Source organism: Portunus trituberculatus, chromosome 17 (assembly GCF_017591435.1).
Source record: "Portunus trituberculatus isolate SZX2019 chromosome 17, ASM1759143v1, whole genome shotgun sequence".
Taxonomy (NCBI): Eukaryota; Metazoa; Arthropoda; class Malacostraca; order Decapoda; family Portunidae; genus Portunus; species Portunus trituberculatus.
The window spans coordinates 23167875-23282874 of record NC_059271.1 but is presented as its reverse complement, the minus strand read 5'-3'; the positions used below and the strand labels follow the sequence as shown (position 1 = coordinate 23282874).

Below are 115000 nucleotides of genomic sequence, written 5' to 3'. Positions count from 1 at the left end.
TGGAGAGCGTTCGAGCGTGCTGCCAACGTTTTCTGAAGATGTTGACTTTTTTTTTAACTTGAATAGTAGGCTTTCAATTTTTAGGCTGGGACATCTTCAAGAAAAAAAATAAAACTTTAATCAATGCTATGTTTGCACATATTCTTTTTCCTAAAAGAGCCACTTTTTATTCATTTTCTCCTGATGATGTTGACTGTTTTACTTGAAGTGTAGGCCTTTAATTCTTTAGGCTGGGACCTCATTAATTTGAGAGAAAAAAGGGTTTTTTGGCTCTGCTCGCAATTTATTTTATTCTGAGATTTCTGTTTTCTTTAATCTGAAATAAAGGCCTTAAATTTATTTGCCTGGGACTACTTTTATTTAGGGCAAAAGAGCTAGCTGTGCACTCTGTTAAACATTTCCTGCATTGAAAATAGACAATAAATACTGTTGAATCCATATGAAAATGTCGACATAGGGAACGGCTATAAGACACAAGCTGGACTTCCGTTCGGACCTTTTACTTGGGGGAAATTTTAAGAACTGGACCTCAGTGACTTTTAATTGAATACCCCTGGTATAGAAGTTGTGATGTTCATTGCTCATGTTGAGTAAGTCACAAAAATGGAATATATATGGGATTATATGAGAGAGATTTTTCAAGAATAATTGTCTCTTCAAGTACAGGCCTCACGTACATTAGTGTTCAACACTGTGATGATTACTGCAGTCAGAATGTGTTCATATATTGCACTCCATTTAAGTAAACAAAAATAGATTACAAAATTAAACACCTGAGATTTGTAACTTGTACTTGATTTTTAAATCTCTTGTTTTGAATTTGATAACTATGAAATCATAAAACTATATATCACCATCTACCAAAACTACAATTTATCCCAGCTAGGTCTAATAACACTAGTTCTAATCTGGATTAGTTCTGGTCTGGACCAATTCAGGGGATGCCATGAACTTACCATTAAAGGTAGTTATAAACTCCCGGAACATTTCCCTTTGCATCTCACAACTCAAGTGGGCAGTCACAGCCTGCCCTCTAAAGACAATTCTTCTCCTTCACCAAAAAATACAGGCACTTACTACACACACACACACACACACACACACACCGCGTAGTGTAGTGGTTAGCACGCTCGACTCACAATCAAGAGGGCCGGGTTCGAGTCCCAGGGCGGCGAGGCAGATGGGCAAGCCTCTTAATGTGTGGCCCCTGTTCACCTAGCAGTAAATAGGTACGGGATGTAACTCGAGGGGTTGTGGCCTTGCTTTCCCGGTGTGTGGAGTGTGTTGTGGTCTCAGTCCTACCTGAAGATTGATCTATGAGCTCTGAGCTCACTCCGTAATGGGGAAGACTGGGTGGGTGACCACAGCAGACGACCGTGGTGAATTACACACACACACACACACACACACACACACACACACACACACACACACACACACACACACACACACACAACCCTGGAACAAAGAAGGGAGAGAGGAGACGTGATACAAGTTTATAAATTGATCAACGGAATGGACAAAGTGGATAATGAGAAACTGATCCTGAGAGAAGAATATGACATCCGAAGCACATGATCGCATAGTAAAAAGCTGAGAAAAGAAAGATGTGTGAGAGATGTTAAAAAATATAGTTTCCCGCAAAGATGTATTGAGACGTAGAACAGTTTAAATGAAGAAGTAGTGTCTGCAACGAGTGTGCATACTTTTAAAGTAAGATTGGATAAGTGTAGATATGGAGACGGGGCCACACGAGCATAAAGCCCAGGCCCTGTAAAACTACAATTAGATAAATACAACTAAGTAAATACACACACACACTTCACTTAGAATTAAAAGATGGCAACTCCAACACCAGCCTTGGAGTCCCCTTCTGAGGAAGGGACCATAAATGTCCCCAGATTGGACTGCTATCTCAATATGGACCATAAATGTCATGACACTCCCCTCATCTTTTTCTTCATCAACTTCTGTAGTATTCATTGCCTTAAATCTAATTTTTAATCTGTACAACACCACCTCTCCTCTACCAAACCTTATCTTCTTTTCGTCACCAAAATGCAGGTGTCTGAGGTAACTGGCAGTAGCCCCTTTTCTGTTCCCTTCTACTTTCTATGTCCTCATTTTCATTCCAAAGCTGGATGTTGCATCTATGTGCACAATGACTTGACTAGCTCTTGTGCCCATGCTCTTGAATCTTCCAAGTTTTCCACTATCTGGCTTCAACTCAAAAGTCCTTCAAAATGAATTTTTCTGTGATGTCTACCTCTCCCCTAACTCCTTTGACTATAAGAAATGTAACTTCCAAAGTGGAGCTCATTGTGTCTCTTTATCCCATTGCAGAGACCTCCATCCTTGGAGATTTCATTGTTCACTACCAGCTTTGGCTTTCCCTTCATTGACCATCATGGTGAACTAGCTTTCAACTTTGCTATCCTCCATGACTTGGAACAACTGGTGTAACACCCTACTCATATTGGCAATACCAATAAATCAATAAAGCTAGAAATAATAACTAAGATAATAATGCCCACCTACACTATAATTATTACCTTAAAAGAATTCCAAGGAATAGAGATCAGAATATTGGAGTAAACAAGTTAAATTTGACTTACTGCATTAAAAAAGTAGGTCATGCAAGGTAATGATGTTGAAAAATTCTATTACAGGGTAAGGACGTTGTTCAACTTGCATATGAAGCATACCAAGATATGGCAGAGAAAGAAATGCGCAAACTCTGTATCATAGCCAGAGAAAAATGGAGTCTGAAACACATAGCTCTTCACCACAGGTGAGGATCCTTCATATCATGTATAGTTTAATCCCTTTTGAATTGTAGGTATATTTGACAGTTAATCAGTATTGAAATAATCTTATCATAGGTAAAATAGTTTGCATCATCACAAGCACAATATCCAGAGCCTCTGTGCCCACTCATCATCATCTGAGATGAGGAGTGACTATTTGTGAAACCACAAATGATCCTGTATACAAAAATAATGGAGGGAATGTAATGAATGAGACACATGAATGATAAATAACAATAGAAAGGGGAAAACACCCTCTAGAATGTCACAATTAGGACAATTCAACACCTGCTGCTAAAAGATCTTGGATTATGCACATGATGCACAGCCAAGAAACCTTTCCTCACTAATGCTATGAACAAGAACCAGCTTGAAATCTGCAAGAAATACAAAGACTGGACCTCAGAGGACAGGAGAAGGATAATGTTCAGCAACTAAAGTACCTTCAGGCTGGTCAGGAGGGAGTCAAAGACAGTGGGTTAGTTTAGAGGTGTGTCATGGTTCGACCAGTACTTAGTGAAGACAATAAAACACCTGGATAATGGTGTTTTAGTAGTGAGAAGGGCAGTGGAGGGCTATATTTTCTCCACAAGAATTTTACCATGAAGGGGAGCAATAACATTGATGTGTTGAAGGAAAGTTTGCTATATTTTCAGAGTATTCATGAGTGTAATTGCATGAGGGGCACCAGCACGTAAATTAAAAGTGGCAAAAAATTCTTTGTAGACAACCAAATTGATGTTTGAAGTGACAGGTATTTTCCCGGATCAGAACCCCATTAAGAATGCGTGGAAAGTTGTGAAAAATAAAGTACAAGCATCCAAGCAAACCAATATCAAAGACCTGCAGGAGGTACTAAAGCCGAGCTGGCCGAATCAGTACTCAAAAGACTTAAGATGATGACAAGAACAAAGGCAATGTGTCAATATTATATGAAATTTTTGTGGTCAACTGCATTGTGTAAATGTTGCAATTATATATATATATATATATATATATATATATATATATATATATATATATATATATATATATATATTTTTTTTTTTTTTTTTTTTTTTTTTTCTGCAACTGTACAACATACATGATGGGAGATCTCCCAACTTTTTTCTCCTTGCATGAGATGAAAATTAGTATTGTGATCCAGGCATTGCTTTATGATCCCATTATGATTTTTGTTTTTGACTCCTTCCAGATTGGGTCTTGTACCAGTGACAGAAAGTAGTGTAATTATAGCTGTTAGTTCTGAACATCGTCGAGAGTCCTTAGAAGCTGTCACCTTCCTTATTGATGGACTAAAAGCTAAGGTTCCAATCTGGAAAAAGGAATTATACAGTGATGGCACTGGTGATTGGAAGAGGAACAAGGAGTGTGTATGGATGACGGATGAGAAGACAGAGTCAGCTGTGAACAAAAAGGAAATCACAAATAATAACAAAAGCACGTGATATTCATGTTTTTGCATGCTTTGGGAATTATATATCAAGATAAGATGTTACGTACAGTGATAATGAAAGTCATAAGAAATTGATTCATATTGTTGTTCTTGTCTAAATTTCTAGTGCATTTTGCTCGTTTTCAGTTTCTTGAACAGTAGACTATAGTATACTCAGTAGAATTTTTCACTAATTGATTCAAAGGTATGGTATTCTATTAGATGTCCATACCTTGTTTATAGGATTTTCATTTTACCATAAATCTATCCTAGAATTATGTTTCAATCTTTCATTTACTTGTTATGAGACGTTATATTCTCTGTCAACTCATCTTTCACAACTTTTTGCTTTTATATTTTATTGTTACATGTGCCCGTCACAGATAGTCCAGTGCTACTGAACTTTATTCTTTTCATTTTAATTCCTATACATGTTTCAAAACTATATTTGAAAACAAAAATTACTTTTGCTTTTTGTTATCAGCTTAAAAAATATACACATCATCATCCATTGTTATCGTAATAATACATCATGAAGACACTGCATCTGATTAGTAAATAGTGCAAGTAGGAAATAAATACAGTGGTACCTTGATTTATGAGTAATGCATTCTGTGAGAGCTCATACCTATTAGCTCATATCTCATTTAAATTTTCCCCATTGAAATTAATTGAAATGCCGATAATCCATTACAGCCTCCTAAAAAGATATTTGTTTTTATAGAATTTTAGATAGGAAAAGTTATTTATAAATAACAAATATTGTATGAAGTCAATTGAATATAACAAAAGAGAATTTGAAAATATAAACTGGTTTTGTAAATTATATTTAATTTTTAAAACAGACAACTCGGGGTTACAGGAGATGCTGGCGGTGGTAGAGGGTGGAGGAGGTAGGCCTAGAATCCATGCTTACACAAAAGAAATTTTGCTGAAAAACTGCATAAAAAACACAAGATGATAGCACAGCACAAAAATTATTTCATCTTAAAAAAAAAGTGACCTGAATCCAAGCGACAAAATTGACTGGATGACGGCTTGCATCTCAAATTTCACTGTGGTACATTGGAACCATACACAATGTGTGGGCTGATGGCTGGATCCCCAAGCACATGGGTTCAAATCCTGGCCATGGTCCAACAGTGAAGGGCTTCCGCTCAGGGTAACAGTTCCCAAACGTGTAAGCTTTCGATAAGAGGTTTCCTTAGCTCTTAAATTCCCATAAAAACCTCATGCTGTATATATATATATAGTATATGTAAAAAAGGTGCTCTAAGTCAAGGTTCCTCTGTACATTTGTGAAAGAAACTAGGACCAATACTGTTCATTTAACTGCTCCCTATGACCTTAACTTTTCTGTGATAGTGTATCTGCATCCACTGTGCCTTCAAACATGTAAAATAACTATTCTCTCTGCTGTTCATATCTTCTGTGCCCTTATGTATAAAAATATCTTTTAAATATTCTTTCTCTCTCAGATTCTTTAGTGACTGCATATATCTATGTTTGTCTTATTGAATATTAAGAATCTTCCTCATTTCATTTAATCTTTACACTAAGATGAAATCTGGTATGATTTACTTTACTAACTAGGCCAGGCTGTGATTGAATGGTAACTTAACAAGTTACATTCTGACTGTGGCTACACAAACTGGCATGGAGTTATGCTTCGGAACTACCTCCTGGTATTTTTTTATGGGAGGATAGCTTATTGCTTCAGAATGTTATATCCATTTCCGTCCATGTTTTCCATTCAAACCTTTTTCCATTCATAGACTGCAAAACTCGTATGATAATTGTGACAGGTCTGCTTATTTATAGAGGAAGATGAATAATTATGAAAGCTACATTGCTTATACAAGGGAAGTACGAGTAACTGCAGAGGATAGGGAATGTTTCAGTAAAGAAGGAATGCAGTGTGATATTACTGTTGTTATTAGATCTTGTCACAGGAAAGTTGCAAAGTTTGATTTAAGAATGTCAAGGGAAGTGAGAGAAAAAGCTGAATTATAGATGTAGTAAAGTGGGAAGGTATAGTCCAGATTAAGGTTTAGTAGCCTGGAAGGTTACCTTAATGGTGAAATACTATGAAAGATAGTAAATTGTGACATGAGTATACATTTTTCACCTCAAATCCCATTATTATGAAATGTTATTGATATATTATTAGTGTTATTAGTACTGTCATCATGGTCATCATTCTCATTGTTGTCAGCCCTGTGATAAGGGAACATGGTCTCACAGCAATTAAACCTTCATATATTTCACCTTACTATGAGGACACTATAAAGCTGTGGAGTTTTATAAGCTATTATTAGCTGATTAATGCTGTATGACCCTCTTATGGTGCCAAAACTCATAAATCAATTAATAAATTATGTGCAACAGTGAAATTATTGAACATTAATTAAAAGGTACTTTAGTAGTTTCATTTCTGACCTTGTATAGATGAAATTTAGTGAACTGTGTGATTGTTTATTATTGCAACTTATTAAAAAGAAGCCATGTGTGGGACAAATGTGGCAAGAAACAAGCATCTATTATAGGCAAGACTTGAGATATATCTCATGGCTTTGATTTTTAGTACCTAACTGTATGATTAACTGCACATCCTCTGAGTGCCATTTACGTAACTTCCTCATACAACCTGATTAAATTAACTCGATCTGTAGCATCTCAACAGCAGTGCATAACTATGTATATATTTTCAGGATCTTTATCAGAGGAGAGGAATGTTGAAATAAGACCACCTGTGAAAAGAATCAGAGAAGAAAATGAATTTCTCAATGAATCTATGAAGGATAGCAATACTCTGGAAGAGAAGACTGATCTGGATCCAACTTATGTGCAAATTATATTATCAAAAGAGGAGGTATGGCTTGATGTGTGGATGAAATGTGTGAATGAAATATATAGTCTCCTTCATGTCTTTGCTGTGAAGAGTTGAAAATAGGTGTAAAATAAGCATAATTATGAGAATGGATTATAGATGACTCTTGTAGATGCATTGAAAAGCTCTCCATATTTAATCCTTCATAAAAATTGCTTTTCACCACACATATAGGATGTTATATGGAAAAAAGTTGATTACAGATAACTAACGCCATAGAAAAATGATTAAGAAGTTGCACTTTTGGGGAACTCAGTCAAAAGCTTAATGTGTGCCATTTTGCTAAACAAGCAAACAAATGTGTTATTCATGCACTTACATGTACATACCTTGCAGAATTTTTGCAATATTTTTTTTAATAGATATTTTCACATAATAGCATAAACTGGAGCAACAAGAACTAGCTTAAGTTTATTGTAAGAGAGGAAATAAATGGAAGGCATTGTGGAAAAGCAAGATAAGGTAAGATATAGAAAATGATACTGCAGAGGAATATGACAAGGATGTCAAAGTGAGTGCAAGATAAAAGATGAGAAGTCAAGAGATTAGTAAAGGGAAATAAGTATAACTTGAATAAGATTGTAATAGGAAGTTGTCAATGAAGTAACAGGAATATGCCAAGATATATGTAGGAAAGGAAGTAAGAAAAATAAATGAGAGGAAGGCTGGAGTGAGATGAGGGGATTTGATAAGAGCCATTGCATAATTGTTGAATGTGGAAATGGAAGAGATGGCTTTAGTGTTGAATTCAGGTATAAATTTCACTACTGGTTGACCACGTCTGCTAAATGAGAAAGGAATGCTATTGTAAAAACAAGAGAAAAGCTAAAATTAAGAAAATATTTAACATCAATTACATGAAACTGTGTTTACATAAATTTCTTTCTTGGCATATTATTTAGAGCTGCCTCATGCCAAGCTACCATGGAAAATCATATATACTTTGTATACAGTAATATTTCAGTATATGTCTGTAATCCATTCAAGAGTCCTGGACTTGTATCAAATATGATGCTTACCAAATTTTTTCCCATAAGAAATACTAGAAAAAGGATTGATCTGTTCCCATAAAAAATCCTATTGTTGTAGGTATATTATACAGTATACTGATGGGATTCTAAGAAATGTTTTAATCACAACTTAATATTAAAATACATATAATATTTTATGACATAGATGCCCTTCCATTTCAGGACGACATATTCAGGAAAAAAAAAATTTCATGTATTTCAGCATATAATGTTGAAAACAAAGTAACAACACAGCTGAATGAAAAACAAGCAATCACAATAGTAAAAATCTCCTACATGATTGCAGTAATAAAAATAAAAGAAAAATAAAAAAAATAAAACAGAGGTAAGGTGAAAAATGCAGCCCCGCTACCAAGATACCAATAATACATTTGGTGTGTCACTGAAAAGGGTCATGTTTTTATTTTTGATATTTCTTTACATCATATATGGTTGAAGAATATGATATAACACTTTTGTCTATACAGGTAATAAGATGATGGAAATTTTTTGGTGTGCAGGTGAAGGATATTTCAAAATTAAATCTATGGGAAGCCTCATATCTGCATGTAAGACTCAGTGACCTTTTTTTTTGCCATTTTTATGAAAAAAAAGTGTATCATATGCTTTCAAAGACAGTAAATACAAAAACAGATGAAATAAAAAAAGACCTGGCAACATTGCTTGTAGCCAGTCATGACTTTGTCTCAAGGGAGGTAAACAAAGGTAGCACAACAGTATTTTAACTCATTTTGACTCATGCAAATTCTAGGACACAAGTCCTAGAGGTCTTACTTGGTAAACAACAACAGATTGTTTACCAAACAAGTTTTTCACTTCCAAACAGGACATATATCAAGTTGGACTTATCCCAAAGTGAATGTATATCAAGGTATCAACTCTACTATTTACAAATACTTTCTTCTGTAATGATGAATAAAGAAATAAAACTCTGTAGTTCTTAAATTGATCTTTCCAGAAAATCATTTTGAATGTCATAAGATCATGTAACTTACAGTTTCACTATTCTGCATAATGCTTTGAATTTTTATACAGATCAATCGACGCATTGCTGCATTCCAAAAACATAAGCGGGAAGAACTTGATGTATTAAACATTCAAGAATTTTGCAGCCTGTCAGGAGGACCAACTTCTCAAAACTCGTGTGCTCGCACCTCTGCTGTTGTTTTAAGATCAAAAGGGTCAAGAAGTCATCTGAAATGTAAGTGTAGCTCTTTGGTTATTTTATTTAACATGTTTTTACTATTGGCTTGTGCAACTTGGATTATATATTGTTGGAAGGAAGCATGTACAATACAAGGAAAAACAAAAGAAATGAAGTTTTTTTGTCAAGATTCATACATGTATGTATGTCCATAAAAATCATAATTTTCTCAGGCTTTTTTTTTTTTTTTTTTTTTTACATTACAACAACAAAGTGTTGGAAAAAAAAAATCCCGCTGGTTGCCAGGCCCTGTTAAGAGGAAGTAGAAAGAGAAAAATCAAAAAAATCTAAAAGGAGGGTTCAGTTAACGTAAGAGGTGTCTTGACACTCCTCTTTTGAAAGAGTTTAAGTCATAGGCAGGTGGAAATACAGACACAGGTAGAGAGTTCCAGAGTTTACCAGGCTGTTCTATTATGTTTAATATCATGAACAGCTTTAATCCTTCTGCTTATGCTGATACCTTATATTCTCCATTGAGCTCCTCTAATTACTATCTTATATCTGTATCTTATCTTATTGCTCTAATCCGTCCTCAGGATCTCCCAAAGTGGAGATGCCTCTGGTATTTTGCCACTGCTAATTGGGGGGAACCTGAGGAGGTATTATGCTAATTTTCTCTGGGATGACAAGTGCTTCTTTGTGAGAAGCTCATCTTTTATGTGCTTAGCATATAACAGAGGTGATAGTTTCTGGTACAGAGGTGTACATTCCTCTTTCTTTCCCTTGACCTAAGCTTTCCATACATACATGATGAAGAGTTACCCCACAAAATGTACTTGAGCCTTCTATCACCTGAATCTCATGTGCTTTATACTTTTGCCTGAAATCATGAGAAGTTTATTTTCCGACTAGCCAAAAACTCCTTCATTAATAGAAAGTGTCAAAATCTTTTGAGGTCCAACTTCTCTCAAGATTTCTGACACCTAGCCAAAAAACATATTTGATAACTTTGCTTCATCTTTTTCTCCTCTATCTCTAAACCAAACTTCTTGTTCTATCCACTCTTACATGATTGCCCTGTACTTTTCCATGTCTTTTCAGAGATGACCAACCCTTTAGGAAGTAAACAGATCACACATGGAGGCCACAGAACATCTCACTTCTGATGTGTCTAAAATTTCTGACTGGACAGTGCTTCAAAAACTCAATTATTACACTTATCAGTTTGATACAATTGTCTATCTCCACTCCTCCAATGACACTTAATTCCCTCCTCTTCTTCACTGAACATCCTTGGGCTGTTCTTTACTTTTAATCTAATTTAGAAACCACATCTCATCTCTAGCTAAAATTACTTTTAATGAAGTTAGGCATTCTAAGTTGTCTCCCACCTTTTCTCACCCTCTCTTCTCTAACTGCTAGTCCTGTACTGGCACTTTATTTGTCCATGTATGAAATATGCTTCATATGTGCTGAGGGATTCTATTCATACGACAAGGTGAAATTAAAAAATGTTGTCTTATTTATTCCTCTCCTCTAACCGAGTGTCCTTAGCCACTTTCTTATTGCTGTAATATTTGCATTTTTTGCAATATTCTACTATGTTCATGCCAATTGCTCTTCTGATCTTGCTAACTACATGCCTTCCCTCCTCCTATGGTCTCACTGCACAAGCTTTTCTCCATTCTCTCATCACTATATTCTATCCACCTCTAATTCAAACATTAACTTATTGTTTCAATCATCTATCCCTTTCTCTGGAAAACTATGAAACTCCCTGCCTGACTTTAACTCTTTCAAGAAGTAGCTTTTTTGATACTTGTCCTCTGGTTTTGATGCTTTCAACTTTTTTCGTTTCAATTTTTGTTGCCTTTGGCTGGTGCCCCTCCCACAATAATGAAATTTTAAAAAGTTATTTTATCCATTTGAGAAGACTGTGCCTAAAATTTGTGTCCAGGCACAGAAAATGTGGTGTAAGCTAATCTTATGTTGTCCATCTTTACTACTGACTGGTTGTAGAACAACAAGGATTATGCATGCACATTATATGTATATTTTTTTGTTATATTTTCAGTAACCCATGTAGTAAATGAATGGGGTCCCCAGACTCTGGGAATGGATCCTGGCTCTATTTCTGCTAACCAAGCAAAGGAAATAATCAAGCAAGGTCAGTTGAAGGAATTTTCAATAAGTGTATGTTATAGTTTAATAATTCCATTACTATTGATAACCTAGATTAGTGCATTGTTTCTCTTTTTACTAGGGAAATATCTGCCCTAAGAAGTGTGACCAAGACAAGATCTGACTTAAAAAAAAAAACTAATTAGTATGCACAGGATATAGATCAGTGTTGTATTGAAAGGCTTAGGTTATAATACAGATAACGAACTAACCAGTGTAATTTACCATCATTCATATTTACAGATGGAATTTGCAATAACAATGGAAGCAGCAGAGAAGACTCACTAGAGCCAGGTTCAAATTCCTCTCCAAAATTTTCAGGAGACAACAAATGTAAACAAGATGCTATCTCGTTTTCAGAAGAGGGGATGCAGCTTACAGGTTTGTTCAATTATATATATATATATATATATATATATATATATATATATATATATATATATATATATATATATATATATATATATATGTATATATATATGTGTGTGTGTGTGTGTGTGATTCACTGTTTGATCTGCTGCAGTCTCTGACGAGACAGCCAGACGTTACCCTACGGAACGAGCTCAGAGCTCATTATTTCCGATCTTCGGATAGGCCTGATCAGACCAGGCACACACCACACCGGGACAACAAGGTCACAACTTCTCGATTTACATCCCGTACCTACTCACTGCTAGGTGAACAGGGGCTACACGTGAAAGGAGACACACCCAAATATCTCCACCCGGCCAGGGAATCGAAACCCGGTCCTCTGGCTTGTGAAGCCAGCGCTCTAACCACTGAGCTACCGTGTATTCACCTAGTTGTATTCACCTAGTTGTAATTTTACAGGGCCTGGGTATCATACTCGTGTGGCCCCGTCTCCATATCTACACACATCCAACTTTCCTTTAAAACTATGCACACTCCTTGCTGACACCACCTCCTCACTCAAACCATTCCACACCTCCACACATCTTTGTGGGAAACTATATTTTTTCACATCCTTCAAGCATATTCCTTTGGCTATCTTTTTACTATGCGATTTTGTAGTTCTACTTAAGTTTTCCTCTCTCAACATCATTTGCTCATTATCCACTTCATCCAGTCCATTCAACAGTTTATAAACCTGTATTAAATCTCCTCTTTCTCTTCTTTGTTCCAAGGTAGGCAAATTCATTTCTTTTAATCTCTCCTCATAGGTCATTTCTGCCAATTCCGGAACCATTTTTGTTGCCATTCTCTGCAATCTCTCCAACTTCCTTATATGCTTCTTTTTATAAGGGGACCAAACCACTCCAGCATATTCCAATCTTGGTCTAATTACCATACTAATTAATTTCTTCATCATATCTTTATCCATATAATGGAAGGCTAATCCAATATTTTTTTATCAAATTATATGTTTCTCCAAACATCTTATCAATATGAGCCTCAAACTGCCCATGGTCTTGTATTATCACTCCCAAATCCTTTTCCTTTTCCACCTTTTTCAACACTACTTCTTCACCCATCTTATATGACCCTCTTGGCCGTCTTCCACTCTTCCCATCTCCATCACATGACTTTTGCTCAGATTAAATTCCATTTGCCACCTCTTGCTCCACTCCCAAATCTTATCCAGGTCTGCCTGTAAAATTTCACAATCTTCTTCACTCTTCACACACCTACACAACTTCGCATCATCCGCAAACAAATTAATATAACTGTTTACTCCTCTGGCATGTCATTATATATACAAGGAAAAGTATTGGTGCCAGCACTGAGCCTTGTGGGACTCCACTCTCCACCACCAACCAGTCCGACTTTGCATCCCTTATTACCGTTCTCATCTCCCTCCATCTCAAGTAGTTTTCCATCCACTTTAACACTTTTCCTTTCAGTCCTCCATAAATCTCTACTTTCCATAACAGTCTCTGTGAGGTACCTTGTCAAAAGCTTTCTTTAAATCCAAATATACACAGTCCATCCATCCTCTCTCTCTGTATTTTGTCAACCACTCTTGAATAAAAGCTCAGTAGATTTGTTACACATGACCTCCCTTTCCTGAAGCCAAATTGATGATCCGATAATAACTTATGATCCTCCAGGAACCGTATCCAATATTTCTTTATCACCCTCTCACAAATCTTACCGACCACACTTGTTAGAGACACAGGTCTATAGTTAAGAGGCTCTTCCTTACTGCCTCCCTTATAAATGGGCACCACTTCAGCTCTCTTCCACTCTACTGGTACTTCCCCTGTTTCTAATGAACACCTTATAATATCATATAATGGATCAATCAATTCTTCTCTACACTCCTTCAATAATTTTCCTGAAACTTCATCTGGTCCCATCGCTTTATCATCTTTAAGTTCCTCCAACATTTTATATAACTCCTTTTTAGGTATCTTAATGTCCTCCATGTGCACATTTCCTTGTACATTCTGTGGCTTTACAAACATTGTTTCTTTAGTAAATACTTGCTGAAACCTATTATTTAGCAATTCCGCTATATTCTTAGGGTCATCTACTATCCCTTGCTCTCCTTTTAAAATGCATCTTATACTGTATAAAACTTTACAAAATTATAACTTTAATAGTCAGCTGCCGTGTACTACCAGTCGACCGCTTTGAGTACGTTACTGCAGTGGCGGCGCGGCTCTGCACTCCCGTGTCAAATCCAGATCTACTGTTATCTGTGGTAGTATGTATCACAAGAAACAAATCACAAATAGGCAAGTGAGGGTCGCGCAAATGATCGTAGTTGTGATTGGTAAGCTGGCACAATACAGACTGAGTCATCCCCACATGTGGGGAATGCATTGGGGGGGGGGGGTGCCCGATTGGCAGCATCCAAAACAGCCAATATCCGACTTATACGTGTTCAATATAGAGAGGGTTTACTATATTCAGAGTGATTAAGTGACTAAAAATCCTTTATCCTCTCGTAAATATCCCAGTGGCTTAGGTATTATAAGAAAATTATTGTAATGGTTGTTTTAATCTGAAAGGTTGATGTGTTGCTCATCAAAATGTTCATCTTTTGTTTTGTGCTTTTCTCCAGGAGGATTGTTATTGTTATGAGTGGAGCCTCAATCATTTAGGTATTAACTCAAAGTTAATCATGTTATGTAGTAGTAGGAATGCATTACCAATTTGCATCAAGATGTCTGAAGATTTTTTGAATAAATGGTGTCTGGTATCAAGTGTGAAACATGAGCCCAGTTTCAATACCTTGAAGATATTGGTCTGATTATTTGATTAATCAGACTCACATTTTTAACAGGATAATTGAATTGGACTTACCTGCCGTCAAATGAATCAGATAATTGCAATCGTATTGCTGAAAATTTTAAGAAATTTGTTATTAATCCAGGTCGATGTCTTTGTTATTTTTTCACAATAGCAGTTTCTTTTATTAATAAATTTTCTATATTTTTCTCAAGTAAATGTCTTTTTTGTTTTATTCTTTTCTATTTACACTTTCATATTTTCTCTATAATATAATGCATGAAATATCATGATTAATTATTAAATCGTTTATCATTAAAAGGTTATATTTTACAAGTATAAAGTTATTATAATATGAGTTTGATTTGGGTTTTTTGTACTTGTCTCATATTGGTAGTGAAGCACAGCACCAGTTTAGAACCAGTCGTCATGAGAGCAAGCTGCTACTGCGTTGTTCTCTTCCTAAGAGCAACTCCACATTGAATCACTTATAAAAATATTGAATCTCTTTTAAGAAATTTAATCAAATTAGATAATCACTAATTAATCGGACTTAAATTTTTGGCACCTGAATTGAATAATTGAATCAGACTTAACAAGCTGGCGTATTGGCAATCTTGGATTGGACTTCAGTTTTTTTTTAGTTGCATCTAATTCTGATTATTAAGATGATTAAGCAATCCCTTTGGAGTTCAGTTTTTCCCTTCACAAACCAGTGCATTGTATTTTTTGCAGGTATAGAGGAGCGGCTCCAGAATCTGGAAAGTCATCTGAGAATTGTTCCTGGATCAGCCATTCCTCGTGATATTTATGCCAGGCTAAAGGCGGTGGAAGACAGGGTGCTACACTTGGAGGGCATTTCTCCTGAATACTTCAGAAATTATGTAAGAATCTTACACACACACACACACACACACACACACAGAAGATTTGGTAATGCATGATGATAAATCTACAAGGGGACACAGGAAAAAACTGAAGGTACATGCAGGGGGTATGTGAAGAAATACAGTTTTCCACACAGAACTGTTGAACCTTGGAATGCATTAGGTAAAGCAGTGACCAAAGCAACAACAATACATAACTTAAAATGAAGTTGGATAATTTTGAAGATAACAGAGATGGACAGCATGAGTATAGCTCTTCTCCTGTATGCTACAACTAAGTAAATACACACACACACACACACACACACACACACACACACACACACACACACACACACACACACACACACACACATGCACACACACACAGAGTGGCATTTTCATACATTGATGATGATATGATGAAAATTATTGTAAGTATGATATGTCCAAGGTTAGAATTTCCAGCAGTGCTCTGGTCACCAAATCTGAGGAAGGATATTAAAAAGCTAGAGAGGATTCACTGGACTGCAACAAAAATGGTTCCTGCCTTATGATGAGAGATTGTTAAGATTGGATCTGATGTCCCTGGAACAGAGAACATTGAGAGATTTGATTGCAATGTTTAGACTGATAGAAGGAATTGGCAAGTATGACTGAGAAGATTTGATAGTGCATGACAAATGATCCACAAGGGGGCACAGGATCAAACTGAAGAAGGGCACATGCAGGAGGAACATGAAGAAATACAATTTTTCATATAGAATTGTTGAAGCTTGGAATGTGTTAGATAGAGAAGTGACCAAAGCAACAACAATACAAAATTTTAAGATAAAGTATGCTACAACTAGGTAAATACACACACAGATATGATGAAAATAGATACATCAGTGCAGTCATATGGTCTCCATATAGGAAGAATATAAGGAAATTAGAAAGAATACAGAGGACAACAACAAAAATGGTGCTGGAATTGAAGAAAAGACATGATGAGTGATTTGAAGAAAAGAGATTGACAACATTGGAAGAGAGAAGAGAAAGGGAAGACTTGATAGCAATGTACAAATTGATAAACTGTATGGAAAAGATACGCAGACAAGTTTAGGAAATGTACATGGATGCAGAAACAAGATTTATAAGAGGATATACAATAGAATTAATTAGATTAAATGTCTCAGTGACATCAATTCTGAGCCCAAAAAGGTGTGGTAGCAAGTCAGTTTTTTGTGAGAGGTGAGATGAGGAATGGTAGATTCTTGTGATGGTTGAACATCTACATTCCTTGCTTAATAGACTTTCCTTTCCATCAGACACTCTCATCCCACCATCCTGTGTGTGATCTTAGCTATATACATCGAGTCCATTCATATTCTTTATCTAATGCTGATTATTACAGTTCACTCTAGTCATGATTGAATCATGTATTTTATACGACTGTTTATCAAGTTTTATACAGGCACATTTTGATTAATACATATCTATCAACTTTTCTGCATGTTGTTGTATAGCTCTTATTTTCATATTCCTATTTCAGAATGTTCTGACATCAAGGAAAAATCAAAATTCAAAGGAAATTAAAGCATCTGAAGATGATGTAAGTTATATATATATATTTTTTTCATGTTAAGTATGTCATACAGTTGTTATTCATATATTATTTGTGTTTGTCAATTTTTTTCAGTATATGCCTTATGCAACGAGATACATGGTGATGGAAGAAATTTCTCATTTATGGTTTTCAAAACTTACAAGTCATCCTCCCTGTAATCTTGGTTCCCAAATCCAATATAGAACTGCTAAACTGTGACTCTTTTCTGGCTTCACTGGATTTATATACATGTCCACTTAACATTCTTAACTCCTTCAATAGGATGATGACTATATAGGCATCATGATATGTGATGATAATAGAACTTTTTTGACAATATATGGAGCCTTTAGCTAGACCCAAGACAGAATATGAGAACACTCAGCAACAACTAAAACAAAATGTAAATATGACATTTATGTAGCTGTCATTGTATGTGGTCCTGGTGTGTCATGATAACTATGTAGGCGTATTGAAGTGATTAACAGCACCCAGGAAATGAGATAGCTGTATTTGTCTCTTTGCAAATAAGGTGGATCAATAATAGCACTAAGGCATCAAGCCACACTATCCTGGCTTGCAAAAAGAGTTGAAGCATATAAAACATTCTCTCTTCCTTCAGGCATTTAGGTATGAATGTTTCACCTTTGCTGTATATATTAATTTTCCTGTACTGCAAGATTGCTGTTACAGTATAAATCATGAAAGTCTTGAGAAAACATTAACTCATATCTTCCTCTTACAGATCTGCCTTAATGACTTGGATGTGAAAATACATGAACTAAAGATGAAACTAAAGCAAAAGCAAATAAAACAAGAATTATAGCACAGTGTAAGTTTGACATCAGATCTAATTATTTTGAAAAGTTGAATTTGTAATTGCTTTATGCAGATATTTTTAAGATGTCTTAAAATAGTACTATATGAAAAAGTTTTATCTTTTATTTTTCATACTTTTTACTCGAGATTAACCAGTAAGAGGTCAACCATATACATGTACGTGGAGTCTTTGCTTACTATCTGTGGTCAATCACGTACAAGTAAGTTCACCCCTTTCTCGGTTTCCATGCGTTTGAAATTCCCTCCAGCTTCAATATTTATGATCTTTGAAGTGTCTAGCATATATCAGGACAGTTTTCCCCCATTCTGACATGGGTTAGTCATTCCCCTCCCCCACCCCTCCCTGCCGTCTTGCTTTGGCGTAACCAAAAAAACGGAGTGACATTTGGTATTACTGTCATGAATGTGATGTAGCTCTATGCATTGAGCCTTGTTTTGAAGAATATCACACCCTGCTGCAATACTAAAAAGCTTAGATACTGAAAGAAAAAATAATAAACAATATTTTGTGGTAAAATGAGTAAATTATTTTTTACATTATATTTTTTGTATTTTTCATTTTATAAAACATGAGTTAATTTATGAATATGTAACCATTATACACATGTCTCGTAAGAGAAAAACATCGATAAAACGATTAAAAAAGCCTCATTCAGAAGTTGTACGTCTGGCAGCATCACTGAGCAAGGTAAATTTAAAGCTCCAGCTGGACATTTAAAAATGGCAATTTCGAACTTTAACTCTTATTTTTACTTTTCTATGCCCATTTTGAGTTATATGGAATAAAAAAAAAAAAGTGGAATTTTTGATGACCTGGATGAGTATTCGGAGGTAAATCAGTGCTGACCTCTTACGGGTTAAATATGAGAAATCTGTACTGAAAGAAAAAGTTACAATTATGGTTATTTACTCAAGTATATTCATCCTTTTCAAGGTATGGGTGCTTTCATTTGATACAAAAAATGAAGAAACATTGCATTCCCCAGGTCATCGTTATTTTCTACATCACATTAATTTACCAGCTCAATTTGTAGAGATGGAATGTCCTTGACATCAGCTGCCATAATGAAATTTATGATGAATTTACTATTGATGAGTAGTAAACAAAGGCAATCACTAGGTCACACTAGCATTATTTATAAATGTTCAAATCATGTATAAATCTTGATATGGCAGCATCAGCTATATAGTATTTGAATTATACTAGCTATAGATTCTCCCTATTGAGAGAGTGGAAAGAAGACATACATATAGCTGCTGATGTCAGGATCTGCATATGTACAAATATTCGGTAAGGTCCATAGTTTGCTGAATTTATGTTTTTCATAATTAGTAACTCCTGACGGTTATATACTAAAAAATGGTAAGAAGGTAGTACATACCTTATAATTTTAGCACTCCCATATGTATCAATTTTCATTTGGTTTATAAGTAGAAAAATTAACATAATAGAAAGTATCTTTTTCTCTTGAGATCATGGTGGGATAATATATTTGATTAATAATGTAGGACCTCACAGTCCAAGTTCTTGCAAGTTGCTTCACAGGATATGGCCACTAAGATTATTCTGCTGGTCAGAGCGGAAGGTGTGATACATGTGACATCCTGTAAAGGAGATTAATGAAACAGAAAATATGTTTCAATGAGGGTATTCACCTAAACTAGTAATTGATAGGGTGCCCTCGTGCCTTCTTGACCTTTTCGAGTCTCTTGGGAAGTGAATCACCCAAGTGGTGGAGATACTGAGTGCCAATATTGTCCCATATGTCCTGAATAGTGGCTTGGAGGCATGGGAGGGAGGAGGTATCTCTCTCCTTTAAGGCCCTATCACACTGGCCTATGATACACGGAACCAGGAACATCCGCTCTAAATTGCTGGAACTTGCCCGGGATTAGCGGAACCAAGTTGGGATGGCTTCATATCCATCCCGGTTCTCCATATGCTATCCCATTGGAAAAGTAAACATGATATATGTAATAAAAACTTTTCATTTGAACTAAAAAGAATGTGACTAAATTTTTCATATTGGAATATTAAATAATATTTCATGAATTTAGAAAGGTAAAGTATATATATATATATCATGTCGATAGGTTGGGCTCATGGCAACCACCTCTGACTCTAAAGTTGCCATCGCACGTCTCAGCTTTTCTCTAGTTTCTTTTACTTACTTTTCTTCAAGAAGAGGAAGTGCAAATGCAGTTCCAGGACAAAGCACAGGCTGAGGTATAAACGGCATGGTTTTAGTCTGGTTTATTTTGATTAGGCTTTGTCTTAGTTAGTGGGCCGTTTGCCTAGCATAACAAGAACACGGGCAGCTTGTGTGTGATAGTGTTCCTGGTTTCGTACCAAGAACCATGGTCCGCGTTCCGCGTATCATAGGCCATTGTGATAGCCCCTTTAGCTTCAGTTTTATGTACGCCCAGAGATTTTCTATAGGGTTAAGGTCTGGCGAATTTGCGGGCCAAGGTTTTAAAAGGCTGACATTACAGAAATCAAACCAGTCAACAATTAACTTACCATCTTGCATGAAGATATCAGCATTGCACTTTTCCATACACTCATCTAACTCATCTAGAATTAGATTAAAGTAGTTATTTTGGTTCATACGAACATTCTTAGGCAAAAACAGTAATTTTCCAAGACCATAATAAGAAAAACAACCCCACACCATCAGAGAATCTGGGTTTTAATGTGGGGTGTTGTGTAGTGTGGATCGTAACGGGTTACTACCGGGTCTGCGGTATACACGGCTTCTATGGTTGTCTGTAACCTCATCTGACCAAAGTACTCTACGCCACTTACCTAAGTCCCAATCTTTGTGCTGAGACACAAAATGCAAGCCAACTGTTACGGTGACCATTGTGTGAAGCAAGGTTTTGAAACTGCGGCAACTCCGGTATCACATGTCGTCTTTCACATATCTCCGCACACTTCTTTCAATCACCCAGCCAGTAAAGAGGGTTCCTGGCCTAAGTTCCTTGATATGTATGCGAGGGTTGGCCTCAAGCTGTCTTTGAATAACATTCAGAGTTCTCTGGGTCACACTACGCTTATGTCCTTCAGGATTATAAGGTGGTGGCGAAGTGTCTCTTCCTCCCTCACAATAAATTTTGGTCCAACGTTGAACAATTCTGAGAGCTATGCCAGTGTTCACGACATTTTCTTGATTTGACTTATTCTCCCTCACTGAGGCACAAATGACTGAGATTTGGGCCTTACCAATTAGTTTCCAAGGTCCCATAATAGGTAATAACAGGACACAATGGTAAGCTCACGCATCCACAAAAAGGGGCCGTGAGGGGGGATGAAAGAAAATTCAAATTCAAGCACACGATCCACAGGCGAACATTGACTAAGGAAACATATCATCTACTTTGACTACTAGAGCTGCAGAGTTGTCAGATAGCGACATACAGTGAATAACGTCGTATTTTTAGGAGTTAAGAAGGGATGAATGAAATTTGGTCCGAGTGGAAGTCGTGGTCCCTTTCGCTCCTTCCGCTCTGACCAGCAGTGTAGTCTGATCTTGTTCATTTCAGGAAAGTAGTCATGTAAGACTGATGAAATGCTAGATTCAATCATATTTTTTATGGTCTTGAAATCAATGTAGCAGTTTAAAGTTGAGGCATGTAAATATCAAATGTATCTATCATTTACAACTCATAGTAAATATTGTGATTTCTCTGCCATACAGGAAATCTAAGCAGTACCATCATTGCTTAAATTGTTCCATACTCTACTAGTATAATTAAATCTAACATGATACAGCTAAACCTAATAATAACCTAACATATTCTCTCTACTACGTGATCATGCTAAGGAAATATTTTATTTTATTAGTGTAAGCTACCTTGTAAGTGAGAAAATTCTTTGGAACCTAACCTTACAAAAACAAAAACTATATATACTAGTTGCATCAACTTTCACTAAACTAAAATGGACAGTGGATATCAGTCCATCCACTTTGGCCCTCTTCCTTAACTCAGCATCACTGTATTGGACAAAAACATCATAGAGATATTACCTGTTTGCAATGTTGTGATTGTACACATTTTCACCTGTTACTTTCTCTATCCACACTACATGACAAAGCAATCACAACACTCCATTTTCTTATGATCTTACCAACACTACTTTTTCCATCCCATTTTCACATCTTTCACTTAATCTGTTTTTCATTACCTTATCCTCACTCATTGCTCAGACACCTCATTTCTGTTATATTTAAACTACTCCTTGCTCCCCTGTTCCATATGTCAGCATACATAAACACTTCATATTGCATTTGCTCTGAATAGTCTACATCTAAACATACTTTTTTAATCTTCTCCTTCCCCACAACTTTCCTGATTCATTCACTCATTTCACAGTAACAGGCAACCTAAAACACTTAAAACATTTCATATCCTCAAACAACTCTGGGTAAAAAAATGTTTATCCCTATTTTATACACCCTATTTCTTTAAATTTCCTACCAGATGGTTGTGATGTAAAACTCCATTTAATGCAATATTTGTATTATAGAAAAATCACAGTACATAAGTTAAATTAACATACATATTTTATAACAGGACTACTATATAAAAATACTATACACAGACTTTGTCTGTATTATTATTAGTTGATTATATATATATTACATGTTGATAAATCAGTTACTATGGAAAGTAAGAAAAAAAATATATAGAAGAGAAAGCAGTAAATCTATGATAATCAAAACATGACAACAAAAGTTATGATCACCTGACTAGTACTAGAATTCAAACAACAGAGAGAAACATATTGCTTGATTGTAGAGTGGCAGTTATTTGCAGCATGGTAAAGGTGATCAAATGCACCTAGAGATAAGAGTGCTTTAAAAATGTGAGAGAATATACGAGGTGAGGAACATGAAGCAATAATATAACAAATACAAGATGAATCAGATGAACAGGAATGGATGGAGACCTCTGCCATAGCCACTTTCTTATAGAGACTACCAGCAATGTAGATATTCATAGGGCAACTTTGTCTCAACAATATTCAAAACTTAAACATGCAAATTGATTTAACTTGCAAATTAAAGCAAAATTAGAGCTTTACCCTAAGCTAGAATGGAATTGAGTGATAAATGTTATTCATTCGTGCAGTTTCTATTTATTTGGCTAACTCTGCAGACACTCAGCCAAAACAATCCATACCCATAAAAACATGTCCACATCCAAAACAACAACAACTTCTCAAAGCTAAATCAAACACCATACCATTTTAGTCCCAGGACAAGGGATAATTAAGAATTTCAAATAATCTTTGTGGATTCATTTCATGAAGAATTTCCAGTAAATAACAGCACCTAAAATTGCACATTCCAATAAGATGATGATAACCAACAGTATCTTGTTATACAAAACATTATGGGATAAAGTTCGAATAATTCTCTTACTTCTAGTCAGTTCCCCTTCTGTATCGATTAGCCTGTCCCTTGTGCGGGTGAGTGTATCTCTCTGGGTGCCAAGTTCTCCCAAGACCTCTGTGCCAACCTGCTCTGTTTCTACAGCTATGGCAGTGGATCGTGCTATGCTTGCTGATGTCCGCTCAAGAACTGCAGTTCCTTGCTGAACCTAAAGTTGTTAGAAATTTTTGTTTAATGGAGAGAAAATTTACAGTAGTAATACATTTGAGTAGTATCACAGGAAACCACTGATGAATAACAGGAAGAGAGTGGGATGACAGGATAGAACCCTTAACCCCTTCAATACTAGGACATTTTTTTTAACCTTGAGATTTGTGTATGATTAGACCATTTTACTTACATAAGGAAGGGTCTATGGAAGTCAGAAGCTTAATGGTAAGAGTCTTCACTATTTTAATCCCACACAAAAGTTTCTGAAGCTGTATAAAATTACCAAATACTAAGCAGAATGAATATGGAAACACATCATGGTACTGAAGGGGTTAAGAACACTACTATTAATAGATTTGGGACAACAGTGATCATCTACCACACCAGCAATAAAATGGTCAAAAATCAAATTTGAGATGAAGTTGTAGAGAGGACAGAAGCCATAGGAGGGTAGTTTGTGAATCAATGATTTGTGCCGAACTATCACAAGCTTTATCCCTAAAAATAAATAAATAAAATCTTTAAAAGAGGATAACCAAGACTTGGTGTGGGATACCAGATCACTAGTATAGTGGTCTTGACAGAAGCCATACTGGTGATTAGATCGAAGATTGTGAAGTGATAGATTTTTAACCCCTTCGTGCCGGATGTTAAAAAAGCCCGCCTGTATGATATACAGGTGGTAGAGCCGCGAGCCCGAGCGTGGGAAACTCTTGCAAGCTTGTCATACTTGTCGTCTTTGTGTATTATGCTGCTATTTTTTAGTCACTATATCGCCTTCGAAGAGGAAAGTGGACGCTTCTCTCTTCGGAGAAAGAGAGAGAGAGAGAGTGACATTTGCTAATATTTTAGACACAAGCGGGACGCAAGTAGCTTATCTTTCGAGAGGAAGAGAGGGAGGGAGGGGAGAGAGAGAGAGAGAGAGAGAGAGAGAGAGAGAGAGAGAGAGAGAGAGAGAGAGAGAGAGAGAGAGAGAGAGAGAGAGAGAGATTAGAAAATTTTTGTTTTGTGTGTGTGTGTGTGTGTGTGTGTGTGTGTGTTTCACAAATGTTACAAGGCAGGACGCATGTAACTTATCTTCGAGAGGAGAGGGGATGGAGAGATGAGGAGGGAGGAAAGGGAGATGGGAGGGAGGAGAGAGAGAGAGAGAGAGAGAGAGAGAGAGAGAGAGAGAGAGAGAGAGAGAGAGAGAGAGAGAGAGAGAGAGAGATGGGAACAGTCTATGCCATTGGGTAATTTTAGACACAAGGCGGGATGCATGTAGCTTATCTTTAGTGATTGGTGGAGACAAGGATGGTGGGAGGAGCACTAGGATTTCAAAGACAACATACGGCATGTGTAGTTGGTATCCAACACACTATACGGGACAACTGAACTGAAGAAAGCTCAGAAAAGAAATATGACGCCTACGTAGGCATCACCGTATTTGCTACTGGCGCTTCATGACGCCTACATAGATGTCACCGTATTGAAGGAGTTAAGAATCTTCCAGTTAAGGATAGATTCAAGAGTTTTATATATGCATAAAATTAAAGCATTAGGACAGTAGTTTGAGGGATTAGAATGGTCACCCTTTTTTTAGGCAAGGTGCAAGTATGGAGGCACAGTTTCTGAGAAGAGTAGCAGGGACCCCATCAGGTTTGTAAGCCTTCTAAGAGTTTGGGTCAATAAGGACGTGGAAAACATCATTGCGAAGGATTTTAATAGGTAGCATGAAGTAATCAGAAAGGAAGGAGAGAAGAGTTCAGCTTTAGAAATATATGAGATGGCAGTGGTGCCATCAGGATGAAATAAAGGAGGGAAAAATGATAAAGCAAAGTTATTTGAGATGTTTTTGGTTAGGTGTCAGAAGTTAAAAGGGGAGTCAGACTTCAAAAGATTTTAACACTTCCTATTAAAGGAGTTTTTGGCTAGTTGGAGAACAGACTTGGCATGTTTCCAGGCAGAAGTATAAAACCCATGAGATTACCTTTTGTGGGCTACCTCTCTATCATGTATTACATGTGAACAGGCTATGTCAGACCAAGGTTTGGAAAACGTATGCCTGCATGCCAGACACTATCACCTCTATTATAAATTTAGCACACAGAGATGGATCTCTGACAGGGAAGCAATAGTCTTGCTGTAATGATGGAATTTTTCTTCAACTAGTACCTCAGCAGGTTATTCTATACTCTCCTATCAAAGGCAACTTAAAGTGAAAACTTCAAAATAGCTACCTACATTAAATAACATATTATAAAATCATGTATAACTATTTATGTATATTATAAATTATGAAATCATATCAAGAATACATGAATCATACACTGGAGGCACATACCTGTTTTCTAATGGCTGCATCAATAGTGCTGGGGTCAGTGGCAAAGAGAGGAGGTCTACCACCACCACCAATATGAGACAGTGTCAGCCGTTCTTGCTCAAGTTGACGATGGTGTCTGAAAGTAAGCAAAACTATAACAATTGACCTTGGAACAATACTACTTAACAAAGAGTTTGTTTAACAACCAACAAAGATAAAGAAATTGTAAGGATCACATCAAATTTAAGTATTCAACAACAGGCAAAATTTAACTCGGCAAGAAAGTTGCAGTGGCAAGCAGGTAATGACAACTATTCCTTCATAGCAGGGTATCTACTTCTGCGACAGAGAGTACTCAGATGTGAATAGTACTATGTAATTAAATGAGATGTGAAATATTATTTAAGGAAATGTAAAACATTCTGTTGTAAGTAATGAGGTGATACTCATAAAAAGTGCTATGTAGAAAATATATGGTCACAATTATTAGTGATGAGGTTTATCTTAAATGGAAGGAATATTATATACTGAAATCTGTACAATATGAGTAAAAATATAATGAAGTTTTTGAGGACCATTAGATTAAATCTGTAATAAAGTTTGCATTGTCATTTAGCTTTATTTTCAGAAAGGAAAATAATTACCATATTTTAACTAGTTACTAGGAATTGTGATATATCATAAGATAACTGATGTATGAAGTACAGTTTCTTCCTATCAGAAGCAACTGGAGATAAACAATAAACCCACTAGGTTATGCTATGCCAAGCACCTTAATTAGAGAACAGCACTCTTTTAATGCAAGTAAAAGAAACTGTCACACATTGAGTAAAAGCAATGCATGGTAGATTATACAGTGTGACATTACTGAAAGTTATGCAATGACAGCATATTCTAGAAATAATTCTGCAGGCAATTATCCATTCCTTAAAAAGGCCTTCCACGGTGGAGTGAGGAGCAACTGACAAAAGAAAATTATTTAAAATATAGCTAGTTATTGAATTGAAAACTACCAATAATCAAAGAAACTCAGCAGTCAATGAACAGTTGTTACAGACAGAATGACCCCTAGAACAAAAATACAGTCATAAGATACAGTACATATTCATAAACTGTGATTATAACCCCTATATGTAGTTATGTAATCATTTGTTTTTTAGTTGCTTAATTTGAAGTTACAAAGTTAGTAAGGTCACTAAGTTCAATATTTCTGAGCACATAACATTAAACAGAAGTTAGCCTGAATCATAATAAAATAATAAATATTAGTGATGATAAATAACTAAGATTTCTACTAACCTTATCAACTCATTTTGGTATCGATGTATTTTGCTATTCATCGTTGTCCTGTAGTCTTCTGGAGCCTTTCTAACTTCAATATCCATCTCCACAAGTGAGTCATTAGCATCCTTCAGAAGCCTCTCAACTTCTGACAACAATGTTCTACGCTCCTCATGGCTTTTGCACTGCGGTGCGCCAAACTGTCATCCAGAGATATGTACATGAGACTAATTAAAGAAACTTAAAAATGTTAGCAATTTATCAGTTAATGGCATTATATCAATAATGGTATATTTTATTAGTGAAGGAAATCCTCTGCTGTGTTTTTAACTCCACAGTGAGACAAAGTTATCCAATTTCAAGTATAGAATTTCAGGCTGAGATGTGTAGTTACAATTACAGCAAATACACTCGACCTTTGTTTCCAGACTAAATGGTGCAGACAGATAATGAAAAGTCCAGATAACACAAATGGGTCCTTAGTTTGCCAAATATAGTCACTTGTCTCCTTGGACTTTCTTAAGGAATTGCAGAATTTATTCTATTTTGGTTTCCCTGACCAACTAAACCCAAAACGAACTTAATCTAAGTTAACCTAACACCAAAACTAACCTAACAGTAATAACCGAGAGTATGAAAAAAAAAAAAAAAACTTTATAGAAGTGAAGTACAGTGAGTATAGGTTACTACTACAACATGCAGCCATGTCATGCGATGCTGGCTGTGTCCACATTGCCAGCATCACCCTGCACAGTAGCATTAAAAAGTCTGTGTCAATTGTAGAATCACCACAGCCACCAATCACTCCCCTTGAAAATCCTTATATCAATTTCTGTGCCAGCTTCCTAGCTGCTGCAAGGATTTCAATGCCATAGATATTGATCCCCTGATCACTGCTGCATATACCACCTCATAACTGCATCATCTAATGCAGCATCTTTTCCAGTCCTTACATTTTTCTTCGGGGCACCTTTATCGCTTTTACTTGATGTTGCATCCACACAGTATTTGGCAGAATATTCTACCAGCTTACTTTTTTACTTTCTCATCTTCTGACACAGTTTGCTTAGCCAAACCATACTCCTCACAAACATTGGCAACTCTAGCTCCTTTCCCTAATTTTCTTATTATTTCCAGCTTTTATGTCACAGCTAAGGCCAAAGAGTGTTATGTCTAACACCCTTGGAAGACACAATTAAGATTTCTAAGGTAGCTACTGAAAATTGCACAAACTTGTTCACTAATACTGGACAATGCACAGTGTTCACTAGTGTCAGCCAGACACTGCCATCTACTGGCTGTTTCTGGAAGTGCGTGAGGCACATGTTGTTTGAATTAATTTGTTGGCCGTCCTGACTCAAATTATTAAATTATTATCTGGACACTGTCTGGATAAACCAACATCTGGATAAATCAGGCCTGGATAAGCAAGGGTCAAGTTTAAACCACTTTTATGGCTATTGAAACACATTTCTCAAAAAGCAAATACTCGTATGAACATGGTTTGAAAATTTAATCTTTTTTTATTAGTTATTGTTTCATTATTTGCTATAATGGGTCCAAATTCATATTACTGCATTTTACCCTAAGTAAGAGAAGCTATATTATAACATCTCCCATTGTCAGTCTAATATCTAGACTCTCTTCTTAGTCCCAACAGTATCTTTAACAGGTTCTTTTATCAATAAAATTAATTCAGTACATCTCTTCCCTCATATAAAAAGATCTTCAAAGGCAACAGGTTACCACTACCACTTCAACCATATCTATGTGGTGTTTTAGGCTCAGCATCCACAATCATAAAGTATTACAATTTGATGCTGTATTATAATTAAAAGTCATGAGATACAATGTAATATACTGTAATCAAAAGAAATTTCCTGTCAAATATTACATAGTTGTCAATAACAAAAGATATGCTGTGTGTGTTCAATCAAAAGTGAAACAGGATATGATTTTCATTTACTCACTTGTAATTTATCTGTAACTTGATCCATGATACCTTCTACCTCCTCATCCAGCAACTCAAACTTGTGAGAAGACATCTTTGAAACTTTACCAGCCTGCAATTTGGAAAATATAGATATTAGCTAAGTGTTTAAAAGAGTACAATGTAAAAGGTAATCACTATTGTTTTTAAGTCCCTTATCCTCTCAGACACTGAACTTTAACACAATTACTTCATTGAGAACTTATTGGAAATTCTAGATAAGTTTGCTGCAATGCTGATGCAGGATGATACAACAATTCCACTACAATTTGAGGTTAGATTTGGTTGCATTAGATTAGCAATCATGCCCTCTGGACATGTTGAACAAAATTTCCTAGCAATGTCACACAGAGCAGACAGTTTGACAAGTGATGGATGACAAAATGCTGAGTGTGACATGGAAATTTGTGACTGTACTAATTTTTGTAGGGTGGTGTTGATTTAGTGGTGCTACAAGAGAGATGAACAAATTGGAGGCAAATGAAAAACTGTTGAAATAGATAAGAGCAAGTTTGGAAAACAAAATATAATATGGTTAAGTTAGTGGAAGGACAGAGGGAGTTCAGTGCCATATGTTGAAAGACATAATTAAGAGTGGTTCATGGTTCTTGTTTAAGTAGTAAAACAGTAAAATGTTCCTTGCCATAACAGAAGACAGCATTCTCCCTGCCTCTACTACAGTATCATATCTGATTACTAAAAATCATACAATTCTCTAGGAATGGAAGGATACCGACACCTAACTATTAACCACTCCATCAATTTTGTGGGCTAACTACATAAATCAACAATATCAAGCAACTGTGGAGGGAAGCAAAGAATAAAGTGGCTCCCTATGGCAGAAAGAACTTAAAAGATAAAATAAAAGGCTTTTTAAAGAAAAAGCCACTCTTCCTACACATACACACACCTGTGGGAAGAAAGCAAAATGCTCACAATATTATTTGGCATTGTTAAGTTTCTCTCAAATTTACTAACATTTTTCAGGCCACATGAATTTCTTTGGCAGGTCGCTTGCAGCCCACAGGCTGTAGTTTGGCGACACCTCTTATAACCTAACATAAGCTTCACTATTGTGCTTTACATAATCTAACCCAACCTCTAACATAAACCTAACCTAATGTAAATGTAGCAGAAAACCCCACACTCCTGTAGGTCCTGCTTGGGGGTAGACACAAAAACCTGGTTTAAGAGAAATCCCATTACCTGTAGCATTGTATGATATGTATATAATGGATTTTGAAAATGCCTGGAAGGAAATAATTGTAAAATAAAGAGGCTAAGTTATATTGGACCAATACCAAAGATTTTTTCTCAGTGACTGTAAAAGATATACAACTCAGTCTCACTAACTCTCCGAAGATTGCAGGCTATACAACAGGGGTGGGGAAACTCCAGCCTCTAGGTCATATAAGGATAAGGCCCGCGATGCTGTTCAGAAATGCTACTCCATGAGTCATGAATTAATATATCTATAATATATTAATAATATATACTGGGCTACATGTCACTTGAATAAAAAAAAGATGTGAAAATATACTAGCCTTTTTTATAGACCGCGATATGTGTTGAAAATACCGAAGGTTCCCCATCCCTGGTATACGGTTTAGGGGTAAAAAATAATAAGAAATAGAGACGGCCGGCCTGTCTTAACAATTACCTAATACTGTATAAGATATGTAATGATATGGATATGTTGGCATGATAATGTAAACAACAATATTCAATTATACTTTCAGTAAAGCCTTACATCTTCCATATCTTACAACTTATCGTAGCTGTAATGATCCAATTATGACCATAGAGTATATGAACAAACCTCTATATTGCCTAGCACTTAATGCGTTGAAACTGCAAACTGCGTTGAAAAAATATAAAATGAAAGCCACCAACCTGTCCCGCGCTGCTCACTCTTCTGTCACACCCACCAGTACTGACACTGGCACTGCTCCCTGCGGCTGTCTGTTTGTTTACCTGTGACTTGGGCCATCCCGCTCCATGTGTAGAAGTTTGCGGTATATACCATGGGCATAACTGAACATATTCTTACCCTTTCACGAAATAAATTTACTATAGATATCAAGTATGACACAAAGAAACGAAGTGTCGAGGCTCAGCTGTAAAATTATATCAATACAATCAAAAATATTATAATACAGGAGTTGGCATACAAACATGGTAAGTTTGCTCCCAGGCTGGATGTTTAGGCAATAAGGTGTGCAATATCTGTATTTATTTATTGAAGTACTTGTATTCTTGTTATGTATACTATCTATTGTTATATTTTTTATACTTTAATCTTAAGTCTTTGCCCAGGGGGTGGGTGGCAAGGTCCATATATCCTCCTCCTTTGTTGTATTTATTTACTAATGCAACAATAAATGTATCAATCAATCAATCAATCAGTTTTAACTTTTATATCAACCCTTCCTTAGATTAGTTAGATATGGATAGTGTGCGCTGAAGGTATTGATTCTTCTGGTAGCCTTTGAGATGTAACAATTATATACTACATAATGTGAATAATTGTGGCATGTCGATCGTATCTGGGAAATGTTTATATATATATATATATATATATATATATATATATATATATATATATATATATATATATATATATATATAATGATTGATTGATACATTTATTGTTATTGGTTTTAAAACAAACATGATAATCATCTGTTAGTATGAAGGCCAAGAAAATAGCAGTGATATTAGAAATCTCTCGTCTCCAAGAATTGTGATTTTGCAGTCCCAGATATAGACTATATAGGTGTATGCGCTTTATTTTATGTTTATTTTTCTAATAACGAAATGGATTTTAACCTTCCTTTTAACAATACAAAGTAACAACTCACGCGTCTTCACATAAACTAAATGTTCAGGGAGAAAGCCCCATTATTGACCATACTACAAGCCAAAATGAGGCCACGTACCCTTCGTCTCCCATTAAACTACTTGCGATCACTCTGAACTTCGTGCAATCACATTTTATTTATTTTTTTCCACCATCATATATAACATGATTCTGAAGGCATGTATGGATACATTACCTCTTTCTTTAAATGTAGCTGGAAGAAAAATGTAACAGTTAACCCAGGACATAAGAGATTATATATAAAATTCAGCAACTTTCCTCGTCGCCAAGAGTGAGAATGAAGGGCCCAAGGGTATCGAAATAGGACGGTATATACATCAAGGTACTGTAATTTATTTTGCCAAAAAACATATTACAAAACCCATTTATTTTGACATATTTACACACGTTAATACTTGAACCATCTCAATACCAAATATAAACACTTGAAGTCCATTTATGATGATAGGAAAGAAGAAATATTGGTCACTCAATTCCTATTTGCTCCCGGGAGTAATTAATTTCATGTGGTAGGAGCGATATGTGGCCAATGTGGCACGAGCGGAGAAGGAGCAGCGGTAGCCGTGCTGACTGCTGACGTGGGAGTGTTGTGTTGACAGGCGGTGGCCCAGCGGTGCTGTCTGACAGGTACAAAATTACTGGCGAGGCTCCTAAGATATTTTCCGTATATCCTCAGCTTTGTCGGGGACTGATAGGCTTCTTCTTTGATTTACTATTCGAAAGATATCTTCTGTGATATAAAACTACCCTGAAAATTAGACCATGAGAAATAGTACAGTGTATTATAAAGCTGGCACTCACGTGTGTTTTCTTAGTACTTGCAGTCCAAGTACAATTTGTTATATGTGTTGATCCTCAAGACTGTTTTCGTCATAGGTTCTTTTTGACTTGCTCCTTTTATGCTAACATTGTGTCGATGTGATAATTTATGTGAGTCTTTATTATTATTATTATTTATTTATTTATTTATTATTATTTTTTTTTCGTGTCGGGGTGGGTGGCAAGACGGTGAAATTTATGCATCAGTACCATTACACATATGGGTAATTCTCCATTAGAGGACGACATCCTGCTGAGGCAAAACCTAGGCTTCAAGTAAGCAAGTTATTCCTCACACCTGGCTAAACATTAGCAGAACCATTACAAACTTGAACCAAACCTAACAAAGCTTGTGGACGTTGTGGACATGTGTTGTCCTACAAATTATGTCGATATTTTTTTTCAACTATAATATTGCTTTCTGCAAATCATATTGTGAATGTTTTCCATTAGTGTTATGCATTTGTGTATAATTAGCAGAGCTGAACACAACTGAATTTTTTCAGGTGTTATTGGGACTTTGTGAATTTGTTGCTGGATCTGATGGAACTGTGATTTTGCGACTCTGTTTTTGTCCCCTGCCCAGTGCAACTTGCAACTTTGTGACTGCAACTTTTTCTCCTGGTGCAACTCCACTAAATTGCAATGTAAACTTTGTGCAATAACAGGAACATGCTTTTATAAGGCAAAGAAATGTGTATTTATTATTTTTTAATTTTCTTAGTTAAAACACAGCTTAATCTGATATTTACATGTCATTGCCTGCAGCAATTTCTTTTAAAGATAATTAATAATCTTTCTTCTTGTTTAAAGTCACAGAAAATTGGTAGTGCAGCTTTACTTAGCGCAACTTTTTCAAGATGTTTGCAAACTCATAATTCATGATGTGGCAGGTACAAAGTTGCAACTCAATGCTGCAACTCCTAGCTCTGCTAATTTTATACTCTTTTAAAGCACCTAAGTCAAATATAGATTGTACATATCCATACATTAGCCACAGTGTGGGAATGCATCCCCAATCCTTCTCTTTATATAATTTGTTCATCATCAAAGCTGCCTGAGGGCCTATAACTGGTGATACCAAGGTAACATTTGGTTAGGTTATGATTAGGTGAGTTTTAGTTTTATGGGAATATTATCAAACAGTGGAAGATGAGGTGACATCCATAGCTACATATACAAATATGACTCTGGTACCAATTACAGATGAATATTCACCTTAGTTTGCTAATCATTTAGATTTTTTTTTCAATCATATTTATTTATATATTTATTTGTTTTATCTTTTTTATTGATTTTATGTTTTTTTTTTTTTTTACTTCAAATCAGTATGTAAATATATTTTATTTCTTAAACTTATAATTCAAAGCAGGCAGAGAATGCTCCCTGATACATTGCTTTAGACTAGGAGTAATAAATTAGACATTTCTTGGGCTTCAATATAATTTCTTTAATTCAGATTCTCACATGAATCACATGATAATTATATCAGCTATCTAGAGTGATCTTTTTAAAGACAATTTTAAAAATTTTTACCCAGTGAATTTAAAACCATCTTATATGTAAATTAAAAAAAAAAAAAAAATGTACTGAAATACAATTTTCTTTTTCATTTTTTTATTTCTTAATTTTAGGGACTCTACTCACTTCACCTTAGTGCTTTTATACATTGATAATAAACACTGTCTTTCAAACACATCTTATTTTTTCAAAAGATGTTTTGATAAAAGTGAATAATTATATTATGGGACGGCAAAATTTCTCTGCATCTTCCTTTAGTATTCTAGCATTGAGCTGTAATTTCAATCTACACTCAGATTTCAGTGTGATTTTGTTGTTGCAGTGTATTATATGGACCAATCATGGGGGAAGAGCAGGTGCCTTCGGGTCTTGTGGATGCTGTCGGCAGCCTCAAAGAAGCACTGAAGGCTGGCCGCACTGACATATTCCGGAAATTGTTAGATGCATGCCAGACAGGTAAATTTTTTCTTTTGGGACTTATTGTTTAATGTATAGTACGTATTGACAAAATATTGATATTTCTTATCTCCATAATTTTAAAGTAGAGATTGTAATTAACTTCATTACAAGATTGAAGATCATAAATATGCATGGTTATCAGGATTGCTAGACTGATTTTGCTGATCATATCAGATCAGATGAAGAAAACCTACCAACATCTAAACTATACTTAATTATAAAGAACATAATTATTTTCTTACCTTTGATTAAAGATGTAAATCCTCTTCCCCCATGTGTCTTACACACACACACACACACACACACACACACACACACACACACACACACACACACACACACACACACACACACACACACACACACTAATGTGGAAGCTGAGAAGTATTGGGGGGATAAGGGGAACCCTGGCAGACTGGATGAGAAACTACCTGACACGCAGGGAAAGAGAACAGTTGTGAAGGGAGTGAAGTTGGAGTGGAGAAGAGTGACCAGTGGAGTCCCCCCTAGGTTTTGTGCTTGGTCCCATCATGTTTCTGATCTATATAAATGATATACCAGCTGGTGTAAAAAGTTATATGTGTATGTTCGCAGATGATGCAAAGATTATTAGAATAAGAAACGTGGAAGATTGTAACATGTTGCAAGAGGATCTGAACAAGATATATAATTGGAGTGTAAAATGGCAGATGGAGTTCAACATTAACTTAAGTCATGTATTGAGAATGGGCAAAAGTAAATATAGACCGTATAAGGAGTATCAACTGGGGAGAGAGATAATAACTGAAGTCAGTAAAGAAAAGGACTTAGGAGTGATTATACAGAACAACGTATGACCAGAAAAGCACATTAACAGAATATTTGGAAAAACTTACAACACACTCCAAAGTATTGGATTCTCATTCAACTACTTGGATGAGAATATGATAAAGAAAATATTAACCACCTTAATTAGACCTCAGTTGGAATATGCAGTGGTGATATAGTCACCACATAAGAAGAAACACGTGAAGAAACTAAGAAGAATGCTGCGGTTGGGAAAGAGGATGATACCAGGTTTTAAGGAGGTGCTGTACGAGGAGAGATTAGGAAGACTGGATTTACCCACGTTAGAAGAAAGAGGAGAGAGGGGAGATATGATAACAATTTATAAAATAGTAAATAAAATGGATATCCTAGATAGAGAAGACTTGATAAGGATATCTTCCAACAATCAACTGACAGAACACCCAAAGAAAATACAAAAGGACAATTGTATGGGAGATGTCAAGAAGTATAGCTTCCCATATCATGGCATTGACAAATGGAACAAATTGAGTAGAGAAGTGGTGTGTGCAGCGAGTGTCAGTCAGATGAAGGACAAACTTGATAAATGTAGATAAAGAGACAGGACATAAAGAGCCAAGCTCGGGCCCTGTAAATCACAAATAGGTAAATACAAATTGTAAATACACACACACACACACACACACACACACACACACACACACACACACACACACACACACACACACACACACACACACACACACACACATGTAATGGAGATGGGAAAGAGTGGAAGACGGCCAAGAGGGTCATACAAGATGGGTGAAGGAGTAGTGTTGAAAAAGGTGGAAAAGGAAAAGGATTTGGGAGTGATAATACAAGACCATGGACAGTTTGAGGCTCATATTGACAAGATGTTTGGAGAAACATAATTTGATTAGAAATATTGGATTAGCCTTTCATTATATGGATAAAGATATGATGAAGAAATTAATTAGTATGGTAATTAGACCAAGATTGGAATATGCTGGGGTGGTTTGGTCCCCTTATAAAAAGAAGCATATAAGGAAATTGGAGAGATTGCAGAGAATGGCAACAAAAATGGTACCGGAATTGGCAGAAATGACCTATGAGGAGAGATTAAAAGAAATGAATTTGCTTACCTTGGAACAAAGAAGAGAAAGAGGAGATTTAATACAGGTTTATAAACTGTTGAATGGTTTGGATGAAGTGGATAATGAACAAATGATGTTGAGAGAGGAAAATTTAAATAGAACTACGAGATCGCATAATAAAAAGATTGCCAAGGGAATATGCTTGAAGGATGTGAAGAAATATAGTTTCCCACAGAGATGTGTGGAGGTGTGGAATAGTTTGAGTGAGGAGGTGGGGTCAGCGAGGAGTGTGCATAGTTTTAAAGGAAAGTTGAATGAGTGTAGATATGGAGACAGGGCCACATGAGTATGATACCCTGGCCCTGTAAAATTACAACTAGGTGAATACAACTAGGTGAATACACACACACACACACACACACACACACACACACACACACACACACACACACACACACACACACACACACACACACACACACACACACACACACACACACACACACACACACACACACACACACACACACACACACACACACACACACACACACACACACACACACACACACACACACACACACACACACACACACACACACACACACACACACACACACACACACACACACACACACACACACACACACACACACACACACACACACACACACACACACACACACACACACACACACACACACACACACACACACACACACACACACACACACACACACACACACACACACACACACACACACACACACACACACACACACACACACACACACACACACACACACACACACACACACACACACACACACACACACACACACACACACACACACACACACACACACACACACACACACACACACACACACACACACACACACACACACACACACACACACACACACACACACACACACACACACACACACACACACACACACACACACACACACACACACACACACACACACACACACACACACACACACACACACACACACACACACACACACACACACACACACACACACACACACACACACACACACACAGAACCTAATAGGACATTAGATTGCCAAGGATTATTGGAGATTGCAGTGCACAAAGAGGATATTGGAAGATTATTGGATCAGTTGGAAGTCAGAAAAGCAGTGGGGCCAGATGGTGTATCAGGCTGGGCGTTAAAAGAATGTAAAGAGCAATTACTGGATCCAATTTGGGAAATGATTAAAAGTTCAGTAAATGAAGGGAAAGTTCCACTAGAGTGGAAGAGAGCCAGCATAATACCAATATTTAAAGGAGGAAAGGCAACTGAACCACTAAACTACAGACCAGTGTCACTTACAAGTGTCATAGGAAAGTCATGTGAAATAATTATGAAAAAAAAATGGGTTAAATTTCTAGAAGAGGAGCAAGTCATATCGAACAGATAATTTGGGTTCAGGACAGGGCAGTCATGTGTATCAAACTTATTAAGCTTCTACTTGAGAGATACTGCAGGACTTCAAAACAGAGATGGATGGGTAGACACAGTATACCTGGACATTTAAAAGGCTTTTGATAAAGTCCTGCATGGAAGACTTCTTTGGAAACTAGAGTACATAGGAGGACTGCGTGGAACCTTGCTCAAATGGACAAGAGATTATTTGAAGGATAGGGAAATGAGAACTGTGATCAGAGATACATACTCATCCTGGGATAAAGTAACTAGCGGAGTGCCACAAGGGCCAGTGTTAGCCTCCATTATGTTTCAAGTTTATATAAATGACATTTACATTGCGATAAACAGTTATATAAATTTATTCGCTGATGATGCAAAGTTGCTAAGAGTCATCAAAACCAGAGAGGACTGTCTGCTGTTGCAGAAAGATATAAACAAGATCTATGAATGGAGCAAGAAGTGGAAATTGGAGTTTAATGCCAAGAAATGCCACATAATGAAACTAGGAAAGAGTAAGAGAAGACCAGTATGGAACTATTTGATGGGAGAGGAGCAAATAATGGAGACTAAAGAGGAAAAAGATCTTGGAGTGATCATACAAGAAAATCTGAGTCTTGATAAACACATAAGTAAGATATTTTGACTATCATATAAAATGTTGACTAATATAAGAGTGGCATTTCATTACATGGATAAAGATATGATGAAAAAAATAATCACAGGCATGATATGCCCAAGGCTGGAATATGCAGCAGTGGTATGGTCTCCAAGCTCTAAAAAGGATATAAGAAAATTGGAAAGGATACAGAAGATTGCTGTAAAGATGGTGCTGGAATTAAAGGACCTCACATATGAAGAACAACTGAAGGAAATGGGGCTGCCAACCTTACAAGATAGAAGAGAATGCGGGGACCTAATAACAATGGATAAGATAGTAAATGATATTGAAAAGATAGACAAAGAAGACCTGGTGCTGTTGATGGAAGAATATTGAAGGACAAGAGGACATGAAAAGATCAGGATGAGGCAGTGTGTGAAGGATATTGGAAAATACAGTTTTCCACACAGAATGGTGAAAAAATGGAATGTATTGGATAATGGAATTGTCACAGCACATAGTGTGCATAACTTGAAAGAAAAACTAGATAAATGGAGATATGGAGACAGGACACTAAGAGCCCGCTCGAACCCTGTACAATGCAACTAGGTAAATACAACAAAGTAAATATACACACACACACACACACACAGGAGGGAAGAATTGGAACAGTGGAGTAAAAAATATGACGCCTTGAGGTTAAGTGTACAGGAATGCAGTGTCGTAGTGAGAGAAAAGGAAAAAAAACAGTAGAACAACAAGGTGCCTGGAGTAAGAGAAAGGATGAGGAAGCAGCAAATCTAAGAGAAATAATGAATAGTCAGTTAAGGAAGAGGTGATGAAAAGGACAGTGGTCAAAGTAATAAAGGAAAAAGAAGAATTGGTTAGAAACACTATCGAGAAAAAGAGATGTGTTATGGTATTTGGGGTTAAAGAAGATAAGACATCAATGAGGCAGGAACGAGAAACAAGGAGAAAGATGTGGCGGGTAAACTGGGGGGAGTTGCTACTAACGAGGCTGATGAGTACCAAGGTGAAATCGAGGAGGTTTCAAGGATTGGAAGATACGAAGAGGGAAAAGCCAGGCCAATGAGAATCAAGCTTAAATCTCAAGCACCAACAGAGGAAGTTTTGAATGGTTCATGGAGGCTTGAAAAGCGGGAGGATTATAAGGATACATGGATAAGGAGAGACATGAACGAGGAGGAAAGAAATAAGACCAGTGACTTGTGGAAGCACGCAAAGGAAAAAAACAAATCATGATCAGAGGAGGAGAGGAAGAAGTTTTACTGAAGAGTCAGGGATATGAAACTGATAAAGTGGATGAAAATGCTAGATACAGAGATGAGGATGAACCGTCACGACTGGACTTGATTTTCACTAAAGAGGCAGAGTTGATAGAAAACATGAAAGGTGGGTGTCCAATAGGGAAGAGTGATCATGTAATGATTGAGTGTGTATTGAGGGAAGGAAGAATGGAGAAGGAATGAACATCACAGAACAGGAAGATTCATCTACGGTAAAGCAGATTACATCAAATTAAGGAATTACTTTGAGCAAGCAGACTGGAGTGTTTTTGAGGATGCATGTGGAATTGAGGATAAATGGAGAGAGTTTGTGAACATTTACGAGGAAGGGGTCAATAAATATTTAAGGGTGAAGAAGAAACAAAAGAGGATCCAAGCATGGTTTAATAAATGCTGTGAGGAATCAAAGAGGAAGAGAGACACAGCTTGGAAAAGGTGGATGACGAGAAAAGGATCTTTAGTGTAGGATGAGTATAAAAAGGCAAGGAATGAGTACACAAGAATAAGGAGAGAAGAGGCCAGAAAGTATGAGAGGGACATTGTGGAAAAATGTAAGGATGAGCCAAGATTATTCCATAGATTTGTTAATGGAAAATAAAAAAATAAGAAAGAAATAAGCAAGCTGAAAGTTGATGTAGAATTCATTGAAGAGGAAAAAGTCATGGCTGAAGAGTTGAATAAGTGTTTCCAAAAAATTTTTACCAATGAAAGAACCTTTAATGAACCAAAGATCGAACTGACAGAAGAAGAAGGCCTGGATGTAATTGAAGTGTTGAAGGATGAAGTGTGTGAAATGCTGGAAAGATTGGATGAAAGGAAAGCACAAGGGCCTGATGGAAGATCAAATTGGGTGTTGAGGGAATGTAAGGATCAACTGGCAAAAAAAATTTGTGGCCTCATATCGAAATCTCTGCAGCAGGGGCAGGTGCCAAAGGACTGGAAAAAAGCAGATATAGTACCCATACTTAAGAGTGGAAACAAGGAAAATCTGTCAAACTACAGGCCAGTGTCATTAACAAATGTTGTTGTTAAACTGTGTGAGTCAGTAGTAAAGAAAAGATGGAATGATTACCTAGAAAGGAAGAAAATATTGACTAATGGGCAGTTTGGATTTCGGAAAGGCAGATCATGTGCAACAAATTTATTGTGCTTCTACTCTCGGGTCATAGATGTGGTACAAGAAAGGGTAGGATGGGTGGATGGAATTTATCTAGACTTGATGAAAGCATTTGATAAAGTCCCTCATAAGAGATTGATCTGGAAAGTGAGAGAACATGGTGGGCTGAGGGGTAGGCTTTTGGAATGGATCAGTGATTTCCTGACTGGAATAGAGATGAGAACAGTAATAAGAGATAGGAAATCAGCTTGGAGAGAAGTGACTAGTAGAGTACCTCAGGGGTTAATTTTGGCACTGTTACTGTTTGCTATTTACATAAATGATATGACGAAAGGAGTGAATAGCTATATGAGTTTGTTTGCGGATGATGCCAAATTAATGAGGAAAATAACTAAGAAAGAAGACTGTGAGGCATTGCAGAGGGACTTAGACAAGATCTGGGAGTGGAGCAGAGAGTGGCAAATGGAATTTTAATATCAAGAAGTGTGGAGTGATGAAAGAAGTGGTTGAAGCAAAAACAATCACGGATTTAAGGAAAAGTTAGATAAGAGTAGATATGGGGACGGGACAGCACGAGTTTGAACTCCTCCTGTAAACAAGTAGGTAAATACACACACACACAAAAAAATGCATGCAGTTTTGGAGTTCAAGGTGATGAGAAGAGAAATCTAGAAGAAATGAAGAATATAAAGTGGGAAGATGGAATTATGCATTTTGGAAACCTAAAGAAATTCTTTCAAGAGACAAATTGGATGAAATTCAAGAGTGCTAAGGAGCAAATGAAAAGTGGAAGGAATTTATAAAAATATACTCAAGCCATCCACACATCAATAATTAAGGACATCGTAATCCATTTACACACACATGTATGCATGCATCCCAAGAAATATGGAAATGGAGCACACAAATCCATGCAAGAAAATACACACACACACACACACACACACACACACACACACACACACACACACACACACACACACACACACACACACACACACACACACACACACAAAATGATATATTAAAGGCTACATGCCACAGCTATGAAAACTCCTTAAGGAGCCTACAGAAAAAAGTACAGGATGCAATTGAGGTAGGGATGGAAGGTAGATTGGGTGAAAACAACCTGAAGGAACTACGTAATGCATGGAAACAAGAACAGGAAGAGAAAGAAGTTGAATTTTCAGAGGTACTAAAGAGACAAATTCAAGAAAAACCTAGACTCTGCTATACAAATAATTAAGAAGAAAAGATCTACTGAGAGATACAGTGGATTAGAGGAAATGTTTTGTGATTTTTGGGATGAAGAAAAAAAAATCCAAACAAGTTCATGAGAGAGCGTGAAGAGAGAGAATTGGCTAAAACTATTATCAAACAGGTCCAGGACAACACACAGGAGCTGGACCAGTAGGTGTAGGAAGTGATTAGGTTGGGAAGATTTAGTGAAGGGGTTAGGTGACCAATGAATGTGAGAATGAGATCACAGGTGGCAGTGGAGTAAATTATGACAAGGCAAGGGAAGCTGGCTGATGATAATGAACATAAAGATATATGAATAAAAAGAGATATGAACCTAGAGGAGATGGAAAAAGAGAAAATGTTAAGAAATGATGCTAAGGAAAAAAACAAGAAAAGGACGGAGATCAAGAAAAAGAATTTCTACTGGAGGGTTCTAGATATGAGACTAAAGAATTAGTATCTACGGAAGAAGGAGGAGGTTGTGGAGGAGGCAAGAAATTAAGAGTGACTTATATTTCTATAGATGGGTTATCCAGTGTGTTGGAGGTTAGGGATTATTTGAAAGAGAAAAAGCCAGATGTAATGTGCATCATTGAAAGAAAAGTAAGAGTGGAGATCAATGTTAACTTTAAGGAGGAGGGATATAATAGCTGGAGAAGAGACAGGAAGGGTAAAGGAGGATGAGTGCTAATAATGGTTCGTGATGATATATGTGTGGAGGATGTGCAATATGGTGAGGCCAAGGTGGAAGTAATGGAAGTAACAATCGAAACAGAGGAATTGAAAAAAAGAAAAATCATAGTTACATATGTGCCACCTAAGACAAATACATGGGGATCTGAGGAATATAAAGATATGCAAAGAGAGGTGATAAAGTGCTTAGATAATATGTTGAGAAGAGATGGAAGAATACTTTTAGTTGGAGACTTTAACTATAAAGAAATAAACAGGAGAAAGATGGAAGTAATGGATAACGCTGGACCGTGGAGCAAGAAGGTGTTACAGTTGCCTACGGTAAATAGAATGGACCAGTACTTGGAGGAGTCATCATAGTACAGGAGGGAAGAAGAACCATCATTGCTTGACTTAGTATTCACAAAGAAACCAGAGACCCCTCCCAGCATACAATACCTGAGTCCAGTGGGAAGAAGTGATCATGTGATATTAAAGCTGGAAATATTGGAGGAAGATGGGGTAAGTTACAGAGATGACTACAAAAAAGAGAGATTAAATTATGCAAGAGCAGATATTGAAAAATTAAGGAACTCTTTTTGCTGAGATTGAATGGAGAAACATTATGTACGAAAGGACAATCCAAGGAAAATATGAAATAATCTTACAGAAATATAATGAAGGAGTAAAGAAATACATACCTTTTTTATAGAGTGCTATACAGTGCTAGATGCACAGAAGCTAAAAAGGTAAAAGATAAAGCTTGGAAGAAACTCATAAAGCAGAGAAATGACAATAACAGACAGCAGTATAAGGATGCAAGAAATGAATGTATTAAAGTAAGAAAGAAGAAGAAAGAAACTTTGAGAAACATGTGGTGAGTAAAAGCAAAGACGAACCCAAGCTCTTCTATCAATTTATAAATAGCAAAAATGAAGAACAAGGAAACAATAGAAAAAATAATTAAAAGACGGAAGACATACCAAACAGAAAAGGAAATGTGTGAAATAATGAATAAGAGCTTCAAAGCAGTGTTCTCTGAAGATTTTCAGAACCTAATAAGACATAGCATTACCAAGGATTACAGCAAATCACAGTGCACAAAGAGGATATTGGAAGATTATTGCATAATTTGGATGTCAGAAAAGCAATGGGGCTGGATAGTGTATCAGGCTGGGTGCTAAAAGAATGTAAATAGCAACTACTTTATCCAGTTTGGGATAATTATTACAAGTTCACTGATTGAAGAGAAAGTTCCACTAGAATGGAAAAGAGCCATCGTAATACCAATATTTAAAGGAGAAAAGGCAACTGAGGAGCCATTGAATTACAGACTGGTTTCACTAACAAGCGTTATTGGGAAGTTGTGTGAAATAATTATCAAAGAATGGGTTAAACATCTGGAAGAACAAGTCATATCAAACAGACAATTTGGGTTCAGGACTGGGCGGTCGTGTGTTTCAAACTTATTAAGCTTCTACTCAAGAGTAATAGATGTACTGGAAAGCAGAAATGGATGATTGGACACAGTATACCTGGACATAAAAAAAAGGGTTTTGATAAAGTCCTTCATGGAAGACTACTTTGGAAATTAGAGAACATAAGAGGACTGTGAGGAACTTTGTTAGAATGGACAAGCGATTATTTGAAGGACATGGAGATGAGAACTGTGATCAGAGATACATACTCATTTTGGGATAAAGTAACAAGTGGAATGCTACAAGGGTCAGTGTTAGCCCTCATGTTTCAGATTTATGTAAATGACATTCACAATGGGAAAAACAGTTACATCAATTTAGTTGCTGATGATTCAAAGCTGCTAAGAGTTATTAAAACCAGGGAGGACTGTTTGCTGTTACAGGAATCCATAAACAAGATCGGTGAGTGGAGTAAGAAGTGGAAATTGGAGTTCAATGCCAAGAAATGTCACATAATGGAACTAGGAAAGAGCAAAAGAAGACTGGTATGGAACTATCTGATAGGAGAGGAACAAATAATGAAGACTAAAGAGGAAAAAGATTTGGGAGTGATTATACAGGAAAATTTGAACCCCGAGTAACACATAAGCAAGATATTTGGATTATCATAATAAAATGTTGACTAATATAAGAGTGGCATTTCAGTTCAACGACAAAGATATGATGAAAAAAAATCATCACAAGCATGTTAAGTCCAAAGCTAGAATATGTAGCTGTGGTGTGGTCTCCAAGCTCAAAAAAAGATATAAGAAGTTTAGAACAAATACAGAAGATTGCTACTAAAATGGTGTCGGAACTAAAGGACCTAACATGTGAAGAACGGCTGTCGGAAATGGGACTACCAACCTTACAAGATAGAAGAGAACGTGGAGACCTAATAACAATGTACAAGATAGTCAATGGCATTAAAAAGATAGACAAGGAAGACCTGGTGCTGGTGACAGAAGAAGGTAGAAGGACAAGAGGTCATGTAAAGATCAGGATAAGGCAGTGAGTTAAGGATATTGGAAAATACAGTTTTCCACACAGGACGGTGGAGAAGTGGAATACATTGAATAATGAAGTTGTTACAGCACATAATGTACGTAACTTTAAGGAAAAATTAAATAAATGGAGACATGGAAACAGGACACTGTGATCCCTGCTCGAACCCTGTACAATACAACTAGGTAAATACACACACACACACACACACACACAATATGCACATATGTAACCTAGTATAGCTACATTAGATAAGCATAATTTTCACAACGTTGTCCCTCTTAAAATGAAGTAAATGGTCAACATAATGTAGTTCTTCATTTTATTTTAACCTCTAGAGTACCATGACACATTTTCATATTAATTTTGCTTACTATTTGGTAATTTTATACAGCTTCAGAAACTTATATGAGGATTAGAATAGTGAAGATTGCGGCCATTAATCTTCTGGCCTCCATAAACCCTTTCAAATATAGATAAAATTGTCTAATCATGCTCAAAATGTGTGGTAGAAATGCATCCCAGTACTGGAGGGGTTAACAACACTCATGCTGTCACATTCCTTGGCTGATTAAGCACCGTAAGTTCACAACAGACACACAGACTAGTGATTACTGACTGAGCATTTTGTGGCTTCTTCCTGCTTTCCCTTGCTGGCTGGGCAAGAGAGGTGGGAGGGTATGGGAGAGGGAGAGAATGCAACGGTGATATTCTGACTAGTATGGTACCTGTTAGTTATGTGACGTATGAGACAACTTTTCATTCGAATGGAAACCACCAGTCAGTTAGGTGGAAAACTTCAAACATGAGATTTGAAAAACCTTACAAACAAACAGTTTTGTAGCAAATTTACTTAAAGTCATACCAAACATACTTTTCATTTCATACGTGCAAAATCTGGTATGTTCATTCCAAAATTGGCAACCCTGATGGTTATATGAAACTTCTGTTATACTATATAGTTTTTAGATATACCTCCAGTACACTATCCCCATTTAATAGCTATACTATGTCTGAATTTGTTACAATAAGAATCCTTCTGTGTTGAGTGAATTTTAGTGCTCTCTTCTATCACCTACACTCCATGAGCATGGCACCTTGTACACCTATGAACCTGAAAAATTATTCATATGAGTTTTATTGTAATGGAAATTAGCATCAAGTATGCAAAGATTAATTTTTCTGTTAATATAATGTTTTGCATATATTTCAGAAAGCTATGGAGGTGGACCTGAAGCAAGAAAGCAACTCATAAATAGTTTAGCCACTGAGGATGGAACTTTTTTGCACATGGCCACCAAGGTAAGATATTCAAGTCATCTCTCTTTCTCTCTCTCTCTCTCATTCTTTCTGTCTTTATATAGCTATTGCTATCTCTCTCTCTCTCTCTCTCTCTCTCTCTCTCTCTCTCTCTCTCTCTCTCTCTCTCTCTCTCTCTCTCTCTCTCTCTCTCTCTCTCTCTCTCTCTCTCTCTCTCTCTCTCTCTCTCTCTCTCTCTCTCTCTCTATATATATATATATATATATATATATATATATATATATATATATATCTATCTATCTATATATATATATATATATATATATATATATATATATATATATATATATATATATATATATATATATATATATATATATATATATATATATATATATATATATATATATATATATATATATATATATATATATATATATATATATATATATATATATATATATATATATATATATATATATATATATATATATATATATATATATATATATATATATATATATATATATATATATATATATATATATATATATATATATATATATATATATATATATATATATATATATATATATATATATATATATATTATACAAAACAGCAGGGATATCAGGAGAAACCTTCACATTTCTCTTGCTTTATTATCAATGTCTTGCCTTTCCATAGAAGGCATCTTCAGGATCTACAAATACACCAATATGAAAATAAGTCTTCCACAAACATAAAAAAAAGCTTAAACAATATAGAATTAAAAAGTTAAAAGTAAAAAAAGAATTCTAAACCAGAATATGCAGCCAATAATGCACAGACAAAAACAAAATACAGAATATAATAACATGACAAGAAAAAAAAAAAAAAACAAGATAAAAAGACTGTATTAAGGGAACCAACCAGGGTGTGTACACTACAAAGTGGAGAGGAAGGACTGGCAATACAGGTTGAAGCAGGGTAAGAGGAGAACTTGAAGGAGAAAGTGAAACAACTCTCCGAAACCTCTATTGTAAGGTGTGAAGCCTAGTTGAAGCAAGCTGATTATTTAAGTCTGGTTGTGTATGTTTAATGAATAATGCTTCTAAGAGCTTAACATCAGTGTTAGAGTGACAGTTCTGTAATATTTTGAAATCGGTGGTGCTGTGGTAGCAGAAAAAGAGGGATTAGCTAAAAACCTATTAGTTCTAATGAAAAATCTTTCGTGTTCAACTATCCTGTGTGTTAGGTTTCTGCGAATCTCACCTATGTATCGTGCTTTACAGCAAGAACAAACAATTTAGTATACGATGTTGGAGGCGAGATTTGCAGGAACACTTTGAATTTGAGGAAAGAGCCAATAGTATAAGGATTAGTGAAAATGAAAAAAATTTAGAGTCTGGATAGTATGTTTTCAAGGAACTATTGAGAGTTTTCCTGATGGAATAACTCCAGTAACCATAAAAGGGTAGTGTAATGTATTCTTTTGTTTTCACTGGAGTCTGAGAAGGGAGGGAGGAATCATCTAATATGTTGTATGTGTAATTCACTGTTTGATCTACTGCAGTCTCTGACGAGACAGCCAGACGTTACCCTACGGAAAGAGCTCAGAGCTCATTGTTTCCGATCTTCAGATAAGCCTGAGACCAGGCACACACCACACACTGGGACAACAAGGTCACAACTCCTCGATTTACATCCCGTACCTACTCACTGCTAGGTGAACAGGGGCTACATGTGAAAGGAGACACACCCAAATATCTCTATCCGGCCGGGGAATCGAACCCCGGTCATCTGGCTTGTGAAGCCAGCGCTCTAACCACTGAGCTACCGGGCCGTGTGTGTGTAATTCACTGTTTGATCTGCTGCAGTCTCTGACGAGACAGCCAGACGTTACCCTACGGAACGAGCTCAGAGCTCATTATTTCCGATCTTGGGATAGGTCTGAGACCAGGCACACACCACATACCGGGACGACAAGGTCACAACTCCTCGATTTACATCCCGTACCTACTCACTGCTAGGTGAACAGGGGCTACACGTGAAAGGAGACACACCCAAATATCTCCACCCGGCCGGGGAATTGAACCCCAGTCCTCTGGCTTGTGAAGCCAGCGCTCTAACCACTGAGCTACCGGGCCATGTAATGCTGTGTATTTACCTAATTGTAACATACGGGAAAAGAGCTATGCTCGTACTGTCCCGTCTCCATATCTACTAATGTCCAGCTTTTTCTTAAAATCATGAATATTCCTTGCGTTGACCACTTCCACGTCTAAACTATTCCATGCTTCCACCCTTCTATGAGGGAAGCTATATTTTTTCACATCTCTCCTATAAGTGGCCATTTTAGTTTTTCCCATGCCCTCTCGACATTCTTTCATTCCACATACACAGATCTTCCCTATCCATTTTTCCATGCCAATCATCACTCTGTATATTGCTATCAGGTCTCCCTTTCTCATCTGTTTTCCAGGGTCGGAAGTTGCATTCTGTTCAGTCTGTCTTCATAAGTCAAATCTCTTAAGTCAGGCACCATTTTTGTTGCAGCCCTCTGTACTTTCTCTAGTTTCCTTATGTGTTTCTTTAAGTTCGAGCCCACTGTATTGTTGCATATTCAAGCCTCGGTCTTATCATTGCAGTAATTATTTTCTTCATCATTTCTTCATCTAAATATCTGAACGCCACTCTTATGTTCCTCAATAAGTTCAATACTTCTCCAATTATTTTGTTTATATGTCTCTCTGGCGATAGGTCATTGGTAATTGTCACCCCAAGGTCTTTTTCTTCATGACTGGTTTTATGTCTTCATTTCCTATCTTGTACATACTCCTGATTCTTCTTTCACTCTTGCCAAACTCTATTTTCTTGCATTTTGTCGTGTTGAACTCCATTTGCCATGTACAGCTCCATTTCCATATTCTGTCCAAGTCTTCCTGGAGTAGTTCGCAATCTTTGTCACATCTCACTTTTCTTAACAATTTTGCATCGTCTGCAAATAGGCTCACATAACTGGACACCCCATCCACCATGTCATTTATGTAGACCGCGAACATTACTGGTGCCAACACTGATCCCTGTGGAACTCCACTCTCTACCAAGCCCCATTCTGATGGTCTGTCCTTAATTATTGTTCTCATTTCTCTTTCTCTCTCTTTCTCTGTGTGTGTGTGTGTGTGTGTGTGTGTGTGTGTGTGTGTGTGTGTGTGTGTGTGTATGTGTGTTGTATTGTGTTGTGTTGTGTTGTGTGTGGTGTTTTCCCACAGTGGAGGAACACCGACCAAAACTCCCCAGAATTTTGAAGTGCAAAATATGACACTTATTTTCTAAGTTGAGGATTTATGCATATACTGTAGGTGGGCCAGATGGGCCATGTTGTGTTGTTTGTTTTTATCACATTTTGCATTCTCTCAGGTACAAAATATAATTTTTATGCAGGTTTTTCAGTTAACAAGTCGGTGCTTACCCACATCATCCTATATTATTTATATAATATACGTATATACATACTATTTACTAGAGATTTTTTTCAATTTACCATCTAATCTTAAAAAAAAGAAAAAAAGAACTGGTTTCACACATTTCGAAAGGTGTTTAATGCTTTACTTATTATTGGGTTTTCTTTAGTAAGAATTTTATTAAAGGTATGAGACTAAACATTATTATTATTTACATTATTTTTAAACTGCAGGTATATACTTGCAAATCTAAACTAATCTTAACTCTAGGTTAAATTTCAGAAGATGCTTATCAAATGAACTATGACCAGCATGTCTTTGGCATACTTCTCCATTAATTCAAATGTTCGTTTATTGGTATCATTGTTCTCTTCTCTTTAGTAAGATTGCTAAGCATCCTATTGCTTACTCATTGATTCCCATTGAATGGGAGGTTATGATATACTATCTCCAACTCTAATAGAAATTCTGAAAGTTTTTTGTGTGAAGCGTAGAAAAAGAAAAACGAAACTTGAGAAAGGAGTGAAGAAATTACTTCTGTTTTAGCTGGTTTAATTGCCAACAGGTTTAGTTACCTAAATATTGCGATTGGTAGATAAATATTCACCTTTTTGAAATGCAGTCCATATTTTTTTGTGGAGCTAATAAAGGATAAAGGAAGCACTAGATCTGAGTTGAGATATATTATTGTATGTATTTGCATATTGTATGTTATTAATTATGGTGAAATATTCATTTGTATCTTTGCTTCAAATATGGTGTGGAGGATTACACTGAGCATCTTTCTGTCTAATGTTGCTGTGTTCTTGCTGATGAGCTAGGTTGTAGTTGCCAGTATTACCAACATTACTGTGTTAATAGTGACCATTTGCTTTTGTTCATGAGTCATGGACACAGCTCTCTCTTTCTTGTGCCATGCATTTTTTTTTACACTTTCTGACACCCAGGCTTATGGCACTGATATTTTGAGTGATACAGGATTGCCAACCTTGTCTGGGAAATCCCAAAACTTTGGTAAACAATGCAGTGAGATTGGTGAACACCTAAGCAAAAATGTAATTGACTTCGGAAGTGGCTCTTCCTATTTGTTCAGGTGCTTCACATTATGGTGAACATTTTCACTTGCCAACTCATGAAAAGACTGGAACTGTCCTGTTATGAGTGAATCTAATAGAAACAATTTTTACCAATCCAACTCATATTTCATATGTATTTCTTATTTGTAATTCTTATTTTATTCATGTCTTGTACAGCTGGGTCGAGGTGACATAGTGCGTGCCCTACTTGCTGCTGGAGCAGATCCTGGAGTGCAGGACACTGGAGGCAACACTCCTTTGCAGCTGGCTCCTTCCCCAGCCATCACTGCAATATTCACGGAAGAATTGCTCAGGGCCACTGCACAGTCAGAGTAATTGACTCTATTTACTTCCATGTTAAAAACTAACATAAGTCAGTATTTTAAGATTTCCCCTAAAAAGTATTATCTACTTGTGATATATTATTGTTTCATTGTTTTTACTTATATACCAGGACTGAGACCAAAATCTGGAATATGAGACTATCATAAGGAAAAAGGACAAGATTTTTTTCTAATTTTAGAATACATGTACATACCCACAACAAATGTAAAAACATTTTTTCTCATCTGTACATTGAGAGGATAGAGTGAAGTTTGTAAAGAAAGTGCATGTGAGTGAAGTACAAGCTACAAACAGGAAGGTTAGTCCACTTGGAATATGAAAGGATAAGATAAAGGAGTACTTGTGTGAAAGAAGTATTTATCACATCAGAGTTTAAATAAGCAAGGATGAAGTGTTTGGAAAGAGACATAGAGAGATAGGATTTTCTGTCACAGTTATCCTGTCAGGGAATATTCTCAGAGGAAATAAGATGACAGAAAGATGCATGAAAAGATTATTCTTTATGCAGCAATCTCATTTTATGTAAACATTTTTTTTTTTTTTCTCTCTAACAGCGTTGGAAGAGTTTGCCAGTTGGTGGCAGCTGGTCTGAACATCAACTCCCATGATAACCCACTGAGTCGCAACACTCCTCTGCACTGGGCTGCTTCCTTTGCTGATCCAGATACTCTTGTTTGCCTCATAGGTTTGTGGTTCATTCAGTGTTCATCCATTAATGTGTAGATGCTGAATTTATAAATCCTTTGACAAGATTTATTTAGTAAATTGTAATACAAAGTGAAAGGGACTATAAAAAGATACATAAAAGAAATTTGAAATCGACAATTAAAAGAGAAAGTGCAAAGTAAAGAAATGCTGAGAAATATAAAGTTCTGATAGTGGATAAAAGAATCAAAAAGATCAACTTGGAATTATTTTATGACGTATGAACAATTAACTATCAAGATAAACTAGATAAAAAAGAATTGGATGCAAAACAAACTGCCTTAGGAAAAAAGTAAGATTGACTTACAAGGTTTAGGGAAAATATTAAAGGTGGCAGTGCACTTCATAGATGAACACTTGATTAGATAATTGTAGGAAAAAAGCTACAGAGGAGAGATTCACTGTCCTCCTGCAGTATAGAAAGATAAAACAATTACAGTGGAGACTCAATACTCGAATGTCTAAATACTCAAACTTTTCAATACTCGAACACAAAAGTTTGATTTAATACTAAAAAAAATACCTGATAGTTGAATGGGGTTGCAAGCAAAGGCTTCCTGGAATTGCCCTTCCCCCTCCACCATTTGTGACTTGTGCTGCCACGGTCATCAGAATAACATTCTCCTGCATTCTATCTGTAGATTTTATTTATAAACTTACATTAACACCAAAGGCTTATTGGTCGTGAAAATATCTGGTAATTGAACAGCTGCACATTTGGTTATATACAAAGCTCTGTCCTCTCCCTTCTTGCAGCTGCTACTGTACCATTCTGACTCCGTATTACCGGTATACCAGATGCCGGTGCTCATCCCTAGTCCTGCCACAGTTTTGAGAAAAACAACATTCTCTGTGTTTTCTCGGTGGTTTTTCATTTAGCAACTTATTATGGAACCAAAGAGGCTTATTAGTGATGAAAATAAGGAATCTGGTGAGGGTGCAAATGTTAGTGAGTCACAGCCCTCCACTAGTGGACTCACAGGAATCACACCAGGAAAAAAGTTACAAAGATGTTTTCATGGGTGGTGACTCGTCCTCCAGCCTTCACTTAATCTATGTACAAATCAGCATATAAAAAAAAAAACATTGAAATTTTTATAAACTTGAGGTTTTGCTAAGATTAGAATGAATTACCTTATTTATAGGTATCAATAATGAAACTTTTTGATACTCAAACAGCTATTTGGAATGAGTTAAGTTTGAGTATTGAGCCTCCACTGTATTTTTTTTACTTTTGTTAGACTGGTAGGATGTTTGAAATATTTGCTTACATATTTCATATATACCACTAAGCAAAAAATGTACAGTTCAGATAAAAAAAGAAGGTTAAATTTAATAGATGAGGAGTTTCAGCTTCAAAATATAAGATAATTATGGTCTTTTTTTTTTTTTTTTTTTTTTTTTTTAAGCTCGTGGTGGTGATGTAAATGCTGCCAACAGTGACGGAGCAACACCTTTGCATGATGCTGTGGCTCGGGGAGATGAGTCCATAGTGAAAATCCTGCTACAGCATCAAGCCAATCCTTATATTCAGTGCTACAAAGGGTGAGATTTTATGGGACAAATATATTGCACTTCGTACTGGAGTGATTGTAATGCATTTGCAGAAGGTTTAGTCAGTGATTCTTTGGATGACTTTTCCTATTTTCAGAAAACACATTCAACAATCTATAGCAAAATAATTTGGATTTTTTTTATATTTTAAGATAAAACTGATTGAAAAAGTATTTTATGATTTTATTTATCGTTATCATTGTTATGGGAGAGCTGTGTTTATTACAAACTACATATATACTGGAAAAGATTAGTCTGTAAATATATTCAGCAACATTCATGATTGGAACTCCCACCAGTGTTAGGTCATTACACAAACTAGCAACTTGCTCTGTCTTGGTTTAAAAAAAAAAAATCAAAAATAACTACATAGCAACTTAGGTTATCCCCTCATGTGTTTGAAAGGATAGGATAACAGATTCATTGGTTTGAAATATTGACATAAGGGAAAGTTGTCTTTTGTGACCCTTCTTTGGTTCAGCTGTGGTTGTTGTAAACAATGTTCTGCTGAAGTGATGCATGATGCCTAGAAAATGTGCAGACCACGATTAAATAATAGGAGTATTAGAGTTTCACTAGAATGGTGTATAACAATTGCAGTGAAAAGACTGTAAGTGTGTTGATGAAGAAATGAAGCAATAAGAGATGCAAGGATGTATCATGTAAGGTAAGGTGTTGTGAAATATTTGGGGAGTTCTAATCATGAATATTGCTGACCAGGTTCTATGTATTCATTTTGAACTGAATATAAAATCCCCAAAGCACACCTTCATCCATAAAATTGTGTGCTTATAAAGATATGTGTTTACTTTTACTGTACAGAATTATCTTTTTTTTTTTCCCCATCCATATAACTTCAAATATTTAGAATGAAGAGTATCATGTTCTCATAATTCATATTACATTTTATTAATTTATCTTTGCTATTTATATTTTTCCTTGATGGTTCTTCTTTCATGGTACTGCCTTGTATGAGAGATAGGATTCAGATGATGAATTTAATGGTAATTTGTATACATTTTAGCCGTCATAAAGGAAAAACTGCCTCAGAGATGGCGTCTAAAAAACATAATCTCCAGGCCCTTGTAGAGGAGCACACTGCCATGAACAAACCAGTGCAAGTTAATGGTATGAGTAATGGAAGTGTATCTCCACTGCTAAAACGTTGCTCTATATCAAATAGAGGTAAGCCAATTGAAGCAAACACTTTTATGTGTATTTATTTATTTATATTGTTCAATGTCTCAAAAACTCAATTCTTCTTTCTGTTCTTATTTATCAAAAAGACTGAAATTATTGTATAATAAAAGTTTAAAAATCACTGATGTGATCAAGATTAGCTTTATTTTATGTACTCTCAGATCTTGGGCTTTCTCGAGGGGCCTCAGGGTCTTTGGAATCTCTTACAAGTTTGGGTGCTGACAGTGTAATGACTGGACTAGAGGGGATCAGTGCCTCAGAGCCGCAGAACCTCAGACAGAATTCAGTTAATTCCCCTGAACCTCGCTCCCCATTGCAGTCCTCGTCATCCTTAGAACTTAGCCCAGGGATGGAACAAGTAAGTCTTATCTTCATTAAAGTTATTGTTTACATTATCTGTTTTAAGCTTGTGATGGGCAAAATATGTGAACAGTCAAGGCTTGCAATAGCAATTGTCTTGATCTTTTTATTGCTATTTGGGATATTTTTCTTTAATTACTAAGCACTCTGAGATGTTTCTTCTTGTTTTGTAGTCACCTCTAAAAACTATACTGTCTAGAAATGCCAGAACCTATTTTTCTAAAGCCTTTTCTTTTTTGTAATGCGTATAAAGATTTCATACGTTGCATTGACTTGAGTGTTTTTAATGATTGCATATCACAGGAAAAAGGTTTGGAAAGTACATTTCCAGAAATGAAGATCTTTCGTCAAGGAAGTACGGTACTGGGTATTTAGTTTAGCTAGCAGATTAATGCTCAAGACAGTGGTGCCTTGTTATTGTTTGTTAATGACCTCAGAATAATGTAGCAAACTGACATTTTTATATTTTAAATCCTTAGTTTTTCTTTTTAATAGGTCCTAAGTTACCTGACTTATAAGTTTTTTTTTTTTCATTTCCAGGAGCATTCTATAAGTTTTGCTTTTGACTGGCTACCAGTTGTGTTATCATATTCCTCATGAAGTATTCCTGGCTCTTAAGTTGGTAGCTTCAAAACAAGATTTCTTATTTGTAATGTTCATTAGTAGTTGTTTATCTGAGGTAGGCCTATATTGAGGCACCTACTATACATTTTAGCGGTGGACAAACGGTGTTTTTTGTAGATATCTCCTAAAGGAATCGTTGGATGAGTATGATATTTCAACACACTACCTTGAACATCCGTTCGTAATTTATGGTTAACATACCACAGTGCTATATGTGTTATGTGAGGAGTTTACTTGTGAAAAATAACACAAAGCAGACGAGTCATGTTGACGTATTCAAATGAAAGTGTGGTCCTCCCACACACCCACCCAAACCATTCCTAACCACTACTACGTCTCTCCCGTCTCGGAAGTTCTCGCCCTCTTTATCCCTCCTCTCCTCTCCCTAGCTCCTCGCCTCCCTCACTTCTGTGTCCCTCTCTACTTCTCCCACCACTGTATTTATACATTATAATGTTCTGTAAGTCTGTATGTATAGATATGATTATTAACGAGTATGGTACAAGATCATGAAGGCAAGAAGTGGTTCACGTTGATAATTACTGTACAACAGCACGTTTATGTGTAGTTTGTAGAAGAGCCATGTTTGCAGTCGTTATGGTCAACCATGTGAACATGATGTGCTGGAATTACCTGTGACCTGGACCTTCTACTGTTAGGAAAATTTGTTACTCTTATTGCGTACTGTCTACCTATTGATCATAAAAAGTGGTCCAGTTTATATATATTATTATTTTGTTGTTAGATACGTTGCTTATTATCCAGCTATACGGCCATTAACAGCCGAATTAGCTATTGCTTTCACGATCGTTTGACCCACTCTGGTTTTCATGTCCACATATACTAGCAGTTGTATTGAATAATATTATTAATGGATATGTATGTACATACTGACATATGTAACTATTATACCTATATGTATGTAATTACAATAGGGAAATAAAATCAAAGGTGGAAGGCTGATGGTGTGAATAGAGGGTGGATAGGGAATCGGGGAAGAGGGTCATGCGATACTGGGGTAGAGAAGGAGTCTGGGAGTTCTTCAGGGTGGTAGAGGGGTTAGACGAGTACCCCACACTCGTCCGATTCTGTATAACACCTTTGATATGATGACTGGATTAGGCGTAATATCACTCAGTAAACTCCTCACATAACACATATAGCACTGTGGTATGTTAACCCTAAATTACGAATGGATGTTCAAGGTAGTGTGTTGAAATATCATACTCATCCAACGATTCGTTTATGAGATATCTGCAAAAAGCACCGTTTGTCCACCGCTGAAATGTATAGTAGAGCCAGAGTAACATAAGCACCAGAAGTAGAAAATGGAGAAAAAAGCAGTAAAAGTTTTGCAACATTCAGAATGCATAGTGGATAAGGTGGTGAGCGTGGGATCGGGCAGACATCCACGCGTAGGTTCGAATCCCACCACGTACAGCCTTAAAACACTTTGCCATTTGTCGAGTGGTTTAAAGTTACCTACATATCACCATGATACCCAGGTTCTAGGTGGTTACACTCAAGATGAGCTTGGGCGGTGATATGGGCCCTAATATGGGTACCACTATAAATAAAATTGCCTGCGCCACTAATGGGCGGAAGCTGAACAGCGCTTCCCATACACTCTTCAAGTGTGCCTACAGGCGCTATAGGCCTTACCGTAAAAAAAAAAAAAAAAAAAAAACTGAGATAGGAAGTAGGGCTTGGCCTCAAAATGTCTGTTAATGCATGTGGCTTACAGCCTATACCTGGGCATTTAGTGAAATTAAATTATTCTGAAAGGCTAATACAGTTTTTTATTATATAGTTTATTTGTGGAAGAAAACAACAACGCTTGCAATATTTTGTTTGTCAGACATGAATGCATTGTTTATTCCAGCGTCAAGTTGTTTCAACAGCATGTAGTTTTTGAGATTCATCACCATTAAAGCCAATCTTGATTGATGTACTAGTTCTGTTCAGCAAAAACGTAAGCGACACTCATCCGTGTACTTCCTAATCTGACCACAGGAGAATGATAAACAGTAGAAAAATAACTGTCCTTTTAATGCCAGAAACTGGAAACAAACAACTAATGAACTCAATAAATAATCCATTATGAAGGATAACTGAATAGAAAAGAAAGAAAATTATTGCGCCTGTATGTGGCGGTTTGTAAACATGCTCATGTATGCTTCTCCTGTAGTCCTTTGTCTTTAAGCTAAGTTTTTCTTCTACTCTGCAGGATTATGCACACTTTTCTTCCCTTAGAGGGTTCTGACTCCTCAGGGGGCATGTTGTTGTCTGTCACAATGATGAAATCTTGCATATTAGCATAAAAGAAAGGCAGAGTGTCATTCTGTGGTGGCAAGCTGGCGGAGGGTGCATGAGTGTTTGTGGGTGTGAGGTGTGGAGGAGACGGGGTGCTGTCAGCTAGCTGGCTGCTAGGTTGGAGTTGCTCCATTCTGGCACCAGCTGCATACCACTTTGCTTCGAGAGTGACATGAAGGGTCTATAGATAACTGCTTTTGGGTGGATTTTCGATCCTATTGCAGTGTGCATTCTGACTTCTACTCTGCTTCCCACCACTGTAGGATTGTGGGGGAAGACAATGTGATAAAAATAACCATTTCAGCCAGAGTGTTGCTTGCGTTACTCTGCCTCTAGGCACCTGATTTATAATGTACATTACCACAATAGAAGAACACAGTTAGCATCAATGACTTTGGGGTGTTATTTGATAGTCCATCTTTGCTAGTATTTGTAGTAAGCTTGTTTTAGTGTTTTTTTTAAGATCTCTATTAATGAAACAAATCTTTGCTTCAGGTATGTGAACGACTGGCATCAACCCAACTTACAGGACCCCCACGTCCTCTTGTCACCCATCCCTCACTTCATCTGTTATGGCCTCAACCTCGCCGCATCACTGAGCTGAATGGTGCTGCCTGGTCTCCACCCTCTCATGGTACACTAGCTGTTGTGACTGGTGCTATTCCTGTGCATAAGTAAGTCAACAGTCTACAAATATAGCTTGTCTACTTAAAATTGTTGTTTCTGCCTTAGCAACTCTGTTACTGATGGGTAGTGAGAACATTGTGAATTGCTTTATAGAATCTCAGGTGACAGTCCCACAGTGCGTTGCCCATCTCTTCATAATAAGTGTTTAATTCAGTTAACATTTGTAAAAGATATCAGAAACACTCTCATATGTTTTTATTTTGTTAAATCTTGTTTGAACCATCAATCTTTAAGAGACATCTCAACCTAAGATAGATTATATTTTCATAATACAGTAATACCTTGAGATACGAATGCCCCAACATAAAACTTTTTTATACACGATGAAAAATTTCATATAATTTATGCCTCGAAATACAAAGATATTTTTAAGATACGAATAGCCATTGGTAGGTGGCGCAGCGATCGCTCGGCTACCCACATCCACCTTAAGGTGGTAATTCGATGACGATATCAATATCGGTTTTTTGGCTCTCCCATTGCTATTTTTTCACCGAATTCAATAATATTTATACACAAGGTGTACGTTTATGGTGTACGTCTTCAGTGTTAATTTGGTACACAAATGTGGCGTAGTTTTTTTGCAATAAATATTTTTTCGGCGATAAGAAAATAATTCAAAATACCATTATAAAATCAAAACTAATAACACTGTGGCAATTTCCTCTTGACCACATATAATATACATAAAAACAAATAAATGTTAGCATCGGCATACACATAACCTATGTTATAACAATTTCATTACACGCCAAATTGTTACCTTTTTTTTTCATCAAAAATTTGAGTTTATAAGCCTGTTGTAAATTTATTTGAGTGAGTTCATGCATTATCATGCTAGCATTTGTTAAGATGAGGTTGTTGATCATTTTGCTGCAAAAATTTTTGAAATTGACCAGTTACTGAAAAAGTTATTCAACAGTATATGCTGAAAAACTGAAAGTCAAGAAAACGCATTTTCTGTGAACATCTTCAAAACCCCACATAACTCGCTTCCTCACTGGGCAACGGTTTCCTAGCAGGTGGGCTTTAAGATAGGAGGTACCCTAAAAGTATCCCCTTTAGCCCATAAATTCCGTGAAAAGCCCACATGGTATAAAAAAAAAAAAATAACTCACTCCAATATGTACCAAACTCAGATATGTACTTACATAATCCCTTGACAACTGCTTGGAGGCTGGTAGTGGCTGTTTAGATAGTTTCAGGCCTTGTTACATCATGGCCTTACACGTGGCATTGTCACAATTTGGGAACCCAACACGTGTAAAATACGATCAACAGGTAGGCTGCACGCACGCGCACTCCCTAAGGCTGTATCGATTGGTACTGAGGGAGTAGCGTCTTCCTCACCCTCACTGCCTGATACTAAACTATCGTACATCACGCAAAAATAAATAAAACAGCTCAAAAAAAATATATAAATACAAGCAAAACAAAGACTAGAAGAAAAAGGGGCGTATGCACGCTTGGGTATTGAAAGGGCCGGCCCTTTAAAACCGCCATTACCAGGTAAGCAGTGCGTTATGTGCCTGGCAACTTCGGCCATGGCTTCCCTCTCCAGAGACGAACCCAAGTACCAAGTTTCCAACTTTTCAATTTTTTTGACCAAATTAACGAATTTCCACCTTAACATTCAGTTTGCGTTGTGTATCGTTGTTCATCCTTTGTGCATGTATGTGTCTGTGCTCCTTGGCAGTGTGTATTTTTTCTTAAGTTTTGTGAACTTAAGACCTCGTGATCATGGGTCCCAAAAGTAAAAATAAGGAGGCTGAAAAGAAGAAACTTAAGAAGAGTCTTGCAATGGATATGAAACACAAGATAATTGCAAAATATGAACGTGGTGTGCGTATCTGTGACTTGGCCCTGTGCGCTAATGCTAGCAGTAACTTTAAAGTCAAACCATTGTTGGTGTATCATTCTGAGAACCCCAGGGCCTTTAAAGCACATAAGGTGTTCTAAGAGAAACTCCAGGTCATGTGGCGTGCCAATAGTAAGGCATGGGTAACTTGCCAGTTCCTCCTCCGTACTACATATACGAAGTTCTGTCACTGCGTCGGTAAGTACGAATGCATGTTTAACCCCTAAAACTCGGGGAAGTTGGAAATTTTTGCTCACACTAACTCAGGTTTGGTGAGAAACACACAAAATAGCTTGTATTCACATACTGATTACATTTCAAAATTCAATAAACGAGTGAGTACAAATTGTGTTCTGCCCACAAGCAACTCTTCCTCTTTGCAATGCAAAAAAACAGAAGTCTTTAGATGCTATGGTTACCAAAATATCACAGGTTGAATGAGATAGTATCATCGGTGTACGTGGCCTTGCGTCCGATCAGGTTCAGCGGCCTTGGCTAGATCGATAGAAAATGCCCCCCTCTCTCTCTCTCTCTCTCTCTCTCTCTCTCTCTCTCTCTCTCTCTCTCTCTCTCTCTCTCTCTCTCTCTCTCTCTCTCTCTCTCTCTCTCTCTCTCTCTCTCTCTCTCTCTCTCTCTCTCTCTCTCTCTCTCTCACACACACACACACACACACACGTGGAGTGCCCTTTAGCAAAGAGTGATCATGCAGTTTTGGAGTTCAAGGTGATAGACGAAGAGAAATCTAGAAGAAATGAAGAATATAAAGTGGGAAGATGGAATTATGCCAAGACAGATTTTGGAAACCTAAAGAAATTCTTTCAAGAGACAAATTGGATGAAATTCAAGAGTGCTAAGGAGCAAATGAAAAGTGGAAGGAATTTATAAAAATATACAAAGAAGGTGAGAAAAATTTGTACCAATAAGACAACATAGAGAAGTTGGAAAGCAGGACTGGTTTAACGATAGATGTGAAAAGGCTAGAACAAGAAAAGAGGATGCATGGAAGAGGTGGAGAAGGAAAAGACGGATTAAGCAGTGGGAAAGTTACAAAAGAGCAAGAAATGAATATGTGTTGATTAGAAGAGAAGAAAGAAAGAAACAAGAAAAGGATATAATTGATAAATGTAAAGACCAACCAAGGCTTTTTTACAGACATGTGAACAACAACATCAAAAATAGAGAAAGTATTGAAAGTTTAGAAGTAAATGGAGTATGCAGTGAAGATCCCAGGAAATGGCAGAGGCTATGAATGGATGCTTTCGGAAGGTATTCACAAAGGAGACTGCTTTTGACAAACCACTGGTAATGGAACAGAAAGGGATTATGAAGGAGTTTCAAGTAACGGTGGAGGAGATCAAGAACATGATGGGGAGTTTAGAAGTGAGAAAAGCTGTGGGACCTGATGGGGTATCAGGATGGATTTTAAGAGAATGCAGGGAGCAATTGGCAGAAAAAGTTTGTGAAGTAATTGATGCCTCATTAAGGGAAGGTGTAGTGCCCCAAGACTGGAAAAGAGCTAACATTGTCCCAATCTATAAATCAGGTAACAAGAGAGACCCATTGAACTATAGACCAGTGTCACTTACAAGTGTGGTAGCTAAGATGTGTGAGAGGGTGGTGAAGAATAGATGGACAGACTTCTTGGAGAAAAATGACATACTTTGTGAGTGTCAATTTGGTTTTAGGAAAGGGCGTTCATGCACGACAAACCTGATATGTTACTATTCGAGGGTGATAGATGTAATACAGGAAAGAGATGGTTGGGCTGATGGAATATATCTGGATTTAAAAAAGGCCTTTGATAAGGTACCACACCAGAGACTGATCTGGAAACTTGAAATGGTAGGAGGAGTGCATGGCAGTTTACTAAAATGGATGGAAGACTTTTGGTAGGAAGAGAAATGAGAACAATAATTAAGGACAGACCATCAGAATGGGGATTGGTGGAGAGTGGAGTTCCACAGGGATCAGTGTTGGCACCAGTAATGTTCGCAGTCTACATAAATGACATGGTGGATGGGGTGTCCAGTTATGTGAGCCTATTTGCAGACGATGCAAAATTGTTAAGAAAAGTGAGATGTGACAAAGATTGCGAACTACTCCAGGAAGACTTGGACAGAATATGGAAATGGAGCTGTACATGGCAAATGGAGTTCAACACGACAAAATGCAAGAAAATAGAGTTTGGCAAGAGTGAAAGAAGAATCAGGAGTATGTACAAGATAGGAAATGAAGACATAAAACCAGTCATGAAGAAAAAGACCTTGGGGTGACAATTACCAATGACCTATCGCCAGAGAGACATATAAACAAAATAATTGGAGAAGTATTGAACTTATTGAGGAACATAAGAGTGGCGTCAGATATCTAGATGAAGAAATGATGAAGAAAATAATTACTGCAATGATAAGACCGAGGCTTGAATATGCAACAATACAGTGGGCTCCGAACTTAAAGAAACACATAAGGAAACTAGAGAAAGTACAGAGGGCTGCAACGAAAATGGTGCCTGACTTAAGAGATTTGACTTATGAAGACAGACTGAAAAGAATGCAACTTCCAACCCTGGAAAACAGAAGAGAAAGGGGAGACCTGATAGCAATATACAGAGTGATGATTGGCATGGAAAAATGGATAGGGAAGATCTGTGTATGTGGAATGGAAGAATGTCGAGAGGGCATGGGAAAAACTAAAATGGCCACTTATAGGAGAGATGTGAAAAATATAGCTTCCTCATAGAAGGGTGGAAGCATGGAATAGTTTAGACGTGGAAGTGGTCAACGCAAGGAATATTCATGATTTTAAGAAAAGCTGGACATTAATAGATATGGAGACGGGACAACACGAGCATAGCTCTTTTCCGTATGTTACAATTAGGTAAATACAATTAGGTAAATACACACACACACACACACACACTCGGTAGCTCATTGGTTAGAGCGCTGGCTTCACAAGCCAGATGACCGGGTTCGATTCCCCGGCCGGTGGAGATATTTGGGTGTGTCTCCTTTCACGTAGCCCCTGTTCACCTAGCAGTGATTAGGTACGGGATGTAAATCGAGGAGTTGTGACCTTGTTGTCCCAGTGTGTGGTGTGTGCCTGGTCTCAGACCTATCCCAAGATCGGAAATAATGAGCTCTGAGCTCGTTCCGTAGGGTAACGTCTGGCTGTCTCGTCAGAGACTGCAGCAGATCAAACAGTGAAAAAAAACACACACACACACACACACACACACACACACACACACACACACACACACACACACACACACACACACACACGCAAAGAAAAGGGAAGAAAATAACCAAAATATAGCCCAAAAATGCCTAAATGTCAATCGATGTGCCCCGAGTCTTGCGTGATGAACGCCTATTGACGTGTTTTGAGTTTAGAGGGTTAAGGTGTTATTTGGGGTAATATAGTACATTTATATCATGCATACTATAAACATTGTATATACAATTTGATATACAATTTTTTTTATATACAACGATCGTCACGGAACGAATTAAATTTGTATGTTGAAGTACCACTGTACTGGTGTATCATTTTGTTATCATTAGGATTGTGGATGTTTGGGATATTCACAAAATCTGGCTAGAAGAGGTTGACTGCCAGGTATCCTTGGGGACTGTGGTGGGTGTCCGTGACCCTCCTACTCAGCACACCTTCACCTGTATAGTGGATTCAGCTCTCACCTCTCATCCCCATCAGTATACCCTCACTGTACAAGACAATAAGGCAAGTTCTGCCAGCTGTGTTACTATTAGTTAAAATTGCATAATACAATTCAATCATCAGAAATCTACTATTCTTGAGACCTCAGCCATACTTGATTTATGCTAATATTACTTTTTAATAGATCTCAAATTTGAATTTTATTGTGCCAATAATACTAGACATAGGCAAAATAAAAAATTTCCCAAGTCTGAGGAATTTTGTATGCATTTACAGGTAACAATGGTATGTGGATCATTAGAGAGCTTGCACAGTGCCTTAGTGACCCTAGTACAACTACTGCGAGTATGTACAACAACCACTGATGGAAGCGAGAAGTGCAGCGTCCCTCCAGTCGTCATAACAGACCAGCCTTCCCTTGTGCACCGAGGTGTTCTGATGGACCTCTCTCCTCATGCCCGTGTTCCCATTTTGGTATGGAGGTTTTGCATGCATATGTATTTTTATCTTTGATTACATTATGTGGTACTTGTATATAAGAGAGAGAGAGAGAGAGAGAGAGAGAGAGAGAGAGAGAGAGAGAGAGAGAGAGAGAGAGAATAAAAGATTAAAAGAATAAAAGAATAGGACCTTGTGAATAATAATTGTATGGACATAGGCAAGTGCAGAGTTTTCTGCTGCTGATTTTCTCTAAACAAAAATGAGATTGGGAATTTGAATCAACAAAAGCTCTAAATATTGCACTTTTTATGGTAGAGGAATTTTTTTATTTACTGTCTTGTAAAAGCTTCTTTTCAAAGCTTCTGCAACTTTTCACTGAAACTTAATTTACCACAAGGATAGAAATAGACATGAAGTGATTCTATACCATAATAGAGTTACTGTTGATAAACAAAGACTGTTTAAACCATTATACAATTCATATCTTTATGCCATTTCACCTTTTTAATCTTACTTTCTTAATATTGTATGAATATGACATTTGTACAGTAAAAGTGTTTTAAACAACTAAAGGTTGACATCTTGCTAAAGCTGTTTGTCTCCCCAGGAACGTGTATGTCAGATGGTGGACTCTCTGCTGGCTCTGAAAATGAACCAGTTACATCTTTTGTTCAAACTAACACCTACAGCCTGCAGCCAACCATATTCTCCTAGGTGTGTTTGCTGTCAGTCTTTCTCCATGTATTGATGGTCCCATGCACTGAATGCTTTTCTAAATATATACATATTTTCCTAGAACCTCAGTGAAACATAGTTTGTGTTCCTATGTAATTTTTTTTTCTTTTTTTTTTTAATATGGTATGTATTATACTTTAATTTGTACTCATATTATTATCTACACTGTCTTACAAAATAGTGTGTCAGCAAATGCTTTATTATGTTAGTGAGTCTATCAACTTTACATTATCTGTACCATATTGTATCTGCTTATTTAAATCTTTAAGAGTCCTGGTTTTGTCAAAGCAGCATAAAAACCAGATTGAGTTAAGCAGAACATCACTCAGTCATTTATGCTAGATTATTTATACAAGTTAGTTTAATCTAAGTAGAATTATTTTTTATTATTGCAGAAAAGGTTCAATTGATTGTTATCAAAACAAAAGTTACCAAACTTAAAAGTCTGTTCTTTCTGAGCACTATTCTTTATGTGCAATATCTGCATTGTGAACTAATCCCATGTTTTATTGACAGTGAAATTGTATCATTAGACCGATACTGTAGTGACAGAGGAATCACTTTGGTCCCTGCTTTTGACATTGAGGATACTGTTACCACCGGCCAAGTGAGCAGTCTGACAGGTGTGATCACTGCCACTCTCACCCACTTTCCTTCTGCAAGGTAATGTAGATGTTTCACACTTTTCACATCATGAATGAAATTTATAATGCAAGAAATTAGAAAAAACATTTGGCAAAGTGAAAAGATTATTGAGGCAAAGGAATGTGGAAGGTCAAGGAGAAACCACAATGATATAGTGTATGTTCAAGTGTGAGATGAAACAAGAATTATGATGCTAATATAAAGAAATTGTTCTGGATCATATTAATCTTTATTTGTTCTATAAACACTAGAGATACTCCACTTTTTAACATTCTTACATCATCTTACAAACACAAAATGGCTCTTACGAATGACCCTAGACTAATTTGAAAAATAATTGAAAAGCCAACTAATGCTAAAATGTGCATTATGTTTTACCATAGGCTAGGCTATGGTAATATTTAATAACAAAGTTGTTTTGATATTATATAATAATATAGTTTTAGACAGTCCATAGGCTAAACTTTTTTTCCTCAGTACCAACAGTGCATTTTTATTTATTCATAGATTTATTTTATTTAGATTTTGGTAGTGCAACTAAGGCATATTTGAATGACAATTCTAGAAGTATATACCATCATCAACTTTTGCAACAGAATTGAGGGATTGATGGCAATCTGTGTGTGATCTTTGACCAGTTTATAATCACTAAACAATTATGAGCTTCTGATGGGACAGGACCCCTGGACATCTGTCCCACTACTTTCCTACTCTGATCTTTAGGCTACCTATAGTTGATAGTATAATACTGGGAACCTTATTAGTCTTTAATTTGATGTAAGATTAATATCTTTAATGCAACAAAACTTTCAGATATGTTCATATTGGTCCAAGATTGACAGCAGTTTTAGCAGATGCAAGTACCTTAGAAAACTCATACAGTCCTTGGAGCCATCTGGGTCTTACTCAATCAACAGTACTCCTGGTCTGTGCCAATGTTTTTCATAACAAGAGAAAGCATCTAGCACACCTTCCTCCTAGTGCTATTTTGGTGGAATATGGCTTTCAGGTATGTTAGTTATATTACATGATTCATTGTGATTCCCATGTATGGGGATCACAGATTGTAGAGGAATTTGCTGCAGGACTTAGCCCTGTTAATGGGCCAAATATTTAGAATTAGTATGTAATGTATTGTGTACTTGTAAGTGTATCTTGAAGTACTGATGACAAGGTCGCTGTGAGACTGATACAGGATAACCTAGATGGGCCCTGGTGGCCCTTTATTATCCTATTATTTATGTTATGTTATGTTATGTTATATGTTATGTTATTTACTTGTGATACATAAATTGATTTAATTGAATATTTGTGTTCACTGATTTTGTATTTTTGTAGTTAGCACAAACATACATAGCCAGGTAATTTTTATTTTTTTTTTTATTTATTTTTTTTTATTACCATATATTTTTGGCAGATAAGATGACTTTCAGGTAAGATAACCCCACCCTAAACTTTAATATGATTTTTATGGTTTTAGATATCAATGGTATAAGATGATACCTAAACTACCAAACTCTCTGTGGTGAAGTTTGCGTTAGTGAAAATATCCTTTTTTTGTGTGTGTGTGTTTTTGTATTTTGGGGAATGATTCAAGTGCCATCTTATGCACACAAGTAACAAGAAAGATATCTGACCAGTCAAAGTCTATTACATGAAGTGGTCAGTGTGAGTAGAATGTAGCTGACTTTTAAACTTATGTAATTCACTTTATAAATTTACTTTCTTCACCATTATCAGTGCTTAGTTGTTACGATTAAAAAGCTAATAATGTCTTTGTTTTGAGAATTACAATTTATGATAGGTTATGTTTTAGATAAGGTAGTTTAGTGTGTACTTATGTACAAGATGAAAACATGAGAAAGTGAATTCCACAAATGTAAACTCCATTTTTTTTTTTTTTTTTTTTTTTTTTGCAGGCTGACTATGATTTTTCCTGTGGTGTTCATCTTGCTGTAGAGACAGGACGTCCATTGGCAGTGTGTCCTGGGACAGCAGCATGGAGCAGCCTCAGTGGGTGTGTTGTTGTCAGATTATGTTGTCAGATATCAGCTACTAGATACCATTTTTGCACCGTCTCTGGACCATTTTGAATCTCTGAGTTGCTACTCATTTTTTTCCTGCCTTTTCTTTCTTTCTTTTGTTTATTTACTCATATATATATATATATATATATATATATATATATATATATATATATATATATATATATATATATATATATATATATATATATATATATATATATATATATATATATATATATATATATATATATATATATATATATATATCCAAACACAAAGTCAACTCTCAGTCTGCCTCTGGTAATAGTAGAGTGAGGTTTTCTGCACTGTCCTGTTCTGTGATAGGCCACTGGATTTACATGACTTAGGTGGTTAGTAGTGGTTTATTTGTCACATTATATTGAAATCTAAGAATTTAATGAGTGAGACAATTGCTCAGATGATTGATCTAAAGAAAGGAGACCATACAATTACTGAAATTTGCAGTTTCACTAGCGTGGGGTGAACGAGTGTGAAGTACATGCACAAATTTCGTGAAAGAGGAAATGATCAAATACCACAGAAGAAACCTTGCTCTGGCAGAATATACTGTATTTGTAGCTGCTGACTCTACTGTTCATTTCAGTATGTTTATAGCACGATTTGAGATCTTACATGGTCTGCCAGAACGAGGTTTCTTCTGTGGTATTTGATCGCTTCTTCCTTTACGAAATTTGCATATGTAGTTCTTCACACTCGCTCGCCCCACACCAGTCAAATTGCTAATTTCAGTATTTGTATTGTCTCCTTTTTTTAGACCAATCATCTGAGCAATTGTCTCACTCTTTAGATCCTTAGATTTTGACATAATGTGGCAAATAAAGCACTACTCAGGGCCGGATTCTACCAGACGAGTCACAAGGAGTTGCTAGGTGTCTCCTACTTTTCCATGAAAATTCAAGTGAGGCCCTTGTTATAGTATCTGGAGCCCTCATGATGGCAACACTAAGTGGGGAGGAGTTACAAGAGCAGGTCTGAAGGGAAACGCACCACGAAAATTCAAAACATTCCCCGCGAAAATTCATGATTACATAAGCGATTGCCGCGTCACAGTACTCGAGAGGCTTGATTATATAAGTGATCGCCGCAGTTTAAGGGTTAAGAAGGGAGATAAAACCATAACGTCTAATTACAGGTCTGTCAGTTTAACTTCAGTTGTGGGTAAACTAATGGAATCAATAATAGCGAAAAACATTAGGGAACAGCTGGACAAACACGGCTTGATAAATCACACACAACATGGATTTACGAAGGGGAAGTCGTGTCTTACCAACTTGTTGAGCTTTTATAGTAGGTTTATTAGGCGGCAGATAAAGGTGATAGTTATGACATTCTATACTTAGATTTCAGTAAAGCCTTTGACAAAGTACCTCACCAGAGGCTCTTAAAAAGGTTAAAGCACATGGTATAGAGGGTAGAATATTAGGCTGGATTAAAGCGTGGTTAGACGACAGGCGACACAGAGTAGTAATTAATGGTTCGAATTCCGAGTGGGGAGAAGTAGTTAGTGGGGTGCCACAGGGCTCAGTTTTAGAACCATTATTATTTCTAATATATATCAACTACTTGTATAGTGGAATTGATAGTGATATCAGTAAATTTGCGGACGACACAAAGATATGTAGATTAATTAGGTCCGATTCGGATGCCAAGGCTTTACAGGCTGACTTGGATACGATGAAAGAATGGACAGATAGATGGCTAATGCAGTTCAATATTAACAAGTGCTGGGTGCTGAGTGTGGGTAGAGATAATTCAAGCAATAGGTACACAATAGATAACGTGGCACTAGGATGTTCCAAGTATGAGAAAGATCTAGGAGTCATAGTTAGGTCCGATCTCGGTACAAGGAAGCAATGTATTGAGGCCAGAAATAAGGCGAATAGAGTATTAGGTTTCATCTTTAGAAGTATTAAAAGCAGGAGTCCCGAAGTAATACTAAAATTATACTTGGCGCTGGTCAGGCCACATCTTGACTATGCGGTACAATTCTGGTCCCCACATTACAGGAAGGACATAGCTCTATTGGAGTCAGTGCAAAGGAGGATGACTAAAAAGATACAGGGAATGAGGGATATACCCTATGAAGAGAGACTGAAAAAACTTAGTCTGCATTCCTTAGGGAGACATAGGTTAAGAGGAGACTTAATAGAAGTATTTAAGTGGTATAAGGGTTTTAACAAAGGAGACATGAATGTAGTTCTTAGGATCAGTAGCAGGGACAGAACCAGAAATAATGGGTTTAAGCTTGAAAAATTCAGGTTTAGGAAAGAAATGGGAAAAAACTGGTTTTCAAACAGAGTGGTTCATGAGTGGAACAGTCTCAGTGGGCATGTAGTCAGGGCTGAGTCAATAAGGAGCTTTAAAAGAAAGTTAGATAAGTTCATGGATGGGGAAGATAGATGGAATTAGGTAGATTAAGCACACAGGGACTGCCTCGTATAGGCCTGGGGGCCTCTTGCAGCTTCCCTCCTTTCTTATGTTCTTATAAGTTTCTACTCAAGAGTAATAGAGGGAGTGGAGAGCAGAGATGGATGAGTGGACACAGTATACCTAGACATAATAAAAGGCATTTGGTAAAGTCCTTCACAGTAAACTACATTGGAATTTAGAGAGCATAGGAGACCAAGTTTTTTTGGAGGATGAGAAATGGAAGGCTAAAGAAGTGGTGGATAAAACAGACGGAATAGACATTACATGGAAGAAAGAGACTAGGAATGGAATACAAGTGACTTACATGAATATAGATGGATTTCTGTCTAAGAGGCTAGAATGTATGGATTACGTAAGAAATAATGAACCAGACATAATGTGTGTGGTGGAAACAAAGCCAAGGCCCGAAATAAAGCTAGATTGGTTTGTTGTAAAACACTACAAAGTATGGAAAAATGATAAAAAAAATAAAGGAGGTGGTGGTATAATGGTTCTTACTAAGGAAAATCTGATAGTGAAGGAGGTGAACTAGAGTAAGAGAAATGAGGAAGTGATAAGTATGCTTATAACAGATGGTAAGAGGGACATTAATATTATAACAGTATACATACCACCCAGAACCAGTGCTTGGGAATATGAACAGTATCAAATGGTGATGAGAAATACTCTAGACAGAATGAAGCAAGAACTCATCAGAAAGGATAGAGTGATGATAGTCGGAGACTTTAATTGTAAAGAAATAGTGTGGGAAGACTACAAGTGGTGAACGGTGGTGAGTGGGCAGAGGAATTGTTAAAGGTAGCAACAAATAACTTGATGACACAGTGGGTGAGATCACCAACAAGGTGCAGGGGACAAGATGTTGCAGCAAGGTTGGATTTGGTATTTACCAGGGCATCTCTAAAAGAGGAAATTGAACATGAATGTCCCTTGGGGAAAAGTGATCATGATGTCCTAAGCTTTGAGCTGGATACGGAATTAAGCACAAATAAGATTGTGGAACGCAGGGAGGAAAAATTAAATTATATTAGGGCAAATTATAACCATATAAGGGAGTTCTTTAATGAAATTGACTGGTCCGTGGTATACCAGGAAGGGGATATGCAATTGAAATACGATAAATTTATGGATTTATATAACTCTGCTGTGAAGAAGTTTGTGCCATATCACAGAAAGAGGACTTTAAATAATAAACAGTGGTTTAATAGAAATTGTGAAGAAGCAAAAAAGAACAAAGAAAAGGCATGGAAGAAACTTAAGAAAAACAGTGATGTATTATCAAGAGAAGTTTACAAAACAGCAAGGAATAGATATGTTGAAGTAAGGAGAACAGCACAGAAGGAATATGAACAGAGGGTGGTGGAAAACTGTGATAGTGACCCAAAATGTTTTACAAATTCATAAATGGAAAACTAAATAAAAGGGAGGCAATAGAAAAGGTAAAAATGGGAAGAAGTATATGAGGATGCTAGAGATATAGCTGAAATTTTGAACGACAACTTTTGCAAAGTGTTTACAAAGGAGGAGCATTTTATGGGAGGAAGGCCTACGGAAATAAAGCAAATGCAGGACATCATGGTTACTAAGGAAGATGTAAGGAAAATTATAAGCAATCTGGATATTAATAAATCAATGGGGCCTGATGGCATATCTGGGAGGTTGCTAAAAGAATGTAAGGATCAATTGTTGAACCCCGTATTTGATATTGTGGAAACCTCCATACGAACAGGAATAGTCCCGAAAGAGTGGAAAAGAGCTGACATTGTGCCTATATATAAGAATGGTAGTAGAATGGAACCGCTAAATTATAGACCAGTATCGTTGACTAGTATATTGTGCAAGGTATGTGAAGAAGTAATTAAAGCTAAGTGGAGTGAGTATCTAGAAAGTGAAAACATTCTGAGTGAAAGGCAGTTTGGTTTCAGAAAAGGAAGATCGTGTATCCAATTTATTATGTTTTTATTCAAGAGTGACTGACATACTACAACATAGAGAGGGATGGGTGGATGCTATCTACCTGGACTTGAGAAAGGCCTTTGATAAAGTACCACACAATAGACTGATGTGGAAACTAAAGAAGATTGGAGGAGTAAATGATAAACTAGCAAAATGGATGGAAAATTACTTAGTGGGAAGAGAAATGAGAACAGTGGTGAGAGGAAGGAAGTCCGAGTGGAAGAAGGTAACCAGTGGAGTTCCACAAGGGTCAGTGCTTGGTCCCATCATGTTTTTGATTTATGTTAATGATATGCCAGTAGGAATTGACAGTTACATGAACATGTTTGCGGACGATACTAAAATTATGAGGAGAGTAAAGAATGTGGAAGATTGTAACAAGTTACAGGAAGATCTTGATAAAATATATGAGTGGAGTAAAGAGTGGCAGATGGAATTTAATATAGACAAGACCCATGTTATGAAAATGGGAAGAAGTAGATACAGACCAAACAGGGATTACAGGCTGGGTGATGAGAAAATTGAAGAGACCAATGAGGAGAAAGACTTAGGAGTAACTGCAAAACACTTTGTCACCGGAGAAACACATTAACAAGATATTTTTGAAAACATATAACATGCTTCAAAATATTGACCTTGCATTCCACTACCTAGATGAAGGAATGATGAAAAAGATATTATGCACCTTAATAAGACCCCAGTTAGAATATGCAGCTTGCGTCTGGTCACCGCATATGAAGAAAAATGTGAAAAAGGTGGAAAGGGTACAGAGGCTGGCAACAAGGATGGTACCAGGACTCAGGGAGTTAGACTATGAGGGAAGACTGAGGAAACTGGGGCTGACCACATTAGAAGAGAGAAGAACATGATAACTATGTATAAATTGGTGAACAAGATTGACATATTGGACAGAGAGTTGATAAAGGTGACCACAAGTAATCATCTCCGAGGACATGGAAAAAAACTAATAAAGGACATCTGTCTAAATGACGTGAGAAAATATAGTTTCCCGCATCGTAGTATTGATAAGTGGAATAAACTGAGCAGTGATGTCGTTGACGCAGTGTGTGTCAATCAGATGAAAGAGAGATATGACAGGAGTGGACAAGGAGACAGGACATAGAGAGCTTAGCTCAGGCCCTGTAATACACAAATAGGTAAATACAAATAGGTAAATACACACACACACACACACACACACACACACACACACACACACACACACACACACACACACACACACACAGCACATTGCCAAGGATTGCAGGAAATCATAGTGCACAAAGAGGAGATTAGAAGATTATTAGATAATTTGGAGATAATTTGGATGTCAGAAAAGCAATGGGGCCAGATGTTGTATCAGGCTGGGTGCTAAAAGAATGTAAAGAACAGCTGTTAGATCCAATTTGGGAAATGATTACAAGCTCACTAAATGAAGGAAGAGTACCAATAGAATGGAAGAGAGCCAACACAATACCGATATTTAAAGGAAGAAAGGCAACTGAGCCATTAAATTACAGACCAGTGTCATTTACAAGTGTTGTGTGGAAGTTATGTGAAGTAGTTATCAAAGAGAAATGGGTTGAACATCTGGAAAAAGAAAAAGTTATATTGAACAGGCACTAATTAAGTTTCTACTCAAGAGTAATGGAAGGACTGGAAAGTAGAGATGGATGGGTGGCCACAGTATACCTGGACATAAAAAAGGCTTTCGATAAAGTCTCACGGCATACTACTTTGGAAACTAGAGAGCATAGGAGGACTGCAAGGAACTTTCTTAGACTGGTTTGAAGGACAGGGAGATGAAAACTGATCAGAGATACATACTCATCTTGGGGTAAAGTAACAAATGGTGTGCCACAAGGATCAGTTTTAGCCCCATTATGTTCCAGATATGTGTAAACAACATTCACTATGGGATAAACACTTATATTAATTTGTTTGCTGATGGTACAAAGCTGTTAAGAGTAATCAAAACCTAAGAGGACTGTTTGCTGTTGCAGGAATATTTAAACAAAATCTTTGAGTGGAGTAAGAAGTAGAAATTTGAGTTCGACGCCAAGAAATGTCATGTAATGTAACTAGGAAAGAGTAAGAGAAAACCGGTATAGAACTATCTGATGGGAAAGGAACAAATAATAAAGACCAAAGAGGAAAAAGATCTGGGAGTGATTGTACAGGAAAATCTGAACCCCGAAAAACAAATAAGTAAGGTATTTGGATTAGCATATAATATGTTGACTAATATAACAGTGGCATTTCAGTTCATGGATAAAAATATGATGAAAAAAATTATCATAAGCATGATACATCTTAAGCTGGAATATGTAGCAGTGGTATGGTCACCAAGCTCTAAAAAAGATATAAGAAGATTAGAATGGATTTAGAAGATAACTACAAAGATGGTGCTGGAATTAAAGAAGCTAACATATGAAGAAAGACCAAAGAAAATGGGTCTGCCAACCTTACAAGATAGAAGAGAACGAGGTGACTTAATATGTAAAAAATAGTATGTAAATGGCATTGAAAAGTTAAACAAGGAAGACATGGTACTGGTGACAGAAGAAGCTAGAAGGTCAAGAGGACATGTAAAATTAGGATGAGGCAGTGTGTGAAGGATATTGGAAAATACAGTTTTCCACATAGAATGGTGGAAAAGTGGAATACATTTAGTGATGAAGTTGTTATAGCACATAATGTGCATAACTAAAGAAAAATTGGATAAATGGAAACATGGAGACAGGACACTATGAGCCCTATTCAAACCTGGCACAATACAACTAGGTAAATACACATTTTACTTATAACACAAGTAGGTGGTTTTTAAGCAGTATTTGTAACTAGTCTGAAGAATTTAATCATCAATTTTTCTTTGGAGGCATGGATCATCAGCTTCCTCCATGTTGGCACAAACAGGATTTTTGCATGAGACATTTGCAGAGGTTCCTGCTGCACCCTGAAGCCCCTGATGCAATTGCTGTTGAAAATAAGATTGATAGGAGGCATGTAGGTATTTGTTAGCTTAAAAATAGATAGACTCCACCAGGATTCAAATTTGTGTCATCATAGCAGCTTTGTCCAAGCATTAATCACCACCTCCTAATGCCATGTCATAAAATGCAAACTTAACTTTTGATTTTTTGTTGAAATTACTTGATAGCTTTATCTTTAAGTACTTTATAATAAGATGCTCTTCTTGATAGAAACATTGGTTATTATTTATATAAGTTGAATGATTGAGTATTATGAGTAACATTCACCAATGTTCCTTCAATATCCATTGAGATTCTTTGAATACAAAGTACTTTCTGTTGCAGGTGGCCAGAAGCTGGAGTGAGTAATGTATATAGTGGTGTGGTGGGAGGAGTGGATGGAGGAGCTGTGGGAGTGGTGGTAGCCCACTGGTCCAGCAGTGCTGCTCTGACACCATTTGTTTTTGCTTGGCCACCCATACTTGTAGCTGCTGGACTGTCATGGAACCACAACACACACTGGGTGAGTTTGAAGAAGAAATGGACAGGTACATGGGAAGTTTTAGTGATCAGAGATAAAATTTTGTCATATACTGCTGTAGGATCAGCATCTGAAACCCATAAAGTACTGGAGGGTCTGTGTATTATGCCCTATGTTAAGGCCAGTAATCCATGCCACATTGCCATGTCTTTCATTAATTCAAGGAAAACAAAATAACAGTTTTCTATTCAATTTAATGCATAATTTTGCAAAAAAAAAAAAAAAAACATTGTTGGGGAAGAGGGGGTACACAAGAGATATGAAGATCTCTGCCAATGATTATGTCGTAAGTGAATAGATATAGTAAAAGCGCTGGTTATAAAAGTGAAAATGAAACTGGTAAATACATAATATTTACTGTTATGTCCTCTCGAGATACTCAGTCTAACATAGTGAGTTGTGAGAAGAAAGATAAGATGAGACAGCATTTTATTTCAGTTATTGCCCCAAGCTCCCTCATTGGATGCAGAGACTTTTTTTTGGCTGTACAACACACAGTAAGACAGGGAAACGTCAGTGTGTACTTCCATTGTGTCAATTTGTACGTGTTTGTCTGCCTGGTGACCTGACTCCCCCTATTCCTCAGTGAAAAATACAAAACTAGTTTGCAATCTTTTTCTTTTTTTTCTTTTCTTTTTTTTACTTTTGGTCTTTGACAGGCAAGAGAAATTACTTATTACTTAATGACAACAATTTTGATAGCTTGTGGATAAAAATGAAGAACTAAAGACACCAAGCACCACAACCTGACATAACCTATCGCAAAAACCCGCCAGTAGGTGCACTGGGCTAGCATAACCTTCCTTCACTTACAGTACTCCATGCTGAGGAACTGTAACGATAAAGGGCAGCGTGATCTTTGCCATCATAGCAGATATAATTTTACACTATTTGTAAAACTTCTGTCGTCATATCCCAGTCTGGAAGTTTTGTAGCTCATATTGTCTGCTTAAGATATCCCAGATTACCTCCTCTACTCTATATGCCTTCATTTCATGCAGTATATTGCTCACTCTTTCTCTCAACCTAAATCCTTCAAATATTGTTGTATCATAGTTTGTTTTTTTGTGCTATACATGATAGAGAGGTGGTCCACAAAAGGTATTTGAGTGTTTCATCACCAGAATATCATTTATTTTATATTTGTACCTGGTATCTATTTTCCGTCTAGCCATAAACTCCCTCATTGATAGAAAGTGCCAAAATCTTTCAAGATTCGACTCCTCTTGAGACTTCTGACATTTAGCCAAAATTTCTCCTATAACTTTGCTTCTTTGTCTTCCCTCCTTTATTTCAACCATCTCTATTTCTAAAGCTGAACTCTTCACTCAAATTTTTGCTAAAGAACATTACCTTGGATGATTTCAGATCTTATTCCTCCCTTTTCTTTACCCTCTGACTACTTTGTGCTACCCATGAAGAATCTTTGGAGTGATGTTTTCCATACCCTCACTGGCCTAAATCATCATAAGGCTTATGCTCCAGATGGGATCCCTCCTATTATTCTCTAAAACTGTGCCTCCATGTTTGCATCTTACCTAGTGAAGATCTTTTAATTTTGTCTATTGACCTCTATCTTTCAGCATGGTCCTAAAATGGATGATCATGCTATTCCATTAAACTAATGTCTTATTCCTTTGATTTCTAGTCTATCTAAAGTTTGTGAATCTATCCTCAACAGGAAGATTCTTAAATATTTATCACTTCATTTCTATGGGATCAGTATGAGTTCCTTTGATGCTGCTGTACTTGTGATCTGACTTTCCTTACTGAGTCTTGGTCACCTTTTTTGTCACACAACCTGTTTTACATGACTTAGGGATAGAGTCCTCTACTTATCCCTGACCATAGAAATAAAAATCTCCCTTCAAAATCCTTTCCAGTATGCATGGAGGGAGTTGGGATACAAAGAAAACATGATGCCTTTCCCATCCCTCCCTCCTTTTATCCATCCTTCTCAGGCAGCAGCCATTGGTTTTTCTGGGACATTAGCGTGAGGATGTGTTTTCTCAAAGCTACTATGGACTGAGTCATACCAATCACAGACACCTGCTGCCCCCATAAAAGTAACACAAGGATCTGCAATAGCCAGGACTGTATAAGACAAGTAGCAAAACCTTAGATCCTCATAACATATGTGTTAAGTGCAGGGATGGTGTGTGTATCCCCGATGAGTGTGACGACTGTAAGGATTGAGAGGAAGACACCTTGCGTAAGGCTTATAGACATCAATCAGAGGCTTAACATAAGTCTTACAGTAGGAAACATACTTCCTTATGTCACTTATTTTCTTCCTCCCTTGAAAAACAAGAACCTTAGGTACTAGGGGATGAATTACCAGAGAGCTTTGTTCTCTCTTCACATTCCAGCATGGACCCTGGCCCCCACATCCACACAGAAAGAGTTATATCAATCAGTTGGTATGCAAGAAATGGGCTTCCACTGGTTCCCTTGATCCCTAATCTTCCACTCTGAGTGTTGGTTGTTAGGGTGTCCTGGTATTTGAGCTTCATCTGGTACCCCACTGAGCCACTTGTCCAGTCTCCTGTTGAAACACTCGACTATGATGTTCTTTTGATCATGGAGTTCTTTTGGGATGCAGTTAAACAAGTCACATACCATTGTGGGTGAATGTGGTCTGTACCAGGATTTTCAGTCGTGCTGTTGTGGCCTGCATTTCTTGTACATAACATAGTTGACCTCTCCTTGGATGTAGGTTTATTATTAAACCATCATTTTGGGCTTTACCCTCTAGCATCTTCCAGGCATATATGACAATATATGCCTTCTCTATAGCAAGTATACCCCGGATTTTACTGGTGGAAGTTCTTTGTGGGGCTTCGAGGGAGGTTATGTCTTGAATTTTGTTAGGGGACTCAATTGATAGCAATATTCTAATTCGGGCTGGACCATAGTTTTCAACAGGTTCATCATGCACTTTTATTTTCTTATTCTAAATGTTTTTAGGATGCAGCCAGTTATTTCCCTTGCTGCATTTGCAATTTTACTTATGTGATGAGTGAAGGTGTGCTTTGTCAAAACATCTTTTCTTTCATATTATCTTCATAATCTAACCACAAATAATGATGTACAGTAAGTCCTCGTTATATGGTACATATGCATTCCTGAAAACCTTACCGCAAATTGAAATTACCATATACTGAACCCATTATAACATGTAATAATAGGGAATGTACTCCAGCACGTCAAAAGTCACCCCTACAGAAATGAAAATACATGAAAATAGTCATTAAAAAAAAAAAAAAAAATGTAAAGTACTGCACAAAAAAAAATAAACAAAATGTTTTTATTTACCTTTCACTCGCCGTGTATTCTATCAGATGATGTCCCTCCCGAGGCTAAGGGACAGTAGGGATTTCAGCCCTTACTCATATTCCGCTGAGTGGGCAGACAAGGATAAGACGTCATCATCTGCACTGTCTGAAGCAGATGTGGAAGGGCCAGCTGTAGCAGGATCGGCACGTTTCACTGGTTTGAAGAAAGTGGATATGGAGGAAGGGCCAGCTGTAGAACTGTCAGCAGCGGATGTGGAAGGGCCAGCTGTAGCAGGGTCGGCAGGTGTGACAGGGACGGCATGTCTGACTGGCTTGAAGAATGAGTAGATGGAGACTGTTTGTTTTTTCTTGTTTTTCATCATAGATTTCTTGATAAATCTTGACACTTTTCTTTACATCATGAGCCACTTTGCTACTCCTGGCAGGATTTGGGTCACGTTCCTTCAAGGTTTTCAGAGCTTTTTCGATACCTCCGAGACATTCTCTAAGAGTTTTGACGTCCAGGCCATGCACAGGTTCTTCTTCCTTGTCTCCCTCTTTTTCTGCTTCCTGTGATGCCTTGTCTAGCTCTATAAGTTCATCATTTGAGAGAGGATCAACATGGCTCTCCAAAAGATCTTGAACATCATCATCAACTTCATCGAAGCCAGCCCTATGGCACAGATTTACTATGTCATTTCTGATTGCACCGATGTCGTCTACAGCGAAGCCTGGGAAGTCATGTGTGCATTTTGGCCATATGTACTTTATTCCACACCAAGTTCATGGTAGACGTCTTCACTTCGTCCCAAGATGTCTTGACGTTATCAAAGGCGTGCTTGATGTTGTATGACTTCTACCATTCTCTGACAGTGGGCTTGCCAGGCCCATCTGTGCCCTTTATCAGTTGCTGCATGGTTTGCCGCTGGTAGTAGGCTTTAAACATTTGCCATAATTATTATGAATATATTTGTGCTTACAATAGACCCTTTAATATTCCAATCATTCATCTTATTAGTAATGCATGTAAGTAATATGTAATGCAGTTAAAAAAAAGGGGGCAAGAGGAAGAGATAACAGGCTCCAAGGGTGGTCAAGTTAAAGTCTGTACTGTGAGTGGCAGGAGGTGTGGCGCGGATGATGTCATCACCCCTGCTCCCCCACGCTGGGTCCTCTCGGATGACATGAGCGGATACCGTATCTGTGAATTTTTCTTACCATATATCAAATCGAGGTATTATTTCCAAATACCGTAACTGTAAATTTACCGGATAAAGAACTAATGTATAACGAGGACTCACTCTACTAGGGACCCACTCATCCTGTCTGTTTTTGTCATGCCTGTTTTCACTGCTACTACATAGTTTTTGATGAAGTATTTGGTAAATCATGTTACTTGAGGTTAGTGGTTTTAGGTCTATTACTAAAACTTAGAAATGCCATTGTGATTTTGCCTTTCATGCCTTCCTTTGTTGTGTTACAGGTATTATTTTGTATATCCTTTTCAGGACTATGTGCATTCATCTGTGGGTGCCCTAGTGGACACTCACCTGGTGCGAGTACAAGGGTGTGGTCTTGGGGCAGCTCTGGTTGAGCTTGGTCGCTGTGAGACTTGGCTTACACGGATGTCTCGAGGGCAGTCACCCTCAGATGTTACTGACTTACCATCTTCATCTCCTGGCTCAGCTCTCTATCAGCTCTTGGCAGATCCAGATTCTCTTCCCCTAGATAATCTCACAACTGATGTTTTCACTGTAAGTCATTCCAGTCATGAAAAATTCATGCATAATGTGGGAAGACCTCCAGATTTGCTCTTATTGTGTGATGTCATGCTAATACTGTAAACAGATGAACATACAGTATAGCATTTGCATCTCATATCACACCTAGAAAATTATATACTTAATTTGGGAGTGGTCATAGAAGGAGTAAGGTAATCAAAATAGACTGGTATTTTACCCAGCTGGTAGTCAAGGAAATATAAAGGATATGCATGAGTACTGAGTTGAGTCCTAGCATAGTTACTTCTAAAGTTTAGGAGTCAATAGCCAAGAGGTTCTCAATAACTTTACCACTTTTAGAGTGTGATGCGTCATGTAAGGCGAGCCTTGCGGGAAGGTGGCACTGGAGAACCACAAGGTGTTAGTCTGGCTTCTGCAGCCTCCCCATGGCCACTCTCCACCCTGATGGTGTTGGAACTCCATTTGGCTATGGATATGATCCTCACTGCCTGCAGGTATGATATTGTCATCACTATTGTCATCATTAATTCCAAGGAAACTATAATATAATAAGAGTTTTCATGTTTTATTATCATGAATTATAATAACAATATTAAAAGGAAAATGTTGGTGGTTGTGCAGGTTGGGAAGATCATTAGTGTCAGTGGGCACCAATCCACGTAGTAATATGGGAGTGGCTGTTGTTAACCCTGGAGTGGGCAACTTACCTGCTACTCTGCGTACTGATCTAGCCAACAAGTAAGGTTTTTATTGTATGCTTAGAAATTAATATGAGTAATTCATGTGATCCCTTGAGAAATTTAGTTTCTCTAGAACCTTCATGGTGATATTTATTCTAAAATTTCAATTATAAGAAAATATCATTTGTTTGAAAACAGGTTTTACCAGGTAAATGATTGAATTATAAGTAGAATTAATTGATGAAGACTCATTTCCATTGAGATGGGCTAAAACAGCATTAAACATGTTTTATGTTGAATTCATAAGTATAATAGTTCATTATCACTACTTCTTTAAAGTTATGATTAATGTGAAATCAACTTTTCATCATCAGGGTCTTATCTGTAAGAGAAGTGTACAGTTCTGTGTGGATACAAGGCCAACAGGCAGCAGGCCTTCAGTCATCATTGTTGGTCCTCACATCTCTTCTGGCACGCCTCCTGCCAGACCACTCTCTTCCCACCTCCTAAACAATGACTTTTGTTCCAATGTTTAGTATATTTATGTAAAGGTTCTTGTTTACAAGTATATGCTGTTCTGAAGAAACATTGTATCAAAATAGATCATATTTGGTAGCTGTGAACACAGATTCATCCTGGAATTAACTAAGAACCAAACTGAAGATAATGTCATACATACTTTCTTGAAAGCTTATTATTTGCTGCTTTTGTCTGTGGAAAGCATTTAAAAAATATTTGAAGTCCACAATTTACCATCAGTTATATATATTTCATATACAAATTTTGAATTGGTTTAATGCATGTTATTGTCATCATAAACTGTAGGTTACTGGTAATTAATTATTTTTGTTAAGGACAAATGGAAAACATGCATAATCTGCTGTTCTTCTTCCACACCCAAAAATAGTGTGGCATCATCATGAGATGTATGCATTTAATAATAGTTTACATATAAATAACTCGCTGAAGATTACATCATCTCTTTTTTTTCCTTCCAATATTGATAATACTGGATATCTAATGAGTTTTATTTCAGAATTAATATAAAATATTTACAAGAGAAAAGTCACTTCACAGGTTGAGAAGAGACACCAAAAAAGTTTTTCTCAAAGCCAGCAAATCAGCATTATAATGATGAACCAATAATCATTGATTTATTAGAAAATTCAGTGGTGCTGCAAACTAGAAGTTAAGGTAGTTTTTATCAGTCTACCTACTATGTCATGCATTTAATTTTGCCAAGATGTAAGAAAATTGTTTGAAAGAGTATTTATTAACTAGAGGCAGTCATACACTGATATTCAGGAAACATGAATAATGAAGTACTTTTGAATGCTTTATCTTATTTATGGAGTCTTGCTTATATTACAAAGTTATTTGGTGAGTTTTCAATCAATCAAATATGAGTGAGTGATCACAAGTGCACATTTTCTTTAAAACATTCACTTTATTTCTGAAAAAAGATAAATTTTGCTCCATCTAGAGCTAGTGCTTTTATATACACATTTTTAAGACTTTAAATCACATAGCTTCTTAAAAATACATGGTTGTATTGATTTTTTATATTTTTTGTTAATATAGAAAGTTTTCACATTGAAATCATTGACAGTATTGTATGCTGTTAAATTTAATAATGAACGACTTGTTATGCTGCTTTTGTATTTTCTCTACCAAAGTTGTGATTGTGTTTCATTAGTAATGGTTTAGCACAAATGCACACAGTCAATACTGTGAGTTGTAACCATGAAACATGTGTGTGCTGCACATATGAGAAACATGTCAAAAAGTATAGGTTGCGTATGGTGAATGTGATGGGAGTCTTCATTAAAAAGTCTAAAAACAAAGAAGAATATCTGGTAAATCTTGTTTTACACACACACACACACACACACACACACACACACACACACACACACACACACACACACACACACACACACACACACACACACACACACAGTGTAGTGGTTAGCTCGCTCGACTCACAATCGAGAGGGCCGGGTTCGAATCCCGGGGCGGCGAGGCAAATGGGGCAAACCTCTTAATGTGTAGCCCCTGTTCACCTAGTAGTAAATAGGTACGGGATGTAACTCGAGGGGTTGTGGCCTCGCTTTCCCTGTGTGTGGAGTGTGTTGTGGTCTCAGTCCTACCGAAGATCGGTCTATGAGCTCTGAGCTCGCTCCGTATTGGGGAAGACTGGCTGGGTGACCAGCAGGCGACCATGGTGAATCACACACACACACACACACACACACACACACACACACACACACACACACACACACACACACACACACACACACATATATATATAGATATATGTATAGATATATGTGTGTGTGTGTGTGTGTGTATATATATATATATATATATATATATATATATATATATATATATATATATATATATATATATATATATATATATATATATATATATATATATATATATATATATATATATATATATATATATATATATATATATATATATATATATATATATATATATATATATATATATATATATATATATATATATATATATATATATATATATATATATATATATATATATATATATATATATATATATATATATATATATATATATATATATATATATATATATATATATATATATATATATATATATATATATATATATATATATATATATATATATATATATATATATATATATATATATATATATATATATATATATATATATATATATGCCCATTCCTTGCAAGTTTTGAACAATAAGAAATTATAAAGTGCAGAAAATTATTGTGTATTTTCGTTAGTTTGCTCTAAGCACATTCCTGTTTAGTATCATAATGGAATGTAGAAATAAAATGGAACATTTCTTTCAAGCAGGAAGTTTGTCATTTGTCTTTCATTTCAACTGATCATCTAATGTCCTGACCAGCCAAAGAATATGTAATCATTCCAGATTTTTTTTTATTTTATATACTTGTACCTTCACAAACAACAGAAGATGCTGAGTAGTTGAAATATGTAGAGAGATGAGGACACTTGAACAAATTAAAAAGAGTTAAAATCTAAATGTTTTGAAGAATCGCATATATTTTCTTATTTAACTTAATGAGATGTGTTTCTTGTAAACATTTGTTTTCTATTTTAATAAAATATTTATCTTCAGAATGTGTTGGCATTAAGTATTGTCTACCTCTTTGAATTAGCAATAATGTTTGTTTTGATTGTTCATTTTGCTCCACATGGTATCAAAAAAAAAAAAAAAGGTTATTGGCCTCATGATTTCTGTTGTAAGAAAGTAGTTACCCATAATAGAAGTGTGGAGATGAATAACTCAAAAAGTTTTATTCATTATCTGTCCGTATTTGTCAGTGCCTTACAATGTATGGTTTTACTTCTTTATATTATTTGCATATGATCTAATGTTAGTGATTACTAAATATCAAATGAAACAAGATTTACATTTTTTGTCTTTGTTTACAATTATCAGCCTGTGTTGATAATTGCTATAGGATATTAATTCATGCTGCTATATTTTTTGGTATTTACTTAAATTGATCCACTAATTTTGGTGATTTATAAGTACTAAATGAAGAAAGAAACATATATAGTAAAGTAAGAATTTATATTATTATTTTGGAGTATTTGCATATGATCCACTAATATTTAAAATTTATGAATACTAGATGAAGCAAGAAATATAGTGAACTATTGATACCTTGAATTCATACAAACTGCTTTAAAAATTTTCAGCCATGAAGTGATTTGGGCAGTACCTGGCACCAGGCAGAAGGGTTTGTCACTGCTCCCTATGGTGTGGTGCTGCCCACTGCCACTGCAGATAGACGACCCTGACCTGGAACACCCCATATTCCAGTCACAAGTAGTTAAGTGTGTGATATTTTTAGCCACTATAAAGTCAGATTATAATATTCATGGCAGTGAAGAGGTTAGAATGTAATATTTCCATATGTAAGTATACAGTTTAGCATTAGTGGTTTATGAATGCATTGAAGGAAGACATGTTTATGACTTTTCACACCAGATGGTTGCACCTGCTGCAGTTGAAACCATGACAGTGCAGTTACAATGTAAATCAATTTCCATACAAACGTACAGTTTTCCTCCTGTCTGCCTTCCAAATGTGCAGAAAATCTACATGTTGATTTAAAGTAGGCATTTCTGGCATTTTGCCTCTTCTCTTTTGGGGGATCTGAGGAGGTACTATGCTGATTTTTCCATGTCAGAGACCCACCTCTGTGTCCTGAACACATAACAGAGATGATAGTGTCTAGCATGGAGGTGTACATTCCTCACTTTTTCTCAATTTAAACCTTCTAAACCTTGGTTTAACACAGTCTGTTCTCATGCTATACATGATAGAGAGGTTGCTCATAAAAGGTACTTGAGCCTTCCATCACCTGAATCTCACGCACTTTATATTTCTGCCTGGAATCATGGTAAGTTTGTTCTTCAACTTGCCAACACTCCTTTATTAAAAGAAAATGTCAAAATCTTTCAAAATCCAACTCCCCTTGAGACTGCTGGCATCTGGCCAAAAAAATTTCCAATAACTTTAGTTCTCCATCTTTCCCTCCTTTATTTCATCTTGATGAGACCATCACATCTCTCTAAAGCTGATCTCTTCTCTCAGACTTACCAATAACTCTATCTTGGATGATTCTGGACTTGTCTCTCCCGCTTCTTCCTCTGACTATTTCATGCCTTCAATAAAAATTCTTTTTAATGATGTTTTCCATGCTCTTGCTGGCCCAAACCTTCGGAAGGCTTATTGATCTGATGGGGTCTCTTTTATTTTCAAAAACCATGCCTCTGTGCTTGCACCTTGCCTGGCCAAACTCTTCCATCTCTGTCTATTGACTTCTATCTTTACGTCTTGCTGGAAGTTTGCTTACATTCAGCCTGTTCCTAAAGAGGGTGACCTTTCTAATCCCTCAAACTACTGTCCTATAGCTTTAACCTTTTGAATCTATCGTTAATAGGAAGATTCTTAAACATTTGTCATTTCACAATCTTCTATTTGATAGCCAGTATGGCTTCCGTTAAGGCTACTCTACTAGTGATCTTCTGGTTTTCCTTACCGAATCTTAATCATCCTCTTTTAGTAATTTCAGTGAAATTTATGTTGTTGCCTTAGACATATCAAAAGCTTTTCATAGTGTCTAGCACAAAGCTTTGATCTTAGAACTAATCTCCTATGGTTTCTATTCTTTTCTCTAGACCTTTATCTCAAGTTTCCTCTCTTGACTGTTCTGTTGCTGTTGTTATAGATGGCTACTGTTCTCCTAAATCTATAAACAGTGGTGTTCCTCTTTCTATTATTCACTAATGATCTTCTTAACCAAACTTCTTGCCCTATCCACTCCTATGCTGATGATACCACCCTACATCTTTCCACGTCCTTCCAGAGACGACCAACCCTACAGGAAGTCATCACATCATGCAGGGACACCACAGAATGCCTGACTTCTGATCTTTCTAAGATTTCTGATTAGGGCAGAGAAAACTTCGTTGTGTTCAATGACTCAAAAACTCAATTCCTCCATCTATCAACTTGACAACCTTCCAGACAACTATCCCCTCTTCAATGACACTCAACTGTCTCCCTCTTCTACACTGAATATCCTCAGTCTGTCCTTTACTCATAATCTTAACTGGAAACTTCATATCTCATCTCTCGCTAAAACAGCTTCTATGAAGTTAGGTGTTCTGCGGCATCTCCAGCAGTTTTTCTAACTCTGTACAAGAGCCTTATCCATTCTTGTATGGAGTACTCTTCGCCTGTTTAGGGGGTTCCACTTACATTGTTTTTTTAAAAAGGGTGGAATCAAAAGCTTTTTGTCTCTTCAATTCCCCTTCTCTGACTGACTATGTTCAGCCTCTTTCTCACTGCCAAAATGTTACATTTCTTTGTATCTTTTATCATTATTTTCATGCTAACTGCTCTACTGATCTTAATTGCATTCCTCCCCACCTCCTGCGGTCTCGCTGCATAAAGCTTTCTTCCTCTCAACCCTGTTCTGTCCAACTCTCTAATGTAAGAGTTAACCAGTACTCTCAATCATTCATACTTTTCACTGGTAAACTCTGGAACTCCCTACCTGTTTCTGTATTTCCATTTTCCCTATGACTTGACTTCTTTTAAGAGAGAGGTGTCAAGATATTTGTCCCTGAATTTTGGTTAACTCTCATGTCTTTTAGGGAACTGGCAACACAGTGGGCCTTTTTTTTCATATATATTTTGTTGCATAAAAAAAATAGGGGAAATAGGAATAAAACAAGAGATAGAAAGTAAAATGGAAGAAATAGGAATGAAACAAGAGATAGAAAGAAAAATTAATAACAAATAGAGGAATAGGGAGAAATGGGATTGAAAATATGATAATGAATAAGGGAATAGGAGGAAATGATAAGAAAACAGCAGATTGAACGAAAAATTGATAACAAATAGGGGAAGAGGATAATGAATGGAAGGAAACAGGGGGAAATGGCAATGATAATGAATAAGGGAATAGGAGGAAATGGGGATGAGAATATGGTAACAAATAAAGAAATAGATGGAAATGGTAATAAAACAGCAGATAGAAAATGAATAACGAATAGAGGAAGAGGATAATGTATAAGGGAATAGGGGAAAATAGAAATAAGAATGATAACAAATAAGGAAAGTGAAAATATGATAATGAATAATGGAATAGGAGGAGTTTATGCGCATGTGTGTTGTTGACCAATAGTGCAGCTTCATATAAGTGATGTTAAATCAGCTGTGTGAAAGAGCTGCAAAGGGGGAGCTGGAAAATGAGGTGACCTGGAAAGACATCTATATTTAAGACATTGCCATTCAAGCTGTAACATTCCTAGTTGTGATTGTGTTGCTTTATTATTAGGCTGGGATGGAGTGAAACTGTACATGAGTGTAACCCATACTTTCGAAGTAGTGAAAATGTTTACAGCTGAATCATGACTTGTGGCAAGGAGAAAAGAGAACCAACATTTTTTATGTGATAACTATTTTGTATGCCTCTGGTGGTAAGATAAGAAAATTGATATTTTCAGTGTCTGATATTATATTTTTGTCTTTAGAAATAGTGTGTCATGACCAAAAATATGTTGGGATCTTTTTGGAAGTTGATGTGATGGTGATAAGGTCTTCATGCATAATATCGAGCAAAGAAAAGTGATGGTCAGTGAACTTGGTCCAATGTTAGAGATATAAGAAAAATAGATGGTGTCGGGGTAAACCCATATGGGGGGATGGGTCAATTTGCAGTTTCACCCAGACATGGAATCTATAATGTGGCTTACATTTTTTTAGTGAGAAATGTTAAGAGACTAGATGGTTCTTCCCCAAGAGCTAAGGATACAGTAGATCCTTTCTTCCTTTTATTTATTACATACAATTCAATCTGTATTAGATGGCTGCTAGCTGGCAGACACCCGGGAATGGTGGGGAGCGATCGGCCAGATGTGGGGTGGGGGGGGGGAGTGGCTTGCCAGGTGCTGTTGGCGCTAGGCTCTGGGTCGGTGTCATGGCCAGGTGACAGTAGTTGGGTATGGATGGCTTGCCTGCTCCGGTGATGAAGGGGAACGATCGGCTGGGTGTGGGTGGCTTGACTCCTCTGGTCAACACTGGGCTCCACGTCAGCATGATGGAGTAGCAGTGGAGGCTCAGATTGGCTTTCATCCCAGAGATGATGGGAGGAGAGTGACACAGGCTGCCAGACAATGAGGTGAGATGGGGGTGGGTACTTGGCTGTCTTTGTCCACACAGTGTCCTCCGATGCCACTCCAATGGCATGAAGACCCAATCACAATCAACAGTCAGGGAAGCGATCTGCTTGCCGAGTAGGTGATTTGGATGGGAATCTGTGGTCAAGACGTGGATGTAAGGCTGTTTCCTGCAGGTCACAGCATCTCATATGTAGCAGAAGAACTTGTGTCAGTGATAAGCAGAAACACAAGTCCCTTTCCATGATGCCCAGGTAAACTTGATGTTGGAGTGAGTAAGGCAGGCCATCCGTGCATCCTCTATCTCCGGAGACGGGCAAAAGAGAGTTGCAGTTTGGATGTGCAGTGCCATCAGTCCCTTGTACTCTGGGTTGCTGGGAGTCACTGGTGGGGTCACCTAGGTTGTTCATCTCTGCTTTTGTCCGTCAATCAATCTTTGAGAAGTCTTCACCAATTGTGCCAGATGTGGTTGTGGTAGGGAAAGCTGTTGTACCACGGTGTGGTCATCTTGTGGATGGGTAATTTGTGGTTCTGTGACAACTACATCAGGTCTATGGTGTGAAGGCAGAGTTGCTGATTCTCATCATGCTGCAGAGTAGTGCATTCCAACAGAGAAAGGATGATCCATGTCTGGGTTAATTTTGGGACTTTTCATCCTCACCTCCTCCTGCATAGAACATAGCACTCATTGCAGCTCCTTCAAATCCTGGGAAGTGTTCACAGGAACGTCATGTAAAGGCGTTTTTAAAGTGAGGGTCTACCTTGACATCTAGGGTTGGCATCCAAACAGCAGGAAGTACAGTAGATATCCTGTTGCATTGCTGGCTCCCGTGTTGAGGGTCAGTTGTTATCATGGGTAAAACTCAAGGCCAGTCACTAGAAGAATTGCAGCCAAGACTTACCCTTATGGCATTGTTGATAGTGCAATGAATCCATTCACAAATAGTGTTTCCTTGTGCATAATATGGACTGGTATGTATTAGTTTGTACCCGAGTAATTCCACTATATGACTCCATAGATGATTTGTAAATTATTGTACCCAGTCAGACAGAATCTCCTCTGAAACACCAAAGGCCAAGTTGACATATTGTAGCAGGAGGTGGGAGACGGTGGGCACTGTGTGTTTGGTCATGGGGATAGCAATGGTGTATCATGTAAGGTAATCGGTAAACATTATGATGTATGGTTTCCCATCATGTATAGGAAGAGATCCCATCACATTCACAGCTACTTACTTCCACAGTTGAGATGCAGCGACATGAACTTTTACGCTGGTCCTCAGTTGGTAATCAGTCCCCATTTGACACCCACGGCACTCAGAATTGATTCTTCAGGCGAGTGTTGGCCATAATACCTGCTCGTGAATAGCGCCAACATTTTCTTGAACCCAGAGTGACCACCCTGAGATGAGTGAAGGGATTAGAGGAATTGGTGTGCAACTTTGGGTCCTAGCATCACACGACTCATGATTCATCACCTGTTTGTTGCATTCCCGTAGCTTCCCTCGCCATTTCTTGACCAACCAAGAGGGCCAAGCCTTTCCTGCAACAACAACGGCAACGGCATCATGGAGTTGATCTTCCTCACTAGTGTTGGTTACCAGGCTCACTTGATACTATGGCTGAAGCTGACAAGTGGGCAGTCAAGAGAGACCATCCATGTGTCCTTGTAGTTTCTCAGGTCTGTGCTTGATGGTGAAGTTATAGTCTTCTAGCTCACTGGACCACCAATGGAAGAGTGCACTTTTTGTTGACATAGATTTTAACCACTCGAGGCTGCAGTGGTCCATGATCACCTCAAAGTGGTTACTCAGCAGGTAGGGGCGGAAATAATGAATACAACAGACCACCCCCAATCTTCCTTCTTTGTGGTACTCTAGTTCTTCTCTGAGGGGCTGATTGTCCGGCTGGTACAGACTATAATTCTCTCCTTCCCGTCTTGCTTCTGTGCTAGGTCAGCACCTAGCCCTAGATTGAAAGCATCCATGTACAAGGTGAAGGTGAAGGGAGAAATCTGGTTAGGCAGCTATAGGAGGTTGTGTAAGACAAATCTTGAGTTCTTGAAAAGCCCCATCACACTCTGTAGACCAATTCCAAATGGCCCCCTTGTCTAAGAGGCTGTGAAGTGGAGACGCAATGATGGTGAAGCCCTTAACAAACCATCTATAGTACAAGGATGTTAGTGGGGGCTGGTATCACTGATATGGCCTGCAGTTTCTTAGGATCTAGCTGAATACCATTATGATTAACTACATGGTCCTGAAAGAGTACTTCTTCACAGACAAGGCAACACTTGGACAGCTTGGGTTTGAGCCCTTTGTATGCATTTGAGCACCTTCCAAAGATGTTGTAAATGCATCATCCAGGTTGGGGCATAAATGATGAAGTCATCCAGGTAAGTGAGGCAGGTTTTCCATGTTAGGCTGCCATCCATCAGGCAGGAGAACGATGCAGGGCTATTACATACACCAAAGATAGAACTTCAAAATTCCCTGAGTCAGCCATCACCTATGTAGAAGATCATTTTCTTGTTTTCCTTTTCATGAATGGAAATTTGCCAGTACCCACTCTGCAAATCTACTATTGAGAACCACTGGACACCATGGAGAGCTTTCATTATGTCGTTGATACATAGAAGGGGCTAGGCATCTATAGTGACAGCATTGAGGAGACAATAATCCACACAGAATCTCAGAGAAACATCTTTCTTCTTGGCCAACACTACTTGGGACGACCAAGGACTTGTTGATGGCTGAATAATGCCACACTGTGCCATGGATTCTACTTGTTTACGTTCCTCTTCTCTCCGTGCTGATGGATGTCTCCAGAACTGTTGTTTGATGGGTAGTCCCTTCGTGTATATGTGGTGCTCTGTGAGTTTGGTTAATCCATTGTTGTTGTCCCCCTGGGCAAATATATCTCCATAATCCTTTAGCAGATTCCTCAAGTTGCACATTTGTGATGGTGTTAGATTGCTGGAACCTCTGGTACAGTGACCATGCCCAGAGTGCTTTCTGGTGGGTCTGTAAGATCTCCTGGGTCGATAGTGCTGATTTCACATCCTTTTTGGAGGCACATACATTCTGAGAAATAGTTGGCCACAACAACAACTGCTACTCACCATTTGCCACTGTTGGCACTGCTCTAATGCCTAGGAGAATTTTGGATATGGAAGGGAACGCACTAATGGTGTTGGAGTTGTCATGAGGCAGAAATATCTGGTGTCAGCAGTTGGGAGGCATGTTAATGCTGTCAGAGGGGTAGAGAACTTTAGGGATCTGGTCATAGCCCCCATTGAGTATTGCATTGTGCTCATGTGTCAAGATCTTGACTCTGAGAGGCCTGTGGATGTAAATCCCAAGTATTCTGTCGATTCCTGATAACCCTTTCAGGATGATGAGTGATGTCACGACAATGTTGTTTTCCCACTCGAGTGATAACTACTGTGTTTCTCTCCTGACCACTAGTCTCACTTCATCGGCTCCTTGCATTGATGATGTATGCTGAAGGCTCCCCAGTTTGTGTTTGTTCTGGCTGTAGGAGGTGAGGGAGAAACAGCTACGGCTGCTGCCTGTGTCCAGTAGCATAATTGCCTCCTGTTTCTCTACTGTAATGGGCCCCTGTGATGTTGCTGGTGGATGGTTTGATAGGAGTTTTCCAGTGCCCTATGGACGGCCCCTATTGCAGTTTAAACGCTGGTTTACAGTGTTGTCAGTTCTTGTCTTGTCACACTTCTGCTGCATGTGACCAACATTACTGCAATTCCAGCACTGCAAGTTGTCCTTGTTGGGGTAAGAGCCCCTTGGTTTGCATTGCTGTCCCTTGCGATTATCCCATAGCTGTTGCTGGAGTGTGGCAGTTGTGGCTTCCAACTGCTCCAGGTGAATAGGCTCAGTCTTCACAGCCACTGCCATGATCAGAGGATGCAGTGTCAACTTAATTTTTGATGGTGATGTTCTACTTTTTCCCAGGCTTCCTCCACCGTCATTGTCCATGTTCTCATTACTTCCCTTCGTATCTCAAGGGGGAGAGCTTTCAAAAACACTTTCATAACTTCCCTCTTGATGATGGCTGCGCATGCACCACTGAATGCTCAAGCTGCAATTGTTGCACCTTCCTTGCCAAGGCACGAAGACTGAAATCTCCACTTGGCATTGTGGTCTTCAGCGATTTCTTAAAGCTCACAATGCAGCTCAAAACGCTCATGCCAGTTGTCTATGGTGTCATTGTCTAGGTTGAATGGCTGCTGCTTCTCCATGATGATGTTACCTGGCCTGTCAGAGGACCACCGCTGCCATTAGTGTTAAGAGGCTGGATGGTTCTTCCACTGAGGGACAAGGAAACAGTGGGATCCTTTCTTTCTTTTGTTTATTATATACAGTTTGGTGGGCAGCAATTAGCTGGGTGTGGGAGCTTGCCAGGTATTGGTGGTGCCATGCTCTGGGTCTGTCATGGCCAGGCAACAATAGTTGGGTGTGGATGGCTTGCCTGCTTCAGTGATGGTGGGGAGTGATTGGCCGAATGTGGGTGGCTTGCCTGCTCCGGTCGGCACTGGGCTCCATGTCAGCTTGATGGAGTAGCAGTGGCTCTCATCCTGGAGTTGATGGGAGGAGAGCAATGTAGGCTGTCAGGTGATGAGGTGATGAGGTGTGGTGCATGGCTGAAGTTCCTCTCTGCTGCTGGCGACAGCTTGAGAGGTGAGATGGGGGCGGGTACCTGGCACAGCGCCCACAGATGAGGCGTGATAGGCAATTGTGGGCAGATGAACTCAGTCAACTGAAAGTAAGCAAGAAAGAACCTGGGAGCTATTTAACGCCACACCAAAGTAAAGATAGAAAGAAGCCTGGGGACTATCTTGTGTCTCGCCAGGGGAAACAGAGATGCAGGCTCTGGGGAGTAGAAGGCATCATGCCAGAGAGTGAGAGAGAGAAGTATGGGGACTAGGGGGTTTCTCACCAGAGGAAGGAAGAGGAGTGGCTAAAGCTTAAGTTGGCTCGAATCTGGGTGTAGAATAGTGGTCTTGCTTCTTATATACCCCTTGGGTATGTGTGGGTTCCAGTAGGGATAATATAGTGAATAAGACTAGAGTCCCAAACTATCAGAAAGGCAATTATGGTAGGTTACGTCAGTTATTAGGAGAAGTAAACTGGGAAGATAGTTTTGGAAATAAAACTGCACAGGAGATGTGGGATATTTTTAAGATTGTAGTAAAGGCTATAGTGATGCAGTGTATCCCTTACAAAGATATAAGGCAGAGAAACAGGAAGCCATTATGGTGGACTCATGAGATAGGTAGCCAGATCAGAGAGAAGAAGAGGGCATACAGAGAGTTGCAGAAAAGTGGGAAGATGTAGATTTGATTAGGTACAGACAGGTCAGGGATGATTTGAGTAAGGTTATAAAAAAAGTAAAAGGCAGGCAGAGATAAAACTAGCTAGAGCTGGGAGTAAAGATCCCAAAAATTATATAGTTATTACAAGGTCAGTGATAAAAGAAATAAGGATAGGATTGGACCACTCAGAAAAGATGGTGTAGTAGTGGATCAAAATGAAGACATAGTAGAATTATTGAATGAACAATTTTCTTCAGTATTTACTAGGAAAGAATAGGAAATCCTGTTACAAACAGTGCGACGAGTAGTTTAAGAGCTTTAGAAAATATTGATATAAAACCGGGAATTATTAGGAAATTTATTCTTGAACTAGACGATAGGAAAGCTAGTGGTCCTGATGAGCTACATGCCAGAGTACTTAGGGAGGGTGTAGACAGTATTTCTGAAGCACTTTTTTTTTTTACATTACAAGGGCACTGGCCAAGGAAAACAAAGTGTTGGAAAAAAAAAATCCGCTGGTTGCCAGGCCCTGTTAAGAGGAAAGTAGGAGAAAGAGAAAAACAAAAAATCTAAAAGGAGGGTCCAGTTAACGTAAGAGGTGTCTTGACACTCCTCTTTTGAAAGAGTTTAAGTCATAGGCAGGTGGAAATACAGACACAGGTAGAGAGTTCCAGAGTTTACCAGTGTAGGGAATGAAGGAGTGAAGATACTGGTTAACTCTTGCATTAGGAAGATGGACAGAATAGGGATGAGAAGAAGTAGAGAGTCTTGTGCAGCGAGGCCGCAGGAGGGGGGAAGGCAAGCAGTTAGCAAGTTCAGAAGAGCAGACAGCATGAAAACAGCGGTAGAAGACAGATAAAGATGCAACATTGCGGCGGTGACTTAAAGAATCAAGACAGTCAGTTAGAGGAGAAGAGTTGATAAGACGAAAAGCTTTAGATTCCACCTTGTTTAGTAAAGCTGTGTGTGGATCCCCCCCAGACATGAGAGCCATACTCCATACACGGGCGGATAAGGCCCCTGTACAGAGCAAGCAGCTGGGAGGGAGAGAAAAATGGACGAAGACGCCACAGGACACCTAACTTCTTGGAAGCTGATTTAGCAAGAGTAGAGATGTGAAATTTCCAGTTTAGATTTTTAGTGAAGGATAGACCGAGTGTGTTTAATGTAGAGGAGAGGGAAGTTGAGTGTTATTGAAGAAGAGAGGATAGTTGTCTGGAAGGTTATGTCGAGTAGATAGTTGTAGAAATTGAGTTTTGAGGCATTGAACAAAACCAGGTTTTCTCTGCCCCAATCAGAAACAAGTGAAAGATCAGAAGTTAGGCGTCCTATAGCATCTCGCCTTGAGTCATTTAATTGTTGTTGGGTTGGGCGTCTGTTGAACGCTGTTGAATAATGCAAGGTGGTATCATCAGCATAGGAGTGGATAGGGCATTGAGTCAGATTTAGGAGATCATTGATGAATAATAGAAAGAGAGTGGGTGATAGGACAGAACCCTGTGGAACACCACTGTTGATAGTTTTAGGGAAGAACAGTGACCGTCTACTACAGCAGCAATAGAACGATCGGAAAGGAAACTGGAGATGAAGGTACAGAGAGAAGGATAGAATCCGTAGGAGGGTAGTTTAGAAATTAAAGATTTGTGCCAGACTCTATCGAAGGCTTTCGATATGTCAAGGCCGACAGCAAAGGTTTCACCGAAGTCCCTAAAAGAGGATGACCAAGATTCAGTTAGGAAAGTAAGAAGATCACCAGTAGATCTGCCTTTACGGAAACCATACTGGCAATCAGAGAGAAGGTTGTGAGCTGATAGATGCCTCATTATCTTCCTATTAAGGATAGACTCAAAGGCTTTAGAAAGGCAGGAAATCAAAGCTATAGGGCGGTAGTTAGAAGGATTGGAGTGGTCACCTTTTTTAGGGACAGGTTGAATGTGAGCAAACTTCCAGCAAGAAGGATAACTAGTATAGTATGTAAGATACTAGAGAAAATCATTAAGGGTAGTATTTGGGAGCATTTAAATGAGAATAGATTAATTAGAGATACCCAACATGGCTTTAGATCAGGGAGGTCCTGTCTTACAAATTTGCTCGATATCTTAGAATATATTACCAAGGAGTTAGATGATGGAAATAGCATAGATGTTATATATCTAGATTTTAGCAAGGCGTTTGATAAGGTACCGCATAGGAGGCTAGTGTACAAATTGAGACTACATGGGATAGGGGTAGGTTAGTTGATTGGATTAGTGAATGGCTTTCTGATAGGAAACAGAGAGTAGTATTAAATGGGGCAATGTCTGAGTGGAAGGAAGTGGTTAGTGGGGTACCCCAAGGATCAGTGCTAGGACCTCTTCTTTTCTTGGTGTACATTAACGATTTAGATATAGGAATTAGTAGCAAAGTATCAAAGTTTGCAGATGATACTAAGATAGCATGTGCAGTACAGGGTGAAAAGGACAATTACAGAATACAACGAGACCTGGACAGGCTGATAGCATGGGCAGACAGGTGGCAGATGGAGTTTAATTCTAAAAGTGTCAGGTTATGCATTTAGGTAAAGACAACACAAACTTTAACTATGAGATGGAGGGATGTTGGCTAGAGGCAGTAGAGGAAGGAAAGGATTTAGGAGTAGTGATAGACAGGACTATGAAATTTTCAAAGCAATGTTTAGAAGCAAGAAATAGGGCAAATAGGATCCTGGGTTTTATAAATAGAAATGTTAGTTATAAAAGTAAGGAAGTGGTGCGTAGCTTATATAATTCCTATGTTAGGCCCCATTTAGAGTATTGCATACAGGCCTGGTCACCCCACTATAGGCAGGATATCAACATGTTAGAAGCAGTTCAGAGAAGAGCAACTAGGATGATACCAGCATTAAAGCGCCTGGAGTATAGAGATAGATTAAAGGAATTAAACATGTTTTCATTTGAGAGGAGATGTATAAGAGGGATATGATAGAGTTATTTAAAATGTTCTCAGATACAAACTACATAGATGTGAGATCTTTCTTTACCTTAGAGGAGGGAAATAGGACTAGAAATCATGGCAGGAAGATTAGAAAGCAAGGCTGCAGGTTAGATATAAGAAAATATTTCTTTAGTCATAGGGTGGTAGACTTCTGGAATGCATTGCCAGAGACGGTTGTAAATAGCACTAGTTTGACAATGTTTAAAAACAGATTAGATAAGCACTTAAATTTATTAGATTTATAATTATGTATAGCACTGCATGATAGTTTTTATAAGAAATTTACTATAGTTAAACAAGACATGATCCCCATGTATGGGGACCACAAATTGTAGAGGATTTCGCTGCAGGACTTAGCCCTGTTAATGGGCCAAATATTTAGAATTAGTATATAATGTATTGTGTACTTGTAAGTGTATCTTTAAGTACTGATGACGAGGTCGCTGTGCGACAGATACAGGATAACCTAGATGGGCCCTGGTGGCCCTTTGTTATCCTATTATTTATGTTATGTTATGTTATGTTATGTTTCCTCTGTGGTGCCATCCTCAGCTTCACAAATGTTGTGAAACAATGGCGAGTTTTCACAACTTATCCACCAGATGTCACCACTGCTACATGTCTCCTACTGACATGATGTGAGGCATTCAGAATAGTAATGATGTAAGCGCCACCCTGGCCGATTTTGAGGTTTTTATACCATTTTCTTTGTCTCGCCTTCCGTTTTCTGAATCTGCAACGTCCAAGTCAAAATTCGGCCCACAACATGGTCTAAATTCCCATTCTTTGGAGGGGTACGTATGGCCTGTGATGCCCACACACACATCTTGCTTTTGCCACAAAGGCAGCAACTGCTGTGGCTTGCTTTGTTGTTGGTGTTAAGGCCGTGAAGATCTATGAATCCTATGAACCCTTGGATTCGTAGGATTCATAGATCTTCACGGCCTTAACACCAACAACAAAGCAAGCCACAGCAGTTGCTGCCTTTGTGGCAAAAGCAAGAAAACATATTTTATTTACCTCATAAGTTCATAACCACGAGGGAATGAAGGGAATAAATAGGGAGTGGGGAGAGCATGAGAAATCTTCATAAGTTACTCCTGTAAAAGTTTTCTATGAAACTGCTCACTACCAACAGATGGCAGCACCGCTGCTGTCCTCCAAACTTTAACTCACACCACAACTTTCTTCTTGTATATTCCTTGGACCTCCCCATCCCTTTCCCCGTTGCTGCCTGTGACCCATGCACCATCTGTTGCTATTGGCATTCCGTAATCGATTCCTCCAGCCTTTCCATTGAACCCGTATACCCTCTTAATATAGAATCCATGGGGTGCGGGCAGCTTCGGACTGTGACTAGAATGTCATGATGTTTGGTTTGGTTAGTAACCATTATGGGTGTCTGGGGGTGCTGGCTAGGAGGTTATTACATTGGGTTTTGTTATTAATTCTTAGAGGTTATGCTATGTGGATACGGCCAAAAATCCTTCATGATTACCGTATACAGTCCATACTGTAAATTTGTTTATTTATTTTTTTTTTTTAATCTTATTAAGGCGGCGTCACACTAGCACTTTTCTGTTTTCTTTTTCTGTCAATTTTCTGACGACTGTCAACTTTTGCAGACGGTGACCGTCACACACAAGCTTGCTTCCGCCTTTGCCGCGCTTGTCGATTGTAAACAAACATGGCTCCTCATTCACCCCAGCAAGCCGCGGTTTTTTTTTTTGCTTATTATAATGTAATCAGCTGTTCTGTGATCCCAAAGGCAACGGTGACCTCTAATACTCTCTATGAGAAATCCGTCAGTGTGTTTTGTCCACTGCTCATCTTGGCCAGCTACTTGGAAGTTGCCTTGGAAATATTCAAAAGCGTCGCACATTCGCACTCCCCTGGAAATGTACACAAACAACTGAGGAACTTTTCATTGCTAGGCTAGAAGAAAAAAAAAATATGTATACAAATATATATTCATCAACTCATTTAAATTTCTTGTCATGATAATAGCATTCTTCCGTTTAACAAAAAAAAAAAAAAAAAAATTTTTAATAAAAGTGTTGATTAGAAACCATAGTTCTTATTTTGATTAAAAATTAGCGCTAGACGAAAACGATGCGTTCCGTCTGACTCAAGACGACGGAAAGATTTGACAGAAGAGTAAAAAGACGACGGAAATCGCCTGAGACGACGGAAAAAGTGCTAGTGTGACGCCGCCTTAATTAGATATATTTTGGAACAAATTTTTCAAATGAAAGGCATCTTTCTCAAAAATATTTTATTTAACCATACCGAAGCTTTACTGGTCGAAAATAAGTTGATAATCAATAACGGGTTCACTTTACATGCAGTACTGGTTGATCTTATTTACTATGTGGGGATTCCGTGCAAAAATAGTAATAGTGTGTTAACTGCATATCATATCTCAAACTACAAAAAAAATTAAACTTTGACAATTAAACATTAGTTAAACAAACGATTCAGGAAACTTTTGTTATCTATTTGGTGTTAAAGTTCAAAACTTTTTTTTTTTTTTTCATTTGGCTGTACAGCAATTCACTCCATATCACCAATAATTTGTTGTCCAGTGAGACTTGTCCACTCTTCCAGACAGCCACAGCCTTCTAGTATTGTCAGCATGACCAACCATCCCCTGAATGGTCTAAGAAAATTTTCCTAACCTAACCTAGCCTACCCTTGCTAGCTCAGCCTTTCGGGTTGTGCTGTCTCTTCCCTGGAAGGACACGAAAAGAATTCACCTCTGGGAAATACACATTTTTGTAAGACTCTTTTCTTTTATACTTTTTCCGTAGCAAATTACTCCTTTAATATTAATGCCACTAAATAAGTTTTACTCCAGTCCTCTTTCCTGAGACAAGCAAACTTAAATAAAATTCGATAGAAGAGAGGGCCATGAAATCAGGGAAATTGTAGGATTAAAGAACATCCTTAAATGATGCTATGTATATAGATTAAGCAAGTCTATCACGTACTTTTGTGAGAAATACAATACTATTCCCTATTTATTCCCCAAGCAATATCTGAGGGTCGCCATTTTCGATACGTATACTGGGAAGATCTGTATAGACTTCAGGAACTATTCAACATGCAATGATTTCCTTATTTAACGATACGTTATTAGATGTATTTACTTTTAAAAACTTATATTTTGTTATTTTATTCTATAAGATCGGTAGCTTCCTCGTGATCATCATGATTGAATGGTTGAATGTGACATATGTATTACAAATTATTCCAAGTGCATATCGGATTTTTACGATAAAGATGTTGCTGCTCGGGATTTGTTGAGAACGCACAGTGTTCCGGGTAGTATCGAGTGTTCTACGCGCCGGAGGTCCTGCGTTCCTAGTAGTGGACGTTGGCGTTGTAGAAAAAAACACGTGGTGACAAAACTATGCAAAAAAAAAAAAAAAAAAGGCAATATTGCTTGTTCTTTGTTCAATACGCTGGTCGTTTATATCCTCATGGGAATGTTCATCAGTGTCCCATTCCAATTGAGGAAGAAGTGTCGGACATTTAAGTAAGGTAGGTACAGTATAGGGATGGGTTGGGCTGGATGTTAGCTTAGGTTAGGTTTATTTAGGAATCCATCAACGGTTGTATATGTATACAACACGAAAATCCCTATATTTAGAAAAGAACACCTGAATTTTGGTATTTTTCCCGGTCTAGGAAATTTTAAAAATTACCGACCGTCAGAAGTGCTCATTTCGTGTTCTTAGCATCAAAATACGATGCATTCTTCATTACTTAATGTGAGACTGACGACCTTCTCCATATATACCAAGAAAAAGAGGTATACTTCACCACCACTGCTCCTTACCAGGGCCTCTGTTTCGCCTATCTGTCTCAAAGAGTGTAAATTTATTTGTTTGGGCTCATTTGCTATTCCTTTTATTTGCTTATTTTTGGTCTTGTTTTTTTGGTGCATTATAGTGTGTTAACTGAAAACGAATTTCTAAAGATTAGAATTTCTGACTAACTACAATTACACAGATTGAATGCAATCCCTTGTCCCTTTGCTTATTTTGTGATGTTTTGTAATGGGTGTTTAGATAATTAAAAAAATATAAGTCTAGAGTTCCTAACTATCTTCGGGTTTAATTACAATTATCCAAATTTTAATGTAGCCACTTTTCTTCTTCCCCTTCACTTGACCACCATTGTTACGGCACGTAAGGGTTTACTTATAATATTATATTGTAATTATTACTCTATCATCATAAGAAACGTTTGATATTTTCTGTGCATGAAAACATATGTATCGTACTAAAATATCAATATTTAAAGCCATATAAAGCCTCACCTCGATGTGATTTTGTTTGAGTGTTTGCTGACCCTATAGCTTTCAGAGTATCACGAGAGAGAGGCCGCGAGATTTAGACGTGCGCAGGGAGATGATTAAGGTAAACATTCTATTTTTTGTGTATAAACTAAATATCATAATGCCTACTTGATTGCATGTGTTTATAACTAGTGTAATGTTCCGAAAAGGTTTTATACCAGTGGATAACATAGATGAACTTTGTCCGAACAATTATTACGGTCAAACCTACTCAAATATATTGTCAGAGGAAATACTGCTTTCCCTCGACCCTACGACGATGGCTTTGATCAGTAAAAACACACCCGTGAGTCATTAGAGATTTTTCAAGCGTGCCTACAACCATCGATCCAAACTAATTCTTTATTCCTCTCGTAGTATATGATATTGTATGAAGTTGAAGGTCAGGTATAAGTGCCCAGAATTGTTAATCAACTATGCATCTAAAAAAAGAAAAAAAAGTTCAGGAATAGCCTTCTCCATAATTATTACGTGGTCTGTTGATGTCAGGCGCCCCATAACAGAAAATTATTAACACTATGCATTTCAAGTTTGCATTTCATGTTGCTTTGTTAACCAAAAGTAATCTTACTTCTCCCAGCATACCTTTCCTTCACCTTTGCTTGATGGAACTGTATACATCAACCAGCACACTTGTGATGGAACACATTCTCTAACATCCATTTGTTTAAGAAAATAGAAGGTTAAGAAGAGCGAGCTATATTTAGACAATGTTTAATACTATAATGACGTGTGTGTGTGTGTGTGTGTGTGTGTGTGTGTGTGTGTTTTTACAAGTAGATTTGAGGTCATGTTCCAAGCCTGTGATACACACACACACACACGCATCAGTTTAGAACTTTGAACGTTACTGAAGTAAAAATTTTCATAGGATAACTAGTCATGAGGAGAAACTGTTTGAAGTTTTATTTTCAGATCTTTAGTAATCAAACAAAACAATATTTTCATACGTTGCAAAATGTGAAACTCAGTGTGTCGTCCTGAAGGATACAGTACACTGAAATATAAACGATACAGAGAGAGAGAGAGAGAGAGAGAGAGAGAGAGAGAGAGAGAGAGAGAGAGAGAGAGAGAGAGAGAGAGAGAGAGAGAGAGAGAGAGAGATGTAAATCTATAGGTACAAGCGATAATATTCAACCCTTTGTTTATTCGACGTACGAGTAGCTACTTTTTCCTATTACTTAGTGTGTGAGCAACAAATAGTGAAGGAAATATGACACAGGGAAACATTCATGGAAAAAGGGAAATGGATAAAAAATAAAACAAAACAATCACAGCCTCATACTGGACATATCTCTTACATAAAAGAAGGGACTGCTGCAGTCAGTGTGTCTGTCTGAGTAGCAGTCTCCTCTCACAGCCCTGCACTTCACAGCCCCTGTACAATATAAAATTTGTCTCCTCATAGATTTTCTGAGATGCCCTGACATTTTTTTCTTCTCGTTTTCTTTACCAGAATCGAAGTTTGTGTTAATGCAGCACACCGCCTTGTCTGTCCAGTACCTACTGGGAGCCTGAGTATATTTCCTGGCGGTGGTGTGTTTCACTTGTACTTAGTCTCAACTTTCACGCGCCACTCTGCTGTTTCTCAGGCTGTGTTTCATTTTTCTCACTGTATCTTTCAATTATGGGTCTCAGAAATCAATTGTATTTCGCCATTGTTCCGTAGTGGAAAGAAACCTCTCATGTTTTTAATACCAATTGAAAACTTTGAAGAAAATTCGATCGTTTAGATATCTAAGCTTCCTGACTTTTTCTTACTCATGTCATCACAAACTAAACTAAGATTATCTACAACAATTCACTTACTAGGATGCAGGAATATGCACTCAGTATTCAAAGAAACATCACCTGTGATGCCCAGCTTTGGGTTATCATGAAAACAGAGAAATCTAGCTGAGAGCAGGACAACATTGCCTCGAGATGTACTCTTGTATGTAAATTTGACGCTAGAAGTCAGGCCACAAGTATAATCGCCAAGGCCTGAGTTAGAGTTGATCGACTTGAATTTTTCTGGTAATATACTGCTTCAGTTTGCTCTACCAGTAACAATGTCTTTCATTTTTTTAATGGTAGCACAGCTTAGCTATTCTCTCTAAAGTTAACGAAAGCGCAGAATGATTCTTTCCCTAAATTGAACTGTGATCTTCTCTGTTTGTCAGAACTGTAAGACTTAGCTTGGGCACTTCATAGAAACAGAGAAATTGATATGCAGATGGAATAAATTCTCTATGAGATGGTCACGCTGTCAGGACCGTCATGGTAGCTTGCCAATCAATGTTTCTTATGAGACCATAAGCAATAACTCCGATAATTACCTGTGGCTCTCTGGCTGCCACTATACCACTTTTTTTTCTTTTAAGACACTTGATTCACAATCATGACAAGTTTCATGTATGCATGTCCAAGCAGTTGCTTTGTTCATACTGTGATGTTGTTGCAGTTTCTTGGCAAGGGTCTAAAATGGTTGACATTATGCGGGTCTCGTTCCTTGTACTCGCTCAGAGACGAGCCGTACTCGGGCAGAGTTCTATTTGTAGGCATAAATGACAAGGAAGGTTTGGCACCGGGATGTAGCAGGGCAGAGGCAAAGTAGGGAATACCACCAGAATAAGGAGAGACTCCATTTCCTTCCGTCGGATGCACGGGACCTCTGGTCCCATACCAGTGTTCATCCATGGCTGTTTGGGGATGATGTGGCATGAAGTTGTCACAGACAGAAATTGAAGGTTGCGGGGCTGACTGAATCACGTTGGCTGAAGGGTAAGGGAAGCCTATGAACGGCCAGTCCATCTGTGGACGAGGAAAGCGATCGGCAGGAATGGGTTGTGGCCTGAACGGAACTTTATGGTGAACGTTATTGTTGGCTTCCATCCTGCACCTGTCACCCACCTCAGACACTGGTCCATTCCAAGGCACAAAGTGGTGGTGCCCATACGTAGGAAGGGAGGAGAGTGTGGTAGAAACATTCTGGACCTGTGCGACGCGTCCAAAACCGCCACACATCACTGAGAACCTCATGTGTTCTGGACACTCAAGTTTTTGGGATGAGTTAAAGTTATGATCATTTTTGGTGAGTGGGACAGTTGAGTGAATGTCTGAGATGCTGTGGTATTCCAGTTGGGGGTCGAAGGATGCTGGTTGGCCGGGGGTGGTGGTGACAGGTTGGAAGCAGTGGCCTTGCGGCTGCGGCGCTTCCTCCATGGTACACTCGCTCATTTGGCTGGTCCATTCAACCTGTGAAAGAAACATAATAATAGTACGAGACTCGACGGAGTAAAGTTCAGTATCCTATCCCTCCTTTGTTTTGTTTATTATGATGATATTAAAATGTTTTGCTGATTCTTCTGCAAAAAAAAAAAAAAAAAAAAAAAAAAAAAAGACGGATTGTATGAGGATGTATAGTTAGACAGGGACCACATACCACCAGCAAGATCCGTATCTAGAAGCGTTCTACTCTCACCACATCTATTTTCAAAAGTTAGAGATGATTAGCCAGCTTTTAAGACCGTTTCTCGTTGTTAATCTGTCACCAGAGCTTAAAAAATTTGTACGTAACTTCAATTAAAGTCTTGAAATCAATGGAGTGCTGCAAACAAGTTTCTCATAATATTGTCCTGGGGTTCAATCTCGAGCACTGAGTCATTAATGAATCGTCCTTTTTGGAATCTATGGCATCGTCAACCATACAGTCAGCCCTTGTGTTCCAGGGGGCCTTAACATTAATGAGTCAAACCTACCGTGGGCGACATTTCCTGAGGGACAGCGTGGACAAGAGGACTTCTTTCTGCTTCAGTGTACCTATCCATCCTTTCATGAAGGCTGTCTGTGGGTGGGGTTGTTGGAACACTTTCCACGGACTGCAGATCACTATCCGGACTGTCAGCAGTGGCCTGGGGCTGGGGTTGGGTCCTCATGACTCGTACCATGGGAGCAGCTATTTGAGATCTGCAGCGAGGAACGGTCTCATAAAGTGTTCAGTGTTGAGGACATCGGAAAAAAGTAAGCAGTCATTAAACATTTGTTCGAAGAAAAATAGTCTAATCCAGTTTTCTCGAAATATATCAAACTGTATTATTTTGTTTAAAGTTCTGTATTAATGTCACGAACTGGTGAACCTCATAGCGAGGTGGCTGCAGCAGCAAGCTAACAATCAAGGCGGCAACCCTATGACCGTGCTTCGGAAAGGAATTTTCATGCCAGTAAACGTGAAATAAAGTTGGCTAAATTTCTCCTTATAACCTAAGTGAAGATCAACTTTTAAAGCATTATTGAAGCGACATTCAGACCAACATGAGTGGAATTCAACAACCAGACATGCCTTGCATAACCTCCAGTCTGCATCTATGACACCATGACACAGAACTTTGCTTGTGTGACAGGCTACAGTAGCAATGACTATCATACTGGCACTGTGAGTAAAATTACGTGTACTTCAAACTTAGGATTGCCTCATCCAGACAATGCCCTCTGTAGTTAGCAAAGTGGGAAACACACACACACACACACACACACACACACACACACACACACACACACACACACACACACACACACACACACATCAAAATTAAGAGTGATACGCTTTCACGGCAACTTGACAGTTCAGTATTATCATAGACATACAAATACTACAAGCATTTGTGATACTTGGATTGGCGTTAGAATTGTGAGCAGTGAAGAGGATAGAAGTAGCGCTGGGAATTTTTATTTTCTGATGCAACATATTCAAGTGTGTGTGTGTGTGTGTTTCACTGTTTGATCTGCTGCAGTCTCTGACGAGACAGCCAGACGTTATCCTACGGAACAAGCTCAGAGCTCATTATTTCCGATCTTCGGATAGGCCTGAGACCAGGCACACACCACACACCGGGACAACAAGGTCACAACTCCTCGATTTACATCCCGTACCTACTCACTGCTAGGTGAACAGGGGCTACACATGAAAGGAGACACACCCAAATATCTCCACCCGGCCGGGGAATCGAACCCCGGTCCTCTGGCTTGTGAAGCCAGCGCTCTAACCACTGAGCTACCGGGTGTGTGTGTGTGTGTGTGTGTGTGTGTTTACTTGTTTGTTTGTTTGTTGTCGAGTGCGGAAATGGCACACCGTCAAAGTTCTAAACCCAGCGACAACTCCCGCAAAGCAGCTGACCTTGGCGCCGCGCCCACTGTGCCACTCTTAAGTAAGTTACATAATTTTGGTCTCAGCCAGGATTAGGCAATATGGTAGTGGTCCTCTGTATAGTATGTCATTAGTGCTTCCCAGCCTGGTTCTTCCAAACACCTAAATCATGCGCATGGGGAAGCTAAGGGAAAAATGAGACGTGGGATTTTCCTCTCATGGTTTTTGAAAGTGTGTAAATTTTAATATAAAGCCAAATATAGAAGTATTTTCCTTACTTTTCTCCTCCCCTCACAAAATCTCCCGCTGCCCGTCCTCTATATTCTTTGATCTGATTAACGAGAATAATAAAAGACTTAATATTCTCGTTGGATCTATTCTCGTGTCAGATTCAATAGTAAGATAGATATTCGTAAACTATTAAATCTGCATTAAAGTTACGTATATCTGAAAAGGAAACTCAAACACTGAAGTCTCGAAAGGAGATCAGCTGCCGAAGGAGACACGTAATCTTGTATTGATAATATTAAAGTAAGTTTCATGATTATTTGAGACAATGAAGAGAATCTCTCTCTCTCTCTCTCTCTCTCTCTCTCTCTCTCTCTCTCTCTCTCTCTCTCTCTCTCTCTCTCTCTCTCTCTCTCTCTCTCTCTCTCTCTCTCTCTCTCTCTCTCTCACACACACACACACACACACACACACACACACACACACACACACACACACACACACACACACACACACACACACACACACACACACTATTGTCATTCCCAGAACCTACCTAAACTCACTACGTACTGTGCTTAAAATACAGGCCCACCACATATTGTAATGCAGGACACAGCTTCATTGAAGTAATTCTTTAGTTTTCATTGGTGTATATATAGTAACTGTTTTCTGTTCCATGCACATCTTCGGGTCTGCTGGTGAGGCAAGCGAGAGGGAAAAAATGGGAGGAATAAATGATAGAGCGATGGAATTGGGAGAAAGGGATGAGGAACAAGGGGATGGGTCTACCATTATTTATATTGATGTTTAGTTTGGTCCTCTTCTTTGGAGACAGCAGGCAATTTGTGGAATATCTCTTGCCAGCCCTGCTTTCATCTCACCTGTTTCTCCACCTGTATTGCTGAACTGACTGTCAGCTGCTGCTGTTTCTGCTGTTGCTGCTATTACTATACAGCATCAATACTGCTCCTGCTACTACTACTACTACTACTACTATTGTTGCTGGTGGTGATGATGCTCGTGCTGGTGATGCTACTTCTATTTTTACTTCTACTTCTACTTCTACTACTACTACTACTACTACTACTACTACTACTACTACTACTACTACTACTACTACTACTACTGCTGTTGCTGCTGCTGCTGCTGCTGCTGCTGCTTATGGTGATAACGGTACTGCTATCGTATACTGCTGCTGCTGTTATTGTTGTTATTGTTATTGTTGTTATTATTGTTGTAGATACGGTTGTTGGTGTCGTTGTTGTTGTTCTTGCAGCTGCTACTGTTGCTGCTACTTCCACTGTTGCTGCTACTCTCATTGTTACTGCTACTGCTGTTACTGTTGCTGCTACTTCTGTTACTACTACTACTACTACTACTACTACTGCTGCTACTGCTGCTGCTGCTGCTACCACCACCACCACCACCACCAACCACGCTGCTGCTGCTGCTGCTGCCGCTGCTGCTGCTGCCACCACCACCACCACCACTGCACCTGCTGCTGCACCACCACCACCACCACCACCACCACCACCACCACCAGCAGCTGCAGCAGTGCAGTGCTGCTGACCACCACCACCACCACCACCACCACCACCACCACCATGCAGCTGCAGCAGCAGCAGCACCAGCAGCAGCAGCAGCAGCAACTAACACCAGCAACACTATCCTGACGCCGCTGATACTGCTGCTGCTGCCACCACCATTATAGCTGCCACCACCGCCACCACCACCACTGCTGCTGCTGCTGCTGCTGCTGCTGCTGCTGCTGCTGCTGCCACCACCACCACCACCACCACCACTGCCACCACCACCACTGCTGCTGCTGCTGCTGCTGCTGCTGCTGCTGCTGCTGCTGCTGCTGCCACTGCTGCCTGCCACTGCCACTGCTGCTACCACCACCACCCACCACCACCACTACTACCACCACTGCTGCTACCACTGCTGCTGCTGCTGCTACTACTACTACTACTACTACTACTACTACTACTACTACTACTACTACTACTACTACTACTACTACTACTTACTTTCTCAGCGTAGTTCCATTACTCTCATTTTATGAGCGTCTCCGTCTACTAGCCTATCATAGGTGACCCTACATTGGCATTCAATTGCTAAAGCAAATACCATCGATGCTAGATATACTGAATTAACATAACATTCTCATTCATGTGCCTGTCAATCATCATAGTAACACCCAAAATAGATATCTCTCGGTTTTAGAAAATTTACGATATTATGAAGCCTTCCTCTGATGTACGATTCTAGTATATACTATATTTCACAACATATGGTAAACCTTCAACCCTTCTACTCATAATCCGCAAGCTACAGTCACAGTTGAAAGTCTGAATGTGTAAAGTTTCTTACATGATGTTTTCCAAGGAGTATAATTTAACACGAGTATAGGTACATGTACTTTTGTATCCTATTCAATAATGTTAATTTGGTTTCTTACTAAAAAAATTGTAGATTCGTTTCTTTTATATTCTTTCTTAAAAAGTTGTGTAGAAGCTACGTTTAGTTACTCCTATCCAACATAAAACCATGGAGAACACCATGGAGAGCAGTGAAAGAATTCTGGTGCACTTCTTTCTTTTCTTTTTACATGTCTCGTAAACCTTAAGCTTCTATTCATTACTTCTCTGAAAGTTGCCTCAAGTGATGCCTGCTGGTGACACTAGGATAGTTGTGTTTAATTTAAAATAGGGCTTTGTCTCAAATGTAGCATCCGATCTCATCCGACTCTCTCTCTCTCTCTCTCTCTCTCTCTCTCTCTCTCTCTCTCTCTCTCTGTGTGTGTGTGTGTGTGTGTGTGTGTGTGTGTGTGTGTGTGTGTATTTACCTAGTTGTATTCACCCAGTTGTATTGTAAAGGGTTCGAGCAGGGCTCATAGCGTCCCGTCTCCATGTCTCCATGTATTCAGTTTTTCTTTAAAGTTATGCACATTATGTGCTGTAACAACTTCATCATTGTGTGTGTGTGTGTGTGTGTGTGTGTGTGTGTGTGTGTGTGTGTGTGTGTGTGTGTGTCACTTATTTAACTCATTCTTCCCTTTCGGGTTGTTTATCTTACACTGTTATTTGAGGCACGTTTTTGCAGTTATGGTTTCATTTGACCTTAGCTTCGTTAGAGATTACATTTTATTATGACTGCCATGTTTTACGAGTGGTTCCAAATGACCTTATTTCAATGCCGTCAATGTCTGTTAATCAATCAATCAATCAATTAACAAGTCAAATGATGTTGTACGTATCAGGGCGTTGGTTGAATGAATGATAGTACAAAGCTGTAAAAGTCAGGCGCACTACTCATTATTTTCCTGAGGGATTTGGGGCAGAAAAGTCACGGAATCCTTTCTTGTTCATGTTGAAATTCTTTGATCTGGTAGACTGTGCACTCAGTTCAGCTGGATGCATTCACTTCTAAAGCATGATATAGCTTTTTTACTTTTACATTCAAAATTAGTTTTCATTAGACTCTGTGTGATGTCTGTATAATTTTCGTTTGATTCTCCGTGTCATCCCTCTGTTCAATGTAACTGAGTATGAACTATTGTATATAATTTTACTCTATGCATTTTGATTTAGTTTTCATTAGATTCTTTATATTGCGTTTATGTATTTTCTTTCCTTGCCATTTTGTTATTTTTTTGTCATTATTTAATTTCTAAAGGCAAACAATTTTTTCTTCAAGTAGTTGCAAGCTTGAAGAAGATAACCAGACTCACCTCGTGCTAAAACGTTGTGCATTTGTGCTCTGATTTTTGTTGTTGAATTCAGTTAATCAATTATATGGCTGTTGTGACTGTTCATTCTAAGCTAAACTGTTTTCTTCGAGAGTGATTGTAAATTTGAGCAAAGTTATCAAACTCTGTGTTACATGTTAAAGAATCTACTCATACGCCTCACACTATTGGCGACAGTTCTAGTATTCCTGTTCCATATCCCTTAGGCCCGTATTCAGAAGTAATTTTCTCTCATCACAAGTATTTTCTAAGACCAGGTTCTTAAGACGGTTTCTCTTATGAATAATATAGAAATCTTTTTAATCTGTAATTAGACGTATAAGATTCTCATAAACCAATGTAACTTCAATTAGAACCTTTTGAAAATAGTAAAGATGTAGAGCAGAAATGCATGAGAATATGGTTTGTTGACATTGGCAGTCGAATACGCCGCTATGACACCGACACACTCTTGACATCTGCTATGTCCAAGACAATAATAAAATCTGTATCTGGTATAATTAAAGCATTAATGAGTTCCATCACGATTGACAGTATCATTATGTAAACGACGTGTCCAAACTTGTTTTCATGATCTTGTTTATGTTTCATATCACTCTTTTGTAAGATTTGATATCCTTTCTTTTTTCCTAGGTAGTTACAACATGTATTTGGTTTTCTATCATGTTTTTTTTTTTCATCATTGGCACAAACCTTGCGACATTTGCAACTTTAGAAACTTTATGAAAAAAAGAAAAGATAGGAGAGTAGAGTATAGTAAACTGAAATTTCAAAAGTGAATTTTTCTTTTTTTTTCCAGTAATGACTTAGAATTCTTGATAAATTGGAGGCAAAATTGTGAAAAGTTTTTGAAAATCCTTATGACTTATAGTAAAATTCGTTAAACGTATCAATGAAAAGGCATTGATACTTGAAAATGTGTACGGTTCTGTTATAAATCACATTAAATAATTTGGTGAGGTCTGAGGTTCCTGTTCAATGAAAGTATATGTACTAAACCTTCTCTTTGACCTGGATGTGTTTCTTGTGCCTTTCATATGAACGTCTCCAAGGTCTTACATCGCCATTACTATCGCGTGTGAATTAGTTAAGGCTTCTAAGAACTACAAGAAGACATCAGGCCTACACGTGGCAGTCCCTGTATGATATATACTTATTCATTTCTGCATATTATCCTCATTGAAAGCTCCCTAATTGAATCTAAGGTTTCCTGATGAGTCTTACGGATCACTTGTGCTGATATAGACTACACACTGTATTGGAATTTAGAGTTTATTATGTAATATCTGCATTACAGAAGTTACATCGATTTTTAACATGACAACACACACACACACACACACACACACACACACACACACACACACACACACACACACACACACACACACACACACACACACAAATTAATAGATAAGTAGACTGATAGACAGACAGATAGATAGGTAGATAAGATATGATCTATACATTTATATATATATATATATATATATATATATATATATATATATATATATATATATATATATATATATATATATATATATATATATATATATATATATATATATATATATATATATATATATATATATATATATATATATATATATATATATATATATATATTTATTTATTTATTTATTTATTTATTTATTTATTTATTTATTTATTTATTTATTCATTTATTTATTAATTAATTAATTAATTAATTTATTTATTCATTTATTTATTTATCTATTTATTTAGTAAATCATGTAAATAGATCATATCTTATGTTTTCGCAAACACCTCTAAAGAAAATTATAACTCGTTACAAAATAGCAATATTAATCGAAAAGTACTAATTTTATATCGTCAGAAATAAGTATACCTCAAAATCTCAGAAAAGAAAGAAAGAAAGCGCGACCAACATGAAAAACACAAACATCCTCTAGAAAAAAAAAAAAATCAGATTTCAAAAGGAATCACTAAATCGCAAAATTAAGAAGATAAGAACAGTGAAACACCAGTCAAAGGAAAATATATAAATACATTAATAAAATGAAGACTTATACATGTGATGTAAGAACCTTAAAACAAATAAGAAAATACGAATCAAATATTAGACGAGGACAAAAATATAACTCCGAGACTTACCACCACCGCTATTCGAACGTTATCAAAAGTTTCCGAGCGTGCACCTTTATCTAGTGATAAAGAGTCTATTTTTTCAGTGCCAAGGTGATAATGATCACAAGTTTGTTGCGTGCCTGGATACGACTGTGGCCGAGACATTCATCCAGATTTTCAAAGACCACAGCGATGATTAGCCGGGTTTTCCAAAGTATTTCTCCTCTTAATGCTTTGGAAATCTTGTTAATTTGCCTCTAAAACCATATAAATGCTTAAAAAAAACTATGTAACTTCAACTAGAGGCTTTTAAATCTATCAGAGGTGACGGAGTGTAAAATTAATATATTCAGAATATGTGCAACTCGCAAAACACAGCAACGCAGCTGAATACAACCAGCCCGGACCACCCGCCTCATCTGCTATATTCTCTTCACCTCAGCCTGTACCTTGCTTATATCAGTATCATATCATGCATTGGAATGTAAACGTTTGTGTTGTGATCATCCTCTAAGCTACGTATGCCTGCAGGGTTAAACAGACCTTCATAATACATCTTACAGTGATTATCACAGGAAGAGTTATTCTTGCCACGTACCTCTACATACCAGTCAATGAGGCGCCACACTCAGCATCATCTGAATTACTCAATAACATATCCAGCCTTTCATTGGTTACGTCACATCTACATAGTTATTCTAACGGCATCCTTACGAGCACCACCACTTTCATACAAAACATCATACTCGCAGGAAAATCATCTCCTTATACTACTTATTTTTGTCTGGTGAACACTATATCTGACAATCACTTAGGAAAAATCTCCGACTGTTAACATTCCTCGCATCAAATGGTTATCTGATCAGCCTCTGCTCACCCGCATGATTACGAAAAGTCGTCTAATAGACGTGTCATCGAGGAGTATTTTCAAAAGCCAGAGAGATAATAAACCGCATTCTCAAGATAGTTTCTCATGTTAAAAGCGTACAAATTTTGTTAATCAGTCACTAGAACAGCCTTAAGGATTTGTGTACCTTCAAGTAGACTTTTTTACAAGTAGTGGAGGTGCTGCCTATAAGTGTTTAGAATATGGTCCTGAAAATAGGGTGAGTCAGCAGACGGAACATAACCCAAAGAGCACGCCGGGTATGAATGCCAAAACAAGTCCTTACCTGATCTACTATATTTGTG

The 115000-nt window shown here is 37.6% G+C and overlaps 4 protein-coding genes across 8 annotated transcripts in view; 2 read left to right on the top strand and 2 right to left on the bottom strand.

The window, feature by feature from the left end:
* The window catches only part of LOC123505219 (molybdopterin synthase catalytic subunit-like), a 19389-nt gene extending 1319 nt beyond the window's left edge, over positions 1–18070 (top strand). The window contains exons 3-11 of the mRNA XM_045256400.1: positions 2670–2791; positions 4003–4247; positions 6954–7114; positions 9199–9364; positions 11382–11474; positions 11732–11869; positions 15419–15567; positions 17084–17143; positions 17883–18070. Of these exons, the coding sequence (XP_045112335.1) occupies positions 2670–2791; positions 4003–4247; positions 6954–7114; positions 9199–9364; positions 11382–11474; positions 11732–11869; positions 15419–15567; positions 17084–17143; positions 17883–17963 (1215 nt within the window). The 3' untranslated portion in view covers positions 17964–18070. The remainder of the gene's footprint in view (positions 1–2669; positions 2792–4002; positions 4248–6953; positions 7115–9198; positions 9365–11381; positions 11475–11731; positions 11870–15418; positions 15568–17083; positions 17144–17882) is intronic.
* A 4411-nt stretch (positions 18071–22481) lies between these two features.
* Positions 22482–31140, bottom strand: LOC123505218 (vesicle transport through interaction with t-SNAREs homolog 1B-like). Of its 2 annotated transcripts, XM_045256399.1 has the most exons (6): positions 31050–31140; positions 29137–29229; positions 27185–27366; positions 25907–26021; positions 23404–23581; positions 22482–22819 (listed from the first exon to the last, which is right to left on the bottom strand). In XM_045256399.1, exons 2-6 carry the CDS (start codon positions 29209–29211, stop codon positions 22695–22697), a joined length of 675 nt encoding a protein of 224 aa, XP_045112334.1. In that variant the 5' UTR covers positions 29212–29229; positions 31050–31140; the 3' UTR covers positions 22482–22694. The 2 variants fall into 2 exon arrangements, with proteins under 2 accessions (XP_045112334.1, XP_045112333.1); XM_045256398.1 differs by having other exon boundaries at positions 22482–23581; positions 31050–31139.
* A 1392-nt stretch (positions 31141–32532) lies between these two features.
* LOC123505217 lies at positions 32533–83144 on the top strand. Of its 2 annotated transcripts, none has more exons than XM_045256397.1 (20): positions 32533–32664; positions 34700–34833; positions 46793–46881; positions 51539–51693; positions 52261–52391; positions 53821–53956; positions 54990–55150; positions 55327–55523; positions 58958–59136; positions 64571–64748; positions 64962–65159; positions 65734–65840; positions 66378–66524; positions 67320–67515; positions 68426–68523; positions 76279–76456; positions 81258–81503; positions 81831–81985; positions 82113–82229; positions 82546–83144. In XM_045256397.1, the coding sequence occupies exons 2-20, from the start codon at positions 34719–34721 to the stop codon at positions 82679–82681; spliced, it is 2919 nt and encodes a 972-aa protein (XP_045112332.1). In that variant the 5' UTR covers positions 32533–32664; positions 34700–34718; the 3' UTR covers positions 82682–83144. The 2 variants fall into 2 exon arrangements, with proteins under 2 accessions (XP_045112332.1, XP_045112331.1); XM_045256396.1 differs by lacking the exon at positions 32533–32664 and adding an exon at positions 33062–33132.
* Positions 83145–102143: 18999 nt separating this feature from the next.
* LOC123505216 overlaps positions 102144–115000 on the bottom strand; it is a 133619-nt gene continuing 120762 nt past the window's right edge. For all 3 annotated transcript variants that reach the window (XM_045256394.1, XM_045256392.1, XM_045256393.1), the window contains 2 exons: positions 106331–106538; positions 102144–105827 (listed from right to left, as the gene is read on the bottom strand). In XM_045256394.1, the coding sequence (XP_045112329.1) occupies positions 105012–105827; positions 106331–106538 (1024 nt within the window). In that variant the 3' untranslated portion in view covers positions 102144–105011. The remainder of the gene's footprint in view (positions 105828–106330; positions 106539–115000) is intronic.

Coding starts and splice junctions, on each gene's coding strand:
- LOC123505218 (XM_045256399.1), bottom strand. CDS start 29,211: ATGTCTTCTCACAAGTTTGAGTTGCTGGATGAGGAGGTAGAAGGTATC. Junction 27,367..29,136: donor AAGTTACAGATAAATTACAA/GTGAGTAAATGA, acceptor TCTGGATGACAG/TTTGGCGCACCGCAGTGCAA. Junction 22,820..23,403: donor AGAAGGGGAACTGACTAGAA/GTAAGAGAATTA, acceptor TCTTATCTCTAG/GTGCATTTGATCACCTTTAC.
- LOC123505217 (XM_045256396.1), top strand. CDS start 33,077: ATGGGTAATTCTCCATTAGAGGACGACATCCTGCTGAGGCAAAACCTA. Junction 53,957..54,989: donor TATATTCAGTGCTACAAAGG/GTGAGATTTTAT, acceptor TATACATTTTAG/CCGTCATAAAGGAAAAACTG. Junction 65,160..65,733: donor ATGCCCGTGTTCCCATTTTG/GTATGGAGGTTT, acceptor TTGTCTCCCCAG/GAACGTGTATGTCAGATGGT.